This window comes from Hemitrygon akajei, chromosome 4 (assembly GCF_048418815.1).
Source record: "Hemitrygon akajei chromosome 4, sHemAka1.3, whole genome shotgun sequence".
Taxonomy (NCBI): domain Eukaryota; kingdom Metazoa; phylum Chordata; class Chondrichthyes; order Myliobatiformes; family Dasyatidae; genus Hemitrygon; species Hemitrygon akajei.
Genome location: NC_133127.1, coordinates 127,455,192 through 127,596,590, shown reverse-complemented (window position 1 = coordinate 127,596,590; position 141,399 = coordinate 127,455,192). Strand labels below are relative to the sequence as shown.

Below are 141,399 nucleotides of genomic sequence, written 5' to 3'. Positions count from 1 at the left end.
CAGCTTATTTCTAAGGTTGCCCTGGTTTTATCCTGTCAGACATTCTCTTCCTTGCACCTTTGAAATTTTAACAAAGGGTCTTCAACTGAAGTGTTAACTGTTTCTCTTCCCACAGATGTGGCTTGAAATGCTGAATATTTCCAGCATCTTCTGTATTTATTTTTATGCTATCCCCAGGCTTATAGTTAATACACAACTAAATTATAAATCAACTGTAAATACTTAAGCCAATAAAAATATATTTTTTATTCTTTTATTATAAGGAATAGTTAACAGATAACATTACAATAAAATTAATTTGAAGTGACTAGGTTAATAGTACATCTTAAAGTTTGGACATATCCTATATTTATTTGGAGTTGTCAGTTATTATACCACTACCTTAATAGACAATGATTCATTCCTACACACTTGTTCTCTGCAAAGGAAAGGGAAATTCCCATGTTATGCTTGAGTTCAGGTGCTCAAATTTAGGACATGCAAGCTCTGTTTATGAGCATGATGGAATGTTGAATGTATTAAAGATATGTTTATATTGTGTAAAGAACTGCTCTGGTGATGTTTACTTAAATCCTTTGTAGGTTTAAACAGGTAGTATCACTCCAACTCTACTACAGGGCTTCGGAGCTTGCTTCCAAATCAATTATTTTACTTCACTTTTCAGTCCATTTTTAAAGTATAGATTTAGTTTTATTCACTTTCTATTTTCTTCAACAATTCATCTTCATCTCACTCAAATTTCTTGCAGAATTCTGATCCTATTTCTTACAAAATTTTCCAAAGAATATGTCACATAAGCACAAATTCCTGTTACCTCATTATAAAGAAGTATCTATTCAATTTTTATTTGACAGTGGTGTCTTTAATATAAACCACAGATCATATCAACTTTCTGTATGGTTCTCTCCATCTATCTTATTTGCAGTTGTCTTTGGATAATATTAAGGAAGCACTTTTCATGGTTCCAACACAATGAAATATGTTTATCAATAAGTGATTTTTCACCTCACATTGATCTTTCCTGTTAAGGTCTCAAAAACTTGTTTTCATAATCCAGTTATATTAAGAATCCTAGGTTAAGCACTTTTATGGATACCATGTTAACCTTGTAAAATTGTTAATCTTTCTTCAATCGCTGTTCTATACAGACAGGCAATCTCGTATGATTTTAGAATCAATGTTTGCATTTCTTGGAATTCTATATCTTTAGCATGGACTGTTTAATCTGAAGATTGTTTCTGGAAACTTACTGAATGGTTTTGAAAATACAGTTGCTTTTATTTCTCCAGTTTTGCTTCACCTGATTAGCCAAGATCTAGTTTAAGATGTTTATTACTTTCACTATTTTCACTTCTCTTGATTTAAAAACTGCCTAATTGCCACAATCTTTATTCACATTACACCTATTAGCTTTATTATCACCCTTTCCCCCCAGATTTATAAAATGGTCCAAGTGTTTAAAATAACAAAATTGATTGTTCAGCAGGCAGTTAAAGCTTAAAGTGTTCATTTTCATGTGATGTTTAAAAAAACACATTATAATCCATCATGGCAAAGTATGTCAGTGTGTTTCTTAATATCAGATGGCTCTTGATCTTGGCATTTAGTGCAAACAAAACTTCAAATTCCAATTTAATAATTTGTAAGATGTAAAAAGAGATCATAGATCTCCCACATTATTGACCATTTCATTAACTGTATAAAAACGAACAGCAGAACTCCAAACAAATCATAGCAGCTGATTTTTCTTTTCCATCAGTCGAACAGATCCAGTGGTGGAGATTGAAAGTCATTGATCTAAAGTTACTTGATAGTTCTGGCATGTTGCACCACATCATACCCTGAATTATTCATATTTTATCACAATATTATCTGAAAGAAAGCCTATGCATTTAGAATAATGTTTCAAAATTTGTATTCTTGTGAGTTTATTCCATAGATTAACAAAACTAATTCCATGGAAGATGTTTATGTTGATTTATTGTCTTATTCTCAGGTATATTTAAATCATTTCTGATTAGAGTTATATAGTCACATAATCAAAGAAGTATGTCATTAGATGCCTCCTTAAGGAAGAGCTCGTGATTAAGTTTACAGTAGAACAAAACAAGTCTTTACTTGATAACACTTTTTGACATAAAGTAGTTGTTCTGTATGCATAAATTCTTTTGTTCAATTCCTAGCATCAGCTTTGGGTATGTAAAGTATTCCTTCTGGAAAATTTATTAATCATATAAATTAGCACACTGCTACAAATATTTGAATTTCTTTTAAAAATATTTCAAATTTGTGGTACATGTACTGGGATATTTATCTCTTAATTTTGTTCTATAGACCTAAAATATGCTACCAAAGATACTATGTTACTAAACAAAATTGTAAAACTAGTGTTTTTTAAATGGTAAGTGTATAAAGATAATTTGTCACTACCCGTTAATAATTCACATTATTTTAATAACAATAAGTTTATGACAATAAGTTTGTTGGTAGTGGCTTGCATATTGATTTTAGTACAAAATAAGCTCTGGAAAATTAGTGATTTTGTAGCAATTGCATTCTTGATCCATGTAAAAGGTTTCAAATCTACATTATTAAAAACATAAGCTGGAGCAAATGACTGAATCTTTGGAGGTATTATTTAGCATGTTCAGAAATTCAGAGGGATTTTCATAACTATCACAAACTTGTTCAGAGAAATTTTATTTTGCTTTAACTGGTAACTTAAGCAAGTAGCATCCTTTACACTATAAAGGGAAGTTGACACCTTAATTTGTATTCAACTATAAGCTAGATTGACAGTGCAGTATAGAAGTGCTGCAGTGTGTTTCTAATGTGATAGTAAATTAGTGTCTGACTGCCTGCCCAAGTGACTGCAAAACATCTCAAAGTACTAATCAAAACTATTGTATACATATTCTTCCCTCAAACAATGCCATAACAATCAAAATTGTCCTGAATATGCATTTTCTATTCAGGTGTAAAGTACTTGAGATATATCAATGATATGATACATTAAGTGTATATTTTTCCATAGTAATAATTTAAATCTTTTGTGTTTTATGTCTTTAGGTCATAACCTTTTGTATAAAAGAGACTAAATTTTGCATCAGATCCTGTTGACTTGAAATAATTTTAAGGCTATTGAAAATCAAAAGTTATGCAGATGCTGGAAATCTGAAAAAAACTGCATGGATACAGTATGACTGTTGATGTAGTACATTAGTATTTTTGTCATGTTTTGGTAGTTCGACTTTAAAAATATGAATTATGACAATTACACCATATTTACAACCATTCCAAAATTTTACGACATAGCTTTAGTACAGGCAGTATGTCCTTCACAGAGTTCAACCTTTATTGGAGAAATCAAGGGAGTCATCTGGATGTGATACCCATCTTAGGAGCAAAAGTTGCACAGGCAAAATTTGTATCTGCTAGAGTAACAAAAATGCAAAGTGATTTAATTGAACCATGTAAGAACATGTGTAATCTTCACTGGGTAGATATAGAGAGAATGTTTCCTCATATGGGAGAATCTATTATTAGTGGTCACAGTTTTCTTCAAAATCTTGAGGTCACCTATTTAAATGCGGTAGGGTAGAATGTTACTAAGGGCAGGTATGAATGTGGACTTGAGGTTGCAATCAGATCATTTGTAAACCTATTGAATAGTAGAGCAGGTTTGAGGGGCTAACCCTACTCTTGCTCAGATTATTTAAACTGATGAAACAATTATGAGAGTATGAAAACAAGTGTTGAAAGAGGCCATAATGAACAGGTATTGTTTCTTGTGATAGAGGAACAAGATACTGAATCTTTGAAGTGGTGCCAGGGATACTAAGAGAAGATGTGACCTCAGAAACTCAACCAAAACAGTGGGGTCATCGAATAAAATCTTTGAATATTACTGTAAATATTTATGCTGAAATATCTGAATGGGGCTTGACCCCTCAATGTTATAAGAAAATATCAACTGAGCCAAAGTGGAATAGAACAGTGTATTTCCAGTGATAAATTTCATGACTGAACCATTTATTTGAAATGTATGATTTAGCCATATTTTTGCATTTGAATCTTATAGCATTATCATCAATATTTATGTTTTGAAGTAGTGATTTATTTGTGTATTTTAATTTCAAGTTTTGTAGTATATTTGGAATCTAACTCATGCATACTTTATGATTAAGTATTACTACTTGACTAGGTTTTAGTAACCTATTTTTGTTGACACCTCGCCAAATATAACATTCCCTGTTTATGCAGTTCTGTTAAGTGCAACATTCTATAAATGAACCATCTCAAAATATTTTGTATTGTATCATTGAGCTTGAAAAAGATTTTAGGGGTAGAATTATATCAGAGATATTTAGCAAAACCGTCAAAAAGAAAACTGTGAATACCTTTATCCATTTTTATATATGATATTATTAAGCATTTTATAAAATTTGTTCAGAAGTGAGCTGCCTCTACTCAGGGTAATATACTTTTAGAAGACCGGAACAACTACTGAAATTTTAGATTATACTTTATTGTAGAAACACATTCAATAACATTTTTCTTGACTGCTTTCAATGATGAAAGAGGACAATGTAACAATATGCAGTAATTAAATGTCCTTTTTATGATCTATAATCAGTTGTTACTTTTTAAGTATTTTCTATTGATTAATTTGTATAATCATTTGTTACATGGCATGTTTTTCAAAAGGCCTGGTCAAATAAAATGACTTGTATCTAGGATGTGGGCTTTATGTATGTTAATAAAATATTTACACTGCTGGAACTAGAAACCTTTTTGCCAACTTACCTATGGTCATCCAACTTTGAATACTGAAGCTTGGACAACTTAGTGGAATCAAGTTTTTTTTTGTTATGGCACTATAAATGTACATTTTTAATGATACAGAAATTAATTATAGAACTTGCAAAAATGACAGGCCTGGTCAAAAAGATAGAGGAAAGCAAACTTTAGTATTTTTGAATTTTCAGAACAAATACATCTATATTTTTCACAACCTCAGGATATCATGAAGCATTTTACACCAGTTACTCTAGTTGAAAAGTATTGGAAATTTAGAAGTCAACTTTACCAAGAGCCAGCATTATGGTAATGATCAGCTTCATATGTTTTTAAAAAAACAGAACATGCCTAAAAAATTCAAATCAGATTAATTTGTTAAACAATGCTGATGTTCTACATCAGTGACTTTTCATTAAACTGGCCAGTTAGATATGAACAGATATTAAAATGCAAAGGGGAGGGAACAAGAGCCCATAAAAAACGGTAAGCTGAGGGAAAAGTGGAAGGCAGAAGACATTAAATGATGTGAAATAATAGTATATTGGAGCATAAATTTCAGATTTTGCTTACATGAAAGTAATCATCTGAAATGACTGAGGGGTGCCTGTAAATCCAAGTACCAAAATACTAATTGGATCCTGAAGACTAATGTCCCTAGTCAAAAGGTGAGGCACAGCAGCCTGGGCTTGTAGAAACTGCCAAAACTGAAGACAAATGGCCAGATTGGGTGTGACTTGGAAGTTCAGGGTCACACTTGTGGCAGAATGGAGGTGTCCACTTTGTTTCCAATTTGAGCACTGAAAACTGGAAAACACATCAAAATGGCTAATTCACATTAAATGGGTCCTTGAATGGTAAGGAAGGAGGTGAAAGAACAAAGTCAGTGGTGGGTGGTGCTGTGGAAATGCGATAAGCATTGTTTCTGGAAGAGTGAACTAGAATGCTAAAGAGGAAGAAATGATAGAAGGTAAATCATGGTTGTTTCCTCAAGTTTTTATGATTCTGAATCTCAAGGGTGCTTCCATATCCAATATACACTTCCCCAACACAGCAACATGCTGGAGACAGGTCATTGAACTGAGACGAGCTGTTTCTCTACTATTACTATCTGATCTATTTCCAGCATTAGAACAGTAGAACACAGTACTGGCTCTTTGAACCTACTCTAAATCAATCTAACCCTTCCCTCCCATATAGCCCTCTTTTTTACTTTCATTCATGTGCCTATCTAAGAGTATCTTATTGTTAAGTACTTTATTGATCCCGAGTGGGAAATGTACCTGATGAATCTGCCTCTACCACCACTATTGGCAGCACGTTCCATACATCACCACTCTTCCTGAGATCCCCTCTATACGTTTCTCACTTTACAATTATGCCCCTCGTATTAACCATTTCCACCCGGGTAAAAGTCTTCGGCTGTCCACTCTATCCATGCCTCACATCAAGTTGCCTCTCATCTTCCTTCCTTCACTCAACCTACCTTTCAAAACAAGTACTGCAATCCAGTGAGCATCCTGGTAAATTTCTACATCCTCTGTAAAGCTTCCGCATCTTTCATATACAGAGGGGACCGCAGAACTGAACACAATACTTCCAAGTGTGGTGGAATTAGTTTTATAGAGTCGCGATGTTACGTCGTGGCTCTTGAACTCAATCTTCCGACAAATGAAGGCCTGTGTACCTTACACCTTCTTAACAATCCTAAAAATCTGTGTAGCAACATTGTAATATCTAGAGACGTAGACCCTAAGATCCACTTACACTAACCCAGTAGACAATCCATCCACAACAACCTCTCTTCCTGGAATCATCTCCAGGCCATCCCCCTCTATTCCGCTTTCTGCTTGTTCTATAGCAATTCCACCCTCATTACAAAAGCACGGCTGCATATAACTCTCAGTGACATCAGAGACCAGAAGCAAAAAAAAAAGACCGAATTTTAAACTGCAAAATCTCAGTTTAAGTCAAATAGGCACAATTTTACAATGGTGAATATTTTTTTAGAATATATGGAAAGGAAGCTATTTTTTCTTTTATTTACCAAATATATTTGGCATAGTATCTTGTAATTCTACAAATTATGCTTAACCAATTTTAAATGCAGGACTGTTTTATTCCAAGCAGGTGTAGGTGTGACAATTCGGCACTCATGGTCAATTAACTGTTCTTGAAAAAAGTAACTTTCAATGTTATTTTCAAAAGGCAGTTGTGAGTCAACGACAATGTACGGATTTATAATCATAAACCTAGAAGATTTCTCTCCTTAAAGGATAATGATAAACCAGCTAAATTGTTTTTATAACAATCTAGTATTATCAAGTCAAGTCACTTTTTATTGTCATTTCGACCATAACTGCTGGTACAATGCACAGTAAAAACGAGAGAACGTTTGTCAGGGACCATGGTGCTACATGAAACAGTACAAAAACTACACTGAACTACGTAAAAACAACACATAAAAAACTACACTAGACTACAGACCTACCCAGGACTGCATAAAGTGCAAAAAACAGTGCAGGCATTATAATAAACAAGACAATAGGCACAGTAGAGGGCAGTAAATTGGTGTCAATCCAGGCTCTGGGTATTGAGTCTGATGACTTGGGGGAAGAAACTGTTACATAGTCTGGTCTTGAGAGCCCGAATGCTTCTGTGCTTTTTCCCAGATGGCAGGAGGGAGAAGAGTTTGTATGAGGGGTGCATGGGGTCCTTCATAATGCTGTTTGCTTTACGGATGCAGCATGTAGTTTAAATGTCTGTAATGGCAGGAAGAGAGACCCCGATGATCATCTCAGCTGACCTCACTATCCGCTGCAGGGTCTTAGGGTCTTGCAATCCGAGGTGGTGCTATTTCCAAACCAGGCAATGACGCAGCTGCTCAGAATACTCTCAATACAACCCCTGTAAAATGTGATGAGGATGGGGGTGGGGAGATGGGCTTTCCTCAGCCTTCATAGAAAGTAGAGACACTGCTGGGCTTTCTTTGCTATGGAGCTGGTGTTGAGGGACCAGGTGAGATTCTCCACCAGGTGAACACTAAGAAATTTGGTGCTCTTAACTATCTCTACCGAAGAGCCATCGATGTTCAGTGGAGAGTGGTCGCTCCGTGCCCTCCTGAAGTCAACAACCATCTCTTTTGTTCACATTTAGAGACAGGTTGTTGGCTCTGCACCAGTCAATTAGCTGCTGCACCTCCTCTCTGTATGCTGACTCCTCGTTCTTGCTGATGAGACCCACCACGGTCATGTCATCAGTGAACTTGATGATGTGGTTCGAGCTGTGTTTTGCAGCACAGTCATGGGCCAGCAGAGTGAACAGCAGTGGACTGAGTACACAGCCCTGGGGACCCCATGCTCAGTGTAATGGTGTTGCAGATGCTGCCTCCGATCCAGACTGACTGAGGTCTTCCAGTCAGAAAGTCTAGTATCCAGTTGCAGAGGGAGGTGTTCAGGCCCAGTAGGCTCAGCTTTCCAATCAGTTTCTGAGGGATGATTGTGTTGAATGCTGAACTGAAGTCTATGAACAGCATTCAAACGTTCTTTTTTGTCCAAATGGGTTAGGGCCAGATGGAGGGTGATGGTAATGGCGTCATCTGTTGAACTTTGGGAACGGTACACAAACTACAGGGGGTTGAGTGAGGGGGGCAGCAGGGTCTTGATATGCCTCATGACGAGCCTCTCGAAACACTTCATGATGATGGATGTGAGTGCAACGGGACGATAGTCATTGAAGCAGGACACTGAAGACTTCCGCACGGGGACGATAGTGGCGGCCTTGAAGCACGTTGGAACGATGGCGCTGCTCAGGGAAATGTTGAAGATGTCAGTAAGAACATCTGCCAGCTGGTCTGCACATCGTCTAAGCACTCTACCAGGAATATTGTCTGGTCCAGCAGCCTTCCATGGGTTGACCCTGCACAGGTTTCTTCTCACATAATTGAATAATCTAGTATTTATAATCAAAATGCACAGGTCCCAACTAGCAAGGGCACAATATTGGATCTCCTCTTAGGGAATGTGACAGGACAGGTGACAGAATTGTGTTCAAGAGGACACTTTGGATCTGGTGATCATAATTCCATTAGTTTCAAGATAATATTACCTGATGGAATATTCCCCAGGCTGCTCCACGAGGCAAGGAAAGAGATTGCTGAACCTCTGGCTAGGATCTTTATGTCCTCGTTGTCCACGGGAACGGTACCGGAGGATTGGAGGGAGGCAAATGTTGTCCCCTTGTTCAAAAAAGGTGGTAGGGATAGTCCAGGTAATTATAGACCAGTGAGCCTTACATCTGTGGTGGGAAAGCTGTTAGAAAAGATTCTTAGAGATAGGATCTATGGGCATTTAGAGAATCATGGTCTGATCAGGGACAGTCAGCATGACTTTGTGAAGGGCAGATCATGCCTAACAAGCCTGATAGAGTTCTTTGAGGAGGTGACCAGGCATAGAGATGAGGGTAGTGCAGTAGATGTGATCTACATGGATTTTAGTAAGGCATTTGACAAGGTTCCACATGGTAGGCTTATTCAGAAGGGCAGAAGGCATGGGATCCAGGGAAGTTTGGCCAGGTGGATTCAGAATTGGCTTGCCTGCAGAAGGCAGAGCATTGTGGTGGAGGGAGTACATTCAGATTGAAGGGTTGTGACTAGTGGTGTCCCACAAGGATCTGTTCTGGGACCTCTACTTTTCGTGATTTTTATTAACGACCTGGACATGGGGGTAGAAGGGTGGGTTGGCAAGTTTGCAGACGACACAAAGGTTGGTGGTGTTGTAGATAGATCAGAGGATTGTCGAAGATTGCAGAGAGACATTGATAGGATACAGAAGTGGACTGAGAAGTGGCAGATGCAATTCAACCCAGAGAAGTGTGAGGTGGTACACTTTAGAAGAACAAACTCCAAGGCAGAGTACAAAGTAAATGGCAGGATACTTGGTAGTTTGGAGGATCAGAGGGATCTGGGGGTACATGTGCACAGATCCCTGAAAGTTGCCTCACAGGTAGATAGGGTAGTTAAGAAAGCTTATGGGGTGTTAGCTTTCATAAGTCGAGGGGTAGAGTTTAAGAGACGTGATGTAATGATCCAGCTCTATAAAACACTAGTTAGGCCACACTTGGAGTACTGTGTCCAGTTCTGGTTGCCTCACTATAGGAAGGATGTGGAAGCATTGGAAAGGGTACAGAGGAGATTCACCAGGATGCTGCCTGGTTTAGAGAGTATGGATTATGATCAGAGATTAAGGGAGCTAGGGCTTTACTCTTTGGAGAGAAGGAGGATGAGAGGAGACATGATAGAGGTGTACAAGATATTAAGAGGAATAGACAGAGTGCACAGCCAGTGCCTCTTCCCCAGGGCACCATTGCTCAGTACAAGAGGACATGGCTTTAAGGTAAGGGGAGGAAAGTTCAAGGGGGATATTAGAGGAAGGTTTTTCACTCAGAGAGTGGTTGGTGGTGGAGGCAGATACACTAGTGAAGATTAAGAGACTACTAGACAGGTATATGGAGGAATTTAAGGTTATATGGGAGGCAGGGTTTGAGGGTTGGCACAACATTGTGGGCTGAAGGGCCTGTAATGTGCTGTTCTATTTTCTATAATTATGGAGGAGGATAGGAATGGTTCACGGGTTGAGATTCAAACTTACTGAAAAGCCAATGTTGATGGCATCAGAAGAGATCTTGGCAGGTGATGTTGATTGGGATTGCTTGTTTTCAGACAAAGGGTTGCTTGGTAAGTGGGAGACTTTTAGAAGTAAAAGTACAGAACTTGTTCCTGTTAGAACAGAAGGAAAAGATAACAGTTTTAAGGAACCTTGGTTTTTGAGGGATATTGAGACCCTGGTTAAGAAGGAGGTGCATATCAGGTATAGGCATTGGCATCAAATAAGGCACAAGAGGAGTGTAAGAAATGCAAGAGAACACTAAGAGCGAAATCAAGGGGTGGGGTAAAAGCAGACATGAGGTCACTCTGGTATACAAGATGAAAGACAATACCAAAGGCTTCCATGGATACAGTAAGAACAAAAGGATAGGAAAGAACAACATTGGTTCACTTGAACATCAGTGTGGTCATCTTTGCATGTTGCTGAAAGAGATGGGGGATATCCTGAATGATTTTTTTGTGCCTGTACTTACATGGGAGACAGACACAAGGAATTGAGGGAAAAGAGCAGTGAGATTATGTTCCGTATCTGGATTACAGAAGAGGAGTCACTTGCTGTTATCAGGCAAATTAGGGTAGATAAATCCCCAGGGTGTGACAAGGGGTCCCCTTGCGGGAGGCTAGCGCAGAAATTGCAGGTGCCCTGGCAGATACTGTATTTAAAACATTCTTAGCCATGGCTGAGATGCATGAGGACTCAAGGAAAGCAAATGAGGTTCTGTTATTCAAGAACAGCTCTAAGAATAAACTAGGAAATTACAGATCACTAAGTCTGACGTCAGTCGTGGGTAAATTATAGTAAGGTTTTCTAAGGGATAGGATATATAGGTATTTTGATAGAGACAGGGTCTGATTAGGGATAGTCAGCATGGTTTTGTGCATGATAGATTATGTCTAACCAATCTTCTACAATTGTTTGTGGTTGCTATGAGGAAGATTGATGAAGAAAAGGCAGTGGATGTTGTTTACACGTACTTTAGCAAGGCCTTTAACAAAGTGCCTTATGGGAGGTTGGTCCAAAAGGGTAATCACTTGGCATCATGAAATAGTAAATTGGATTCAGCATTGGCTAAGAAGACAGAGAATTGTAGTAGATAACTGTCTCTTTGACTGGAGGCCTGTGACTGGTGGTGTGTTGCAGGAATCAGTGCTGGGTCAATTGTTGTTTATCATCTATATAATGATTTAGATGATAACATAGTAAACATTTTTTAACAAACTTGTGAATGACACCTGTTACGAACCCCGTAACTGGGTCACTTACCAGCAAAGATAGAGAGGTCTGTTGAAGTCTGATGGTACTATTTTTAAAAGTTTTTATTTATAAAGGGGCACAAAAATAAGGTTAATACAAACATTCAGATAATATACGTCATCAATACTCAATCTAAAGTGCGGGTATAGTAATAATCATCAATAAGAAGTAGCTCTATCGTTTGTCTAGGGGTAATATATTGTCCTTTGGAAATATGAAAGTCACTCAGTTCCTGCAAGCTTCTGGGTTTTGGGGACCGCTGGGTTTTCACTTGTTGGAGAGAGAGAGAGATTTGTGATAAAAGAAACTTGCCCAGGTCTTTTGATGAGATCAATCCGTTGAGTCGGGGGAGTTGGTTCCCCGTTGTTAGTTCAAGAAAATCGTTTCTGCAGTACTCGCCACCGGCTCCCAGGCACGGGAACCGAACGCACGTGGCTTCCTTCAAATGGCTGCCCGCTATTACAGCCCGTCTCTACAGCCCCTCTTTTATCTGGACTCACTGGGTCTCAGATGTCAATCAGGTTGGGATGATGCAATCTCTCCCCGTCCCCCAGCCCACGTTGCCCTGAGGGCTTGCACGTAGCCCAGTCCCCAATCCACAAAGGTGTCTCCAAGAGACAATGGCCGTTATCCGTGGCTTTGTCTTGCTGAGGGGCCAGGATACATTCCAAAACCTTGAGGATTCTCTTTCATTTCCTGGGTCCAAGACCCGAATTAATAGCGATCTTGCGATTCTCAAAAAGGAGGGGGCTGCGATCATAACACACCAAGATCGGGGGGTGTGGCAGACAGCAAGGAAGGTTACCAATATTTGCAGTGTGACCTGAAACAGCTGGAAAAATGGGTTGAAAATGACTGATCAAATTAAATGAACATAGTGTAAGATAACACACTTTGGCAGGACATGCCACACACAGTGAAGGTAGGCACTGAGATGTATAGCTGCACAAAGGGATCTGGGAAAACATCTTTAATTCCTTGAAAATGGCAGCACAGGTGTATAGGGTCTTAAAATATCTGTTGTGAGTATTCTATAGATTGCCCAATAACAACACAGATACTGAGGACAAGATTGGAACACAGATTTTACAAAGGTGCAAAAAAAGTTGTTATCATGGGGTATTTCTCTATCATTGACTGACACCACCTTCGTGCAAAAAGTTTGAATAGGGTCAAATGTGTTAGGTGTATCCAGGAAGGATGCTGGAATTAATACATAGACAAACTGACCAGGTGAGGGGCCATATTGGATTTGGTGTTAGGTAATGAACCAGGTCAGATGTCAGCTCTCTCAGTGGGAGAGTACTTTAGAGACAGTGACCACAACTCCACAACAGCCTTGAAGAAGGATAGGAGCAGAAATTATGGGAAGGCATTTAATTGGGGATGGGCGAATTATTAGGCATGAGTTGGGAAGCATAAATTGGGAAGAGATATACTCAGGGAAATGAACAACAGAAATGTGGAGGTTGTTTAGGGAGAACTTGCTGGGGGTTCTGGATAGGTTTGCCCCATTGAGGCAAGGAAAGTATATGTATACTGAATAGATTAAAATGGTGCAAAAAACAGAAATAATATATAGTGTTCAAGGGTTCAATGTCCATTTAGAAATCAGATGGCAGAGGGGAAGAAGCTATTCCTGAATTGCTGAGTGTGTGCTTTCAGGCTTCTGTACCTCCTACCTGATGGTAATAGTGAGAAAAGGGCATGCCCTGGGTGCTGGAGGTTCTTAATAATGGAAGCTGCCTTTCTGAGTCAACACTCCTTGAAGATGTCCTGGGTACTTTGTAGGCTAGTACACAAGATGGAACCAACTAAATTTACAACCCTCTGCAGCTTCCTTCAGTCCTGTGCAGCAGCTCCCCCCTCCACTTCTTATACCAGACAGTGATGCAGTCTATCAGAATGCTCTCCACAGTACACCTATGGAAGTTTTTGAGTGCATTTGTTGACATACCAAATCTGTTCAAACTCTTAATGAAGTAAAGTCGCTGTCTTGCCTTCTTTATAATTGCATCGATATATTGGGACCAAGTTAGGTCCTCAAAGATTTTGACACCCAAGAACTTGCTCACTCTCTCCACTTCCGATCCCTCTATGAGGATTGGTATGTGTTCCTTTGTCTTACCCTTCCTGAAGTCTACAATCAGCTCTTTCGTCTTACTGACATTGAGTGCCAGGTTGTTCCTGCAACACCATTCCACTAATTGGCATATCTTGCTCCTGTATGTCCTCTCATCACTATAATGGATTTACTTATTTATTTATTATTATTATTTTCTTCTATAGTATGTATTGCATTGAACTGCTGCTGATAAGTTAACAAATTTCATGACCTTAATAATAAATCTGATTCTGATTCTGAAAGGATGGCCAGAATGAGGGTAAGACCAATCAGGGGTATGAGAGGAAATGTATCTGAAGTCAGAGGAGGAAGGGATGGTCCTTAATGAATATTTTGCTTCAGTATTCACTAGTGAGAGGGAACAATGATTGCGAGGACAGTGTAAAACAGGTTAATATGCTTGAACGTATCGATGTTAGGAAAGAGGATGTGCTAGAAATTTTGAAAACATCTGGATTGACAAGTCCCCTGGGACAGATGGGCTATACCCCAGCAAGCGAGGGAAAAGATTGCTGAACCATTGATGATGATCTTTGCGTCCTCACCAGCCACAGGTGTAGCCAGGTGGGAAATGTTATTCCTTTGTTCAACAAAGGGAGCAGAAGTAATGCTGGGAATTACAGATCAGTAATCTTACTTCAGAGGTGAGTAAATTATTGGAGCGGATTCTCAGAGATGGGATTTACAAGTATTTGGAGAAGTGTAGTCTGATTAGGGATAGTTGGCATGGCTTTGTGAAGAGTAAGTCCTACCTCACAAGCTTGACTGAATAATTTGAGGATGTGATAAAGTACATTGATGAAGGTGAGGTGTATATGTATCTTAGTAAGGTGCTTGATAAGGTTCCCCTTAACTGGCACATTTAGGAAGTTAGAAGACATGGGATTCAGGGAAATTTGGCTGTGTAGATACAGAACTGGCTTGCCCATAGAAGGAAGAGGCTGATAGTATTCTGCCTGGATTTGGTAACCAGCGGTGTTCCACAGGGTTCTCTTCTGCGACCCCTGCTCTTTGTGATTTTTATAAATGACTTGGATGAGGAAGTGAAGGGTGGGTTAGTAAGTTTGTAGATAACATAACAGTCGGTGGAGTTATGGATAACATGGAGGTTTCTTGTGGGTTGGCAGGATGCAGAGATGGGCTCAGAAGTGGCAGATGGAGTTCAACCCAAATAAATGTGAAATGATTCACTTTGGAAGGACGAACTTAAAGGCAGAATACAAGGTTAATGGCAGGATTTATAGCAGTGTGGAGGAACAGAAGCATCTTGGAGTCCACATCCATAGATCTCTCAAAGTTGCCGCACAAGTTATGGGGCTGTTAAGTTGTGTTGTCTTTTATTAGAAATGGCTAATACAAATGGACATAATTTTAAGGTGATTGAAGAAAAGTATGGTGGGGGGGGGGGATGTCAGAGGCAAGTTCTTTACACAGAGTGTGGTGGGTGCGTGGGATGCCCTGCCAGGGGTGGTGGTAGACACAGATCCATTAGAAGCATTTAGGAAGCTATTAAATAGGCATATGCATGATAGAAAAATGGAGTCTTATGTAAGAGGGGTTACATTGATCTTAGAGTAGGTTTAAATGTGGGCACAACATAGTAGCCAAACAGCCTGTACTGTTATGTAATGTTCTATGTTTCAAAGAGAGCTTTTGGCCTTCATAAATCAGAGCACTGATCTTAATTTTTACAAGAAGTTGGTGAGGCCAAATTTGGAGTATTTTGTGCAGCTCTGGGCACCTACCTTCAGGAAAGATATCAATAAATTTGGAAGAGTACAAAGAAATCTTTCAAGGATGTTGTCGGGTCTTGAAGACCTGAGTTACAGGCAAAGGCTGAATAGGTTAGGATTTTATTCCCTGTAAAGTAGGAGAATGAGGGGAGATCTTATAGAGGTATACAAAATTATGAGAGGAAATAGGGTAAATACATTCAGGCTTTTTCTTTTGATGTAAAATGAGACTAAAACTAGCATACATAGATTTTGGATGAATGGTGAAATATTTAAGGGTAATCTGAGGGGAAAATTCTTCATTTGGGAACTAAAATGGATGTGGAATGTGCTGCCAGTGGAAGAGGTGGATGTAAGTTTAATTGCAACGTATTAGAGAAGTTTGGATAGACACATGGATGAAAGGGGTATGGAGGTCTATGTCTGGGTGCTGGTAGATTGGACCAGTCAGAGAAATGGGTTGGCATTGTCTAGATGGGCCAATGGGCCTTTTTCTGTGCTGTGGTGCTCCTTGACTCTACGGCTCTAATTGGTTGCCTGGTATTAGAATTTTACTAAAGGGCTAGATTATAGTCCATCCAGTAGCTAGTGAGCTAGATCACATGGAAGCTGAAGGAATCTTTTCCAAAATTGTGCAAAGCCCATGGGCAACACCAGTGATCCCAGTAGCCAAGACGAATGGGTCTGTCAGGATCTGTGGTGATTTTAAAGTCACCAACAACCCAACACTGAAAGTTCACTTACTGTGGTCACCCCGTTGACATAGAATTACACAAGTGTGCTGAGAAAAGTCAAGCAGTGGTGGAGGCCCCAAGGTAGTTAGTCCTTTTAAGGATTTGTCAATTACTGCCAAACCTGACTACTGTGCTCCACCCCTTGAACTCTTTACCTCAAGAAGAAACAGCAATGGACAAAGCAGTGTGAGGTGGCTTTCCAAAAGACAAAGGAAGTGGTGATGTCAGACACTGTACTCACACATTATACAACATCCAGTGAAGCTTGCCTGTAACGCCTCATCTAATGGTATAGTGCATGTGATGGAAGTGAACGCTCCATAAACCTTCCATCACGTTCCCTTACTGTTGCAGAGAAAAAAAATACAATACTCAAGGATTGGATTCTCCCATCTACCCTTGGAAAACAACATACCTGAAAAATTTACAAAAGAGGACACGCCTCTGGATGTATTCTCCCTAATGCAAATTGAAAGTCTCCCTATTATAGCAGAGGCAAACAAAAAGGGAAACCAGAAAAGACCCATGCTTTCTCAGATCTACATGGCAAACCAAAATGACTGAAATGTGCAGCCGAGATTCTAGTTTCCACATTTTTACCGATGCCAGGATAAATTTGCCCTTGATGGGGATTGAGAGTTGTTGTACCATCCAAGCTGAGAGCCAAAGTGTTGGCTGTGGTCAAAATGAAAGCATTGGCTCCTCGCTTTGCCTGGTGGCCTGGGATAGATCAGCAGATTGACCAGTTTCCCATGCACTGTTCGGGATTCCAACATGCACAGAAGATCCCAAGAACAGCACCCCTCCAACCCTGGGATTGGCATACAGTGCCCTAGCAGTGGATTCAAGTGGATTTTGCCAGACCATTCATGGGCACAAATTTCTTGGTAGTAGTGAATGCATCTACAAAGTGGCCAGACTTGTTCCCAATAGCCTCCACTGCAGTCTTGCACACTGTTGATTTGTTGAGAAGCCTCTTCTCAACAACTGGTGTTCCAGAATACTTAGTTGTGACAGTGGACCACATTTGTTGCAGAATAGTTTCAGTCATTCCTGAAAATGAATGGAATAAGGCATATTACATCTGCACCGTATCACCCATCTGCAAATGACTTGGCGGGATGGTTCATTCAGGGTTTAAAGAATGCACTGTGAGCAGTGCAGCAGACACTGAATCAGAAGCTTGTATATCACAGTGCAGTACTCTCCAAAGCCAACAAATCACCAGTTACTGGGTTTTCCCTTGGGCTCACACTGCTCAAACCCAGTCTCAGGACTATGCAGGATGAACAGCTGAGACAAATGGAGGGCTCCTCAAACAGAGCAGATTTCCTCGTGGAGCAGTTCGATGTTTCACTCTTGGGCAAGCAGCCCTGGCGAGGGATGATCAAAAGTGGATACTTGGGGAGTCAGAACTGTCAGAATCATTTCGGGCAGTCCCAGAGTCAACTCCTACAACCACCATGGAAGAGGCTGCAACACCTGAGATTGTTTCACAGCCACTAGTCTCAACTATCAAGTAGTGTGACCACTCCACCGCGCCCCCCCCCCTCCCAACGTCAGGAAAGGTGTTATCCCGAAAGAGTAAGAAATCCTCCACAGCAATTAATCCTTGAGGCTGAATGGGACAATTTAAAATTCACTACGCTGTGGATGTCCATATAGTAGCTGTATTATGTAGTATACTGTATATCTATATATCTTGCTTGCTCATAAGGCAGATCAGATGTTCAGGTATTCCCATTTCTCAATTTCTCCATTATCCAGGGTAGGTTAGCAATTCCAGAAAGGTATTTATCTATGTTTTATTGACTACTCTGATGCCTTCGACAATGTGGACCATAAGAAACTATGGCAAATCCTTAAAGAATTTGGGATACCTGGACATCTGATCTGTCTTATTTGAAACTTGTATGAAGATCAAGAAACAACAATTAGAACTGAACACGGAACAACAAATTGGTTCAAGATTGGGAAAGGAGTACAACAAGGCTGCATACTGTCACCCTACTTATTTAATCTATAAGCTGAACACATCATGGGGAAGGCTGGTCTAGAGGACGCAAATGTTGGAATCAAAATTGCTGGACAAAATATTCAAAACCTCAGATATTCAGATGATACTACTTTCATGGCTGAAAGTGAGGAGGATCTGAGGAGGCTTCTAATCAAAGTGAAAGAAGAAAGTGCAACAGCTGGCTTGTTGCTCAATATTAAGGAAATCAAGGTTATGTCGACCAGCCCTATTAACTCCGAGGTAATAAATGAAAAAGGAATGGAAGCCGTGACAGATTTTGTCTTCCTCTGTTCAAAGATTTCTATAGATGGTAACTGCAGTCACAAAATTAAACAGCGCTTTCTTCTGGGGAGGGCAGCAATGGTAAATTTAAATAAAATACTGAAGAGCAGAGACATAATATTATCTATGAAGATCCATATGGTCATGTCTATGGTGTTTCCAGTTGTGATGTATGGCTGTGAGAGCTGGACTATTAGTAAAGCTGAATACAAAAGAATCAACGCCTTTGAACTTGGATGCTGGAGGAAAGAGTTAAGAGTTCGATGGACAGCAAGAAGATCCAAGAAGTCAATACTTGAAGAAATACAGCCAGACTGCTCACTAAGAGGCTTGATTATGAAACAAGAGCTCAAATACTTTGGCCACATCATGACAAAACAGGATTCCTTGGAGAACCAACGCTTGGGCCCACTCCAGGAGTGTATCTGGAACTCAGTCTGGTTCGGAATGCTGTTGGCTTGCTTCTATTGTTTGCATCATTCTTTTGGTTTTTTTCTCCCTCTTTCTCTGCACTAGGTTTTTTTTGATTTTTTAAGTTGAGTTGTTCAGGATTCTTGCTTTGTTGCTCCCTATTAGCAGACAAATTTCAAGGTGTATAATTTACAATTATACTTTTGTATACTCATATACTTTCTTGGATATTAAATGTGCTTTGAATCTTTGAATATATGTGTGTATGTATATATGTTGAGATGCATTATATATTGAGTTGGAGTTTATAGCTATGTGGGCGGGTGTTGATTTCATAGAAACATAGAATAGTACAGCACATTACAGGCCCTTCGGCCCACAATGTTGTGCCGGCCCTCAAACCCTGCCTCCCATATAACCCCCCCACCTTAAATTCCTCCATATACCTGTCTAGTAGTCTTTTAAACTTCACTAGTGTATCTGCCTCCACCACTGACTCAGGCAGTGCATTCCACGCACCAACCACTGAGTGAAAAACCTTCCTCTAATATCCCCCTTGAACTTCCCTCCCCTTACCTTAAAGCCATGTCCTCTTGTACTGAGCAGTGGTGCCCTGGGGAAGAGACGCTGGCTGTGCACTCCGTCTATTCCTCTTAATATCTTGTACACCTCTATCATGTCTCCTCTCATCCTCCTTCTCTCCAAAGAGTAAAGCCCTAGCTCCCTTAATCTTTGATCATAATCCATACTCTCTAAACCAAGCAGCATCCTGGTAAATCTCCTCTGTACCCTTTCCAATGCGTCCACATCCTTCCTATAGTGAGGCAACCAGAACTGGACACAGTACTCCAAGTGTGGCCTAACTAGAGTTTTATAGAGCTGCATCATTACATCGCGTCTCTTAAACTCTATCCCTCGACTTATGAAAGCTAACACCCCATAAGCTTTCCCAACTACCCTATCAACCTGTGAGGCAACTTTCAGGGATCCGTGGACATGTACCCCCAGATCCCTCTGCTCCTCCACACTACCAAGTATCCTGCCATTTACTTTGTAATCTACCTTGGAGTTTGTCCTTCTAAAGTGTACCACCTCACACTTCTCCGGGTTGAGCTCCATCTGCCACTTTTCAGCCCACTTCTGCATCCTATCAATGTTTCTCTGCAATCTTCGACAATCCTCTGCACTATCTACAACACCACCAACCTTTGTGCCATCTGCAAACTTGCCAACCCACCCTTCTACCCCACATCCAGGTCGTTAATAAAAATCACGAAAAGTAGAGGTCCCAGAACAGATCCTTGTGGGACACCACTAGTCACAACCCTCCAATCTGAATGTACTACCTCCACCACAACACTCTGCCTTCTGCAGGCAGGCCAATTCTGAATCCACCTGGCCAAACTTCCCTGGATCCCATGCCTTCTGACCTTCTGCATAAGCCTACCACGTGGAACCTTGTCAAATGCCTTACTAAAATCCATGTAGATCACATCCACTGCACTACCCTCATCTATATGACTGGTCACCTCCTCAAAGAACTCTATCAGGCTTGTTAGACATGATCTGTCCTTCACAAAGCCATGCTGACTGTCCCTGATCAGACCATGATTCTCTAAATGCCCATAGATCCTATCTCTAAGAATCTTTTCCAACAGCTTTCCCACCACAGACGTAAGGCTCACTGGTCTATAATTACCCGGACTATCCCTACTACCTTTTTTGAACAAGGGGACAACATTTGCCTCCCACCAATCCTCTGGTACCATTCCCGTGGACAACGAGAACATAAAGATCCTAGCCAGAGGCTCAGTAATCTCTTCCCTCGCCTTATGGAGCAGCCTGCGGAATATTCCGTCAGGCCCCGGGGACTTATCCGTCCTAATGTATTTTAACAACTCCAACACCTCCTCTCCCTTAACATCAACATGCTCCAGAACATCAACCTCACTCACATTGTCCTCACCGTCATCAAGTCCCCTCTCATTGGTGAATACTGTAGAGAAGTATTCATTGGGGACCTTGCTCACTTCCACAGCCTCCAGGCACATCTTCCCACTTTTATCTCTAATCAGTCCTACCTTCACTCCTGTCATCCTTTTGTTCTTCATGTAATTGAAGAATGCCTTGGGGTTTTCCTTTACCCTACTCGCTAAGGCCTTCTCATGCCCCCTTCTTGCTCTTCTTAGCCCCTTCTTAAGCTCCTTTCTTGCTACCCTATATTCCTCAATAAACCCATCTGATCCTTGCTTCCTAAACCTCATGTATGCTGCCTTCTTCCACCTGACTAGATTTTCCACCTCACTTGTCACCCATGGTTCCTTCACCCTACCCATTCTTTATCTTCCTCACCGGGACAAATTTATCCCTAACATCGTGCAAGAGATCCTTAAACATCAAGGGGATGTTTAAGATAGGTGGATAGGGGAATCAAAGGATATGGGGACAAGGCGGGAACCGGGTATTGATAGTAGATGATCAGCCATGATCTCAGAATGGCGGTGCAGGCTCGAAGGGCTGAATGGTCTACTTCTGCACCTATTGTCTATTGTGTCAACCACATGTCCATAGTACATTTCCCTGCAAAAACATCATCCCAATTCACACCCACAAGTTCTAGCCTTATAGCCTCATAATATGCCCTTACCCAATTAAAAATTTTCCTGGCCTTTCTGATTCTATCCTTTTCCATGATAATGCTAAAGGCCAGGGAGCAGTGATCACTGTCCCCCAGATGCTCACCCATTGACAGATCTGTGACCTGACCCAATTTGTTACCTAATACTAGATCTAGTATGGCATTCCCTCTAGTTGGCCTGTCAACATACTGTGACACGAATCCATCCTGGACACACTTAACAAACTCTGCCTCATCTAAACCCTTGGAACTAATCAAGTGCCAATCAATATTAGGGAAGTTAAAGTCACCCATGATAACAACCCTGTTATTTTTGCACCTTTCCAAAATCTGTTCCTCGGTATCTCTGCTGCTACCAGGGGGCCTATAGAATACCCCAGGTAGAGGAACTGCTTCCTTCCTGTTCCTGACTTCCAGCCATACTGACTCAAAAGAGGATCCTGCTACATTACCCACCCTTTCTGTAGCTGTAATAGTATCCCTGACCAGTAATGCCACCCCTCCTCCCCTTCCCCTCCCCCTAACCTTTTTAAAAGCACTGAAATCCAGGAATATTGAGAATCCATTCCTGCCCTGGTGCCAGCCAAGTCTCCGTAATGGCCACTACATCATAATTCCATGTATGTATCCAAGCTCTCAGTTCATCACCTTTGCTCCTGATGCTTCTTGCATTGAAGTACAGACACTTTAGCCCTTCTACCTTACTACCTTTACACCCTTTATTCTGCTTCTCTTTCCTCAAAGCCTCTCTATATGTTAGATCTGGCTTTACTCCATGCACTTCTTTCACTGCTCTATCGCTCCGGGTCCCATCAACCTTGCAAATTAGTTTAAACCCTCCTGAACCATGCTAACAAACCTACCAGCAAGGATATTGCTCCCCCTCGAGTTCAGGTGCAACCCATCCAATCTGTACAGGTCCCACCTTCCCCAGAAGAGATCCCAATGATCCAAAAATCTAAAACCCTGCCCCCTGCACCAACTCCTCAGCTACGCATTCAACTGCCATCTCCTCCAATTCTTACCATCACTATCACGTAGCACTGGCAGCAATCCTGAGAACGCCACCCTTGAGGTCCAGTTCTTCAGCCTAGTTCCCAAAACTCACACTTCAGGACCTTATCCCTCTTTCTGCGTATGTCGTTGGTACCAACATGTATCACGACTTCTGGTTGCTTTCCCTCTCGTACCAGGATGTCATGCACCCGGTCAGAGACACCCCAGACCCTGGCACCTAGGAGGCAACAAACCATGTGGGTGTCCTTCTCATGTCCACAAAATCTCCTGTCTGCTTCCCTGACTATTGAGTCTCCAATGATGACAGCTTTCCTCTTCTCCATCTCATCCTTCTGCACCACAGGGTCAGAATCAGTGCCAGAGGCCCTGTCACCATGGCTCACGCCTAGTCGGTCGTCCTCACCAACAGTATCCAGGACGGTAAACTTATTATTCAGGGGAATGGCTACAGGGGTGCTCTGCACTACCTGTCTACTCACCTTTGCTTTCCTCCCTCGGACTGTCACCCAACGACCTGCTTCCGGCAGCTTAGGTGTGACTACCTCCCTGTAGCTCTCATCTATGACTGCCTCATTCTCCCTTATGAGTCGAAGGTCCTCCAGTTGCTGCTCCAGATTCCTCACACGGTCTTCCAGATCGCCCAGCCGCAAGCACTTCTGGCAGATGTGACTCTGCAGGAGAGGGGAGCTCCCCCAGGACTGCCACATCTCACAGGAGAGGCATATCACCGTCTCAGGAGGCACTATAAAGACTAACTGGGAACAAATTCATCCTCCGCCTCTTCTCGTCGAAGCCTCTCGAGTCAAATCCTCAAATCTCCACTCCTTCACTGGCCCACTCACTCACTGGCCGCTTTCCACAGTAGTATTTTAGTAGTATTGTTTATGCTTGTTGATGAAGCATAAACAAGAGAAAATCTGCAGATGAAAGAAATCCAAGCAATACGCATATCCAATGCTGGAGAAACTCAGCAGGCCAGGCAGCATGTATGGAACACTGTAGTCGATGTTTCGGGCCTTTGGCAGGACTGGAGAGTTAAAAGGTGGGGGGAGGGCAGGGAGAAACACAAGACTCCAAGAGCTGAGCGCGTTGCTTGATTAAGCATTCTTGGTTGTTTACATAATTCCAGTTATGTGAAAGTTCGTGATGGGATACGTCATCGCGTCATGACGTCACACATGCGTGTCTCGTTAAAGGGAAAACGAACACTAAGCACCACTGTGTTTTTCTTTGGGTTAGTTTTGAAGTACAATGGGTTATAGGCTTGAAGTGCCAATTAGCCGACTCTTACGCCTGTTGTAAAATCAAGAAATAAATCCGATGAAAGGGTCTTCGACCTGAAACCTTAACCTTGTTTCTTTTTCCACAAATGCCGTTTTTTCTAGCATTTTCTGTTTTTTTAGCTTCTTTATAGTGTATACAGATGCAATGCAACGCCTCTTACTCATTTTCTTAGCCATTGTGCCAAATAAGTACTACTTTGCATTAGAACGCGCAAATCTTACCGGATGCCGGCCGCGCTCAGTGCGCAGACTCCCGGATGCCGGCCGCGCTCAGTGCGCAGACTCCCATACACCGACCATTTAAGTGCGCAGACTCTCCCACGTCCAGCAACGCCATAACTACGGCTGTTGCTATGGAAGCCGCGTCTCCAGTTGTTAACATGGCGAGGCCGAGGTTAGCTCGGAGAACTCTTCGAGTGCCAGTCTATTCCCCGCAGAGTTTTAGCATTGATGGCCTATGAGGAAGTGGGTTGTAAGTGCGAATTTCCGCAGCACCTTGTCCGAACTGAGCGTTGTCCAGAATGGTGTTAGTATTGCGGCGGTGTCCCGGGAACTCGCGGGTCCTTTTGGAGAGCTCTGCCCGCCGGTGACAGACTGAGGTGGAGGGAAATCTCAGACGCGGCTGTAGCCATTCTCAGGATGCAGATGCAACGAACAGCTTCTTACTCGTATCCTTTTATTATAGACCTGAACATAATTTCCCCGGGCAATTTCTTTGTGTTGCTCAGGAAATATTGATAACTCGTAACCCGAGATCATTCATTCGATCACTTCATCTACAATCAATCCATGAAATCGTTTTTAATGCATATTGTGTTTAAAAGAAAATCAACACGAAGTTGTCTCTGTGGGTATGACAGAAAATTGTGCTGTACTTTGAACCATTTTGGTCCGAGAGATATTACGGCCAGATTTACATACATAATAATTAACTCAAGTCTGAATATAAATCTAATAAATTCCGCTTTACTATTTGTTCTAACAGTGGGTTATCACACCTTTTTAATGAATAACACATATTTAACTTTCAGAGTTTGCAAATTGAAATAGAAAACAGTCCCGAAAGTTATAGTAATGAATTTTAATTGTTTGGTTGATGCTCTTTTTATATATTCTATACGTGGCCATACAGTTAGAACATAAGGCTTGAAGTTTCTTTTTTTTTTCAAACCCCAGAAGTAAACTGGACTTTCAAAGATCATTTCTAGCTCTTTTATTTCTGTCTCTTTCACCAATCAACTTCCTAGCTCTTTGCATCTTCCCCCTCCCCTCCAAGTTTCACCTATCGCCTCTCACCTCCCCCACCTTTCAAATCTACTCCTCAGCTTTTTTTCTCCAGTCCTGCGGAAGGGTTTCGGCCCAAAACGTCGATTGTACTTTTTTCCATAGATACTGCCTGGCCTGCTGAGTACCCCGGCATTGTATGTGTGTTGCTCGGGTTTCAAGCAACCGCAGATTTTTTCGTTTTTACTCTAGATAGTCCATCACTCTGAAGTATGCAGAAGGATGGGAGTGACTGTGGTTGATTAGTCTACAACTTTGAGATCTTGACCATCAAAGGATCTTTTGTTTAGGTGGCCAAGGACTTTTCTTGGTACTATGGAGATAAATTGGTTTTGATTTGGCTGAGAGGTGACACCTGATATTCCAATTTCACGTTGTGTTATGGTCCCATTTTTAGGAGTGAGTAGTGCCACGTAGTAGGGTAATTTACTGGAGGACTTTTACTTTGTAGATGTTTAGATATTTATCTCATATGTCTCAGGATGAATGAAGTGACTTGGTCCTGAGGTGACCAAGTTTCATATACATTTGAAGATTTGTTCCATTCCATTAGGAAATGTGTTGGAATTTAAGTAATATTTCAGTGGAATTGATAAGGGGTTTGAACAACAGCTCTGCATCCCAGAGAGCCACCTCTTGCAGCTATTACAGCCATTTGTCTTCTGGAAAAGCCTCTATTAGCTTTGCCAACATTATGGAGCAAGATTTGTTCATTCCTCCTTGCAAAATTGCTCAGGCTGTGCCAGGTTAGTTGGGGAGCAATGGTGGAGATCAGTTCTGAGGTCTTGCCAAAGATTTTCTATCAGATTAAAGACAGTACTTTGACTGAACCACTTAAATCAATTTTCTTAATTTGAAGCCACTCCATGGTTGCTCTGGCAGTGTGCTTTGGGTTGTTACCCTGCTGAAAGATGTACTTCCTCCCCATTTTAAGCCTTATGGTAGAGGCTAGCAGGTTTTTATCCGGAATCTCTCTGTATTTAGCAGCCTTCATCTTTCCATCAATACTGACCAGATTTCCAGACCCTGCAGCTGAAAAGCATCCCCATGGCATGAAGCTACCTCCACCATACTTTACTGTAGGGATGGTGTTACTTGGTTGATGCACAGTATTAGATTTACACCACACAAAAGGCTTCGTGTCGAGGCCAAAAAGTTCTATTTTAGTCTCGTGTGCCACTTTAAGCATGAGAGCTTCTTCTACATCTTTACAGTATCTTCTGAGTGATACTTTGCAAAGTCTTTATGGACAAGGATATGCTTCTTTTTAGCCAGTGCTTCTTCCTTGCCACTCTACCATAAATACCCTTTCTGTGCAAGGCCTCAGAGATTGTGGAGCCATGTACTGCATCTCCAGTTGCAGGCATTGACCTCTGCTGCTCACTCAGAATGACTGTTGGCATCCCAGTAGCCTCTCTTACAAGTGCCATTCTCCTCCAGCAACCAAGTTTAAAGAGGTAGCATAAACTAGGCAGTGTGGCTGTGGTTTCATATTTTTCCACTTTTTTAATGATGGTTTGCACTGAGATCCGAAGTATGTTTAGTACAGAAGAGAAGGTCTCGTAACCTTGTGTTTCTCTATTATCATTTCTTTGTCTTCATTTTGATTCACTCTGTTGAGAATCTACAAGACTGTTAGACCTTACAAAGTGTGGTGAACTACATATACCTGTCTGGACACGCCCCCCCTGCTGACTGCTCCTGTGGCTCCTCCCACTGACTGTGGCTCCTCCCACGGACCCCGGTATAAAGGCGATTGGAGACTTCGCCCTGCTCTCTGTCTCCAGGATGCAGTGTGGTGGTCAATTGCTGCTTGTTCTTTCTTCCAGCCAATAAAAGCCGATATCTCGCCTCACGTCTCAGAGAGTTATTGATGGTGCATCAATTTTATTGGCTGGAAGTTTTAAAACATGGAAAGTATTTTACATCTGGAAAAATTAGACTTGGACCCCCAAAACTCCAGAAGCAGCTCTTGCCTTTGAACTCTGGCTTGCATGCTTCCAATCATACTTGGAGGAGGTTCGTGCGACTGAGCCCACTGTTATGCACAGAATTCTCCTCTCAAGGGTCACCCCGAAAGATTACTCACTTATCAGGGACCTGCCGACCTATGAAGGGGCATGGACGCCCTCAAAAGACAGTACCTGCGGCCAGTGAACACCGTCTACGCAAGACATCACTTAGCTACATGGCGACTGCGGACCGATGAGTCGAGCGCCGTGTTTCTCCAAGCCCCCCAGACAGTCGTGCAAACTTGCGACTGCAAAGCTGTCACGGCGGAACAACATGCGGAGCTGCTAGTACGAGACGCCTTCGTTACGGGGATCAGGTCAGTGTACGTGTGCCAGCGGCTGCTTGTAAATGCCGATCTTACCTTACGCTCGGCGATCGAGATGGCTGACACGCTGGAGGCTGCTCTGCACAACGCTGACGCTGTCCAGCCACGCGATCCCTCGCCGGTCCCGTGGACACCTCAGACCCCACCACCCACGAGCGAATCGACCTCGGCCACTGCCAGTCGCGAGTCCACGAACTCCCCGAACCCGACCACAGCTGCTGCCGGACACAAGTCCGCGCAGTGTTACTTCTGCAGACTCAAGAAGCACCCCCGAAAACGCTGCCCGGCCCGAGAAGCAACCTGCTCCAGCTGCGGGAAGAAGGGACATTTCGCCAAGGTCTGTAAGTCTAAACCACGAGTGGGGTCGGGCAGCGCTGCGTGTGAGGCATGGGGGCCGCCATCTTGGTCGCCGCCATCTTGCTTGCCCGCCTCATGCGAGGCATGGGGGCCGCCATCTTGCCTGCCCGGATGGGGGCGGCCGTCTTTGTCGACGCCAACTCGCCCCGCCCCCGACCCACCGGTGCTTACAGGGCACCAAGACTGCAGTTCAACTCTGGCTTCCATAACCCTCGACCAAAGCGCCCCACACCAGCTTGCAAGGTCAATGATGAACATCCTGGTGGAGGGGCACAGGACTAGCTGCCTGTTTGACACAGGCAGCACTGAGAGTTTTATTGACCTGGACACGGTGCAACGCTGCGGACTCGTGACACGGCTGGTAAGCCAGAGAGTCACCATGGCTTCTGGGTCGCATTCCACAGACATCCGGGTGGGTTGTGTAGCGACATTGGTGGTGCAGGGCACAGTATATCGGGACTTTGCATTACTGGTCATGCCTCAACTGTGCGCACCTGTGCTATTGGGGCTGGACTTCCAGAGCCACCTCGAAAGTGTGACTATGGCATATGACAGGCCCCTCCCACCACACTGTCAGGAATCCTCAGTTTTATGGGACTTCAATATCCCGCTACTGACCACACACACACACACCCACCCACACATCCCACCCAGCACCATGCCAACAGCTGCGCTACTGACACCACTTGCAGCCTCTCCACCCTCAAGATCCCTCCCCCACCGCTGTTCGCCAACCTGACCCCCGACTGTAAACCTGTGGCAACTAAAAGCAGGAGGTACAGCGCGGGGGACAGGGCCTTCATTAAGTCGGAGGTGCAGCGGCTACTCAGGGAGGGGATCATTGAGCCAAGCACAAGTCCTTGGAGGGCCCAGATGGTCATTGTTCGGACCGAGCAGAAAAATAGGATGGTCGTGGACTATAGCCAGACCATCAATAGGTTCACGCAGCTTGACGCGTACCCCCTACCCCGCATCGCGGATATGGTCAACCAGATAGCACAGTACAAGGTATACTCGACAATAGATCTGAAATCCGCTTATCACCAGCTCCCCATCCGCCCAGAGGACCGCCCCTACACCGCCTTCGAGGCGGGCGGCAGGCTCTATCACTTCCTGCACGTCCCCTTCGGTGTCACAAATGGTGTCTCTGTCTTCCAGAGGGAAATGGACCGGATGGTGGACCAGTGCCAACTGAAGGCCACATTTCCCTATCTGGATAATATCACCATCTGTGGTCACGACTGGCCGGATCACAACGCCAACCTCCAATGATTTTTCCAAGTGGCCAAAGCCCTGAACCTTACTTATAACAGGGACAAGTGTGTGTTCGGAACCACCCGACTCGCTATCCTTGGGTATGTCGTGGAGAACGGGGTCATTGGCCCTGATCCCGACCGTATGTGCCCCCTGTTAGAACTCCCGCTTCCCATCACTCTCAAAGCCCTCAGACGGTGCCTGGGCTTCTTTTCCTATTACGCCCAATGGGTCCCCCATTACGCAGACAAGGCCCGCCCCCTGGTCAAGTCTACCACATTTCCCCTCTCAGCCGAGGCCCACGTGGCCTTCAGCCGCATTAAAGGGGACATTGCCAAAGCAACAATGCATGCGGTGGACGAGACCATTCCCTTCCAAGTAGAGAGTGACGCCTCTGATTTCGCGCTGGCTGCTACCCTCAATCAGGCAGGCAGGCCAGTAGCATTCTTTTCTCGTACGCTTCAAGGCCCTGAAATTCGGCACTCCGCGGTGGAGAAAGAAGCCCAGGCCATAGTGGAAGCTATTAGGCACTGGAGGCACTATCTCGCCGGCAAAAGGTTCACCTTGCTGACCGACCAGTGCTCTGTCGCGTTCATGTTCAGCAACCAACAGCGGGGCAAAATCAAAAATGATAACATTTTGCGGTGGAGAATAGAACTCTCCACCTACAACTATGATATCCTGTACCGGCCTGGAAGGCTCAATGAGCCCCCTGATGCCCTATCCCGGGGAGCATGTGCCAGCACACAGCTCAACCAGCTATACGCCCTCCATGCACATCCTTGCCACCCAGGGGTCACCCAATTTTCCAATTTCGTGAAAGCCTACAACCTGCCGTACTCCCTTGAGGACATCAGGACGATGACCAGGGACTGCCTAGTCTGCGCTGAGTGCAAACCGCACTTCTACCGTCCTGAAAAGGCGCAACTTATCAAGGCCACCCGTCCCTTTGAGCGACTGAGTGTTGATTTTAAGGGCCCCCTTCCCTCCACCGACTACAATGTCTACTTTCTTAACATTATCGACGAGTACTCGCGGTTCCCCTTTGCCATCCCCTGCCCCGACACCATTGCCACGTCCGTCATAAAAGCCCTGTGCCAGCTCTTCACTCTGTTCGGATATCCCTGCTATATCCACAGTGATAGAGGGTCCTCCTTTATGAGTGACGAGCTGCGCCAGTACCTGCTGGCTAGGGGCATTGCTACTAGTAGGACCACGAGCTATAATCCCCGGGGAAATGGACAGGTGGAGAGGGAGAATGCCACAGTGTGGAAGGCCACACTTTTAGCCCTTAAGTCAAAAGGGTTGCTGGTCTCTCGATGGCAGGAGGCCCTCCCCGAGGCACTCCACTCTATCCGCTCCCTGTTCTGTACATCCACCAATGCCACCCCTCACGAGCGCCTATTTTCTTTTCCCAGGAAGTCTGCCACTGGGACCACCCTACTGGCTTGGCTGACATCCCCAGGGCCAGTGCTGCTCCGGAAACATGCGCGGAGCAATAAATACTCCCCACTGGTCGAGAGGGTTCACCTTCTACATGCAAACCCCCAGTATGCCTACGTGGTCTTACCTGATGGGCGGGAGGACACGGTCTCCGTCCGCGACCTGGCGCCCGCAGGAGCAGCAGACCACTACCCCGAACACTCCACGGTAACTATGAACCCTGTACCTGAGGTGACACCGTGCACACTGAGCCCTACACAGACTCCTCACAACACTCCTATACCAGGCGCCTCGCACACGCGTGAGGGATCACTGACGCCTAGTGGGCTGACACTTCCAGTTAGGCCGGAACCAGCACAACCACCATCTCCGGTGCAATCACCATCGGCACCTGTGCTGACACCTCTGGTGCAATCACCACCGACACTGGTGCAATCACAGCCGGTGCTACGTAGATCGCAGCGACAGATTCGACCACCTGATAGACTTAACCTGTAAATATACTTGTAAGAAACTTCAGCCCATGGGGACTCTCTTTTAAAACAAAGGGGGGGTGAATGTGGTGAACTACATATACCTGTCTGGACACGCCCCCCCCCCCCCACCGCTGACTGCTCCTGTGGCTCCTCCCACTGACCGTGGCTCCTCCCACGGACCCCGGTATAAAGGCGATTGGGGACACCGCCCCGGCCTCAGTCTCCAGGTTGCAGTGTGGTGGTCAATTGCTGCTTGTTCTTTCTTCCAGCCAATAAAAGCCGATATCTCGCCTCACGTCTCAGAGAGTTATTGATGGTGCATCACAAAGAGAGGGGGATATTTATTTTTATGAATTCATTGAAAATAGGCAATCCTCCAGTTATTCTACGTCAACAAATTGGGTGAGATGGTAAGGTAATATACAACATTGCACCTGAGGAAAGTTAGCATAGTAATTACAAAAGGGATGAATACTTTTACAGCCTCACAATTTTGGTTTTTAATTTTTAGCAAATAATTGACAGATTTTGGAATTTTTCTTTTGATTTGACATGATGCACAATGTTTTGCAGATTAGCTCAAATATCCTACTTCAATATAATTTAAATTTAGAAAATGAGACAGTAAAATGCGAAAATAGTTGTGGAGGCCGAATACTCTTTCAAGGCACTGTATATAGGACCTGAGCTTTTCATTTAAATTAATTTTAAAAAACCCTACAAAGCACATGCAAGGATATATTTGGAGGAATAGAAACAACAGAAAAATAAATAGAAATTGAGGAAAATAAACAACATATTTTTCCACTTTTTCAAAGATGGGTTGCACTAAGATCTGAAGTATGTTTAGTGCAGATGAGATGGTCTCTTACCCTTCCTCAGATTTGTGCTTCTCTAAGAAAATAAAGATTTTGTTGAAAAATTAATTAACTAAGAACAGAGTTTATAAATAACAAGAAGTTGTCATTTCTGTGCAGAATAACTAATGGAATATACAGTGCATTGCAGATGAAATAAAGAAATTCATTCTCTTACCTCTGGAGTCATAAAACTAATGTAAATAAAAGGATAAACAGAATGATAGTTGCCCACAAATTTGTTTAATGAATGGCATTATTGGGTATGAGTTTGAATTAGGCGAATCTTTAAGCAAATTATTTTGCAAAAGAGCTTCTGTAGTGAAAGGTCTGCCACAAATCTTACAGAAAGCATTGCCCAGAATTGTTTTAAAATTAATTACAATGCAATTCAATGTGAATAATATAGAAAGGATTCTGTCCTCGACGAAGGCCTGAGGTATACAGCATCCACTGTAGACCTATTGTGGCAGTAGGCAAATTGCAGTGGGTCCAGATCCTTGCTTAGGCAGCAATTACTACTGGCCGTGATCAACCTCTCAAAGCATTTCATCACAGTAGATGTGAGTGCAACTGCACAATAGTTGCAAAAGCAGCTTACCCTGCTCTTCTTGGGCACCGGTGTGATTGATGCACTTTTGAAGCAGGTGAAAAACTCTGACTGCAGCAGTGAGAGATTGAAATGTCTTTGAACTATCCAGCAAGTTGGTAGGCGTATGTTTTCAATGACCTACTAAGTACACCATTGGGGCCTGATGACTTGCGAGGATTCACCCTTTTGAAAGATATTCTGACACCGGCCTCTGTGATTGACATCACATGGTTGCCTGATAGTGTAGGGATTCTATGTGAAGCATCACAGCCATTTATGATGTTAGGTCTACCTTGTTAGAAGTGATGGCCTGCAAACCCTGGCAGGGCTGATGTGCCTCTACCTTCACTTGGAATTGCTGTTTTGCTCTTAAGATAGCCTGGACACGTAGGTTGTACCTAGACTTATTGTAGAGTTCTGGATCACCAGTCTTGAACCCTACAGATCTAGCCTTAGCATACTGTGAATTTCAGTTCATCTATGGCTCCTGGTTTGGGTATGTCCGATACATTCTCATAGGCACGTACTCATCCACACAGGTCTTGATAAAGCTGGTGACAATTGTGGCATATTCATTCAGATCTGAAGGTGTCCTTGAATATTGTCCAGTCTGCAGAGATGTTTGTGCTTCCAGATTTTGGGCTTCTGAATTATTGTAGGGACCACAGGTATTTCCTCGACTTTCACAATTGCTTCCATTATTGGACTTTGTCATTCATGCTACTGCTTTATTCTGACATTCATAGGAGCTTAAGAGAGTTTATTTTGCAATCAGATAGGAATATGTTTCAACGATCCAAGATTTCATGATTTTCCCAGTACCAAGACTGCTAGTTGCTACTTGAACATTGGACACAGTTTCCAAACTTTGCTAACTTAAATTTATGATGGAGGATATCTTCCTCTGGATTAATTAAAGCTGCGGAAAGTAAAATAACTCACAATTACCCAATACATACTGTACATGATTTAAGAATTAAAGCCACATTTCAACAAAGGAAAAATTAAGGCTTGATGAAGGTTTGCACTCCAACCACCCCATCCACCCACCTTCCCCCTCACTTGGTTTCACCTATCACCCGCCAATTTGTACTCCTTCCCCTCCCCCACCTTCTTATTCTGGCTTTTCCCCCCTTCCTTTCCCGTCTTGATGAAGGGTCTTGGCCTGAAAGCGATTATTTATTCCATACCATAGATGCTGCCTGATCTTCTGAGTTCAGCATTTTGTGTGTGTTGCAATAAAGGCTTGAATGTTTATTAAAGTTTATGTTTTGCATTCATTGACTAAGAAGTGACAGCCAACAATGGACTGTTTGAATGAGGAACAGCAGTTTCCAACCAGAGAATCATTCTGAGTTTATATGCAAATTATTATCCTTCTATGTAAGGATCGATGTTCTTGATCTATGATGATTACAGTAAATTTTAAATGTTCTGCACAGGAAGGAGATCAAGAAATACTGTCGAATCATTTTGTGCAATATATGTTCCATTAGCCCCAACAAGTGTGGATGTTATAACAGTGTTGATCTGCAAGGGGAGCATGCACTAAGGCCAGACTCGAACAGTTTTTTTTTACATTATTGATAGAGCCCCTAAGGATGAAGCTTTCCTTTACTCAGACTCATGTCAATGAACATTAAGAAAGAGCATAAATATCCACAGCTCAGTCCCAGTATCTGGGAAGGCGTGATGGTGTAGTGGTTAGCACAGAGATCTGGGTTCAATTCCCACTGCTCCTTGAAGAAGTTGGTATATTCTCCCCGTGACCGCGTGGGATTCCTCTGGGTGCTCCGGTTTGCTCCCACAGTTCAACGATGTACCGGTTAGTAGGCTAATTGGTCAATGTAAGTTCTCCTGAGATTGGGCTAATGTTAAAATTGGGGGATTGCTGGGCAGTGTGGCTCGAAGTTCTGGAAGGGCCTATTCCACACTGTAACTTAATAAATAAATAAACAAATGTCTCAATTTAAATTGTGGTAAATATTCACTATATTAGTAGAAGCGTACGAATAAGAAAATTGTTCAAGACACAACAATGAACTTTTACCTCTGACACTTTAATTAAATGAACTTTAATACTAAGATGACCATGGATGTGCATTTAATTGTGCTTGCAGAGTTAAAAAAGTTTATCTATTACTTGACAACTTTTAAATAAATGAAATAAATCAACTTTTCTACGCCAATTTAAAAAAAAAACAAATTCAATCAGAAATTTGAAGAAGTCAAATCCCTAAGGGTATTTCATACAGTTAGATGAAGAAACAAAGCATTAAGAGATTTGAATGCAGTGCAAGCATATGAGATTGACTTCTGTTCATATAGATCATAAGAACCCACCCAGGCTTGTTTCAGTGTTTTAAATCTCAGATACAGTATTGATGAGGGAAATTAAATGAATGTTTTTGAAATAAATTTCAAAAAATTAATGATGAAGTAATGAGGCTTTATTTTGTTATTAAAGGGAATGTGTTAACAGCAAATTAGACAAAAGGCAGAAAATGGGCAGTAAATTAATGGCCTTTCCGGGTAGCTCATAGATAACTTGTCTATAATGTAATTTTATTGGATGTTTGACCACTAACACTCAAAGGTGTTTCAATGGGGAAAAGTTTGTATTTATCAGCATTGTGAAAGGTTAATGAGATTGTCCCAATGTAGCATTTTTTAACTCTTTAGGTGATACCCAATATGGTTTTGGGGCAAATTATAGCATTCACTTAGCACACCACAAAATGAGTCAAATCTAGTTTCTAAATTATGAAGTATCATTGTTGGAAAGGAATCAGAAGGAAAATAAAATTGGTCAGATGAAGAAAGGGGTTGGAGAAAGGCAGAATATTATTTAGATACTGTGGATGGTATGACTGTAGTCCCAAACGGGTAACTGCTGCTCACACACCAGTGCTTCTTGTGACAAGGTAATGGGAAATAGGCTCTAGGACTTTCAGTGGAAAGGTGGTTATGCCAAAAAGAAATTAAATAATTCAGATAAGGTAGAAATTGGGAAGGATTGGAGAATTTAAGATAAGAAATCTGTTTTGTAAAAGGTAGGGACAGCATTGTAGATAGTACCTAGTTTTCAATACCAGCAAAGAAGTGCTTAGGAATAGAATAGCAGGTGATTAAAAGATCCATTGGGAAATTAACGATCTTTTTTGTGTTGCTTTAGCAAGGGGAATATAAAATCGGTTTAGTAAGACAAAACTGAAAGCAAAGTTTGGAAGAGGGGAAGGCTCAAGGTTAAGAATTAACAGTGTTAAATGATAAAGAGGTGGCGTGAAAGATTAGAATCAGGCTTATTATTTTTGACTTGTACGTTGTGAATTTGTTTTGCAGAAGGACATAAATTTACTACAAGTTACAATAATAAATAGTGCAAAGAAAGAAATTATGAGATAGTGTTCATGGGTTGATTTGGGGCAGGAGTTATTGATTCAGGAAGCTATCCTTAGTAATGTTTTTTTTAAAGACCTGTTTGACTAGCAGCAATAAGAGAATAGCTCAAAGCTAGAAACTATGATTTCCAAAAAGACAAAGAATCGAAGTAAGCATACTGGTTTGGACAGAAAGGGAAAATTAATATTTTGGGATGGATTATTGTATCTCTTGTGAAATAGCCTATTTAAAGAATTTTTACATCTACACTGAAATTAAACATTGCTAGAACCAGAAAAAAAATGTAACCATGAGACAAGATTGAAAAATTGCACAAGCTGGGGATTTCTTCCTGTGGAACTGAGGATGAGATCTGACTCAAATGAGATGTATAAGATTATAATGGGATTGAACATCGTGAGCAGGCAAATCCAGTTTCTCTTAGTAAAGGGGTAAAAAAATTATACTAATAGGTAGAAGGACTGGAGAAAAGGTGAGGACAATATTTTCCCCCAAGGGTGGTAGGAATCCAGTACTCACATCTAAAAAAGTGGTGGATGCAAACACCTGTATTACTTTTAAGAAGTAATTGATTGTTTACTTGGAGCTGTGATCTGCAGCACTCCAGATCAAGTGCTGAAAGCTGAAAATTAGCTAGGAACAATTTTTAATAGCATGCTATCCTTCTGTGTTGTAATTTTTTAATGATTAGATTACTAATGTGAAAACAGTTTCTTTTTCTTCTCTACTGTAGCAGTAAAATTGCTCTCAGTCCTATTGCAAATGTTAACTAAAGATTTTTAAACAAAATCTGACAATATAGACCTAACAATTATAGTTAAGCAGTAGTAAAGCTAAATAAGTTTGAGGTTTTTTTTTGTAGCTTTTAAGTTAATATATATGATACTACAATTCTACAGTTGTTGGAATAAACTGGGGTCATTAAATATTGGGAAGATATATTGCATTTGCCATGTATGTGGGTGTCAGTGTGCACACTGATCTAGTGATAAATAGTCATGTGCACTTAAATTTTGTTTTTCTGTAATGTTGAACAATTTAGTATATGAAACAGTGTGTAATTAAGAAAATTAGAAACAAATAGGTATTTAAAGGACCTGTTTAAAACAAATTGGGTGTAAAGTTGTCCGTTTGAAAAATAGTATTCTATACCATGGGTTGAATACATTCATTAATTCAAATTGGAATACATATGTCAACATAAAAAATTATTACTTTTTTCCTATGTTTGCCATGTTGTTATTTCTACATTTATTCTTGACTCCTGCCCTTTTAGAAATATAAAAACTCACCTGGAGCCAGAGTGGAATGAAGAACAGCAAAGATTATTGGAAGTACAAAAAACAAATAGGGCTAAAGTTCGTAAATTTAGTTTGCAAACGATCCGCAGACAGAAGTAAGTACCGTACAATATGTCAGACTTGGAGTTGTGGAGTAAATGATGTTTCATACCCACGAAGTAAAGCTCGAGATTCTTTGTTTTCCAACTGACACTGGAATTTGCCTTTGTTCATTTAACAGTTTCTAATGCTGTGGCAATGAATTCTATATTCGCCACCCTCTGGCTAAAGAAATAACCCCTCATCGCCATTCTAAATAGATGTCCCTCATTCTGAGGCTGTGCCCTCTGGTCCTAGACTCTTCTATTCTAGGAAATGAGTACACGCACAGAGCCATCAAACACTCCTTATATGATAACACTTACATTCCTGGGATCATTCTCATGAACTTCCTCTAAACCCTCTCTGATGCCATGACATCTTTTCTTAGTTAACAGGCCCAAAATGACTCTCAATACTTCAAGTACAATCAATGCCTTATAAAGCCTCAGCATTATATGTTTGCTTTTGTATTTTGGTCCTCTCAAAATGAATGCTAACATTGCATTTGCCTTCCTTACCATTGCAAGTTAACCTTTAAGGAATCCTACACAAGGACTCTCAAGTCCCTCTGTATTTCCAATTTTTTAATTTTCCCGCCATTTAGAAAATAGTCCATGCCTTTATTCCTTATGCCAAAGTGCATGACCATGCATTTTCCTACATTATATTCATCTGGCACTTCTTTACCCATTCCCCCAATCTGTTTAAGTCCTTCCGCAGACACAGTGCTTCCTCAACACTACCTGGCCCTCAACTTGTCTTTGTATCATCTGCAAACTTGGCCACAAAGCTATCAATTCCTTAATCCTTATCATTGACATACAATGTGAAAAGAAGCAATCACAACACCAACACCTGCAGCACACCACCTGTCACCAGAAACCAATCAGAAAAGACTCCCTTTGTTCCCATTCATTGCCTCCTGCCAATCAGCTAATGCTCTATCCATGCTAGTATCTTTCCTGTAATACCAAGGGCTCTAAACTTCTTAAACAGTCTCATGTGTGCCACCTTGTAAAAAGCTCGATGAAAATCCAGATAAACAACACCCACTGATTCTCCTTTGTCTATCCTGTCTGTTATTTTTTCACATAATTCCAACAGATTTGTTATGCACAATTTCCATTTTAGAAAACCATGATGACTTTGGCCTATTTTATTATGTGCCTCCAAGTATTCCAAAAACCTCATCCTTAATAATAGACTCCAACTTATATCCCCCATTACTATCTCTCCAGCATTATTTTCCAGCAGTCAGATATCTACTGTCATCCTCTTTTACTCTTTATATATCTAAAAAACCTTATCGTATCCTCTTTTATATTATTGGTTAGTGTACTTTTAGATGTAATCTTTTCTCTTTTTATGGCTTTTTAGTTGCCTTCTATTGGTTTTTAAAAGCTTCCCAATCCTCTAACTTCCTACTAATTTTTGCTGTATTGTATGTCTTCTCTTTTCCTTTTATGCTGTCTTTGACTCCCCTAATATAGGAAACATCCTCTCCACATCTGCTCCTCAGTTGCCTCATCCTTCTTTTAGAATACTTCTTCATCTTTGGGATGTATCTTTCCTGTGCCTTCCAAATTTCCCCAATAAACTTCAGCCACTGGTGATCTATTGTCATCCCTGATAGTGTCCCCTTCCAATCAACTTTGGCCAGCTCCTCTCTCATGCTTCTGTAATTTCCTTTACTCCATTGTAATAATGATATATTCAATTTTACCTACTCCTTCTCAAACTGCAGGGTGAATTCTATCATATTATGATCACTGCCTCCTAAGTATTCCCTTACCTTAAGCTTCCTGATCAAATCTGGGTCATTACATAACACCCAATCCAGAATTGCCATTCCCCTTGTGGGCTCAACCACAAGCTGCTCTAAAAACCCATCATGCATGCATTCTACAAATTCCCTCTCTTGGGATCCAGTTCCACCCACATTTTCCCAATCTACCTTAATATTGAAATCCTCCATGATTATTGCAACATTGCTCCTTTTACATGCCTTTTCTATCTCCTGTTGTAATTTGTAGCTCATATCATGGCTACTCTTCAAAGGCCTGTATATGATTCTCACCAGAGTCTTTTTACCCTTGCAGTTTCTTAACCCTACCCACAAGGATTCTACATCCTCTAATTCTATGTCAGCTCCTTCTAAAGATTTTAGTTAATTTTTTACCAATAGAGCCATTGTAATGTTTTTTAACTTCAAAACATTAAATTCATTCAAGGAAAATATGGGAATCCAGGAATGCGGGTCTGGCTTTGCCTTTACTTTAAATGAGGCGCATACATATCACGTGGTAGCATGATGACATATGCAATTAATGAATTTATACATATAACCCTTAATGAATTTTTTAAACGAACAAGAATTCTTAATACAACACTTCTCCCTGCTTAGCTATAAACTTTAATTCAATAGAGAATGCATCTCAACTACATATACAGCATGCTATATAATATAACTACATCCGCAGCATAGTGAATTTTAAATTGTCCCATTCAGGCTTAGAGACTTCTTACTCTTGTGGGATAATGTCTTTCCTGACAACGGGAATCAGTCTGCTTGGCAGGTGAGACTTGTGGATGTGAAACTATCTCAGGTTCTGGGGCCTCTTCTGTGGTGACTGTAAGAGTTGATACTCAGACTGTATGAAATGGTCTGACAGCTCGAGACACCTTTCCTCTTTTCCCGCTCTGGATCTACTTTGATCCCTTTCTTTTTCTTTCTTATATTCCTCCTCTCTTTCACACCATTCTCTTTCTCATTCGCATCCTTTCTCTCCATCTCTTCACTCTTTTTTCTAATTTGTGCATTTTGATTTTGGGACGATCCATTTAGTTCACTGGAGTATTCTCTTATGAATCCTTCGATTGCTTCCCTTAGATATGATCTCCTCTTAATTACTTCATCTACAGCATCATGACAAATCCTCCGCTTTTGTATCTCCATTGACTCCTTTTTGGCCTTCTATTCACACAGCCGGGCTTTCATCTTTGCACCTACTTTTACAAGCAGCTTTTTGTCACCCACTTGAAGTTCATGTCATAACTTTAATGCACACAGAGTAGATTCTGGTTCTTCATACTCCTATAAGCTGAATGCTTGCAACTTTACTGAACCTCCTTGAATTCTCTTCCAGCTTAAAACTAACCCACATTTCACAAGTCACTGCCTGATTAACATATCAGAAGTTCTCTCAAATATGTTGCCTACAAAAATTGTAGTTGGACCACTGATTTCGTCAATTTCATGGTTCCTCTGAGCAACATGGTCCTTCCTCGTTCCAACATACTTTCCAACCAGAGACACGGAGGTTGGCACCAACACCTGTTTGTTCTCTGTTGGGCAATGGTTCATGGTGTTTGGCATGGAAACATTAGTGGCGTCATCCAGTACATTTCTTAATTTGCTTTCAGTTGGCTTCATTACAGGGAACGTGGCTTGCAAGCAGTGGATAGATCTCCAATCAAGTTGTGGTTTTCTCAGCCAATCACACCCCCACAGCGCTGGCCCTTCTGTTTTTACCACATACAAGCTCAATGTGGCTTGTTGGGTGTTGTATTTCAATCTTATAGATGTCATTCCCACAAGAGTTATCTTTTCTCCAGGATAACTTCTTAGTTGGATTTCTGAAGGCTTCAGTTTAATATCTTTGAAATGTCTCTCAAACTCATTTTGTGGAATGACTGAAAAAGCTGATCCAATGTCCAATTCTATTTTAATTAATTTGCCATTCACTTCTGCTGTGAGCCATATTGCTTGTCTAATGTTAATTTTTACATTGCTAATCCTGTGTCACTCTCATCGTTATCAGATTTTTCATCAACCATGTGCAGATTAGTGCTCTTTTTGAAACTGCAACTTGACTTTTTAGCATATTTTCTACCCTGAGAAGCCCATAGCACATTACAGCACAGAAACTGGCCTTTTGGCCCTTCTTGGCTGTGCCAAATCTTTTTTTTTGCCTAGTCCCACTGACCTGCACCCGGCCCATATCCCTCCATACACCTCTCATCCATGTACCTGTCCAAGTTTTTCTTAAATGTTAAAAGTGAGCCCGCATTTACCATTTCATCTGGCAGCTCATTCCACACTCCTAACACTCTTTGTGTGAAGAAGCCCTCCCCTCAATGTTCCCTTTAAACTTTTCTCCCTTCACCCTTAACCCATGTCCTCTGGTTTTTTTCTCCCCTAGCCTCAGTGGAAAAAGCCTGCTTGCATTCACTCTATCTATACCCATCATAATTTTATATACCTCTATCAAGTCTCCTCTCATCCTTCTACGCTCCAGGGAATAAAGTCCTAACCTATTCAACCTTTCTCTGTAACTCAGTTTCTCAAGTCCTGGCAACATCCTTGTAAACCTTCTCTGTACTCTTTCAACCTTATTAATATCCTTCCTGTAATTTGGTGACCAAAACTGCACACAATACTCCAAATTCGGTCTCACCAAAGCCTTATACAACCTTACCATAACATTCTGACTCTTATACTCAATACTTTGATTTATAAACCCTCTTTATGACCCTACCTACCTGTGACGGCACTTTTAGAGAATTTTGTATCTATATTCCCAGATCCCTCTGTTCTACTGCACTCCTCAGTGCCCTACCATTTACTTTGTATGTTCTACCTTGGTTTGTCCTTCCAAAGTGCAATACTACACACTTGTCTGTATTAACCTCCATCTGCCATTTTCAGCCCATTTTTCCAGTTGGTCCAAATCCCTCTGCAAGCTTTGAAAACCTTCCTCACTGTCCACTACACCTCCAATCTTTGTATCATAACTAAATTTGCTGATCCAATTTACCACATTATTGTCCAGATCATTGATATAGATGACAAATAACAATTGACCCAGCACCGATCCTTGTGGCACACCACTAGTTAGAGGCCTCCATTCAGAGAAGCAATCCTCCACTACCACTCTCTGGCTTCTCCCACTGACCCAATGTCTAATCCAATTTACTACCTCACCATGTACACCTAGCAACTGAATCTTCCTAACTAACCTCCCATGCGGGACCTTGTCAAAGGCCTTACTGAAGTCCATGTAGACAACATCTACTGCCTTCCCTTCATCCACTTTCCTTATAACCTCCTCGAAAAACTCTTAATAGATTTGTTAACCATGACCTACCACGCACAAAGCCATGTTGACTCTCCCTAATAAGTCCCCGTCTCTCCAAATACTTGTAGTTCCTATCTCTTAGTACTCCTTCCAATAATTTACCTACTACCGACGTCAAATTTACCAGCCTATAATTTCCCGGATTACTTTTAGAACCTTTTTTAAACAACGGAACAACATGAGCGATCCTCCAATGCTCCAGCACCTCACCCGTGGATACCAACATTTTAAATATATCTGCCAGGGCCCCTGCAATTTCAAAACTAGTCTCCTTCAAAGTTCAAGGGAATACCCTGTCAGGTCCTGGGGATTTATCTACTCTGATTTGCCTCAAGATAGCAAGCACCTCCTCCTCTTCAATCTGTATAGGTTCATTGACCTCACTACTTGTTTGCCTTATTTCCATTGACTCCATGCCAGTTTCCTTAGTAAATACAGATGCAAAAAAAACATTTAAGATCCCCCCATTTCTTTTGGTTCCATACATAGCTGTCCACTCTGATCTTCAAGAGGACCAATTTTATCCCTTACTATCCTTTTGCTCTTAATATACCTGTAGAGGCTCTTTGGATTATCCTTCATTTATTTTTGTCTGCCTGATATGCACTTTGTATGTGTCCTACTTTGTTACATTTTCTGCAAGTTTCGTACTTAAATCTGCATTTGTTTGGTGTATGTGAGCCCTTCCATAACAGTAACGCAATTTGTTTGGCCAGGCCATTTTTTGTTGAGACAATGTAATTTTGTTCACTCTCACTTTCATTCCTGACCGCAACTCAATTGCATCTGTCTGCATTTTCCATTGAAACAGTGATTTCCATTGCTTGTTTGAATGTAAGCTGTGCTTCTTGTAGGAGTAATTTTTGAATGCTTTCTTTTAAGATTCCACAAACTAAACGATCTGTCGTTGAATGTTCAGACAATTTCTTCAATTCAGTCACATACACTGAAATGGACTCCCCTTTCTTTTGATTCCACTGATGAAACTTCAAGCATTCTGCAGTCAACAATCACTTTGGTTCTAAGTTTTCTTTCATCCCTTTTAGAATAGCAGCAAAGCTCATTTCTGCAGGTTTGGAGCAGTCAAAATTCGAAGCAAACTTTATGCCTTTAAACCCCACTTAGTAAAAGTGGCACTTGGTTTTCATTGACTATTCATTTGCTTCAAAATACTGTTCCAATAGCACAGTATACCTAAGCCAATTACCCGTTGAGTTATCAAACTCATTGATCTTTCCGATGTAGCCACCATTTTTTTAATGATTATTATCACTCAGTACTCACTGTTTATAAATCCTACATTCTTCCGTTTACTGCCTTTTTTTTAAGAAAAGTTTGATCGTGTCCTCCTTTCCATAGATGGACTCTCCATATGCTGGGCTGTTTCTTTTAAATATGACTGTTCCTTGCACAGATTTTTCAGTTCAAATGTCTTGCTGCAACAGCTCAGTAGCTGTATTGGGTTGTTTTAAAAATACCTCATTGCCACTGCTATGTTTTGTAACTTCAAAACATTAAATGAATTCAAGGAAAATATGGGAGTCTGGGAATGCAGGTCTGGCTTTGCCTGTACTTTAAGCGAGGTGCGCACGTACCACATGGTAGAGTAATGACATATGCAATTAATGTATTTATACATACAACCCATAATGAATTATTAAATGAACAAGAATGCTTAATCAATCCATTTATATACAAGATTACTAAAATATTATTGAAATATTAAATACACAACACTATCCCAGGCCCTCTGCTTACCTACCTGGCCTTTTGATACAACACGTATGCTTGGATGCTAAGCTCCCAACTATGATCTTCTTAGATCATGAATAAGAGATGCCCACAATATCATATCTGCTGATCTCTAACTATGCCGCAAGTGCTTCTACCTTATGGCGTATACTCTGTGCATTCAAATATAACACTTCCAGTCCTGAATTCATCACCCTTTTTGATTTTTGGCCTCTGTTACACTTTAACTTATCCTCCTGACTGCAATTTTGCCCTTTCACCTCCCTGTCCTTCCTCATAGCATCACTACATATTGCATCTGGTTGTACATCAATTGCCCATCCTCAACCCTATCACTCCCATTCCCATCTCCCTGCCAAATTAGTTTAAAACCTTCCCAACAGCTTTAGCAAACCTGCCTGCAAGGATATTGGACCCTTTGGGTTCAGGTGTAACCCATTCATTTTTGCACAGGTCATACCTTTCCAACAAGACCCAATCTGAGACATTCCCGACCCTGGTGCCTGCGAAGCAACATACCATCCGGGTGTCTCTTTCACGTCCAAAGGTTCTGCTTTCTGCTCTAGTTATGGAATTCCCTATTGCTACTGCACCACTCTTCTCCCCACTTCCTTTCTTAACCACAGAGCCAGACTCAGTGCCAGAAAACTGGTTGCTGTGGCTTCCCCTTAGTAGGTCATTCCCTGCAACAGTATCTAAAGTGGTATACTTAGTATTGAAGGGAATGGCCACAAGGGTACTCTGCACTGACTGCCTACTCGCTTTCCCACTCCTGACAGTCACCCAGAGACTGGCCTTCTACAACCTAGGGGTATCTAGCTCCCTGTAGCTCCTGTCTATTATCTCCTCATTCTCCTGTATGAGCCCAAGGCCATCAAGCTACAGCTCCAGTTCCTATGGTCTCTAAGGAGTTGTTGCTCAATGCATTTTATGCAGATGTAGACATCAGGGAGACTAGAGATCTCCTAAATTTCCCACATCTCACACAAGGATCATACCACGATCTCCAGATTCATTTTCAGTGTACTAGCTATGTACTAAAAGAAAAAAAACTTACTAGAAACTTTTTTACTTATTTTCTTAGAACCTCTGTATGTGTTTGTCCAAGTCTGTTCTTGCCCAAGCCTGTTGAGCCAAGGCCAGACCACTCTAACACTACCTCACTCACACCATGGCTGCTCCAATAATCCCACACCTGCATTAATTCCATATTCCTTCATACCTCGCTCATTCAGTTACCTGTCCAGACAGCTCTTCAGTGTTTTTACTAGTCCTACCCTCACTACCACCTCTGCCAGCTCATTCTGAATGTGAAAAATTGGCCCATCTGCTCTTTTTTTAAACATTCCTGTCTCATCTTAAACTTATGCTCTCTAGACACCTTACCATGGGGAACAAACAATGGTTATATGCCTCTTTTAATTTGGTGTATCTCTATCATATCACCTCTCAGCCGCTTTTGCTCCAGGAAAACAAACCCAGCCTATCCAATTTCTCTTTACAATTCAAGCCCTCCAGTGCAGGCAACATTCATGTGAATCTTTTCTGTATCCTCTCTCTAATTTATTCAGATCTTTCCTGTTGTGTGGCAAGTAGATCTGTATGTAATATTCCTAGTACAGCCTAACCAAAGCCATAGAATCATAGAGATATACAGGACATAATTAGAAGCCTCTGCCCTCTGATTCTGTGCCAACCATTAAACACCCATTTGTACTACTCCCACATTAATACATATTTTTATTCTTCCCACGTTCTCAATAATTCATCCAGAATCAGAATAAAGTTCTGATGTGTTGTGTAATGTGTTGTTTTGCAGCAGCAATACATTGTAATCATAATAATAAAGCTGTAAATTACAATAAGAAATAAAGATAAAAGTCATAAAATAAATAGTGCAAAAAGGGAGGGAAAAATACTGAGGTAGTGTTCATGGATTCATTGTCTATTCAGAAATCTGATGGCAGAGGGAAAGAAGTTGTTCCTGAAATGTTGAGTGAGTGTCTTCAGGCTCCTGTACCTCCTGCTTAAGAACATAAGAACATAAACAGGAGCAGGAGTAGGCCATCTAACCCATTGAGCCTGCTCCGCCATTCAATAAGATCGTGGCTGATCTGACCATGGACTCATCTCCATCTACCTACCTTTTCCTCATAACACTTAATTCCCCTACTATCCAACCTTGTCTTAAATATGCTTACTGAGGTAGCCTCCACTGCTTCATTGGGCAGGGAATTCCACAGATCCACCAGTCTTTGGGGAAAAGCAGTTCCTCTTCATTGCTATCCTAAATTTACTCCCCTGAATCTTGAGGCTATGTCCCCTAGTTCTAGTCTCACCTACCAGTGGAAACAACTTTCCTGCCTCTATCTTGTCTATCCCCTTCATAATTTTATGTTTCTATATGATCTCCTCATACTTCTGAATTCCAGGGAGAATTGCTTCATGGTAGCACTGAGAAGATGGGTGATAGGGTCCATAATAATGGACTGTCATTTTGAGGCATTGCCTTTTGAAGGTATCCTGGATGCAGGGGAGGTTATTGAATTGATGCAGCTAGATGTGTTTACAACTTTCTGCAACTTTTTCTGACTCTGTTCAGTGGCTCCTCCATAACCAGTTAGAATGCTCTCCATAGAACATATGTAAAAAATTGCAAGGGCCTTTGGTGATATACCAATCCCCTTCAAACTCCTAATGAAATACAGCCGCCGTTGTACCTCCCTTGTAATTGCATCAATATGGTGGAGATCTCAAGAGATGTTGACATTCAGGAACTTGAAACTGTTCACCCTTTCCACTTCTGATCCCTTGATGAGGACTGGTGTGTGTTCCCTGAACTTGTCCTTCCTGAAGTCCACTATCAATCCCTGGTCTTACTGCCGTTGAGTGCAAGGTTGTTGCTGCAATACTACTCAACCAGCTGATCTATCTTACTCCGTGCGCCTCCTTGGCACCATGTGAAATTCTGCCAACAATAGTTGTGTCATCAGCAAATTTATAGATGATACTTGAGCTGTGTTAGCCACACATCATGGATGTACAAAGAGTGGAGGTGTGGGCCAAGCATGCATCCTTGAGGTGTGCCAGTGTTGATGTCAGCGAAGAGGAGATGTTATTTCCGATTCACACAGACTGTGGTTTCCTGTTGAGGAAGTCAACGATCCAGTTACAGAGCAAGTTTCAGAGGGCCATGTTTTGGAGCTTGTTGATTAGAAGTGAGGGTATGATTATGTTGAAAGCTGAGCTGTAATCAATAAAGAGCAGCCTGATGTAAGTATTAATATTACTATTATCTAGGGAATCCAAGGCCATGTGGAGAGCCAGTGAGATTTCATCCACTGTAGATCTATTATGGCGATAGTCAAATTGCAGTGGCCCACATTATTGCTTAGGCAGTAGTTGATTCTAGCCATGACCAACCTCTTAAAGCACTTCATCACAGTAGATGTGAGTCCCACTGGGCAATAGTCGTTGAGGCAGCTTGTCCTGCTTTTATTGGGCACTGATACAATTGTTGACCTTTTGAAGCAGGTGGGAACCTCTGACTGCAGCAATGAGAGATTGAAGATATCCTTGAAAACTCCTGCCAGTTGGTTTGCACAGGTGTTCAGAGTTCTACCAGGTACACCATCAAGGCCTAACACCTTGTGAGGGTTTACCCACTTGAAAGATGTTCTGACATCAGTTTCTCAAGACTGAGATCACAGCTGCAGGGATGCGCATAGATGTAGTTCTATTATCCCCTTCAAGGTGTGCATAAAGGGTGATGAGCTCATCTGGGGTGAGGCATCACAGATATTCATGATATTAGGTTTCACTTTGTAGAAAGTAATGGCCTGCAAACCCTGCCAGAGCTGATGTGCATATGAATCTGTCTCTAACCTCAATCAGAGTTATTTTCTTGCAATTAAAATAGCCTTCCAGATGTCATACTTGGACTTCTTATATAGATCTGGATCACCAGTTTTGAATACCACTGCTCCAGCCCCAAGCAGACTATGAATTTTCTGGTTCATCCATGGCTTTTGGGTTTGGTTTGTCCAGTATGTTCTCAAAGGCACACACTCATCCACACAGGCTTTGATGAAGTTAGTGACACTTGTGGTGTATTCATTCAGATCCAAAATAGAAATCCCTGAATATTGTCCCATCCACTGACTCAAGCATCCTGTAAGCACTCCTCTGCCTCCCTTGATCAAGCCTTCTTGGTCCTCATTACTAGTGCTGTGGCCTATATGCTGGGAGTAGAAGTACAGCTACTGATTGGATTTTCCAAAGTGTGGGCATGGGATGGCATAGTGAGCATTCTTGATGGAGGTATAACAGTGGTCAAATGTGTTGGTTCCTCTGGTTCCACAGGTGATATGTTGGTGATGGTTGTTCAGAGACTTCTTCAAGCTGGCCTGGTTGAAATGTCCTGCAATGATAAGGAAGACATCAGGGTGTGCAGTTTCATGCTTGATGGTTACATTTCAACTCCAATGCCTGCCTGACATTGGACTGAGGTGAATGCACATCATTCCACCAGGATAATAGTGGAAACTTCCCCAGCAGATAAAATAAGTGATATTTGACCACTATATGTTCCCGGTTGGGTGAACAGAACTGAGACAGAACCATCATGTTTGTGTACACAACAAATTAACTATAAAGCGTACTCCACCTCCTCTGCCTTTAAGAAACTGAGCTGTTCTGTCTTTGTAGATAATGGTGAAGGCATTGAGCTGCTGCACTGCTAAGTTTAAAAAAAAGTGCCCAGATTTTCCTCTCACCTACACGCAAGGGGCAACTTACATTGGCCAATTAACTACCAACCTGCATGTCATTAGGTTCTGGGAAGAAACCAGACGAAACCCCTGTGCTCAGCGGAGAATGTGCAAACTCCACACTAGTACAATCTAAAGTCAGGGTTAAGCTCAGGTTTTCTGACTGAGGTAGTGATTCTACTCATTGTGTCACTTGCACTACGTAAAAGTAGCTTACCCTTCTTGAAGCCAGTCTATGAGTTTTTAATTATTGATTTAATAGCAGTCTCCAACTAAGCCAGCATTTATTAGTTATCCCTATTTGATTGTAAAAAGCCATATTCAAGAGGCTTGAGCAGATACTAGTTGTTCTGCAACTGAGTCAGATACTGAAGAAAGAGAACATACTCTCAGTCATTTCAAAGTAAATTCATTATCAAAATACATATATAGTATGTTGCCAAATACTCCCTTGAGATTCCTTTACAGGAGAAAAACAAATACAGTAGAATACAGAAGAAAACTATACATACACCAACTAAGATTGCAAAACAATCGATTTGCAAAAGAAAACAAATTGTAAATAAAAAAATATTGAGAACTTGAGTTGTAAGGAGCCATTGAAAATGAGACAATAGGTCATTCAGAGTTATCCACCCTAGTTCATGTGCCTGGTAGCTGTAGAGTAATAACTATTCCTGAACCTGGTGGTGTGGATCCTAAAGCTTCTGAACCCCCTGTCTGATGGTAATGGCAAGAAGAGGGCATCGCCTGAATGATAGAGGTCTTTGATGATGGATGCAGTTTTCTTGTGGCAATGCTCCATGTAAATATATTCAATGGTGGGGAGGGATTTGCCTGTGATGGATCAGGCTGTATCTAATCCTTTAGATGTTGCAATGAAAATCCTGGTGGAAGACATACCTCATTGCTACAGTGGGCAAAAAGACTTTCACATTGGGAAGATCAGGAGTCAGGCTTTGAGGTCCTTGATGCAGGGTTTTAAATAATTTCATATATTGTCAGTCTTTTCATACGCAGTTTCAAGTATCGTATTCCACCACCAGACCCAATTATTGCTCAATTTGATAGGTTTTATCGTCATCACTTAATTTCTGACAGTTTTTAACCAGATGAGGTGTGATCAACACAAAAAAAATTAAAATTGAAATGACAGTGACAACTACTCCTTTGTGCTGCTAAGCTTTTGTTCAACTGTTAAGGGGAAATTGTTTGCTGACTAAATTGTTCAAAAAGTAAAATGGTCTAATTACTTTTCATGACTTAGTAAACAACAACAATATTCATGTCCCAAGTTGTCTATGAATTTGTCATGGAAACTTGTATTCATCAAGAAATAAATGAAACGTATCTATAGGCCTAGCTGAGTATGTCAGTGTACAGCAGATTCTGTGTGGCATTTGCAGGAACAGTGGTTGTCTCCATTGATGGTATTCTTGTTATGTTGGTTTTAAGTTTTGTTAAACAAATTGGTAAACTATACTTATTTGATTTTATCTTCTTTCTACAGTATTGGCCAGTTTTAAAACATTTCTCAGCAGTAAGATACTCAAAGAAATGAGTATTTTTCCACTGAAACAGTGAAGTTTGTGAAGAACTAATACAGGTTTTCAAATTCGCACAGTGTCATACAACAATGAGAACAGAAAATTGTTTCCACAGCTAGCATATTGTCCATATTGTAGGACACTGATTTTCCTATTTAATCAGCCTTACTATTTACAAATCTGTTTGAAAATTGCATCAGAGGCATTCGGGAGGACTGTATCGTAGCCAACATGTCCCATTTTAAACTACTATCCTTGAAGTATTCAGTTACAAAATATCTAATTAAACCTTGTAAACCTTCCCTACGTGTTATTTCCATTGTGTCTTGTGGTTACTCAAAACAATAATCAACAGAATTTATTTCATGATTTTACAAGTGTGGGTTGAAACAGCTGTGTTCAATGTTATTTAAAGCACGTATGTAAAATAAATTGACAAATTTAGGAGAATTTGACATCACTGTGAGTTTCACAATTATATTGTTAAAAACCTGAACTCTCTTAATTTACTCTAGAAACCTATATCATGATGTACTTGGCACATGATAGCATTAGTGTTCCAGTTAAGGGGAAAAAGAGAAGATGAAAAGCTATTTCCATTGTTGATTAAATTCCTTTTCAAGGTTAAAGCATCCAAATTAATATATTATTAAATAGTTAAGGAAATGTGTGAGGCACATCAAGGCCTTTTCTGGGAATAATTTTACATTGGATTACAGAAGAAATACAGCACAAAAGGACAATTCAGTTAGCATTTATACTTCACATGAGTCCATGCCAGCATTTATACTCCTTGCTACTGTCCTTTTTTCTCATCTTAATTTGTCATCAGAAATCTCTCTTCCCTTCCATACACTTGACTAGTTTTCCTTGAAATACATTTATACTAGTCACCAGGCCATCAGACTGATTAATTCACACTGAAACAATTGTAATTCTAAGCTATATTGACTATCCTGTTGCACATACTATTTTTTACAAATTACTATAAATTTTTACTCCATGTATGTGAAGGATGTAAGAAATAAAGTCAATTCACAACCATCATTCCATGTGATAATGGGATCCAGATTTTCATAACTGTGGGACAAGAAGATTTATCTGAATTCCTTATTAGATTTCTTTATGGTGTGTTTATATCTTTTATAGATGGATTTCAGTTATGCTCTTCCCCACAACTGAGGAAAAAAATTTCTTTATATCTACTGCAACAGATTTTTTAAAATCATTTTTGAAGACAGCTAATCGGACATTGCACTCCCAGCTTGCTGATATTATATTGAATAATACCATTTACTTTGATAATCATGACTGAAGAAATTATTTCTTAAATGATGTACATTCACTATATCAAGTAGCTGGGTGACTGAGCTTCTCAAAATTGGCTGTTAAACTTTAATCTAAGGAATCACATTAATTTTTCATGGTTCTGCCTTATGTTATCATAGTAACTTTTCATAAGTTCTCTGTAAATCATTACTACACTACCCTTGCAGAATTTTGTATTGCATATAGAGCCCTTCAGGAGAGGCACAGAGAAGATGAGGAAAAGGAACGAAGATTTAGTGAGAAGGTGCTTCAAGAACGAAAACTGAAGCAACAAGATGCAACTGAGAAATTTCAGCGAGCCCATCTGCTGTCATCACAGCGCCGGCAAAATATAACTGGTTAGAAATAAATGTATTTAATATGATTTGTTAGTTGTTGTACAGCAATAGACTCTTATTTATCCATATAATATTTTAAATTCATAAATAGTTTTAATTTACCAGCATACATTCTAACTGTTCATAAGATTACTAGTGTTTATGCAGCAGTCATGGTTTTGGGTATATAGATTCACAGACAACATGTTTACACAATTCACACTGTGGTTCCAAATGGCATTCCTTTTCAGGACCTGTTATGTCCTGAAATGATGAAGGCACACCAGACTACACAGCAGGAATCATTGTATACATTATACAACAGGTAAACTTAGTTCAACATTCAGCAACATCTCTGTGTAACAAGATGGGGATTGTATGGAAATACAATTAAGAGGAAAATGAGAAAGGCTTTCAAAACCTGCAGCAGAATCTGGACCAGATGGGAAAATGGACTGAAAAGTGGCAGATGGTATTTAATTCAGACAAGTGTGAGGTGTTGGGCTTTGGGAGGGTAGATCAGGGTAGGACTCAAACAGTGAATGGTAGGGCACTGAGGAGTGTGGTAGAACAAAGAGATTTTAAATCAATTGAAAGTGGTGTCACAAGTAGATAGGGGCATAAAGAGAGCTTTTGGCATATCGGCATTCATAAAAAGAATATTTTATTTCAGAGTATTGAGTATGAGAGTTGGGATGTTATGTTAAAGTTGTATAAGGCGTTGATGAGGCCAAATTTGGAGTATTGTGTGCAGTTGTGTTTCCTACCCACAGGAAAAATAAAATTGAAAGAATACAGCAGCAATTTACAAGGATGTTTCTGTGACCAGGGGAACTGAGTTTTAGGGAAAGGTTGAATAGGTTTGGAATTTATTTTCTGGAACATAGGAGAATGAGGAGAGACTTGCTTGACATATAAAAAATAGTGAGGGGTATAGATAGAATAAATCCAAGCAGGCATTTTCCATTGAGTTTGGTGAGACTAGAACTGGAGGTCATGGGTTAAGCATGAAAGGTAAAATATTTAAGAGGAACCTGAAGGGGAACTTCTTCACTCAGAGGGTGGTATGCAGGTAGAACAAACGGCCCGCAGAAGTGGTGGATGCAGGTTTGACTGCAACATTTAAGAGAGGTTCAGATAGGTACATGGATTGGAGGGATACGGAGGGTTATAGTTCTGGTGTGGGTCAATGGGATGAGGAAGAATAACAGTTCAGCATGGACTAGGTGGCCAAAGGGCCCATTTCTGTGCTGTAGTGTTCTAAGATGGAATGGGATGTAGGAGACTAAAGCGAGAAAGAGCCTTTGGAGAGAAGGATAAGGCTGATTCAGAGAGAGAAAGAGAGACCTAAGAATGATATTCTGGGATTAAGGAACTAAGCACTAGTTACTATTAATTAGAGTGGTTGGTAGCTTGGATGTGGATGAATAGCAGAAACTTATTGGAGAAAATGTATGTGGAAATAAGAGCATGGATTCAAATTATATTGAAAGAGAAGAAGGATTTGCTCCATTATCCATTCTTCTTCCCTATTTTCATCATCAAATTTAAGTTACTATCTCTCTGCATAGCAATGGTGGTATTGAACCTCTCTTACCATTTACACATAATCAAATGCCCTAGAATAACTTGGAATCAGCAATTATGGTTAAATTCCTCAATTTCTATTAATACTCAATACTCTTTTTATTATTTATTTAACTGCGAGATTAATTTCCTCAATGCTAGTCTTTGTCAGTCCGAGAGTGCCTATTTTAAATACCCCTTTTTTTAGCTGCCTTTCATTCAGATCAGATAAATACAAACTTAATTTATTCAGTTATTATAACCGTGACCTTTTTGTGACTTGCAACTGTTCTTTAGTATATTATTCATAATGTATTGTGCGTCCAGTGTTTGTTCCATGTCATGAAAGGCACCTTAGACAGATGATTCACAGCAGTCATTGAATATTTTGTTTATGAGCTGAGGCAGAAAAGTTCAGTATTACATGAGGCCAAGATGTGTATGTGTACCAAACAGTCCTTCCACACACTTAAGGACATATAAATTCAATTGTTTCAGCTACAGGTAGGTCCAACACCACAAGAGGGGTGATTAGGAAAGTTTAGTGCTTGGGTGATGGGAAAAAAACTTAAAATATGATGAAATAGGAAAAATGGGGTGTATATTGCATGTCACATGAATTCTTTTAGTGAGAAGCACACTAAACACATTTAGTTTAAGGGGAAGTGAATAGGAAAATAAAGCTGGTAATATGAGAGAATAAGGAAGTAGAAAGGCTGTTGGCCCCAAAAGACTTTTACCAGATAGTTCAGGGTTTTAGTGGTGGGGCCTATTTGAATCAAAGAAGTTGATTGTGGGCACAGGGGAAAAGTAGAATTTGTAATTAGCACTTGGTATATTGTTTACTCAGGAAGGCGTTGCTGAAAAATGTTGGTTGTAGCAGTTACAGTAGAGATGAAAATTGATGGGCAGAATATATTGGAAAGACTGGTTTTGCTTATAATGGTTACCTGCCTGATTGACTTGCATTCCAGTTTGCTAAGAAAAGCGGAGGTGGAGACAATACAGGACCCTCTGTGATCTTTCAATCTTCCCTAGGTACGAAGAAGATTGATGGAGGATTGTAAAGTGGCAAATGTAATGGCCTTGTGCTAGAAAGTGTAAGGACATTACTAGTTTATAAAAAGGCCAATTAACCTAGGTGGTGGGCAAGGTTTTAGAAAAAAAATAATTTTAAATGTTGAAGTTGTACCTGTCTCTACCATTTCCTCTGTCAGTTCATTCTATAGATCCACTACCCTCTGTGGAAAAATGTACATCACAATCCTCTCACCTTAAACCTACATTTTCAAGATTTAAATTTTGTACCCTATAAAAAAAGACTGTGACATTACACCTTATCTAGTCCCTTAATTATTTTAAAAACATCTATAAGGTCACTCCTTAGTTTCTTTCACTCCAGGGTAAATAGTCCCAAACAATCTAGTTTCTCCTTATAACTCAACCCCTCCAGACTCAGCAATATCCTGTGAATCTCTTCCGCACCCTCTTCAGCTTAAGCATATCCTTCCTATAGTCTGGCAGCTAGAATGTACACAGTATTCCAGATGCCATCCCACCAGTGCATGATGTTCCACTTTTATACTCAGTACCCCATCCAATGAAGGCAAGCATGTCATAAACCTCCTTCACCATTTTGTTTATCTTTGTCACCATTTTCAGGATACTATCAACATGAATCCCTGCATCATTCTGTTCTACAGCACTCCCAACAGTCCTGTCATTTTCTGCCTAAATCATCCTCTGATTTAACTTTCCAAAATACATCATGTTGAACTGGATTGAGTTAAATAATGTCTGCTATTCCTTTGCCCACTCTCCCAGTTGACTTAGACTATGTTGTATGTTAGACAAACTTCTACACTGTCCACTGTACCATCAATTTAGTGTCATCTGCAAATTTATTAACCACTGCCAGCTACATTCTCATCCAGATAGTTAATATAAATGATAAGTGCCAATTCCTGCAGCTTAGCACAGGTCACAGGCCTCCAATCCGAGAACCAACTTTCTGCTACTACCCTGTGACTCCTTCCATCAAGCCAATTTTGCATTCAATAGGCTAGCTCATCATGGATCACATGTGCTCTCACCTTCCAGACCAGTCTACATGTGAGTCATTGTCAAAAGGGTTGATAAAGTCCATTTTTGATGAAGATCCAGAGGAGGTCAATGGTAAAAATCCAGTGGATTTTGTCTACATAGATTTTAACCAAAATAAAGTTGATGAAGTACATACAAAGGCTTGAGAACAAAACTCAGGTTTATGGAAGAGTTTAGATTAAAATAATCTTAAAGACAGGAGGGGAGAAGGGATTAGACATGATTGAATGACAGAGTAGACTCAATGGGCCAAATGGCCTAATTCTGCTTCTATGTCTTATGGCCTTATGGAAACAACTTGTAATAGAAGTTATTTTCTAGACAAGCATGGTTCTAAAGAATCTACAGGAACAGACACACACCTGGAGGGGGGCGGGGATGTTTATGTGCATAGATCTCTGGTGTTGGCTGTACATTTTGAGAGAGTAAAAAGACATTTTACTGAAACTTTATGAAGTTCTGGTTAGGCCACAACTATTGCATCATTAGGAAAGGTGAGGGGGTTCAGCAGAGTTCTAGGAATGAGAGATTTTAACTTACAAGTTTCTGTTGAAAAATCTGGAATTATTCTCATTGGAGCAAAAGAAGTCGAAAAAATTGATAGCGATTTTGAAAGGGTGAACAGAGAAAATCTACCCCTAATGGTTGATGGTACAATGACGAGATGCATATTTAAGATGCAATGCAGAAGGATACAAGGAAGAGATTTGATTTCTTTCACAGAAGGTGGAATGGTCTGTAATTTGCTACTTAGTGGAAATGGAGAATAATCAAGATGTTAAAAGGCAATAGGATAATTATTTGAGGGTGATAAATTGGTAGAGTTAGGGAGATAGAGTGGGATTGACAATTGCTCTACAGAGAGTTGGTATGTATTCATGGACTTAATGGCCACTTGTGCTTTTATGACTTGCAACAATCTAGCAATGATTTTAGTCTAGTGCCCTTGCTGATGCTGTTGAATGAGCTGCAATCACATGTTGTAAACCAGATTGGAAACAATAATTACAGTCAATTTGAGACCCATCCTCCAATCTCAGCCCCTCCAATTATCAATGTGTCCAGAGTCTAAGCTTTATGCTATCTTTACGCCTTCTTAAAAGTTTCTTTCCCCAGGCAATTAATCTGATCAACCAACCCCCATCTTCTGTCTATTACCTCAGTCACTGTACTGCATTATAAACACATTAAATTATTTTTATAATGCTGTTTACATTGTAAATACAAGCTAGTATTTATTTATATTTTATTCATATCTATACTTTAACCTCGAACTTCATTTTTAAAGACTTTTTTATTCTCTATAGTTTTGGAATGTTGTTGATTTTGTCACACCAACACACAACAGCAAATTCCTAATACAGCTGACCTTGTTTGATCCTAGTACAGCAATCATTGTGGAAAAATGCCCTCTTCTGTGAACAGACTGGATTTGCATCTGTTTCTTGATATTTTGTCAATTGATTCATGGAGAGGAATAAACAGTCCTGAAAGATTGACAGTTCATTCCTCTCCATAAATGCTGCCTGACCTGCTGAGTTCCTCCAGGATTTCATATGCGTTACTTTGTTCAATTATATAATAGCTGATATGTTATTTACACTCAGTGGTCTCTTCATTAGATACACCTGTACACCTTGTTAGTGCAAATGTCTAATCGGCCAATCTCATGACAGAAGCTCAGTGCATGAAAACATGCAGAGATGGTCAACAGGTTCAATTTTTGTTCAGACCAAACATCAGAATGGGAAAGAAATGTGATCTAAGTGACTTTGCCCATGGAATGATTGATGGTGTCAGATGGGGTGGCTTGAGTATCTGAGAAACTGCTGATCTTCTAGGATTTTCATGCACAACAGTCTGCAGAGTTTACAGAGAATGATGCAAAAAACAAAAAAAAATCCTGTGGGTGGCAGTTATGCCTTGATAATGAGAAGTGTCAGAGGGGAATAGTCAGACTGCTTCAAGCTGCTAGTAACGCAAATAACCTCTCTTTACAACAGTGGTATGCAGAAGAGCATCTCTGAATGCACAACATGTAGAACTTTGATGTGGATGGGGTATAGCAGCAGAAGACCACAAACATGCACTCAGTAGCAATTTCATTAGGTACAAGAGGTACCTTATAAAGTAGCCACTGAGTGTATATCTTCATCATATACGTCAACATTTTTCCTATTGATTTCCTATTCATTAGGTAATAAGTCACTGTATAAAAACATCAACTAGAGTAGGTTAAGCTCTTCTCTATTCAGTAAAGTCATGGCTAATTCCCAATTATGGCCTCAGCAATGCTTTCTGGAGCATCCCCCAATTACCTTTATTACATTGCAATTTAAAAGTATGTTAATTCTTGCCTTGAATAAAAGATGGCTGTCATTGGGAGCTGTATGTCCAAAGATATATAGTATATCGGAAAGATGGGTTAGTAGGCAGATGGGGTGGTGTGGCTCTGTGTATAAGAAATAATATTAAATCATTAGAAAGGAATGACATGAGATTGGAAGGTGTAGAGTCTCTATGGGTTCAGTTAAGAAATGGCAAGGGTAAAAGGACCCTAATGGCAGTTGTATACAGGCCTCTAAACAGCAGCTGGGATGTGGATTACAAATTACAGCAGAAGATAGAAAAGGCGAGTCAGAAAGGCAAAGTCTTGATAAGTGGATTGTGAAAACCAGGTCAGTACTGGACCTCGAGAGAGAATTTGTAGAATGTCTAAGGGATGGCTTGCTTTTAGAACAGCTTGTTGTTGAGCCCATTAGGGGATTTGGCTCTGCTGGATTGGGAGTTGTGCATTGATCCGGAGGTGGTAAGAGGGCTTGAGGTTAAGGAACCCTTAGGGAACAGTGATCACAATACGATCGAGTTCACACTGTGTCGGTATTTCAGTGGAATAAAGGAAATTACAATGGCATAAGAGAGGAACTGGCCAAAGTTGAATGGAAAGGGACATTTGCAGGAAAGACAGCACAGCAGCAATGGCTGGAGTTTCTGGGGGAAGTACAAGACAGATATACCAAATAAGAAGGAATTTTCAAAGGGAAGAAGGACACTGCAGTGGCTGACATGTGAAGTCAGAGCCAAAGTAAAAGCAAAGGAGAGGGCATACAAGGAAGCCAGAGCTAGTGGGAAGATAGAGGATTGGAGATCTTTTAAAAACTTGCAGAAGGAAATTAAGGTCATTTGGAAGGAAAAAAATGAATTATGAGAGGAAGCTGGCGACCAATATCAAAGAAGATACTAAAAGCTTTTTTAAGTATATAAAGGGAAACTGTAGACAATAGACAATTGGTGCGGGAGTAGGCCATTCGGCCCTTCGAGCCAGCACCGCCATTCAATGCGATCATGGTTGATCATCCACAATCAGTACCCCATAACTGCCTTCTCCCCATATCCCTTGACTCCGCTATCTTTAAGAGCTCTATTTAACTCTTTCTTGAAAGCATCCAGAGAAATGGCCTCCACTGCCTTCTGAGGCAAAGCATCCATAAATCCACAACTCTATGGGTGAAAAAGTTTTTCCTCAACTCTGTTCTAAATGGCCTACCCCTTATTCTTAAACTGTGGCCTCTGGTTCTGGACTCCCCCAACATCGGGAACATGTTTCCTGCCTCTAGCGTGTCCAATCCCTTAATAATCTTATATGTTTCAATCAGATCCCCTCTCATCCTTCTAAACTCCAGTGTATACAAGCCCAGTCGCTCCAATCTTTCAACATATGACAGTTCCGCCATCCCGGGAATCAACCTCGTGAACCTACGCTGCACTCCCTCAATAGCAAGAATGTCCTTCCTCAAATTTGGAGACCAAAACTGAATGCCCTGTACAACTGCAGAAGGACCTCTTTGCTCCTATACTCAACTCCCCTTGTTATAAAGGCCAACATGCCATTAGCTTTCTTCACTGACTGCTGTACCTGCATGCTTACTTTCAGTGACTGATGAACAAGGACACCTAGATCTCATTGTATTTCCCCTTTTCCTAACTTGACACCATTCAGATAGTAATCTGCCTTCCTATTCTTGCCACCAAAGTGGATAACCTCACATTTATCCACATTAAACTGCATCTGCCATGCATCTGCCCACTCACCCAACCTGTCCAAGTCACCCTGCATTCTCCTAACATCCTCCTCATATTTCACACTGCCACCCAGCTTTGTGTCATCTGCAAATTTGCTAATGTTACTTTTAATCCCTTCATTTAAATCATTAATGTATATTGTAAATAGCTGTGGTCCCAGCACCGAGCCTTGCGATATCCCACTGCCTGACTTTCTGAAAAGGACCCGTTAATCCCTACTCTTTGTTTCTTGTCTGCCAACCAATTTTCTATCCATGTTAGTACCCTACCCCCAATACCGTGTGTTCTAATTTTGCCCACTAATCTCCTATGTGGGACCTTATCAAAGGCTTTCTGAAAATCCAGGTACACAGGATCTCCCTTGTCCATTTTCATAGTTACATCCTCAAAAAATTCCAGAGGATTAGTCAAGCATGATTTCCCCTTCGTACATCCATGCTGACTCAGACCGATCCTGTTACTGCTATCCAAATGTGCTGTTATTTCATCTTTTATAATTGACTCCAGCATCTTCCCCACCACTGATGTTAGGCTAAACACAAAGTACACTGCAGATGCTGTGGTCAAATCAACACGTACAAACGTGTTTATATTCTTGGCTAGCTTACCTTCGTACCTCATCTTTTCTCCCCATATTGCCTTTTTAGTAATCTTCTGTTGCTCTTTAAAAGTTTCCCAATCCTCTGGCTTCCTGCTCATCTTTGCTATGTTATACTTCTCTTTTATTTTTACACTGTCCTTGACTTCCCTTGTCAGCCACGGTCGCCCCCTACTCCCCTTAGAATCTTTCTTCCTCTTTGGAATGAACTGATCCTGCACCTTCTGAATTATTCCCAGAAATACATGCCATTGTTGTTCCACTGTCATCCCTGCTAAGGTATCCTTCCAGTCAACTTTGGCTAGCTCCTCCCTCATGGCTCCATAGTCCCCTTTGTTCAACTGTAATACTGACACTTCCGATTTTCCCTTCTCACTCACAAATTGTAGATTAAAACATCATATTATGGTCACTACCTCCTAATGGCTCCTTTACCTCAAGTTCCCTTATCAAATCTGGTTCATTACACAATACTAGATCCAGAATTGCCTTCTCCCTGGTAGGCTCCAGTACAAGCTTCTCAAAGAATCCATCTCGGAGGGAGTCCACAAACTCCCTTACTTGGGGTCCAGTACCAACCTGATTTTCTCAGTCTACCTGCATGTTGAAATCCTCCATTACACCCATAGCATTACCTTTGCAACATGCTAATTTTAGCTCTTGATTCAACTTGCACTCTATATCCAGGCTACTATTTGGGGGCCTGTAGATAACTCCCATTAGGGTCTTTTTGCCCTTATAATTTCTCAGTTCTGTCCATACTGACTCTACATCTCCTGTTTCTATGTCACCCCTCGCAAGGGACTGAATTTCATTCCTCACCAGCACCCCACCCCCTCTGCCCACTTGTCTGTCCTTCCGATAGGACGTATATCCTTGAATATGCATTTCCCAGTCCTAGTCCTCTTGCAGCCATGTCTCTGCTATTCCTACATCGTCATACTTGCCAATTTCTAACTGAGCCTCAAGCTCATCCACCTTATTTCTTATACTTCGTGCATTCATATATAATACTTTTAATCCATTACTCCCCTTGCTTCTCACATTGATCCCTATTGCATTTGGCCATACTCTCTGATCCCTTCCTGAGCTTTCTGCCCAGTCAATTCTGTTGTCTTTCTTAACTTTTCTTATTCTTTCTTTCCCTTTAACTCCATCCTTATATTTCCTGTTTGTCTCCTCCCCCCCACTTATTACTTTAAACACACCCGTGTAACAGTGGCAAACCTGCCTGCTAGAATGCTGGTCCCCCGCCTGTTAAGGCGCAACCCGTCCCTTTTGTACAATTCATCCCTACCCCAAAACAGATCCCAGTGGTCCAAGAATCCAAAACCCTGCTTGCCGCACCAACTCCTCAGCCACACATTGAGATCCCATATCTCCCTGTTCCTGCCCTCACCAGCACGAGGAACTGGAAGCAAACCATTGATAACCACCCTGGAGGTTCTGCTTTTCAGCCTTCTTCCAAGTTCTCTGAAGTCATGCTGCAGAATTTCTTTCCTCTTCTTCCCGACGTCATTTGTGCCAACATGCACTACCATTTCTGGCTGTTCACCTTCACCCTTGAGGATGCCCTGCAATCGGTCCGTGACATCCTGGATCCTAGCTCCAGGGAGGCAACACACCATCCTTAAATCCCACCTGTTGCCGCAGAAACCCCTTTCTGTACCTCTTACTATGGAGTCCCCTACTACCACGGCTATGCCAGTCGTCTGTCTCTTCGGCTTTGCTTCAGTGTCAATTTTTGACTTGCAGACCTGCCCACCTCTCAGACTGGCAGTGTCTTCTGTCCCGACAGCTTCCAAGAGGGTGAACCTGTTTTCAAGAGGCACATCCCCCGCAGTCTCCTGTGCTTCAACCATCCATCCCTTCCTCATCATCGCCCCTGTTCTCTCCTCCGGTATCTTCGGTGTAATGATCTCGCTATAGATCCTGTCCAGAAAACTCTCGTTTTCCCAGGTGAATCTGAGGTCATCCAGATGCCTCTCCAGTGCCCCAACCCGGTCCTTCAGGAGCTGAACCTGGACACACTTTTCACAGTTGTAGCAGCTGGAGGCACCATCAGTGTCCCTGACCTCCCACATCAGGCAAGCATCATACTGAATCAGTTTACCTTTCATCTCTTCACCACCTCTCACCCTCTCCAACTGTGGTGTAGTCTCCTCCCTCAGCCTCCTCGCCGAAGATTCTCGAGCCAAGACTCACACTTTTCTCACAAGGCACTTCCCTCGACAAGGCTGCTTCCTGAGTCAAAGCCTCAAAGCACCACTCCTTTACTAGCCGCTTTCCACTGACCTGTTATAGGCCTGTTAACCTGACATCAGTGGTTGGGAAGTTGTTGGAATTGATTGTTAGGGATAATATTACAGAGTACCTGGAGGCACATGACAAAATAGGCCAAAGCCAGCATGGTTTCCTGAAAGAAAAATCCTGCCTGACAAACCTACTGCAATTCTTTGAGGAAATTACAAGCAGGGTAGACAAAGGAGATGCAGTAGACATGGTGTACTTGGATTTTTAGAAGGCCTTAGACAAGCTGCCGCACAGGAGGCTGCTTAGCAAGATAAGAACCCATAGAATTACAGGGAAGTTACTAGTGTGAGTGGAGATTTGGCTGGTCAGCAGAAAACAGAGAGTGGGAATAAAGGGATCCTATTCTGGCTGGCTGCTGGTTACCAGTGGAGTTCCACAGGGGTTGGTGTTGAGACTGCTGCTTTTAACGATGTATATCAATGATTTGGACTACGGTATTAATGGATTTGTGGCTAAATTTGGTGATGATACAAAGGTAGGTGGAGGAGTAGGTAGTGTTGAGGAAACAGAGAGCCTGCAGAAAGACTTAGATAGTTTAGGGGAATGGGCAAAGAAGTGACAAATGAAGTGCAATGTTGGAAAGTGTATGGTCATGCACTTTGGTGGAAGAAATAAACAGGCAGACTTTTATTTAGATGGGGAGAGAATTCAAAATGCAGAAATGCAAAGAGACTTGGGAATCCTTGCACAAGATACCCGAAATGTTAACCTCTAGGTTGAGTCGGTTGTGAATAAGGCGAATGCAATGTTGGCACTCATTTCTAGAGGTATAGAATATGAGCAGGAATGTGATGTTGAGGCTCTATAAGGTCCTCGTGAGATCACATTTGGAGTATTGTGTGCAGTTTTGGGCTCCTTATTTTAGAAAGGACATACTGGCATTGGAGGGGGTTCAAAGAAGATTCACGAGAATGATTCCAGGAATGAAAGGGTTATCATATGAGGAATGTCCGGCAGCTCTTGGGTTGTATTCACTGGAGTTCAGGAGAATGAGGGGGGATCTCATAAAAACATTCCAAATGTTAAAAGGCCTGAACAGATTAGATATGGCAAAGTTATTTCTCATAGTAGGGGATTCTAGGACAAGAGGGCACGACTTCTGAATTGAAGGATGTCCTTTTAGAACTGAGATGCGGAGAAATTACTTTAGTAAGAGGGTGATAAATCTGTGGAATTTGTTCCCACGAGCAGCTGTGGAGGCCAAGTCAATGGGTGTATTTATGGCAGATTGAGATAGGTTCTTGATTAGTCAGGGCATGAAAGGGTATGGAGTGAAAGCAGGGGAGTGGGGATCACTGGAAGAATTGGATCAGCCCATGATTGAATGGTGGAGCAGACTCAATGGGCCAAATGGCCTGCTTCTGCTCCTATATCTTATGGTCTTATGGAATATATTCAATGAATATATCTCCACAATTCTTTGGGTGGAGAATTACAACAGTTAATAAGCATCTGAGAGAAGCTGTTCCTCCTCAATCCCCCTTAAATGGGTGATTGTTCTAAAGCTATTCCCCTAATTCTAGTTAGTTGCACTAGTGTATTCATAATTACAGCATCCATCCTGTCAACCTCCCTCAGAATTTTGTATGTTTCAACAAAATCACCTCATGTTCTTCTATATTCTTAAATATATTCCCGGCCTTCTGTTCTTTCTCCATACATAAACTCTTTCATCCCAGGAATTAATCTACTGTACCTTCCCAGAGCTGTCTCCAATGCAGGAACATTTTCTTTTCTCCAGTCCTGCTGAAGGGTCTCAGCCCGAAACCTCGACTGTACTCTTTTCCATAGATGCTGTCTGGCCTACTGAGTTCCTCCAGCATTTTGTGTGTGTTGCTTCCATTTTCAGCACCTGCAGATTTTCTCTTATTTTCAATGCAAGAGTATCCTTTCTTACACCAAAATTGTATGTACTTCGGTCTCACCAGCACACTTTAATGTTGCATCAAACTTTTACATTTTGTCATTGTAATGAAGGCCAGCATTCCAACAGACAACGCAATTACTTGTTCTGTTGAAGATTGTGATTTTGTGAAGATAGCAATAGCTCCATGGTTATGCAGAGAGGTAGACAAGGGACGGGGTGATTGTGTGTAGAGTTGCTAAAGGGAAGTCAATAAATTAACTTTATAGGATAGTTTCTAGCGCTGGCTTGGGCGCTACTTAGGCTACTCTCAAAAGTTAAAAACAGACATCACAAGCACTGTGAAAGCCAATTTTTGCATGAATGGTTTTTGCATGAATGACAACATGGGTCACACCAGCACCATTAAAATGACTGGTGGCATCCAAGTTGTGTTGCAGGTTATTGAAATCCATTCTGACATGATGCACCTGCAAAAAAAAAATATGAACTGCCAATTTCTTACAACTTGAATGAAGCCTTGTATTTCTATTGTGTTTATCAGTGGAATGGTTCACATGGTACACAAAGGTTTGCAATCCAATTTCAGGACTTCTTTGAAAGTGCATTGGTTTGTCATCACTGATGGCTTAGTAGGTGGAACTGCAGTGGCAGTTTTTTCACATATAAAAATGAAAATTCTGAAAAGGTAAAAATAAAACCAAACATGACAGTTCATTGACCTGAATACTAGCTCTGTCTTCCCTTAGTTGTAGCCTGACTTGCATTTATTGTTTTCATTTTGTGACAAATTTGTCTCTTAAGCTATAATGTAGAGAGTGAATGCAACAATTTGGTGCTGGCCTTCCAAAGCATCTCAGTTGATTTATGTGTGTTTATTCTATTTTGAGGCGCCTTCACTCTCTCTTGTTATAAGTGGTTTCCAGTTAATTGGGCAATCAGCTAATTTAGAACAACTCATAAAGAATAAACAACTAATTGAAGAAATAGCTTTGATTCTCTTCATTTATTGGAACACCATGCCACTTAATTGGAACAGGAAACTGTTGCCAAATTTTGCTAAAGAGTGTCAGTTACATGCATGCCATGTGGCCATTAGACACTACACTGTGCTTAGAGGGAACAGTTTCCCAGAAATGGCTAGAAGTGAAAATAAAACAATTTCACTACTTCAACAAGTTAAGGAGTACAAAGGATTTGATGGTATTGACAATCAACTTGAATGTTACAATTAAAGTGAAGATTTGGAGGATGAAAACATTGAATGCAGTGTTTGAAGGCAATCCACTATCGGTTTGGCTCTGTGTTGATTTTGTTCATTTACAATTTATCAAAAGAATATGTCATTCCTCCATTGATTACACAGTTTTATAGTACTGTAGTAGTTTTGGTAGTATTCTAATTTATTCTGTATTTTATTTAAATATGTAATTTGTTATTCAGTTAAATGGTAGTTTGTCTTTTTTATACCTTTTTAACTATTTCAATGAAACTTTGGCTAATTGGAGCAGTTGCTTAATTGGGCCAAAATGTACTGGTCCAGATGCGTCCCAATTAACCGGAATCTACTATATTGAAGAAGAAGAAAGTCCTTAACTCCAAGTGGAGTCATCGGGACACTGTCACGACGGCGTTTTTTTTTATCAGGCTTTCTTATTTTTGCAAGGCTGAGTTGCTAGCTCGAAGCTCAACCCAGCAAGGACGGAAAGCGTGCAAGGGAGCCGGCTGGATTTGAACTCTGAAGCCTTCACTCTGAAGTCTGGCGCTGATGCCGCTACGCCACCAGCCGGCTAATCTACTATATTAATACACAATAAATACTCATCTTAATTTCAGTCATTGGTTTAAACACACAAGCCTAATTTTAAAATCATACAAAATGATCTGAATAATCACCTGCCTTTTAACTTAAATAAAATATAAATATTCTAATTAATAAATCCTAAGAAAAACAAATACGATCATGCACAAATGCTATCAAATTTAATTTAATCAAATATTTCTTCTATTATCTGGCTCATTATATTGTTGGCCTCAATACCACATTTAAACCAAAACAATCTTACACTTACTGCTAATAGGTAACATGATTGCATCTCCTCATTTGGATGAATCCTCAGATTCATCTTCTACAATGATGCTGGATCCCAGGGCTTCTTGTATGTGCTGCCAAACTTCAGAATTTCTCTCCAGTTTCTCCAAAGCCCAGTAAGAACCCTGATACTGTGAAACTTCATGACCTTTCATCTATGTTTAAGACTACCTCACACAAAGAAATAAAGCCTTCTTTTGTACTATCAAATTTCAGTACAGGTCAGAATGTTAGCAAATCACAACCTCTAATAAAATCTGATCACTAAACAAATGATCATTCAAGAATATTAAAGTTCAAAGTAATTTTTATTATCAAAGTACATAACTGTCACCACATACAACCCTGAGATTCATTTGCCTGTGGGCATACTCAGTAAATCTATAGAATAGTAACTATAACAGGATCAATGAAAGATGAACTAAAGTTCAGAAGTCAACAAACTGTGAGAATGCAAATATAAATAAATAGTAATAAATAACAAGAACATGAGATAAAGAGTCCTTAAAATGAGATTATTGGTTGCAGGAACATTTCAGTGATGGGGCAAGTGAGTGCACAGTAGTTATCCCCTTCTATTCAAGAGCCTGATGGTTGAGGGGTAGTAACTGTTCTTGAACCTAACATTTTATATAATTCTATATGTTAAAACAAAACTTGAGTTATTTGTTGTTTTCTGACATAAAACCAAAATTTCCTTCCAATTTACCATGAGCAGTTCTGAAATCTATCTCAAACTTCTAATGTTGCATTTCTTTCTGTTTCTTTTTGAGGCCATAAAAAACAGACTACTCAATTAACTGAAGCTCTTCAACAGATTCACAGTTCATTTTATATGTCAATTTTGCCGTTGTCTGCTGTTGCAAAGCCCACAGTCAGCAAAGGGTACGAACATTCACTTTATCAATTAGAATATACCGTCCAGGATTTTAGAATACTCTAAGGCATAAGTTATACAAATGTAAGCAAATAGTTTAAACTTTTATGCTAGAGAGCTATTTTAAAATTGAGCAGCTTTAAAGATTAAAGATGTATTTGTTACTTTTTCCTCTATTGACTTGTATGTATGTTATAAAGTAGCAGAAAAAGCAATTAATAGCATAAATATTGACACCTTTTACATGTTGCTGAGTGCATATCTTGTTAGGAATGGAATGAAAGTTTATTAAGGATTATAATAGATGTTTAGAATATGGTATTTTGTGGAGCTTAAAGGTTTCTGGTCAGCTTTTCATTTTTCAAATAGGCTTATGCCTATGAAGTAATTGTCAATTAAATTTTCATATGTTCATTTAATAATATGAATGGAATCATAAATACATCACAGAATTTGGGGAATTTGGTCTAAACGTGTATACTGGTGTTTTTTTCTCTTTAAGACTCCTTGAATAATATCTGTTTTTTCTATGTACCCCAATGCCTTCAATTTTTATCCTTTACCAAAACTCTTTGAGAAAAAAGATTGATTCAATAATAGTGTTTAGCAAAGCATTTCTTATTCTAGTGAGGCTCCTGACAGAGACAGAGAAGAGCATATTCATTAGTTCAGTAGGGTAGGAGAGAAAGAATGCCCATGAAAAGATAAAGAAAAAAATTACTATCCTGTTCCCAGACCTGGCCTAGCCAATGCCAAATTCAATATATCTACTGCTGAACATATAGACTATGTGCCCAGTTCAGTCAATGGAACCCTTTTCAGATTGAGGTCCAATGCTATTGAACATAGTTTACTGTTTAACACTGTTATGGATGAAGCATTCACATAGTTTCAAATGGCTCAAAGAGTAATAGAAACAATATGAGTCATTGCAATATCAGCTTTCCACCTCCTCTTTCTCCCAACCCATTTTTTCTGTCACATCTGCTCATGAAGTACAGTTTTCAAAGTATACTGAGCTTCCAATTGTAGTTCACCACTACTCACTAGCAGTTCTGTTTATCATCCAGTCTGAGAATAGTAAGTCAGAATCTATCCTAATTGTCCCTTTTATGCCTTAAATGATCATATATATTTGAGAATATATTTGTTGTATTTATTATTTAAGTGTTCAGTTTCTTCTCAACATTTTTTTTCAAAAGTCACTTCAATGAGCAATTGCCTTATGCCTTCTGCGTGTCTCTGCTCAACTACACGTTATAAGTTTCCAGCCTTGCAGTGAGATAGCACACTTGAACTCTTTTACACAGACAGAGAACAGGTACATATGAGAAGCAAATAGGCAAGCAATGAAAGGGAGCCTGGATGGGTCATTGCAGTTGGAACATAATTATCAAAAGTACCATTCAAACAATTTAAACAGATCTAGTGCTTTCCCAGTGTATATGATGAATAAAACCCATATGGAAGCTCAAGTCACAGCTTAAGCGGGTCAAAGATGACCTGGAACGTAGGTTGGCTGGCGCTTACAGGATTCCCTGTGAACGTGGAACAACACGGTGGAAACCTGCATCAAAGAGCACAGGAAGTCTATACAGTTGGGTTACCCACAGAAATTGGCAGTAGCAGGACACTGCATTCAAAATGGCCATAGGATTGACACAAAGCCACTGCATTGTACCAAAGGCTTTTGGGACCACCCGGTGAAGGAATCCATTGAAATAAAACTGGATGAAAAGAATTTTAACAAAGACAAAGATCTTGCTCTAAGAAAGAACTGGAATTTGATCGTAAACAAGGTGGGAGAGCAGAAACCTGATAGGATGAGGACTAACCAATCAGGAGGGATGGACTGCAGGGGTATAAATACCACTGGACTAGACTTACCCAGGCATTATCCCTGAAGAAGATGGCAGAGTTTAGCATTGAAACAGGTTATATTTGATATCTGTACCCGCTTTGAAGCCCGAGAAGAGTTTATTCAGATTCATACCATTTATGAGAGCAGATCCAGGTTTTCTTAAAGTCTGGACCAATTATAGTAGATGCAGGTATTCTGGAAAAATATAAGGATTACAGTTAGAACAAAAGAAAAGAAACAAATACTGTAAAATGCATAACAAAAGCAGAAAATGCTAGACACACAGCAGGTCAAGCAACATTGGTGTAGAAAGAAATAGAATTGGATTTAATGCCAAGGATTCTCCTTGAGAACCAAAAAAGTAAAAATAATTGAGGTTGCAGAGAGGGAGAAAGCAGAGGGAACAGATGAAATTTCTGTAATAGTTACAGCTCCAGGTTCTAACAAAAGGTCACAGACCCTAAACATCGGCTGTTTGTCTTTCCGCTGATGCTACCAGACTTGCTCAGCTTTTCCAGCATTTTTTATTCTTATTTTAGATTCCAGGAGCTGAAGTTTTTTATTGACTTTTACCGATCAAAGTTGTCAGGGTAACAATTACATTCAAACATAGTGTCCGACAGGACCTCATGGTTAATGAGGAAGTTGGACACAGATTGGGATGAACTGGTGATGTATGTGTGGATTCACAACACCTGGTTTCAGAAGTCTTTTTTGGGCATGAATATAGGTATAGTGCAAATGTCCATGCTATCCAGCGATTATAGCCTGGTACTGCTAATCTTATTCACTAGGGTGATGACAGAGCTACTGATGCCTGCCTTTTGGTCCTTAGAAGAGTGGTTGATAGTTGGTTTGGGTGGAAGCTGGGTAAGGATGATACCGTTGCAGGCTCGCCTGAGGTAGGCACATCACACACAGACTTCAGGAGGCGTTTGATAAAGGTAGAGCTTTGTGCATACGTATGGGGTTGGGGGTAGATGGAGAGAGGTGTTTTACATGAAAGTAAGTTGCAGAGTGTTAATTTGGTGTGAGTTTATGAGCAGTATTCATACTATAAATATGTATACAATGTGGAGTTTTCAACTATTGATTTTAGCATCAAATTAACTTTCAAAACCATTCAAATTAAGTCTTGTTATCTTTACATAAATGCTTGACTTTGTATGATTAGAAGGAAGTGTCCATCATGTGATCCTACTCAGTGTATGTGTGGTTCCCTATACCAGGCATATTAACTAGATTCTATAGTACTGCCACATTGGCATGCATTATATTTGTTCACATTTTCAATTATCTATTTTCAAGACCAATATTTGCTTTATGTGCCATACCTAAATGCTGAGCTTGCTTTAAATAAGTTAATTTATATCATTAATTTAGAACTCCTAAATGTTATGCTTTTGACTGGAACTAAAATTCTGATTATAGTGCAAAAAGAACAATTTTGCAAAATCTTTCTTTGACATTGCATTTCTAGGACCACTGATTTATCTCCAACTCCAACAACTCATGGGGAGACAAGAAAGGTTTGCCACAATAAGAGCCAACTTTCAGCTACTACAGCTTATGCCAAGCTTATGCAAGAGAAAAGTGGGGTAAATTTGAAAAACAGCCGGTTATGCTTTCAGCAGGAGCTAGAGGAGACACAACGTCTCCTGGGAGAGCAACAGCTGAATAGCTTACAGGTAAGTTAGGACAACCTTAATATTGTTTGTTGATGTGGATGTTTTAAAATAATCATTTTAATATGCACAAAGAATTAGGAAAGACCTAATTACATGCAGCTACATTTGATAGTCCCTCTAGAAGTATTTGGATTGCATTGCACAATGGATCCCTGTTTGTTTAGTACAATGAAGTAGCATGCCAATCTTATATTGCTTGCCACTGGCTGCACAATTCAACAGAGGATCTTTACCTACAATTAAACCTAGCCTGCAGTACATGAACAACCTGTACCTCTTAAAGGAGAGATGCATTATGACTAGAGCAGATGCTGGTAGATATGCTGTTAGAAATCTAAGAGTAGCTCATGCAAGAGAGCAATTTCAAAATATCTAGACACAGCTCTGGACTCTTGGAGAATTATATGTAAAGGAGACTTTACATAATATTAAAAAAGTAGAAAATTTATAATACAAGAGCCTATTTGGTCCGCAATGAATGCATGAGTCAAAATGCTACTCAGCCGAATCCCACCTTCCAGTATTTTAAATGAAGCTGCAGATCACTGACTTTCCCATATATTTCCAAGTATCATTAAATCTGACATGAGTCTCTGTCTCACCTGCTCTTTCAGGTAGTGAATTCCAGAACCATACCAACCTCTGGGTGTAAATTTTTCTCATCTCCTGTTAGTCATTTAACCAATTACTTTAAAACTTTGCCCCCACCCCCTTATTTGATCCCTCAGCCCTGGCAAAATACCCAGATTTTCCCTGCACTCCTCCAATGCAATCACATTTTCCATGTAATATAGTAATGAAAACTATATTGGAACTCGAGCTATGGTTTAACAAATTTTGTATATGATCCTAGCATAACCTCTCCTTTCTTTTAAATGCCATGGCTAGTAAATGGAAGCATTCAGTATGCATTTTTGAACTCCTTAACAAACTTCCCAGCTATCTTTCAGGGCCCATGACTATATACTCCCTCTGTGCCTTCCATTTATTCTGTATTTCATTACCTTGTTTAATTTTCCCAAAAGCATGATCTCACATTTTTCCAGTTGAAGCTGTTGTGCAGTCACAGATGCTGCTATAATAATCTGACAGCGTACACATTGACATGCCACCTTAAGTATTTAGCAGTGCTTGTCATAATTAATGTTGGTCTGATATGTGCGGCACAACCTTGTCACCATAATGCATAATTCTTGCACCAGTTCCATGGGGAGGAGCTGACATGAAAGAAAGAAACAACTGGACCACCGTACCAGGGATGTTTGATGGATCCTTTTCTTAGAGCACTTGTATTGATATAGCTGTAGCTGCTGTGCTTCTCAACAATGGTGAGCTTCCAGATGTTGGGATAGTAAATTTAACAATGATATTAAAATCTGGGATTTTTCTTAGTGATGTTCATTGCCCAGTATTGTATAAAAATATTATTGTTATCCATTTCCTGCTGTTTCCTGCAAGTTGAATTATGAATAGAGTATAATGCAATGTAGTGTTATCAGTGTTAAGAGTTTTTTTTAAAACAGAGAGAGTGTCACACCTCACTATCAGGTGTGCATAAACGTGCCCAATGAGGGTCACCAGTTGGAAAAAACATGGATGGTGCGCTGCAACAGCACGTTAGTGCAAGGGGTTTTATTTAGCACCAGGTGGAAAAGATGCAAAAGTTGCCCAAAAGTTGTGTAGAAAAAATACTACAAGTAGACAAATGGGGAAAAAAACATGTATATAAAAAAATTTACAATTGTACAGAGGCTTTCTCCATGTCACACTTTGTCTTTAACCTTTCAATATAAATCAACCACTATTCACCAAATGTCAACTCCAACCTCACACCTCTCTAGCAAAGCCAGACTGAGGGTTTAAATCCACCTCTGCCTGACCTAGAGGGACCAGAAAATTCTACTGTGTGTGAACTACTTGGGAAACTAGACAAGGGACAGAACGAGGAGGAGTGACTAACCGGACAAAAGGGCAAGGTTAGTGGGAGAATTAGCAGTGCCAACCTGTTCTGTAACAGAGAGGCAGGTTCCTGGAAAATGCTGGAAGAAGTAGCAGAAACAGTTTTGTTAGGAACATTTAAGGGGTGTTTACATAGGTACATAAGCAGGCAGGGAATGAATGGATATAGATCACAATCAGGCAGATCAAATTAGCTTAACTTGGCATCATGGTCAGCACAAACATCATGATCCAAACGACCTACTCCTGTGCTGCACTGTTCACCTCAGCAACCATACCAACATGACCTGTACAGTCAAGTGGTTCTGACAGGATATAAACTGAAAGGTTCGTCATCAGGTTATTGGTGAATTAGTACTATTTGATGGAACTACTAAAAGATCTGGGCTGATGATTAAGGACAATAATTTGTTGGATTAGACTGATTCTATTTTGAAAGTATTTTTCTACATTGTTGCCTCTTTCAAAGTTTCTTGGGCAACTGACCTGGCTAGGATGCTAGCTTATTCTGGTCATAGAATTGTGCCACATAGAAATCAGCGCTTTGGCCCACCATGTCCACGGCAACCTTTTTTCCCATCTACACACAACCTATTTGCCCATCTAGATCAGTATCCTGATAAATTCTGTCCTTTTCAAGAGCCCATCTAAATAACTCTTAAGCATAACAATTGCATCTGACTCCACCATTTCCTTTTTCTGCAAGACTCAGATATCAGCCACTCTCTGTGTGTAAAAAAAGTCCTTCTAATTCCCATTAAAACTCCTGTATACATAGAAACATAGAAAATAGGTGCAGGAGTAGGCCATTCGGCCATTCAAGCCTGCACCACCATTCAGTATGATCATGGCTGATCATCCAACTCAGAAACCTGTATCTGCTTTCTCTCCATACCCCCTGATCCCTTTAGCCACAAGGGCCATATCTAACTTCCTCTTAAATATAGCCAATGAACCGGCCTCAACTGTTTCCTGTGGCAGAGAATTCCACAGATTCACCACTCTCTGTGTGAAGAAGTTTTTCCTCATCTTGGTCCTAAAAGGCTTCCCCTTTATCCTTAAACTGTGACCCCTCGTTCTGGACTTCCCCAACATCGGAAACAATCTTCCTGCATCTAGCCTGTCCAATCCCTTTAGAATTTTATACATTTCAATATGATCCCCCCTCAATCTTCTAAATTCCAGTGAGTATAAGCCTAGTCGATCCAGTCTTTCTTCATATGAAAGTTCTGCCATCCCAGGAATCAATCTGGTGAACCTTCTCTGTACTCCCTCTATGGCAAGAATGTCTTTCCTCAGATTAGGGGACCAAAACTGCACACAATATTCTAGGTGCGGTCTCACCAAGGCCTTGTACAACTGCAGTAGAACCTCCCTGCTCCTGTACTCAAATCCTTTTGCTATGAATGGCAACATACCATTTGCCTTTTTCACCGCCTGCTGCACCTGCATACCCACCTTCAATGACTGGTGTACAGTGACACCCAGGTCTCGTTGCATCTCCCCTTTTCCTAATCGGCCACCGTTCAGATAATAATCTGTTTTCCTGTTCTTGCAACCAAAGTGGATAACCTCACATTTATCCACATTAAATTGCATCTGCCATGAATTTGCCCACTCACCTAACCTATCCAAGTCACCCTGCATCCTCTTAGCATCTTCCTCACAGCTAACACCGCTGCCCAGCTTCGTGTCATCCGCAAACTTGGAGATGCTGCATTTAATTCCCTCGTCTAAATCATTAATATATATTGTAAACAACTGGGGTCCCAGCACTGAGCCTTGCGGTACCCCACTAGTCACTGCCTGCCATTCTGAAAAGGTCCCGTTTACTCCCACTCTTTGCTTCCTGTCTGCCAACCAATTCTCTATCCACATCAATACCATACCTCCAATACCGTGTGCTTTAAGTTTGCACACTAATATCCTGTGTGGGACCTTGTCAAAAGCCTTTTGAAAATCTAAATATACCACATCCACTGGCTCTCCCCTATCCACTCTACTAGTTACATCTTCAAAAAATTCTATAAGATTCGTCAGACATGATTTTCCTTTCACAAATCCGTGCTGACTTTGTCCGATGATTTCACCTCTTTCCAAATGTTCTGTTATCACATCTTTGATAACCGACTCTAGCATTTTCCCCACCACCGATGTCAGACTCACCGGTCTATTATTCCCCGGTTTCTCTCTCCCTCCTTTTTTAAAAAGTGGGGTTACATTAGCCACCCTCCAATCCTCAGGAACTAATCCAGAATCGAAGGAGTTTTGAAAAATTATCACTAATGCATCCACTATTTCTTGGGCTACTTCCTTAAGCACTCTGGGATGCAGACCATCTGGCCCTGGGGATTTATCTGCCTTTAATCCCTTCAATTTACCTAACACCACTTCCCTACTAACATGTATTTCCCTCAGTTTCTCCATCTCACTAGACCCTCGGTCCCTTACTATTTCCGGAAGATTATTTATGTCCTCCTTAGTGAAGACAGAACCAAAGTAGTTATTCAATTGGTCTGCCATGTCTTTGTTCCCTATGATCAATTCACCTGTTTCTGACTGTAAGGGACCTACATTTGTCTTGACCAATCTTTTTCTTTTCACATATCTATAAAAGCTTTTACAGTCAGTTTTTATGTTCCCTGCCAACTTTCTCTCATAATCTTTTCCCCTTTCCTAATTAAGCCCTTTGTCCTCCTCTGTTGGTCTCTGAATTTCTCCCAGTCCTCAGGTGTGTCGCTTTTTTTTGCTAATTTATATGTTTCTTCTTTGGACTTGATACTATCCCTAATTTCCCTTGTCTGCCACAGGTGCACTACCTTCCCTGGTTTATTCTTTTGCCAAACTGGGATGAACAATTGTTGTAGTTCATCCATGCGATCTTTAAAATCTTGCCATTGCATATACACCATCAACCCTTTAAGTATCATTTGCCAGTCTATCTTAGCTAATTCACGTCTCATACCTTCAAAGTTACCTTTCTTTAAGTTCAGAACCTTTGTTTCTGAATTAACTATGTCACGCTCCATCTTAATGAAGAATTCCACCATATTATGGTCACTCTTACATTTACTGTATCTACCCCTTGAAATTTAATGCATCCCTCAGCTTTCTTCACTCCTGGCAAAACAAGCTCAGGTTATCTAATCTTTCCCCATGACCAGAGTCCTCTATTCTGGGAAACAGGCTAATCCCTGTAAACTTCCTCTGAACTCTCTCTGGTGCAACCATATCCTTCCTATGGCGCGGCAGCCAAAACTGCATAGTATGCTCCAAGTGAGATCTAACCAGTGTTTTATAAACTTGCTGTGTAATATCCCAAATTCTATATTCCTTGCCCCATAAGCCTTTAGGGCTACGAGTCAGAATTCTGTCTGTGCCCTAAGCTTTCACTATTCCCAAAAGCAAAACTACTGTGGACAACAGAAATCTGTAATGAAATCAGCAGTTGATGGAATACTCACAAGACTAGACAATATTTGTAGAGACAGAAAAGTACAGTTAATATTTCAGGTCAATGATCTTTTACCACCTAACCTAAACAACCTGTTTCTTTGTTTCTCTAATCAGTTTCTGTCAGATTTGCTGAGTACTTCCAGTAACTTCCTTTACTTCAGGACTTTCAGTCATTTCCCATTGTCAAAATAAACTGAAGCAAATTGGCTGAATATCAGCATTTTATCAATGGAAATTTTAAGAAATTGTTGATTATGATCAATTTTTATCAGCCTTGAATGAAAATATTAATATATTCCAATAGTTTTCTTGCCTGCGCTTTATGATTTTCACCACATGGTGGAACTTTAACTATCTTCCAGAATGTTAAGACCTTGGCCTCAATACCTCCTTGTCCAATTGGATCCTTGATTTCCTCACTTGCAGACCCAGTCAGAACGGAATGGCAACAATATGTCTTCCACAATCTCCATCAGCACAGATGCAGCACAAGGCTGTGGTGATTAGCTCCTGCTCTGCAAACTTTATAGCTATGGCTGTGAGGCTAAGTAGAGGTTCAATGTCATATTTGCTGACGACACCACTGTGTTGACTGAACCAAAGATAGTGACGAATTGGAATATAGGAGGGAGATTGAAAACCTGGTCAAATGGTGCCACAACAACAACCTCTCACCAATGCCCAACAATGGAGAATACTAAAAAAAGTAGTGGATACAGCCCAGTATATCACAAGAAAAGCCTTCCCCAACATTGAGCACATAAAAAGGAACAATGTCACAAGAAAGTAGCATCTATCATCAAGGACCCTCACTATCAAGGCTATGTTCTCTTTTCACTGTTGCCATTGGGAAGGAAGTACAGCAGCAGTAGATCCCACACCACCAGGTTCAGACATATCTGAGCACAAGCATGTACTTTAAAGATACAGATGCGCTCCAACTCCAACTCATATACACAGGACTCATTCATATTTATATGGACATAGATTCTAAGCAAATCCAGATGCAAACTGATGTCACTCCCCCTCAACACATTCATAATGTTGCCTATAGCCTATATATTGGTATTCCCACCTTACACCTTCCTGCAGTTCTGATCCTCTTCCTTGTTGTCTGTCTTCCCTTTCTTCCTCTCACCCCTTAAATATTCCTCAGTCTCCATTCCTCTGAGTTCTCCCCTTGCCTCACCAAGTTCTCTCTCCTTTTCCATAAGACCATAAGTTATAGGAGCAGAATTAGGCCATTCAGCCTATCAAGTCTGCTCCACCATTCCATCATGGCTGATCCCGGATCCTACTCAACACCATAACCTGCCTTCTCGCCATATCCTTTGAAGCCCTGAACAATTAGGACATCATGGTTCCTTAGCTCTTCATCTGCTTGTTTTCTCCAAGACAATCTCACAATCTAGTGTCACTCACACTCTTGAGGGCTGGTCATCATTTACTGATTGCCCAATGTCAGCAAAGCGCAGTCTGTGCCGGTGGGTTCTAGCATACAATTTCCTGACTGGTGGAGGTAGATTCATCCTATGGGAGCCAGAGCATCACATTGATGTGCCAGCATCACTTTGCACATCCAATAACCCTACACTTATAGGGCCACTCTCTCCCATATTCCCCTTAAACTCAGGGAATCTGTGGAGTATGGAGTGCTTCAATCCACCATGCCACCCTCAAATTTGTAACTTTAACCATTGATTGTCAGGGTGAACTTAGAAAGTATGCCTGTCAATTTTCCTGGTACCTTTTAAACTTTCCTCATTGATTCTAGCTTAGTTTTCCAGCAATTTATTGAGAAAGAAATATGAAATACCATGAAGTTCAGATTCAGATTCAGTTTATTGTCATTTAAAAACCTCAAATGCAATGCAGTTAAAAAATGAGACAACGTTCCTCCAGAATGATATCACAAAAACACATGACAAAACAGACTACACCAGAAAATTCACATAACGTTTGGCAATCCCCAATCCAGAGTCTGGAGAGGCTGCTGGGTATTAATATCACGCTACCATCTTAGCGCGTTCCCCGGAAAGGAGCTCCAATACCGCCAGACAAACAAGACTAAAAACTAAAGCTACAAGGCCTGCACAAAACCACATATTTACAACATATAGTTACAACAGTGCAAACAATAGCATAATTGATAAAAAACAGACCACGGGCACAGTAAAAATAGACCAAAGATGTTAAAAGACTATAAATTCGAAATAAACCACCACACAGTTTCCACAAGTCCTCAGGATCCCCGATTGACTCGTCATCTCACGCCGGCGACAGAAGAGAATACCCCCGCTATGGACTTCCATGGCATCGCCCGACTCAGCCACGCAGACGCAGCACACACTGAAAGCGCTCCGACCGCAGTGGACTCTGAGTCCGTCGAACCTCCGAGCCTCCAACCATCCCCTCTGGCACAGCTTCTCCGAGCACCATCCTCTGCCGAGCGTATTAAGATGGCCCCGCCAACGGCCATCGGCAACGCGACCCCAAGGACTGGGGGCCTGTTCATCCCAGCAGAGACCCGGACCTCACAGCAGCAGCAGCAACGAAGAAGGTCTTCCTGGAGATTTTCAGATGTTCCTCCGTGCTCCCACGTCCGTTTTTCATCCGATTATGATTGCGCACGGCACCCCGTTTCACAAATAACAGATAATTAGCTCTGGAGTGGCTGCTGCAAGCTGCGTCGCACCACCATCTTGGATTGGATGTTACAAGTTGGATTGAAGTTACAAGTTGTGTAGATAATTTTCTCCAGCTACAAGGTCGGTTATACCACTTGGGAGCCCAGGTGTGATCTGCTTACATGCTTTCCATGTTGGTGAATGCCATATTTAAAGACATAATGTTAAATCTCACAAAAGCTATATGGTGGTCATCTCTATCAATATTATCAATGTTTCCTACTAGGAATATAGAAGGAAACCAGAGCATCAGGAGGAAACCCACGTACTTAGAGGGGGAACATACAAACTTCTTACAGGCAGTGGTGGGAATTGAACCCTGATTGGTGAAACCTGGCACTGTAAAATGATATTCTAACCACTGTGTTACTGTGCCACCTTTGGACTGTGGGAACAAAACAGAGCAACTAGGGAAATCCCAAATGGTCAGAAGGGGAACATGCAAAATCCACACAAACTATACCAAATGTCAAGATAGATCCTTGGTCCCTGGAGATGTGAGACAATGGGGATAACTGCTATAGAACTACTGCCCTTTTCTGTAATTGACTCCAGTATTTTCTCTGTTTTCACTGTCCCTCCTTTTTTAAACAATGCTTATCCTCTGTAAAACCAATTCATAATTAATAAACTTTGGAAAATGTCAACCAATACATTCACTATTTCCATGGCTACCTCTCTTAATCATCCGGAATACAGATTATTATTAGTCCATGAGGATTTATCAGATTTAATTTCACATTTTTGCCTACACTATTTTACTTCATTAATAGCTATTTCCTTTAATTCTTCCTTTTCATTAGATTTTCTGCAGTTATTTGTTTTCTCTTTCATTAAGACAGACCCAAAGTATTTATTTAGTTTATTTGTAATTTACATTAAGTTTCTCCATAAGACACAGGAGCAGAATTAGGCCATTTGGCCCATTGAGTCTGCTCCACCATTCCATCATGGCTGATTTATTATCACTCTCAACCCCATTTTCTTCCCTTTTCCTTGTAACCTTTGGCACCCTGACTAATCAAGAAGCTATCAACCTCCTCTTTAAATATACTCAATGACTTGGCCTCCATAGCCATCCCTGGCAATGAATTCCACTAAAAAAAAATCCTCATCTCTGTTCTAAGTGGACATTCCTCTGTCCTGAGGCTGTGCCCTCTGGTCCTACACTCCCCCACTATAGGACACATCCTCTCCATATCCATAGCTAAACACTTGACAAATAAAGCTAATCTTTAATGATAATCAGCGTAACTATCCTTAAAGATCCTTAAAATCCTTCCTTACTAATTTGATTGTATTTCAGAGGAGGTAACAAAGTAAGAAGAATAGTAGATGAAGGCAGAATAGTAGATCTTGTCCATATGAACTTTCCGAAGCCATCTGATAAGGCCCTACATGGTATGTTAGTCCAGAAGATTAGGGCACATCAAATCCAAAGTGAACTGGCTAATTAGATCCAAAATGGGCTGGACTTGGAGATAGAAGTCAAAGGGTAGTGATGGTAGGATTTTTTTTTATTGCGAGTATGTGATGTGTTGTACTCCAGTGATCGATTGCATGTATTTTCCTATTTACATATAACAGGTTTCCTGGTTTCTGACTATAAGGCACCTACATTTGCCTTCAATAAATCTTTACATATTTTGAGGGTTTTATTTACACTGATGCAGATTTACTCTCGTGGTATTCTTTCTTGATCAATATTCTGTATTATTATAGTAAAACATCCTTGCTCCTGCTCTCAAAAACTCAGAAATGAAAAATTAAAGGAGATCTCATGAACATATTTGTAAGGTATTAACAGGGCTTGACAGTGTAAAGTTTCCCATAGCTAGAGGGTCTAGAACTTGAAGTCACGGTATCAGAATAGGGAGAAGACACTTTAGACAGAGGTGTATAGAGATTCTCCTCAAGGGGTGGTGAAATTTATTTTTATTGCATTCTAAACTGCTCCCATTCCTTGGGCTTAATACTTTTTCTGGAAATTTTATATGACTTCACTTTGGATCAAATACTCTACTTAAATTCTTTTATTAGTCATGGCTGGGGCAAGGCACAGGATATGTTATGATCTTATTGAATATCAGTAGAGATTCAAATGACCTCATGGCCTGCTGTTCCTTGTTTTCATATTCTGGCATTTTCTGCAATGATTCAGAGAGAGAACCAGTCATTATCTAAATTGTGGTCTGAGAGTGAATTGTCATCATGACAACCCCATTCTCCATTTTGCAAGTAATTGCACTAACTATCAACAAAAATTGTCTTCAACACAGAATAGATGGAGGGTTATTGAATCGTTGATGTCTCTATCACTGACGTGTAAAGAACTAATGCCTTACCTGCCCTGCACATACATGACTGACTTCCAGTCTGAACCAAATCTCTTTGAGAAAGCTTAACAAAACCAGTTACTTAGTCAACATGTCAAAATGCTTTATCAATCTGCTCTAGGTCTGCAAAAGACAGTATACAATTCACTAGCAGCAGCAAGTCTTAAGAGACAGTTATTTTCCCTTATTTAGATAGCTACTTCAGCTACCTCTTCCATGCTACATGAATAAACTCAATACAGGATCCAAACTGTTAATGCCACTTTCAGAAAATTGCAATCAACAGCATAGTACCAAGATTTAGGCATACACTTACTTATTATCCTTTCTCTTAGTGAATGTGGAACTTGAGCAACTTACTAACAACATCTAAAGTGCTGGGGAAACATGACCAGTGCTTCCAAAGGATCCTCCACATAAGTGGGAAGTTCACTGCACAGATGTTCTCACCAAAGCCAATGATTCTCAAGAATCATTTGCAGATCTGGACATTATACATCGATACCTATTTATTAATTTACAAACCTACCTACAGGAAAGATGTCAATAAGATTGAAATAGAGATGTGAAAATTTACAAGGATGTTGTCAAGACTTGAGGACTTGAGTAATAGGAGAAGGTTGAATAGATTAGAACTTTATTCCCTAGAGCATAAGAGAATGAAGGGAGGTTTGATAGAGCTCATATTTTAAGAATGAAAGATGAAATATTTAAGAGGAACTTGAGGGGGAACTTCTTCATTAAGAGGGTGGTGGGAGTGTGGATCAAGTTGCCAGCAAAGTGGTGGATACAGGTTTGATGCAATATTGAAGACAACAGTTCATGTTCCAAGCTTTCCCCGATAATGCTACCCAACTCTTCCTCTGCTACACTGACGACTGCACTGGTGCTGCTTCATGCACGCATGCTGGATTTGTCAATTTCATCAACTTTACCTCTAACTTTGCCCTGCCCTTAAATTCACTTGGTTCATTTCTGACACTACCCGCCCCTTTCTCAATCTCTCTTTCTCCATCTCTAGAGACAACTGTCAACCGACATCTTTTATAATCCTATTGATTCCCATAGTTATCTTGACTATACCTGTCATCTGCAAAAATACTATTCCTTTTTCTCAATTCCTTCGTCTCCTTCGCATCTGTTCCCAAGATGTGGCTTTCCTTTTCTAGGATATCAGAGACGTACTCCTTCTTTAAAGAACAGGGTTTCTCCTCCTCCAACGTTATTTCTGCACTCCCCTGCATCTCCTCCATTTCTGGAACATCTGCATACACCCCATTTTCCTGTCGCCTTAATGGTGATAGAGTTCTGCTTGTTTTTACCTACTACCCATGAGCCTCTGCATTCAACACATCATTCTCCATAACTTCTGCCATCTTCAAAGGGAACCTATCACCAAACATATTTTACCTCCTATCCTTCTCTGCTTTCTGTGGGGATCACTCCCTCTGTGACTCCCTTGTCTATTTGTCCCTCCCCTCTAATCTCCCTCCCAGCACTTATTTCTGCAAGCAGCCAATGTGCTACAGCTGCCTATTCACCTCCTCCCTTAGCTCCATTCAGGGCTGTCACTTCACCTGTGAATCTGCTGGGTGCTCCCAATGTGGCCTCTACCCATCGCAAATTGGGGGACCACTTCATCGATCACCTCCAGTTCATCCACTGGAAGCCGATTCCAGGAGGCCAAACATTTTAATTTAGATTCCTCTTCCTGTTCTGACATGTCGGTCCATGACCTCCTTTTGTGCCACAATGAGGCTACCCTCAGGGTAGAGGAGCAACACTTTACATTCTATCTGGGTAGCCTTCAACCTGAGACCTAAATATCAATTTCTTCTTCCGGTAGAAAAAATTTCCCTCCCTCTCCCCTCTTCTTCTATTCCTCACTCTGGCTTCTTACCTCTCTCACCTGCCTATCACCTCCCCCTGGGTCTCCTCCTCCTTCCCTTTCTCCTGTGGTCCTCTCTCCTCTCCTATTAGATTCCTTCCTCTCCAGCCCCCCCATCTGGCTTCACCTATCACCTTCTAGCTATCCTTCTTCCCCTCCCACCACTTTTTTTATTCTGACATCTTCCCCTTTCCTTTCCAGTCTTGGCCCAAAATGTCGACAGTTTATTTATTTCCATAGATACTGCCTGACCTCCTGAGTTTCTCCAGCATTTTGTGTGTGTTACTTCGGTTTTGCAGTATCTGCAGAATTTCTCATGTTTTATATTTAAGAGAAGTTTGGATAAATACATGGATGGGAGGGGTATAGAGGGCTATATTCCAGATACAAGTTGATAGGACTAGGTAGAATGGACAGATGGGCTGAAGGATCTGTTTTGTGCTGTAGCACTCTATTGCTCTGACTCCAAGTTCACAAATGATACTGCTGTAGTGGGCCATATCACAAATGATGAGTTGGAAGAGCTCAGTAACAGGGTGTCATAACAACAACCTTTCTCTGAATGTAAACAAAAGAGCTGGAAGGAGGTTGGTACTCATGCTCTATATCAATGGTGCTGAGGCGGAGAGGGTTGAGATCTTTACATTCCCAGGAGTGAACATCATCAGTAGCCTGTCCTGGTCTACACAAGAAAGCTCACTAATGCCTTTACTTTCTCAGGAGGCTAAAGAAATTTGCCATGTCCCTGTTGAGTCTTATTTTTATTGATGCATCATAGAAAGCATCCTATCTGGATATAATATTTTGGAATGGCAACAATTCTGCCCATGACTGATAGAAATAGCAGAGAGTTGTGGACAAAGTTCAGTACATCATGGAAACCAGGCTCTCCTCCATGGTCTCAGTCTATACTTCTTGCTGCCTCAGTAAAGCAGGCGGTATAATCAAAGACCCCACTCACCCCAGATATTGTCTCTTTTTTCTTCTCTTGTCAGGCAGAAGGTACAAAAGCCAGAAAGCATGTACCACTAGGTTCAAGGATAGCTTCTACGTGCTGTTTTAAGACTATTGAATGGTTATCTCGAACAATAAGATGGACTCTTGACCTCACAATCTCCCTCATTATGATCTTGTATCTTATTGTCTATTTGCACTGCACTTTCTATGTAGCTCTCACATTTTATTCTGCATTCTGTTATTGTTTTACATTGTGCCGTGTGTAATGAATTGATCTTTCTAAAAAGTATGCAAGACAAGGTACTTTTCACTATACATATTGGTACATATGACAATAATAAACCAATTCTACTTCCAAAGTACTATTGCTGTATGTGGGTGAGTTCTAATGTCAATAATGTCAATTTCAATTGATCCAAAGCCATGAGATTGATTATGATCTTGAAACTGTGTTTAAACCCACCCCTGACTTGGGCAATATGTCTCCCCTGTGGTGGGTATGCTTTGTAGATAGGACAGGACACAATAGAGATGATAATGAAGATTAGAATATAAGCTGATGCATGTATAAATTGAATTTACCTCTTTTTGATGAACGTGACAAATGGAAATTGTACCCTTTGCATGTGACCCCTATCTGATTTTCAGAGTTATGATTAAGGATAGGACTGTTAAGGTCAAGTGATTGGGTATATTTAAAGTGGAGGCTGAGAGGTTCTTGATTAGAAAGGGCATCATCCCTTTCTCGATTAGAAAGGGAGAAGGCAAGAGAATGGGGTTTAGAAGAGTAATAAATCAGCCAAGTTGGAATGGTAGAGCAGACTCAATGGGCCAGTTGACCTAATTCTGCTCTTATGTCTTATGATATGTTCAGAATCTAATCTGAACCAGCTTCTTGACGCTGCATAAAAGACATCAAATACATTTCAGCACTTGAATACAACTGTAAATGTTAGTTAAAGGGATCATATTTTTTCAACTGGAGATTATTATAGGGATTCATTTACAGGACAAGAGATGGCCATCACTTCATCTTGAGGTTAAGGACCATAACTCCTGATCTCATGTTGCCTATAGTACTTTATTCAAAGGATTCTGGGTGTCAAGAGAAGCAGTTAGGAGAACTTGCAGTTGGTAAAGGAGATTACAGGTCAGAAACTCCTGATTGGGGTTGGATAAATGCACTCATGGGCTCATATTCCAGCAATAGCCTTGACTAGCTTGACCTGGCACATTGAATTCAGTTTTCCTTCTTGATAATCTATCAGACATCAAAAAACAATACATTTTATTTCTCACTAAAATCAATGTATATGGATGATCCCATATGCAGGAATACTTTATATTTCAAAAAGAACTACTGAATATAGTAATGTATATTGTACATTCATAATACATGAGCACATTGTTGAAAAATGCACTGGTATATTTGAAAAACATTAATAGTCAATGATCTGACTTTTTGTTCCTTATATATAAAATAATGTCATAATATAGCTCCATGTATTTTTGTTTGAGTTTAAAACATAAATGAAAGTTTTTTTCCCCATTATGTAACTACCTGTACAAACTTGTCAAAATGTCAGCAGTTTTATTGTAAACCTCTTTGACAGGAGCAGATAGATGTTATAAGATTTTGATAAGTATCTGTTTCCTGAAGTTGATCCAAATCTAGCATATAGTAGTGTCAGCTTGGTTTTCTTGAATAACATACTGTATTTAAAATATATTTGAAGACAATTATCTACTGTCTGATTCAGATCTCATGGCTGGCCAGTTATACTTTCTTTTTGGCACCATTAGAAAATGACATTTGCAATATTAATGTTTTCTTCACACTACCTCAAAATAGTGGTAAGTTCAAATTATATTAAAAGAAGCAATGCTTTAAATACTTAATGTATGATGTGATTGATGTTTACCTTCATTTTAAGAAAGTTTAGATTGTTGTATAGGCTGTGGCCAATGTAATGAGATCCCAAGAATGTAATTCACAGGTAGAAAAATAAATTGGCCTGCATACCCAAAAATGCACAAAGAGTGCTGCATTTTTGTTCGGCACTTTGGGCAGCAAAGTACCTCCAGTTTTCAGAGCTAATTAAAAAAGCAAGTTTTAAGCATTATTCATACTTCTTAGTAATTTGGATAGTACAACAGCAAAAGCTTTATGCAAACAAATGATGAATGTAGATTAGTCATTAGATGACACAGATCCTTCTGTGACACTGTTGATGCTTGCCTTGCCAAGATCAATGCTAATAAACCTAAGGCAACGATACACGTTTGGAATCTAAGATTTAGCAACAGGAAGCTCACCCCACCTGGGCGGTTTAGAATGATCATCAATTATCTACAACTATTTTTTTTTTGGAGATTCAGTTACAGTTGCACATAATAAAATTTGAAAAACTTCAAGAATAGAAATCATAATATCTGGAGATTTCAGATACAGGTAGCAGATATAAGGTTTGGTGAATGTGCCAGTTACTGTGGATTATATCACAGAAGGCAGAAGGCCCAATGTGGAGGAGAACCTTGTGCGAGGCAACTGTAAACTCTTAAGCACAAAAATATTCTGATGGCAATTTTCATTCTTGCACATGACTGAAGACTTGTACCTCAGGATATTACCTTTATTTTCACAAGGTGGTCAGGTTTATCTGCTACAGGGGCACAGATACAGCTCCAGAGAAATGTTAAAGATGTCCTGTCAGTTGAACTAAAGACCACGATGGCTTAAATTCTTTTAAGATGACATCTTTCCTGTCCAAAGATTGTGGAATGTGTAAAACCTTACAATTTACAGCTCACTGATCCAGTAGAGAAGTCAAAGGAAGTACAGTTGCTCGGACAACTGAGTTCACCTCCTTGCTGGTATTTGGTATAAGATGTTTTGAGGATTGTGTGCTTCCCTGCATTCAAAGAATGGGAGATTACACCCATATTGCCATAAATGTGCATTTGTCCCTGATAAGATTTGCCTGCCTTTGCAGACCCATGTAACACAGGCCCCCTTACAACAGCTGAAGTTAAGTCCTGAATGTATAAATTAGTCTCCTCCACCCTCAAACCTTTTTCATTTTCTAGGCTCACAGCTTCAACATCCTGTTGAAGAGACACAAGAGGCCTACATGATCATTCTGACACTGATTGTAAAGCTTTCTGCCATTTGCATCCACATGATTAGTGCTTCTCCCCTGGTGGTGCTGCTTTTCACGTCATCTAAACTAAGGAAGAAGCTGCCATTATCACATCTGTCAAATGCACATTACTTACACTTTGGCATGTGCATTGACCAAGTTCCCTTATATATTTTTTTCAACATCACTTTTATCTTGATACATACTATGCTTTCTCAATGTTGTGCTCTAATATGTTGTGCTGTAATGCTCAAATATGTTGGCAGTGCTGTAAACAAATTGATCTCGTACCACTTAGCCTATGAATGTGAGGGAATGAAAAATTCTCAACTTCAGCAATGAAAAAACTACTGTGTTGAGCTTTTGGATGTGGTTTCCAAATTTATAACTTTCAAAGATTTCTGGCTTAACATGGTTCTGTAATAGCTCAACAACTTGCCCATCATTCTCACTGTAAGATGCCAAATGATTAATGACTTCAATGTAAATCTCTGCTCCTGAATCGCTTCATTGTCATTACCATTTCTTCCTCTTACTTCTATAATGTTAAGTGCACAGAACAATGCCATGTATTCCAAACAGGTGCCAAAGGCTTCATACCTTATTAGAATCTTCTTGGTTTCCAACAGATGTAGGTTATGGTTAACCTGTTAATATTATATGCTCCTCATTGCAGGTGTTGATGCTGTTTCTCATCATTCTGCCATGATCCATGCTCTGGATTAGCTGTACTCTATGCCCTAGGCTCATATGTAGCAGATCTCACTCTCCATAATCTTGACTTCTGAAGTCTTAAATCCTCATCACTAGAGTATTGTTCAGTGGAGTTCCACAAAACTGTAGTGAATGCTGTTGCATCAATTCATCACATAATCTCAAGAGTTCCAGCAGAATCCATTTCGACAGTGTTCACAATCAACTACAGATCATGTGACAGTACTCTGACACGTTAACTGTACTAGCATGCATCACACCTTCAGATATCTGAATGTTAATGATTCTGAAATAAAATTTGGACAATATCATCTGCGCTCACATAATATCTTAAGACAATTAAGATCTTCTGCATACAGCTACAATGCAGATAATGGCAGGACATGATCAAGGAATGTTGTGGGGGAGGTGAGATGGCTGGTAATGCCTAGAGGGAAAGAGCCTAATACCTTGGTTTTGATGAATACAGAGCAGAATCATGGCCTATTTTTTAAAAAACCACAGAAACTATGAATATTCACTGTCTTAAATGCCAAAGTCATGGAGTTAAAAGATAAAGGGATATGAAAAGTAAGGGAGAAAGAATAAGAAACATACTGACACTGATATAAAACTTTAGCCTCAACTTTGCAAGTATTGACCCATCTATGGAGGGAAATAAAAACCCAATGAAGTGTCACAGTAAGAAGCGTCAACTGTTTATTCCCCTCCGTAGATGCTGCCTGACCTCCTGGATTCCTCCTGCATTTTGTGCATGTTGCTCAAGATTTCCAGCATCTGCAGTGTTACTTGTGTCTAATTAATGAACTATGTTACCTTTGAAAATACAGCTAAAATGGAAACAGGAGTAAATGCAAATTGAATAAGAAAATTACCAATACCATTGGCTTCTTACATTACTGACTATATGAATTGCTTTGATAGAGCTCAAACTTGATACTTTTTAATCTATTTGCTCAATAGGTAGAGTTTGTGGAAGAAATAGCAGACATGACAATAGTTTTGTTTTAATGCAGGGTATTGCCATTGGTATTAGGTGTTGGTTTATTATTGCGACATGTACTGTGACACTGTGAAAAGCTTGTCTTGCATACTGTTTGTACAGATGAAACCATTACACAGTGTATTGTGCTAGAATAAGGTAAAACAATAATGATACAGGACAATGTGTAAAAGCTACCAACAGAGTGCAGAACAAGTAAACAGTGAACTGCAAGATCATAATGAGGTAGATTCTGAGGCCAGAAGTCCATCTTTTCATACAAGACTCTGATAACAGTGTGATAGAAGCTGTCCTTGAGTGTGGTCTCATGTACTTTCAGGCTTTTGTATCTTTTGCCCGATGGGAGATGGGAGAAGAGAGAATGTCTGGAGTGGGTGGGGTCATTGATTATGCTGGCTGCTTTACTGAGGCAGTGAGAAGTACAGACAAAGTCCATAGAAGGGAGGCTGTTTCCTGTGATGTGCAGAACTGTGTTCACAACTCTCTGCTGGTTCTTGTAGTTATGGGCAGAACAGTTACCATACCAAACTATTATGTATCCAGACAGAGTGCTTTCTATGGTTTATTGATTAAAAATTGGTTAAGAGTTGACGGGGACGTACAATATTTCTTTAACCTCCTAAGCAAGTAGAGTCGGTGGTGAGCTTTCTTGGCTATGACATCAATGTGGTTAGAGCAGAACAGGCTATTAGTGATGTTCAAGGAACTTGAAGCTCTCAACCCTTTCAACCTTAACACCACTGATGTAGATGGTGTTAATGACTAGTGTCAATGACTAGTTCTTCTGTTTTGTTGACATTGTGGGAAAGATTATCGTCATAACACCATGTCACTAAGCTCTCTATCTCCTACCTGTGCTCCAACTCATCGTCATCTGACATGCAGCACACTATAATGGTATCATCTGCAATTCTGTAGGTGGAGTTAGAACAGAATCTGGCCACACAGTCATGTACAGGGAGAATAGTAGGGGGCTGAGGAAGCAAACTAGTGGGGCACCAGTGTTTAGAGTAATCGAGGAGGAGTTGTTGCTGCCTATCCTTTCTGATTGAAGTCTGTTGATCAGAAAGCCAAAGATCCAGTTGCAGAGGTAGGTATTAACTCCCAGGATTCAGTTTTTGTTAAGTTTGCTTGGAATAACAGTATTGAAGGCATAAATGTAGTCAATAAACAATTGACAGGGAATAGCGGGATATGAAAATATTTCCTAATGACTAGAATTGTGTTCAGCAGAAAATAAACAGAATGAAAGTAGTAACATTTTTTGAATAATACATAATTGTTTTATGAGGTTAATTATCATTGGGGCATTTTGAAGATTCTAAAATATTGATCAGAAGAGCCCAACAGTGGGAATCCAAATACATCACAGAAGTTGACTATGCCATTTAGTAGCTATTCCAAACTCTATACAACATTTGAATTGCTGAAGGACAATATTAGAAAGCCAATTTGCATTGATCAGTTCAAGCACAGCAAATGTCAGTAATCATCAGTTTTCTGTGCTGTATATTGTTGACTAAGCCACTGGATGCTTTCACATTCCTTTTAAATAGTTCATTGGATTTGGTCTGATCGTTCGGCTGAGCACAAGGATCCTCATGTTAAAACTAGCTAACAGAGCAGCTTACCCTGAAATGTAGCACTTCCTCAACATTGCACTGAAGGAAGAGCCCTCTCTGTTGATCAGCTGTTCAGAGGTTAAAGGAAATTAATTATTTTAAGTAAATTCAGTGAAATTAGATGATTTTCTTTTTAAGATAAACCTTTTGGTATTTTTATTTTGTTAAATGAATAAACTGCATGCTTGAATTTCTCAGGAATTCCAAAAAGAAATCAATCAACTTAATCAAACTCAAAGCTTATCAAGTCTTGACAGCCTGGAAATAGAGGGACAAAATGTTGTACACACATCTTTAAACGATTCTTTTGGCTCTGGTACAAGAGAGGCTTTGCCTCTAAAAACAGGACACATAAGTGCCTGGATCAATAACTTAAATCATTGCAGGACTCCAATTTCTTCTTCTGGGAATACAATAACAAATGGAACTGAAGCTTCAACTGCAGAGGAACATTTGAGTGACAAGCTGCATACATTTGCTTCCACAAGTACAGAATCCAAACATCTTGACTCAAGTTCTGCTTCATGTACTGAAATACATCAAAACACACATTTAACCAAATGTTTTAATAGCAATCAATATAAAGTGGCAGATAGTCATTTCCACTCAGTACTAAAGTATCCAACATCCACAGAGTCCTCTGAAAGTTTGAAAGGTCAATCTGCTTATTCTGCAACAATTCCTTGCAATGCTTGGTCTACACCAGATCCAAATGCTAGAGAAATAACACCATGCTCAGAAGTGAATGGCAGAGTAGAAAATGAGCTCCAAAGAAAAGCTGCATCATTTCATCCTTTGAAACTGCCTTTTGCAACACCAATCTTTTTACATCCAGAATCACAAATGGCAAGTGACAGAGCAAAAACGGAGAGTGTGAATGACAGTCAAAAGATCCATCAAGCACATCAACAGATGTGTGTTGGTGCAACTATTAGATCAATTCATTCTCCTTTCATGTCGAACAAAAATATGGACATTTCCAGTGACACTGAAGACAAGCAAGCTTCACTCAACAAATTTAACTTTAATGTCAAAATGAGACAAAATTCTGCAGCAGCCAGTCAGAAATTTATTTGTTCCCAAGTACCATTTAATACATCTGAACCTGATTCTGTAACCAATATGACAGAAGGAAAAGAAAATGAACCAGTGAATACCAGCAGGTTAAAAGCCAACAAGAATTCTATCCCAGAGAAAAAAGTCAAAATTTTGAAGGGGATACTTAAGAAAGTATCAAAGTATGGAAATAGTAAAACCAAATCTCCATTGTCTGCCTGTAACGTGCTTGGTATTCGCATAGCATCCTCTATTAGAGATAGCTTGGAGCTTAAAAAAATGAAAGATGTAGAAACTGATAAAAAACCAACAAAGAAAAAGCTGAGGTGGCTGGATGAGATTGACCAATCCAACCAAATTAAGAATGAGAAAGATGAAGCTACTGGAGAAGAACTAGGAAGTACAACAGACATTAAAAGTTCAGGATTAACAAGCCAGAATCAGTTACAGACAATTGATTTTCAAAATAATGATCATGATGCTAATGTTAATTCAAATGTAAACAGTAACAAGGAATCAAAATGGAACACATTAAATACTAATCAAAAGGTTGCTGTAAATTATGATCTATCTGGCCATCAGCTAAATGAAACCTGGGGAAACATCACAATGGCAGTGCCTGCAATTTCAGAAACTGTTTCTGCATCCAATGGATTAATTTCAGCTGTGCCATCTGATTACCATTTTGCAAAACGATCCTGGACAGCAACAGGAACTCGAAGCTTAGATCAGAAAATGAATGAAAAAAGCAATATTGCTGAACCTGAAAAATCCTTGAGAGGAAAAAGGCATGCCAAAATGGTTAGAAGAGCCCATTCAGCTAAAGTTTGTTCTGGCAGGAGAGGTACCATAATCAGACCATTGTCTGCTAGTGAATTAATAAATTCTCGGGGTAAAGTCATGGTACCCCATCCACCACCCAAACCAGCCACTAATAGCAGGCAGTCTCAAAGGACAGCTGTCAGTTATAACAGTAGTTGTCAATCACAGGTGCATTCAGCTCATGTTATTGACACATGTTCGGATACATCGGTGAAAGTCACGCCATTAGATAAAGACACCAATGAGAATTCAATAATCTCAGACCTTCAGCCTCAATTATATTCATTAAGCAATAAATCTGACAATACTATAACATTCCCATCTTCCTATTTGGTCGGCTCATATGAAACTATTAGTAAAGAAACCTGTTCAGTAAATGCTACACAAGAACATGTAAGCAATGGCATGAAACAAGACCCTTTCAATGGAGAGAACACCATGCATTTGGATTCCACACCAACTTATGAACAAATTGCACTGCTGTGGCATAGAGTACGTGATGCCTTGGCAAAAAAAGATACAGCAACTGGTAAGAAATTAATAATATACAAGTTCTTTGAGAAAAAATTTTAATAAACCCCTGTTAAAGTTGTATACCATTTTATTTCCAAAAATCAATTTTATCTTAAGAAGGGGTGGAAGGTAAGCATGACCTATATAAAAGGAAAGAAAAGCACTAGCACTTTAATTATTAATCATGCTTATTGATGGTCAAAGAATCAAACTTTATTTTTAAAATAAATTATAAATTTCAAACTTGTCCATCTTCCATCTTGCTCCCAATGTGGCTTCCTCTACATTGGATGATTAGGAACACATCAGAAGGCTTCCTCAGGGTCCCAAACTCCGCAATTAAAGAATCCTTTTAAGTCCGTGTAGTCATTTTAACCAAGACTTCCCTGACTCATACTAGACACTCTCCTCCTTTTTCTTTTTCCATTTCCATTACAATTTCACTCTCTCTCTCTCCCTCCCTCCCTTTAAGTATTAAGGAATTTTTAAAAAAAAATTAAACAGTTAATTAGGAACCGTTAGAATCACTTTAAACTGTTAAAACATTTGACATTTAGCCAGATGTCATGGTACACATCGGTACCAATGATGTAGGAAGAAAGAGTGAGGAGGTTCTGAAGAGTGAGTATAGAGAGCTTGGTAGGAAGTTAAAAAGCAGGACCTTGAGGGTGGTAATCTCAGGATTGCTACCTGTGCCACTTGCCAGTGAGGGTAAGAATAGGATGCTCTGGAGGATGAACACGTGGCTGAGGAACTGGTGTACGGGGCAGGGTTTCAGATTTCAGGATCATTGGGACCTCTTCTGGGGCAGGTAGGATCTGTACAAGAGAGACAGGTTACACCTGAACTACAGGGGGACCAATATCCTTTCAAGGAGGTTTGTTAGTGCTATTGGGGGGGGGGGGTTTAAACTAGGTTTGCAATGGGATGGGAACCATAGTGCCAGAGTAGATAGTGGAGCAGGGGTGAAAATAAATGATGTTAAAGTTTCATGCGAAGTCACAAATAGAAGGGTTGTGTGTGGTGGTAATAATCTTCTGAGGTGTGCTTATTTCGATGCGAGGAGTATTGTGGGGAAGGCTGATGAGCTGAGGGCGTGGATTGACATATGGAATTATGACATTGTAGCCATTAGTGAAATTTGGCTACAGGAGGGGCAGGACTGGCAGCTTAATGTTCCGGGATTCCGAAGTTTCAGACGGGATAGAGGCAGAGGGATGAAGAGTGGTGGGGTGGGGTGATGGTGGCATTGCTAGTCAGGGAAAATGTTACAGCACTGCTCAGGCAGGACAGATTAGAGGGCTTGTCTACCAAGGGCATATGGGTGGAGCTGAGAAACAGGAAAGGTATGACCACATTAATAGGGTTGTATTATAGACCACCCAATAGTCAGCAAGAATTGGAGGAGCAAATCTGCAGAGAGATAGCAGACAACTGCAGGAAACATAAAGTTATGATAGTAGGGGATTTTAATTTTCCACGTATTGATTGGGACTCCCATACTGTTAAACGTCTAGATGGGTTAGAGTTTGTAAAATGTGTTCAGGAAAGTTTTCTAAATCAATATATAGAAGTACCGACTAGAGAGGATGCAATATTAGATCTCCTATTAGGAAACGAGTTAGGGCAGGTGATGGAAATGTATGCAGGGGAACACTTTGGTTCTAGTGATCATAACACCATTAGTTTCAATTTGATCATGGATAAAGATAGATCTGGTCCTCAGGTTGAGGTTCTAAACTGAAAAAAGGCCAATTTTGAAGAAATGAGGAAGCATCTAAAAAGCGTGGATTGGGACAGGTTGTTCTCTGGCAAGAATGTCATTGGTAAGTGGGAGGCTTTCAAAGGAGAAATTTTGAGAGTGTAGAGTTTGTATGTTCCTGTCAGGATTAAAGGCAAAGTGAATAAGGATAAGGAACCTTGGATCTTTAGGGATATTGGAACTCTGATAAAGAAGGATATGTGACATGTATAGGAAACAGGGAGCAAATAAGGTACTTGAGGAGTATAAAGAGTGCAAAAAAATACTTAAGAAAGAAATCAGGAGGGCTAAAGGAAGACATTAGGTAGCTTTGGCAGTCAAGGTGAAGGATAATCCAAAGAGCTTCTACAGGTATATTAAGAGCAAAAGGATAGTAAGGGATAAAATTGGTCCTCTTGAAGATCAGAGTGGTCGGCTATGTATGGAACCAAAAGAAATGGGGGAGATCTTAAATGGATTTTTTGCGTCTGTATTTACTAAGGAAACTGGCATGGAGTCAATGGAAATAAGGCAAACAAGTAGTGAGGTCATGGAACCTATACAGATTGAAGAAGAGGAGGTGCTTGCTATCTTGAGCTAAATCAGAGTAGATAAATCCCCAGGACCTGACAGGGTATTCCCTCGGACCTTGAAGAGGACTAGTGTTGAAATTGCAGGCCTTGGCAGATATATTTAAAATGTTGGTATCTACGGGTGAGGTGCCGGAGAATTGGAGGTTAGCTCATGTTGTTCCATTGTTTAAAAAAGGCTCTAAAAGTAATCTGGGAAATTATAGGCTGGTAAGTTTGATGTCGGTAGTAGGTAAATTATTGGAAGGAGTACTAAGAGATAGGATCTACAAGTATTTAGATAGACAGGGACTTATTAGGGAGAGTCAACACAGCTTTGTGTGTGGTAGGTCATGTTTAACAAATCTATTAGAGTTTTTCAAGGAGGTTACAAGGAAAGTGAATGAAGGGAAGGCAGTGGATGTTGTCTACCTGGACTTCAGTAAGGCCTTTGACAAGGTCCCGTATGGGAGGTTAGCTAGGAAGATTCAGTCGCTATTAAACATTGGCTCAATGGGAGAAGTCAGAGAGTGGTAGTGGAGGATTGCTTCTCTGAGTGGAGGCCTGTGACTAGTGGTGTGCCACGGGGATCTGTGCTGGGTCCATTGTTATTTGTCATCTGTATCAATGATCTGGATGATAATGTGGTAAATTGGATCAGCAAATTTTCTGATGATACAAAGATTGGAGGTGTAGTGGACAGTGAAGGAAGTTTTCAAAGCTTGCAGAGGGATCTGGACCAGCTGGAAAAATGGGCTGAAAATGGCAGCTGGAGTTTAATATAGACAAGTGTGAGGTATTGCACTTTGGAAGGAAAAACCAAAGTAGAACATACAAGGTAAATGATAGGGCACTGAGGAGTGCAGTAGAACAGAGGGATCTGGGAATATAGATACAAAATTCTCTAAAAGTGGCGTCACAGGTAGGTAGGGTCATAAAGAGAGCTTTTGGTACATTGGCCTTTATAAATCCAAGTATTGAGTACAAGAGTTGGAATGTTATGGTGAGGTTGTATAAGGCATTGGTGAGGCCGAATTTGGAGTATTGTGTGCAGTTTTGGTCACCAAATTACAAGAAGGATATTAATAAGGTTGAAAGAGTGCAGAGAAGGTTTACAAGGATGTTGCCAGGACTTGAGAAACTGAGTTGAAGAGAAAGGTTGAATAGGTTATGACTTTATTCCCTGGAGCGTAGAAGAATGAGAGGAGAATTGATAGAGGTATATAAAATTATGATGGGTGAAGATAGAATGAATGCAAGCAGGCTTTTTCCACTGAGGCTAGGGGAGAGAAAAAACCAGAGGACATGGGTTAAAGGTGAAGGGGGGAAAGTTTAAAGGGAACATTAGGGGGGGCTTCTTCACGCAGAGGGTGGTGAGAGTGTGGAATGAGCTGCCAGATGAAGTGGTAAATGCAGGCTCACTTTTAACATTTAAGAAAAACTTGGACAGGTACATGGATGAGAGGTGTACGGAGGGATATGGGCCTTGTGCAGGTCAGTGGGACCAGGCAGAAAAATGGTTCGGCACAGCCAAGAAGGGTCAAAAGGCCTGTTTCTGTGTTGTAATGTTCTATGGTTCTAATTATCAGCATCTGTATCAGGTAATATTATAGCAGATGTATCTCCCCACCACCTTAACAGTGATAGAATTCCTCTTGTCCTTACCTACCACCCCATGAGCCTCCACATCCAACATATCATTCTCAGCAACTTCCGCCATCTCCAAAGGGATCCTACCACTAAACATATCTTTACCTCCCCTGCATACCCCACATTCCACAGGCATCATTCCCTCCATGACTCCCTTGTCCATTCATCCTTCCCAACTAATCGCCCTCCCGGCAGTTATCCCTGCAAGCAGCCTAAGTGCTACACCTGCCCATTCACCTCCTCCCTCATCTCCACTCAGGGCCCCAAATAACATTTCACCTATGAATCTGTTGGATTTGTCTGTTGTGTTCTATGCTCCCAATGTGGCTTCCTCTACGTTTGTGAAACCTGTTGGGAATTGGGGGACTGCTTTGTTGAACACTTCTGCTCCATCTGCCAAAAGTGGAACTTTCCAGTGGCCAAACATTCCCATTCTGACATGTCGGTCCACAGTCTCCTCTTGTGCCAAGATGAGGCCAGTCTCAGAGTGGAGGAACAACACCTTATATTCCAGGTAGCCTCCAACCTGATGACATGAATATCGATTTCTCCTTCTGGACAAAAAAAATCCTCCCCCTCCCCTCTTCCTCTATTCCTCTTTCTGGCCTTTTTACCTCTTCTCACCTGTCTATTACTTCCCCTTGGGTCCTCTCCTCCTTCCCTTTCTCCTACAGTTTACTCACTTCTCCTCTCTGATTCCTTCTTCTCCAGCCTTGACCTTTCCTACCCACCTGGCTTCACTTATCACCTTCCAGCTATCCTCCTCCCCTCCCCCACCTTTTTATTCTTGTGTCTTTCCCCTTTCCAGTCATCAAGAAGGGTCTTAGCCCGAAACACCAACTGTTTATTACTTTCCGTAGATGCTATCTGACCTGCTGAGTTTCTCAGCATTTTGTGTGTGTTGATTCATCCAATATCATTGAACACTGATTTAACTGGTCATTTGCTTCATAACTGTGCAATTTTGCTATGTATAAATGATGAAAATAATGTTTATTTACAAAACACCAATTATAAAGCGACAAAAGGAATTATCCATAAGTATTTCAGAAAGTTTGAACCAATAAATAAGGGAAATCAGAGGAACAGTGATTAATTGGAATTCAATTTGATTTAACCTTTCAAGGTTCCAAAGTAAGAAATATGAAAAAATGATTATTGCTGACCAGCTCCCTTAGATGAATGTAGTATTGGATGTGGCCCACATTTTGGGTACTTGTGTGTCCTACTGCCTGTCAGGAAATTGGTTTTCTCATTTTTCATTGGGATCTTTGTTTTTCCTACTACTTTTTATGTGGTATAACTTCTCCAAATGACATCAGCATTAGTGGAATAAAAAAATGTTTGCAGTGAGATTTTTATTTATGTGCATCATATATAAAATGGCTTGAATCAAACTTGCAAACATGTACTACAATACACATAGGGTACTTGATCAAGAATCATAGAAGTTAGCATGAATGGAGCAACATACATATTCATGATTATTATTTGAATTTTGGATAAATTTCACTTACATACCATACAAAAGAATATTAAGTCTTGTATATATCTACTGAGAGATACTATAATTTTATAATATACTAAGCCTTAGGAAAAGATCTGCAATGAAAATATAGTTATTTCTCTATTTTAAAATATGATTGCAAATGTTACAAAGTTTCATATGCAATCTAAAAGTGTGTAAGTGTGTTGTTCCTCTCCGCGCCTTATGGCGCATCGGGTGGCAACCTTGCTGTTTCTTTAGAGTTTGTTTGTTTTTTACGAGGCCGAGTTTCTAGCTCGACACTCAACCCAGTATGGATGGAAAGCGTGCAAGGAGCCGGCTGGATTCGAACTCTGAACATTCACTTCAAAGTCCGGTGCTGATGCCACTACACCACCGGCTGGCTTTATGTAAATATGAAGGAACATAAAACTGAATTTTAATTTTCTAGTTAATTCTCAGAACAACTTATCTTCGAATAAAGGGCATACAACAAATCTACAACCTCATCGAACTAGTATCTCCCATTTGACTATTGATGGAGGCAGCTTGTTGAATGGCACACAATCGGTTTCCAGAGTAGGACAATTATTTTCTGCTCCTTCTGGTGGTAAGAAAATTTTAGTATAATATGCTTATAAATTGTGTAAATTTCTTCTTAACATAAATACTTGGTTCATTTCATTTGCAGTAAGGGGTCTATGCAGACAAACAAAGCAATTCTAACAAAATATGTTTTATCTTATACTGTGGATATTTTAAATTAAAGAAACAGAACCTTCTTCCAAGAAATATGGAATTCCTTCATAAATTATAGTGGGTGGATGATATAAATTATCTGTCTAATGTTTCCAAAAGCCGCTTGATCATCAAGTGTATTTGATACTATCCAACCATTTCTACTGTGGTTAGCTCTAATTTTGTCATTATGTGCAGCTGTTTACATGTGAATATTTGAGTAATTTCATTGGAAACTAAAGCTTACCTGTGGTATAGCAGAATGCTTTTGCATGGATATTTTCCCTGTGAATCCAAACATGATGAGTAACAACATCACAAGTTGCCGGGCAAAGACTATGTAATGAATATTGGCATAACACCTACCTATTTATAAATGTACAGAGAATAAGTACTTCCAAGACATTTTAGTAACTGTACAAGATTAGCATTGGTAGAGACCATTAACAAGTTTCAGTGAAGCCCAGGAAAAATCAAAATGAAAAATACTGTAAAATATTAATCTTTGAATAGATCATTCATTGCAACCATAAAGAAAAGAGTATATTATGCTTTCATGGATTTTGTGGATGGATGCTTTAAAATACATAAATGTAAACCTTCTGAGAAGGTAACTAAGAAAAATAATGTAAGAGTATAGATGTAAATACTGCAAAAGAGTCACAAATGTCAACTATGATCCAGGGTTCTATTAAATATTTCTATTATACACTGTTGGCCAATGGTAGGTTGCATATAAACACTAGTTATGTACCTGTGTTTCTCTAATCTGTTTGCTTTCTTGGACACTATAAGAACAATATTGATTGGCATCTCCCTAGAGCGAGGGGTTTAGATGGGGTGAAGTTTGTTAGGTGTGTTCAGGAAGGTTTCCTGACACAATATGTAGATAAGCCTACAAGAGGAGAGGCTGTACTTGATCTAGTATTGGGAAATGAACCTGGTCAGGTGTCAGTTCTCTCAGTGGGAGAGCATTTTGGAGATAGTGATCACAATTCTATTTCCTTTACCATAGCATCGGAGAGTTAGGAAAATGTTTAATTGGAGTAAGGGGAAATATGAAGCTATCAGGAAGGAATTTGTAAGTATAAATTGGGAGCAGATGTTCTCAGGGAAATGTACGGCAGAAATGTGGCAAATGTTCAGGGGATATTTGCATGGCATTCAGCATAGGTATGTTCCAATGAGACAGGGAAAAGATGGTAGGGTACAGGAACCATGGTGTATAAAGGTTGTTGAAAATCTAGTCAAGAAGAAAAGAAAAGCTTACAAAAGGTTCAAAAAGCTAGGTAATGATAGAGATCTAGAAAATTATATGACTAGCAAGAAGGAGCTTAAGAATGAAATTAGGAAAGCCAGAAGGGGCCATAAGAAGGCCTTGATGAGCAGGATTAAGGATTACCCCAAGGTATTCAACAAATATGTGAAGAGCACGAGGATAAATTGTGAAAGAATAAGACCAATCAAGTGTGATGGTGGAAAAGTCTGTATGGAACCGGAAGAGATGGCAGAGGTACTTAATGAATACTTTGCTTCAGTATTCACTACAGAAAAGGATCTTGGCAATTGTAGAGATGATCTACAGTGCACTGAAAAGCTTGAGCATATAGACATCAAGAAAGAGGATATGCAGGAGCTTTTGGAAAGCATCAAGTTGGATAAGTCACTGGGACCGGATGAGATATACCCCAGGGTACTGTGGTAGATGTGAGAGGAGATTGCTGAGCTTCTGGCAATGATCTTTGCATCATCAATGGGGATGGGAGAGGTTCCAGAGGATTGGAGGGTTGCAAACGTTGTTCCCTTATTCAGGAAAGGGAGTAGAGATGGCCCTGGAAATTATAGACCAGTGAGTCTTACTTCAGTGGTTGGTACGTTGATGGAGGAGATCCTGAGAGTCAGGATTTATGAACATTTGGAGAGGCATAATATGATTAGGAAAGCATGGCTTTGTCAAAGGTAGGTTGTGCCTTACAAGCTTGATTGAATTTTTTCAGGATGTGACTAAACACATTGATGAAAGTAGAGCAGTAGATGTAGTGTATATGGATTTCAGCAAGGCATTTGATAAGGTACTCCATGCAAGGCTTATTGAGAAAGTACAGAGGAATGGATCCAAGGGGATCCAGAAATGGCTTGCCCACAGAAGGCAAAGAGTGGTTGTAGATGGGTCATATTCTTCATGGAGGTCAGTGAGCTTTGGTGTACCTCAGGGATCTGTTTTGGAACCCCTACTCTTCATGATTTTTATAAATGACCTGGATGAGGAAGTGGAAGGATGGGTTAGTAAATTTGCTGATGATACAAAGGTTGGGGCTGTTGTGATATTGTTTACAAAGCATTGTTCATTTTTCAGTACAGTTCTATACTCTAAACTTTCACTCAACAATTTGCTTCTAGAATTAAGATGTTTAAAAAGAGATGAGATATGGCATTATTTTCCACAACCACCATGTAGTGCAGGCAGATAGAATGGAATCTATTATACATTACATATCAGCAACCATTAATTATTGCATTTGTTATTGCAGATAGAAGAAAGCACCCCATGGATACATACAGTAATGCTACAAAATATAAGGCTCCTCTTGAGCAGAGAAGAATGATTAGTAGTTCTTCTGCAAGTAAATCTGATCAAATAAGACAGGTAACTGAAATATAATGTTGTACAAATCATTTTAAATTCTTTATTAATTTCTTTGGGATATGGGCATCACTGTCAAGATCTGCATTTATTGTTCATCTAAAATGACTCCTCATAAGACAGTGGAAAGCCACCTTCTTGATTCATTGCTGTGTTCCTATTAAGGCATTTTCAGCGCTGTTGGATACAGGATTTGGACTAAAGCAGAGTAGGAAAGGTGGCACACCAATATATTTCCAAACTAATTTAATATGTTGTAATAGAAAGAAATCTGTAGGCAGTGGTGAGCCTATGTGGCAGCTTTCCTTGTTTCCTGATAGTAGAGGTCACAGGGTTTATAAACTGTTATTGGAGTAGCTTGGGAAAGTAACTGAATTTTGTAGCTGATACACATTGCAGTCAGGGTGCAAACATGATGGAACAAGTTAATGTTTAATGTGGTGAACTGAGTGCCAATCAGATGTGTTGCTTTGTTCTGGTATCAAGCTTATTTGGCATTTTTGGAGCAATATCTAGATAAGTGAAGAGTATTCCATCATTCTGATTTCCACCTTATTTTTGGTGGAAAGAGTTTGTAGAGTTAGCAATAGATAAACCCACTGCTGAAATATACCCAATGTCTCAGCAGGTAGCTCATATACATTGAAATGACTTGGACAGCCTATCAGAAATACTGTGTATCACCTCTCCACCCGAACCACCCCCCACCCCCCCCACACATACACCCCCCAATAGATCCTCCACCCCCAATCTCTCTGCAATTTAAAACTAACTTTTTTTCTCACTCTTCAGGTCTTCAACCTTGTTTTGTTGCTGCTGTCTAGCCTGATGAGTGTTCCCAACAGTTTCTGTGTTAATGTCAGATTTCCAGCATGTGAAAAATCAAGAATCTTCATTTACATTCAAAATATTCAAAACTCTGATTCTACTAACCCTTGACGGAGAGTTCCAAAGGCTCATGACCCTCTCAGAGAAAAATATTACCTCATCTCTACTTTAAATATGCAACCCCTTACTTTTCAGCATTGACCTATCGTTCTGCTCTCTCCCTAATGAAGAAGTATCTTCTTCAAATCCACCCCATCAAGATTCCTCAGGATGACTGAAAATCATCTCGTCAACCTCACTGTAACATCTCATATGTTTCCATCAAGTCATGTCTTATTCTTCTAAACTCTTGCAGATATAAGATTAACGTCTGTTCTTTCCTCAATAAGATATCTATTCATTCTAAACATTAGTCTAATTAACTTGCTCTGAACTGGTTCCAACACATTTACATCCTTAAATAAGCAGACCAATACTGGACAAAGCACTCCAGATGTACACTCTCCAGTGCCCTACAGAAAAGGCAAAATTGAGTTTATTGTTATGTGTGCAAGTTCATATATGCACAGATGAAATGACAGATATACATGCAGCAACATCACAGGCACAGAAGCAGTATTCACAAGAAAACATAAATGATACACAATATTTACAAGAAAGGACACCAGTAGAACAAAAATATAAACAAAATGTTTTTGAGCAAAGTGATCATATAGTGCTGCTAATCTTCATTGATTATTGTTTGATGGTTGGTTCAAGAACCAAATCACTGGAAATGACTGTTCTTGAACCTGGCTCTGTGGAACTTCAGGCTTAAAGCATAACTCTCGACTTACAGTAACTGATGATCTTTCAGCTTTCCTATTTACGTGTTGTATCCTTTTGCAAATCATACAATGGAGCATCCAGGTTTGCTCCTCAGAGCTCTCACCATTATGATCTTTTTTAAAATCTTTCCTGCCAAAGTGGACAATTTTGCATTTTCCCACATTACACACCATTTGCCAAATTGTTGCTATCTACATTCTGTGCGATTTCCTTCTGTACTATTCATAACTTACAGTCCAATTCATCTGTGTGTTATCATCCATGTCATCAATTTTAACAACCACACCTTCATCCAAGTCACCAATATATTGTCAGAAGTAGAGACACCAGCACATATCTCTGTGAGATATCACATATTATTTCTTGCCAAGGTCATAGTAAATTTATTATCAATTTATGAATGTGTCACCATATACTACCTTGAGATTTGCTTTCTTGCAGACATTCACAGTAAAACAAAGGAATACAACAGGAACAATTAAAAACTACACACAAAGATTGACAGACAGCTAATGCACAAAATAAGATAAATACTAAAAATAAATGAATAAATGATACTGAGAACATGAGTTGTTGAGTCCTTGAAACCAAGTCTGTATTTCATGGTATCAATTTATCGTTGTGGTGAGCAAAGTTAACCATTCTACTTCAGAAGCCCGAAGGTTGTATGGCAATAATTGTTCCTGAACTTTGTGGTGTGGAACTTAATGTTTCTGTACCTCCTGCCTGATCACAGTAACGAGAAGAGAGTATGGAATGGATAGTGGTCTTCCTTGATGATTGATGTTGCTTTCTTTGGCAGTGTTCCTTATAATAGTGCTCAATGTGGAAAGGGCTTTGCTTGTAAAGAACTGGGCAGTAACCATGACTTTCTGTAGACTTTTACATTCCTGGGCATTGGAGTTTCCATATCAGCCATGATGCAATCAGTCAGTATACTCATCTATAGAAGTTTGTCAAAGTTTCAGATGACATGTTGAATCTATGCAAGCTTCTAAGAATGTAGAGGTGTTGTTGTCCCTTACTTGTGATGGCACTTATGTGCTGGTCCCAGGACAGATCCTCTGAAATTATAACACCAAGGAGTTTAAAGCTATTGATCCTCTCCACCTCTAGTCACCTAATGAGCACCTAATGAGATCCCCTAAATGGATCTCCAGCTTCTTCCTCCTGTAGTTGATAATAAGCTCTTTAGTTAATAAAGAAGTTGTTTTTGCGGCACCAATCAACCTGATTTTCAATCTCCCTCCTATATGCTGATTTGTCACTACCTTTGATTCAGACAACAACAGTGGTATCATCAACAAATTTAAATATGGCATTGGAGTTGTATTTGACCACATACTCAAGGTATAAAATGAGAAGATCAGACAGGTGCAGCCTTGTGGTGCACCTGTGCCAATGGTGATTGTGAAGGAGTATTGTAGGCAATCCATAATGACTAGGGTCTGCAAGTGAGAAAATTGAGGATCCAGTTGTACAGAGAGGTATTGAGGCCTAGGTCTTGGAGCTTAGTGATTAGATGTAAACAATATCACCTAAATGTTCCTATTTCTATTGAGTTTGGTGAGAAAGGAATCACATTCACCATTTTCAAATCTAAAGGAACTTTTCCGGAATCAACGCAAATTAAAAACATTCAACCATCTAAGGCACCTCCCCTTACTTACCCCTGAACCAGGACCTTACTGAGAAGCATCAGGCTACTGCACCATCACTGACCTCATCACCTCCAGAGATCTCTCCTCTACCACCTCCAATCTGAGTGTTCCTCAATACCCGTTTTTACCTCCTACCCAGGATTCATAAACCTAACTATGTTGGTAGGCCCATTGTTTCTGCCCCATTGAACTCGTATCCTCATATTTCATCTCCATCTTTTCCTTCCTGGTTCAGTCCCTTATCACTTGCCATAACATGTGTGCTCTCTACCACTTCAACAACATTCAGTTCCCTGGCCCCAACCACATCATTTTCAACATGGACATCCAGTCCCTGTACACTTCTGTTGCTCATCAGGAAGGCCTTAGTGCTCTCCGTTTCTCTCTGGATAACACACCCAAACAGTTTCCATCCTCCATCTGATAGAACTGATGCTCACCCTCAACAATTTCTCTTCCTGCTACTTCCAATTTCTCCATGCCAAAGGTGCAACCATGGGCACTTGTGTGGACCTCAGTTATGCTTGTCTTTTCATTCGTATGTGGAACAATCCATATTCCAAACTCTTGATAGCACCACTTCTCAACTTTTTCTTCACTACATTAATGACTACATTAGTGCCCCTTCACCCACTCTCTCTTCCCGCCCATGTCTCCCACCTTCCCCACTACCTCTTCCCTCTCCACTCTCCCCTCCCTCCTAACACTCCCAGTACTTTGATAATAAATTTACTTTGAACTTGCTTCACCAATGCAGAGCTCATCTATTTCATCAATTTCCACCCTGCCCTCAAATTCATTTGGTCCATCTGTAACATTTTTCTCCTTTTTCTTGATCTTTCTGTCTCCAGCTTGGGAGACAGAGCATCCACCAACACCTTCTACAAACCAACTTGACTACACCTCATCATCCCACTCTTTCCACTAGTAAGAATACTATTCCCTTTTCTTAGCTTCTCCATTCTACTGCATTTGTTCCCATGATGAGGCTTTCCACTTCAAGACATCTGTGATGCCCTTTTTCAGAAAATAATGTTTCCCCAACCCCCCTATCCCACCCACCACTGCTAACAATGCAGCATTCACCCACATTGCTTCTATTTCTTATATGTCTGCCCTGACTCCTTTCCTCATTCAGATATAACAGGGATAGAACTCCCTTTGACCTCACTGCCACCCCACAAACCTACACATCCAAAATACCTTTCTCCACAACTTATACCATCTTCAATGCATCACACAACTAGATGCATCGTCCCTTACCCATTCTGCTTTTTGCAAGGATTGCTCCCTCATCCTCCCCACCAATCCTCCTCCAGGCACTTACCCAAGTGTTAGATCTGACCCTACACCTCTCCCTCACCACTAATCAGAGCCCTAAATAGTCCTTTTAGGTGAGACAGCCCTGAACATATGAATCCATTGGCATCATTTATTACATACACTGCTCCTGGTGCAGTCTCTTCTACATTGGTCAGTGTGAATTTTCAGACTGGGGAAATTGCTTCATCAAACACCTTCATTCCATCTGCCCTAACTGCCAGAATCTCCTGGTGGCTAGCCATTTTAATTCCACTTTCCATTCTCACATTGACATGTCTGTCCACAGCCTCCTCTACTGCCAGGTTGAGGCTATGTGTATATTAGAAGAGTAGCACCTCATTTTCTGCCTTCATATCCTCCTATCTAATGGCATGAACCTTGATCGATCTCTCTAATTTCCAGTAAGCCTTTGGTCCCCACTTTGTTTTTCCTTATCCTACCAGCCCCATTATTCCTTCTTTTCCCCCTACCCCATTCTCTTGATTATCTCATTGTACACATTCCTGCCTCAGGTTCCCCTCCCACTTATTTCCTGTTATACTATGAAACACTGTACTCTTCTATCTGATTCCATCTTCTTTGACCCTTTGTCACTCCCAACTATCACCTCCTACATTACTACATTATTCCCATTCTCCACCTCCCACAAATATCGGTCATTGCCTCTTCATCTGTATTCACGTATCACCTACCAGCTCTTGCTCCCTTAGGTTTATACTGGCTTTCTTTCCAGTCTTGATGCAGGGTCTGAACCCTAAGTGTGAATTGGTCATTTTCCTCCACAAATGCTACCTGACCCACTGGACTTTTCCAGTGTTTCATGTGTTGCTCCAGATAGCCAACACTTGCAGTCTTTCTTCTACCTTCATCTTGTCATACCTTTTTGAGACCATAAGGAGAGGTCATTTAGAACCCACGTGCAGCTCCAGTAGTGTGCTCAGTACCACTTCACAGGTGTAGTATTTTTTGTGAGTCACCTTCCATTTGCTGAATTGTAGTTATATCAGTGATGTTCCTAAGTCCTCTACGGTGAGACACTTCAAGATCCCTGTATATTTGCCAGTGATTAATTGCCATTAGTAACCTACATTCACTTTCTTATGACTTGCATTCATTGTTTAATTCTTTTCTTTTTCATATATCTGTATAAACTCTTACTGTTTTAAATTACTAGCTAATTTTGTCGCATACTCCATTGTTTTCTTCATTAGTAATTTAGCTGTCCTTTTTTGCTATTGTTTATATTCAGTCCTTTGTTTTGGTGTCATTGCTTTTATACAATTATATGCTTTTCCTTTAAATTTTTAGACTATCTTTATCTTGTGTTGACAACCACACATGGCAGGTCCTCCCAACTGTGTTTTCAGCATACATTGAGATGTATCTAATCAGTTTACTCCTGTTAAATTCCAATGAAATGTACGCACTTACACTTATATTTCAATTGACCAAATCCTTAAATTAATTTGCCTGTTCTTCTTAGACTTCTGTTTTCAGACCCTTTTAGTTGCACTCATTTAAGTGTAGATACTAAGATGTGACAGCGAAGTATGCTCCTCAGAGCCACAACCACATCCATGGATGTAGTTTCAAGTAGTTGAAACTATTTGTTAGATTATAGCTTGACTGCTGTGAAACTCTGCATTGGTAACTACAACCATGATGATAGTAACCTGAGCTTTCAATGCAGCAGCTTCATTTTGTACTGCATTGGAAGCTGAGATAGCAGCCATTGTTGCTACATGAACTTTGGTCCTCACCTGCAAATAAAGTTACCATCCATTATAAATAAGAAAGAATGGACTCCAAGTTCTGTACTAAGTCCAGTGAAGTTGTTTACTGGAAGTCTTGATAGTGAATCAAATGGTTTACTATATGCACTAATCATGCTTTTTCTGCTCACTCCTTTCAAAGCCCTTATCTAACTCCTTTGCAGCAAAGTTACGATCTGGTGCCCTTTTCCTCCTGTGTACTTCCATTTCTAAGGTAAATAACACAGAGTAACAATATTTGACAAATTATTGAGTGATGGTGTATTTTCATCTTCTATTACTTCTCATTCTTCTACCACAACTAAACGAGGATACATTTCTGGCCTGTTTATGAAAGGACCAAGGCATAGAAGTAGCATTTTGTGAAAAAGAGATTGAAGTACTATTGGAAGGTGCAGTGAGAGATGTTAAGAGCAAATTAGGAACTGATTTTTCATGAACTTGCAACTTGTAAATCAGAAGTGATTAGAAATGAAGGGAAATAAAAGGAAAGGAGTTATCAGCCAAAATTGCCTGTATGGGGATGGAAAGTATCCTCTCTTCAATGTTTTTCCATTGAGCGTAATATGAGTGTCATACACCAGCATATCACAGCTCTCAACTGTGCTGCAAAATAATAATCTCTAAGAGAAGGTAGGACTCTTAAAATATGGAAAACTATTATAAAAGAATATAAAATAGATATGTTGTAAAAAAAATCACTCCCTACTTTGTACATAGTTTTCTTATTTTGATTGTTCTTTCTCTCCTCTCCTTTCTGTAAGTGTATACCTCAGATAATTATTATGTGGAGATTTGTGACAAATATGATTAAATGATATATATGTAGTGTCTGAAATACATCTTATGGAAATGTTTGTTTGATGATAAACTGCAATAAAAAATAAATTACTAAAAAAAGGAAAGAAGGAGGATTAAAATAAGGATGCTATTATTTTATGTCATATAACACCCTTTGCAAGCCATCAACGAGGCAGCAGCATCAATTTAGGTATTGGATTCAAACTCTGCAGAGACATAACTAGATTAGCTAATCTTGAAAGTTGTCTCGTGAGTATCTGGATCATGTTGGAAGAGCTTGGTTAGATTGGTCAGGATGCATGATAAGATATCTGTACTAACTGAAACATATCTTTCAGCAAGTATCAATATTCCGAGATATTTCCATCAATAGGTCTGACCAACTCAAGATAGTTGAAACAAAACTATGTAGTCAGAAAGGAGTGGCCCAAGGAGCTTACAAAATAGACTTTGTAATCCTAGGGTCCTAATCAAAAAAAGAAAGGAAACTTTCATGTATTGCCCTCAGCTAAAAAATCAATATTCTTTCACATTGAATAAATCTTGGAAGAAGCATCAAGAAAGAACACTGAATGGTCTCTGATAGTTGGACATGGCTTCGTAGCCTGACTGCTGACTGAGTTGGCCAAGTTCTTAAGGACAGAATTCACGGATTTTGTGCCGAGCTGGTAGTGAAAAAACTAACACAAGACCTATGCATGCACTGCTACTCAACTCCAAAGCTAACAGAAAATAAATTGGGTGTGATTGTTCATGCTTTTCCAAATTAATATTAGTTCACAAGTTGTGGTTTAAATGATCTAAGAAAGACAATTTATGCACCATAAGCTTATAATATTTTAATGAAGTGACTTCTTTTTTGTTGCTATCATAATTTATATATGTAAATTAATTTTTGAGTTTTAATTATTTTTCAGAACATTCAGATACAGCCATTTCGAAGTGTCTTTAATCCTGTTCAAGCAGTAAGTGCTGTTCAAAACACCAAAGAAGGTACTAGTTAAACTTTCCGAAATCTCAAGCTGTTACCCTATCAAGTATCAACTGCTTTGTACAATTGCATTTCTTCACGGGTACCACACATGCTCTGAATGTATATGAGAACAGACATACCTATTTACAATAAAAAGAGACTGCTACTATCTGGACAATGGATATTATTAGATCAGTTTTATTTACTGGTTTTATTTTGCAGGAAGGAACTAATAATGCCTGTTGGTATCCAAACAATAAAGCCAGAATACTAACTTTCTTTGCTAATTCAATGCAATATTGCTTTAATTCCTTTATTAAAGCTCCATCTTTAGCTTTTTTGTGCCTATTTTTGGTTACTTCCTTGTTACATCTTTGATTTGGGATGGATGGCTTATGCCTCATTATTGATTTTTTTTCAGTAAATTATTGACACAGTAATTTAGCTCACAAGACCATAAGATATAGGAGCAGAAGTAGGCCATTGGGCCCATTGAGTCTGCTCCGCCATTCAATGATGGACTGATCCAATTCTTCCAGTCATCCCAACTCCCCTGTCTTCTCCCCATAACCTTTGATGCCCTGGCTAATCAAGAAACTATCTATCTCTGCCTTAAATGCAACCAATAACTTGGCCTCCACAGCCACTCATGGCAACAAATTCCACAAATTTACCACCCTCTGACTAAAGTAATTTATCTGCATCTCTGTTCTGAATGGACGTCCTTCAATCCTGAAGTCGTGCCCTCTTGTCCTAGACTCCCCGACCATGGGAAATAACTTTGCCATATCTAATCTGTTCAGGCCTTTTAACATTCATAGAAACATAGAAACATGGAAAATAGGTGCAGGAGTAGGCCATTCTGCCCTTTGAGCCTGCACCGCCATTCAGTATGATCATGGCTGATCATCCAACTCAGAACCCTGTACCTGCTTTCTCTCCATACCCCCTGATCCCTTTAGCCACAAGGGCCATATCTAACTTCCTCTTAAATACAGCCAATGAACCGACCTCAACTGTTTCCTGTGGCAGAGAGTTCCACAGATTCACCACTCTCTGTGTGAAGAAGTTTTTCCTCATCTCGGTCCTAAAAGGCTTCCCCTTTATCCTTAAACTGTGACCCCTCATTCTGGACTTACCCAACATTGGAAACAATCTTCCTGCATCTAGCCTGTCCAATCCCTTTAGAATTTTATATGTTTCAATAAGATCCCCCCTCAATCTTCTAAATTCCAGTGAGTATAAGCCTAGTCGATCCAGTCTTTCTTCATATGAAAGTCCTGCCATCCCAGGAATCAATCTGGTGAACCTTCTCTGTACTCCCTCTATGGCAAGAATGTCTTTCCTCAGATTAGGGGACCAAAACTGCACACAATACTCTAGGTGCGGTCTCACCAAGGCCTTGTACAACTGCAGTAGAACCTCCCTGCTCCTGTACTCAAATCCTTTTGCTATGAATGCCAACATACCATTTGCCTTTTTCACCGCCTGCTGTACCTACATGCCCACCTTCAATGACAGGTGTACAATGACACCCAGGTCTCATTGCACCTCCCCTTTTCCTAATCGGCCACCATTCGGATAATAATCTGTTTTCCTGTTCTTGCAACCAAAGTGGATAACTTCACATTTATCCACATTAAATTGCATCTGCCATGAATTTGCCCACTCACCTAACCTATCCAAGTCACCCTGCATCCTCTTAGCATCTTCCTCACAGCTAGCCCAGCTTCGTGTCATCCGCAAACTTGGAGATGCTGCATTTAATTCCCTCGTCTAAATCATTAATATATATTGTAAACAACTGGGGTCCCAGCACTGAGCCTTGCGGTACCTGCCATTCTGAAAAGGTCCCATTTACTCCCACTCTTTGCTTCCTGTCTGCCAACCAATTCTCTATCCACATCAATACCATACCCCCAATACCGTGTGCTTTAAGTTTGCACACTAATCTCCTGTGTGGGACCTTGTCAAAAGCCTTTTGAAAATCTAAATATACCACATCCACTGGCTCTCCCCTATCCACTCTACTAGTTACATCTTCAAAAAATTCTATAAGATTCGTCAGACATGATTTTCCTTTCACAAATCCATGCTGACTTTGTCCGATGATTTCACCTCTTTCCAAATGTGCTGTTATCACATCTTTGATAACCGACTCTAGCATTTTCCCCACCACCGATGTCAGACTAACCGGTCTATAATTCCCCGGTTTCTCTCTCCCTCCTTTTTTAAAATGTGGGGTTACATTAGCCACCCTCCAATTCTCAGGAACTAATCTAGAATCTAAGGAGTTTTGAAAAATTATCACTAATGCATCCACTATTTCTTGGGCTACTTCCTTAAGCACTCTGGGATGCAGACCATCTGGCCCTGGGGATTTATCTGCCTTTAATCCCTTCAATTTACCTAACACCACTTCCCTACTAACATGTATTTCCCTCAGTTCCTCCATCTCACTAGACCCTCGGTCCCTTACTATTTCCGGAAGATTATTTATGTCCTCCTTAGTGAAGACAGAACCAAAGTAGTTATTCAATTGGTCTGCCGTGTCTTTGTTCCCTATGATCAATTCACCTTTTTCTGACTGTAAAGATTTGTCTTGACCAATCTTTATCTTTTCACGTATCTATAAAAGCTTTTACAGTCAGTTTTTATGTTCCCTGCCAGCTTTCTCTCATAATCTTTTTCCCTTTCCTAATTAAGCCCTTTGTCCTCCTCTGCTGGTCTCTGAATTTCTCCCAGTCCTTAGGTGTGCCGCTTTTGTTTGCTAATTTATATGTTTCTTCTTTGGACTCGATACTATCCCTAATTTCCCTTGTCAGCCACGGGTGCAGTACCTTCCCTGGTTTATTCTTTTGCCAAACTGGGATGAATAATTGTTGTAGTTCATCCATGTGATCTTTAAATGCTTGCCATTGCATATCCACCGTCAACCCTTTAAGTATCATTTGCCAGTCTATCTTAGCTAATTCACGTCTCATACCTTCAAAGTTACCCTTCTTTAAGTTCAGAACTTAAAGTTCAGGATTATTACCTCCTCCCATAGATGCTGTCTGGCCTGCTGAGTTCTGCCAGCATTTTGTGTTTTTTATTTATTTCCAGCATCTGCAGATTCACTCATGTTGCCTTTAAGTTCAGAACCTTTGTTTCTGAATTAACTATGTCACTCTCCATCTTGATGAAGAATTCCACCATATTATGGTCACTCTTACCCAAGGGGCCTTGCACGACAAGATTGCTAACTAACCCTTCCTCATTACTCAATACCCAATCTAGAATGGCCTGCTCTCTAGTTGGTTCCTCGACATGTTGGTTCAGAAAACCATCCCGCATACATTCCAAGAAATCCTCTTCCTCAGCACCCTTACCAATTTGGTTCACCAAATCTATATGTAGATTGAAGTCATCCATTATAACTACTATTCCTTTATTGCACGCTTTTCTAATTTCCTGTTTAATGCCATCCCCAACCTCACTACTACTGTTAGGTGGCCTGTACACAACTCCCACCAGCGTTTTCTGCCCCTTAGTATTATGTAGCTCTACCCATATCGATTCCACATCCTCCAGGCTAATGTCCTTCCTTTCTATTGCGTTAATCTCCTCTCTAACCAGCAATGCTACCCCACCTCCTTTTCTTTCCTGTCTATCCCTCCTGAATATTGAATATCCCTGGATGTTGAGCTCCCATCCTTGGTCACCCTGGAGCCATGTCTCTGTGATCCCAACTATATCATATTCATTAATAACTATCTGCACATTCAATTCATCCATCTTGTTACGAATGCTCCTCGCATTGACACACAAAGCCTTCAGGCTTGTTTTTACAACACTCTTAGCCCTTATACAATTATGTTGAAAAGTGGCTCTTTTTGCTTTTTGCCCTGGATTTGCCTTCCTGCCACTTTTACTTTTCACCTTACTACTTTTTGCTTCTACCCTCATTTTACACCCCTCTGTCTCTCTGCACTTGTTCCCATCCCCCTGCCACATTAGTTTAAAACCTCCTGAACAGCAGTAGCAAACGCTCCCCCTAGGACATTGGTTCCAGTCCAGCCCAGGTGCAGACCGTCCTGTTTATACCGGTCCCACCTCCCCCAGAACTAGTTCCAATGTCCCAGAAATTTGAATCCCTCCCCCTTGCACCATTTTTCAAGCCACGTATTCATCTGAAATATCCTCCTATTTCTACTCTGACTAGCACGTGGCACTGGTAGTAATCCAGAGATTATTACCTTTGTGGTCCTACTTTTTAGTTTATCTCCTAACTCCCTAAATTCACCTTGTAGGACCTCATCCCGTTTTTTACCTATATCGTTGGTACCTATGTGCACCACGACCACTGGCTGTTCACCCTCCCATTCCAGAATGTCCTGCAGCCGCTCAGAGACATCCTTGACCCTTGCACCAGGGAGGCAACATACCATCCTGGAGTCTCGTTTGCAGCCGCAGAAACGCCTATCTATTCCCCTTACAATCGAATCCCCTATCACTATAGCTCTCCTACTCCTTTTCCTTCCCTCCTGTGCCGCAGAGCCACCTATGGTACAATGAACTCGGCTGCTGCTGCCTTCCCCTGATGAGACATCTCCCCCAGCAGTATCCAAAACAGTATATCTGTTTAGGAGGGAGATGACCTCAGGGGACTCCTGCACTACCTGCCTACTGCTATGCTGTCTAGTGGCCACCCCTTCCCTTTCTGCCTGTGTAGCCTTTACCTGCGGTGTGGCCAACTCACTGAACATGCTATTCATGACTTTCTCAGCATCGCGGATGCTCCAGTATGAATCCAATCGCAGCTCCAGACGCTCAATGCAGTCTGCCAGAAGCTGCAGTTGGACACACTTCCTGCACACATAGTCGTCAGGGACACTGGAAGTATCCCTGATTTCCCACATGCTGCAGGATGAACAAACCATGGGGCCGATCTCAGCTTGCCTCAACTTTTGAAACTTTCTCCTTTGAAAGGAACTTACCCGGCCTTACCTCACTTGGCGTGAAGCTCGTCCTCAGCCTCTTCTCGTCGAAGCCTCTCGAGTCAAAGCCTCAAATCTCCACTCCTTCACTGGCCCACTCACTCACTGGCCACTTTCCATTTGGAATGTTTCTATAAGATCCCCTTCTCATTCTCCTATACTCCAGGGAATACAGCCCAAGGGCTTCCAGACATTCCTCATACAGTAACCCTTTCATTTCTGGAATCTTCTCTGAACACTCTCCAATGTCTGTATATCCTTTCTAAAATAAGGAGCACAAAACTGCACACAATACTCCAAGTGTGGTCTCATCAGTGCCTTATAGAGCCTCAACATCACACCCCTGCTCTTATATTCTATACCTCTAGAAATGAATGCCAACATTGCATTTGCCTTCTTCACCACCCACTCAATCTGGAGGTTATCCTTTAGTGTATCCTACACAAGGACTCCCAAGTCCCTTTGCATCTCTGCGTTCTGAATTCTCTCCCCATCTAAATAATAGTCTGCCCATTTATTTCTTCCACCAAAGTGCATGACCATATACTTTCCAACATTGTATTTCATCTGCCACTTCTTTGCCCATTCCCCTAAACTCTCTAAGTCTCTCTAAAGGCTCTCTGTTTCCTCAACACTAGATGCTCCTCCACCTATCTATGTATCATTGGCAAATTTAGCCACAAGTCCACTAGTACCATTGTCCAAATCATTGACATACATCGTAAAAAGCAGCGGTCCCAATATCAACCCCTGTGGAACTCCACTAGTACCAGCGGCCAGCCAGAATAGGATCCCTTTATTCCCACTCTCTGTTTTCTGCCAATCAGCCAATGCTCCACCCATGCTAGTAACTTCCCTGTAATTCCATGGACTCTTACCTTGCTAAGCAGCCTCATGTGTGGCACTTTATCAAAGGCCTTCTGAAAATCCAAGTACACCACATCTACTACATCTCCTTGTAATTTCCTCAAAATATTTCAGTAGATTTAGATTAGATTAGACTATGAGGACACTCAGTCCTCGTGTACTGTCATTTAGTAATGCATGCATTAAGACATGATACAATGTTCCTACAGTATGATATCACAGAAACACAAGACAGACCAAGACTAACTGACAAAAACCACATAATTATAACATATAGTTACAACAGTGCAAAGCAATACCATAATTTGATAAGAGCAGACCACGGGCACGGTAAAAAAAAGTCTCAAAGTCCCCAACAGCCCATCATCTCGCGCAGATGGTAGAAGGAAGAAAAACTCTTCCTGCCATGCACCTCCAGCGCCGCAAAACTTCCCGATGCAGCCTCTGGAAGCACCCGACCACAGCCAACTCTGTCTGTACGAAAACTTCGAGCCTCCGACCAGTCCTCCGACACTGAGCACCATCTCTGCCGAAGGCTTCGACCCCGGCCCCGGCCGCCAAGCAACAGGCAAAGCCGAGGATTCGGGGCCTTCCTCTTCCAAGATTTTTTGATTACACAGTAGCAGCGGCAGCGAAACAGGCATGTCAGAAGTTTCACCAGATGTCCCTCCGTGCTTCTCACGTCTGTCCCCATTAAATCAGGATTGTGCACGACATCCTACTTAACAGATGACAGATATTCATCCTGGAGTGGCCGCACGCGCGACTGTCGCACCGCCATCTTCTCACCACAAGTAGGTTAGTCAGGCAGGATTTTCCTTTCAGGAAACCATGCTAGCTTTGGCTTATCTTGTCATGTGCCTCCAGGTTCTCCAAAATCTCATCTCTAACAATTGATCCCAACAACATTCCAACCACTGATGTCAGGCTAACAGGTCTATAGTTTCCTTTCTGCTGCCTCCTACCCTTCTTAAATAGCGGGGTAACATTTGCAATTTTCCAGTTATCCGGTACAGTGCCAGAATCTATTAATTCTTGAAAGACCATTGTTAATGCCTCTGTAATCTCTCCAGCTACTTCCTTCAGAACCCAAGGCTGCATTCCATCAGGTCAAGGTGATTTATCTACCCTCAGATCATTAAGCTTCCTAAGCACCTTCTCAGTCATAATTTTTACTGCACATACTTAACTTCCCTGACACTCTTGCATGTCCAGTATAATGCAAATGTCTTCCACTGTGAAGACTGACGCAAAATACGCATTCAGTTCCTCTGCCATCTCTGCGACTCTCATTACAATATCTCCAGTGTCATTTTCTATTGGTCCTATGTCTACCCTCAACTCTCTTTTATCCTTTATATACTTAAAAAAGCTTTTAGTATCTTCCTTGATATTAGTTGCTAGCTTTCTTTCATCATCCATCTTCTCCTTCTTAATGACCTTCTTAGTTTCCTTCTGCAAGTTTTTAAAGGTTTCCCGATCCTCTATCTTCCCAACTAGCTTTGATTTCCTTGTATGCCCTCTCTTTTACTTTTACTTTGGCTCTGACTTCACTTGTCAGCCATGGTAGTGTCCTACTTCCATTCGAAAATTTCGTATTTGAAATATATCTGACTTGCACTTCCCTCATTTTTCACTGAAACTCCAGCCATTTCTGCTCTGCTGTCCTTCTTGCTAGAGTCCCTTTCCAGTCAACCTTGGCCAGTTCCGTTCTTATGCCATTGTAATTTCCTTTATTCCACTGAAATACCAACACATTGGAATTTAGTTTCTCCTTTTCAAATTTCAAAGTGAACTCGATCATATTGTTCCCCAAGGGTTCCTTTAACCTTAAACTCTCTTATCACCTCTGGATCATTGTACAATACACAATCCAGCATAGCCAATCCCCTAGTGGGCTCAACAACAAGCTATTCTGAAAAGCCATCCCTTAGACATACTACAAATTCTCTCTCTTGAGGTCCAGTACTGGCCTGGTTTTCCCAATCCACTTTCATGTTAAAATCCCCAACGATTATCATGACATTGCCCTTCTGACACGCCTTTTCTATCTCCTGCTGTAATTTGTAATCCACGTCCTGGCTGCTGTTTGGAGGCCTGTATACAACAGCTGTAAGGGTCCTTTTACCCTTGTCATTTCTTAACTCAACCCTTTCTAATGATATAATATTATTTCTTATACACAAGGCCACACCATCTCTTCTGCCTATTAATCTACCTTTCTGATACACCATATATCCTTGTACATTCAGCTCCCAATGGCAGCCATCCTTTAGCCAAGTCTCAGAGATGGCCACAACATCATACTTGCCAATCTATAGCTGAATATCAAGATCGTCCTTTTTATTTCTTATGCTGCGTGCATTCAAATATAACACTCTCAGTCCAGTATTTGTTGCTTTCTGTTTTAACTGCACCACTTCTCTGTTGCACACTATCTTTGATTTAATTCTGTTTTCTGCTTCCTCAGCCCTATCACTCCGGTTCGCATTTGTGGAGATAACATACTGTTTACATCTATGAACGTCAGAGGATATTAGATGAGGATTTGCTCAAAAGAATATTCGTAAAAAATGAAAGAGCCCAGAAATAAGTAAGATCATGATAAATAATTGGAGTGGAGTACAAGATAAAGTATAGAAATAAAAAAAAAATCTCTGATTTGCAGACTTTGATATTTGCATTCCACTGATATCTGTACTAAGGCAATGAGTGGGAATAAAAGGATCCTTATCTGGTTGGCTGCCAGTGACTAGTGGTGTCCGCAGGGATCAGTGTTGGGACCGCTTCTTTTAATGCTGTTTGTGAATGATTTAGATGATGGAGTAGATGGCTTTGTTGCCAAGTTTGCAGATGATACAAAGATCGGTGGAGTGGCAAGTAGCGTTGAGGATACAGGTAGGCTGCAGAAGGATTTAGATAGTTTAGGGGAATGGGCAAGAAAGTGGCAGAATGAAATACAATGTTGGAAAATGCATGGTCATGCACTTTGGTAGTAGAAATAAATGTGCAGACTATTCCCTAAATGGAGAAAATCCAAAAATCTGAGAAACAATGAGAGTTGGGAGTCCTTCTGCAGAATACCCTGCAGGGTAGCTTGCAGGTAGAGTCAGTGGTGAGGAAGGTAAGTGCAATGTTAGCATTCATTTCAAGAAGTCTAGAATACAAGAGCAGGGATTTGATGCTGAGGCTTTATAAGGCACCGGTGAAGCATCACCTTAACTATTGTGAAAAGTTTTGGGCTTCTCATCTAAGAAAAGACTTGCCGGCATTGGAGAGAGTTCAGGGATTCACAAGGATGATTTCGGGAATGAAAGGGTTATCATATGAGGAATGTTTGATAGCTCTGGGTCTGTACTCACTGGAATTTAGAAGGATAAGGGGGGGATCTCATTGAAACCTTTTGAATATTGAAAAGCCTAGACAGAGTAGATGTGAAAAGGATGTTTCCCATGGTGGGGGAGTCTAGACAAGAGGGCACAGCCTCAGGATAGAGGGGTGTCCATTTAAAACAGATGCAGAGAAATTTCTTTAGGCAGAGGGTGGTGAATTTGTGGAGATTTGTTGTTGGGTGTATTTAAGACAGAGCTAGATAGGTTCTTATTGGACATGGCATCAAAGGTTTATGAGGAGTTTATGGGGAAGGCCGGGGAGTGGGGCTGAAGAGGGAAAAAGAAGGATCAGTCATGTTTGAATGGTGGAGCAGACTCGATAGGCCAAATGACCTAATTCTGTTCCGATGTCTTATGGTCTTAAAGCACTGCTTTGCAGAGAAATACACCAATTTTGTATTAAGGCTTTCCATCACCTAGGAGGCCCAAGGCATCATGCACAACATATTAGTACTTACAAAAGAAAATATGCATTAAGACTTTTTCCCTGCAGTCTCCCATCATTCTGGACAATATATATTGCAGATGAAGCCTGTTGGGCAGCAGGTTGTGGGTAGTGAGGCAAGACAATTTTAAGTGGAACTGTGGAAGAGACGCTGTAGGAATGCCTTAAGTTAGAATGAAAAGGAAAGCTAACTGCAGAAATTAGCATTGGGTGTTTGAGAAAGGGGAGAATCATTAACAAAGAAAAGTTAAAGAAGCATTCCACTTGGATAAAGGTAGACACTGCTAATACACCAGCAGCAGCCCAGCAGGGTAAAGCCATTTACCCAAGGCTGAAGTAGGCCTCAGCTTTTACGCTAAGACCTGTTTCAGTGTCAGGGATAGAGAGATTCGATGGAGAAGATACAGAGAACTCGTTTCCTCTGTTGGAAGAGGCCAAAGCAATGGAGAAGTGATGGCATTATGAATGAGGAAACTCATCTGAGCCTCATGAAATGACTGCTGCTCCATGAAGGCAATGTTTCAACAAATCTAGGAATGTATTTATAAACGCCTGTAAAGATTAGCAGATGCTCTGGCACCTTAACTGCACCAGTCAAATTTTGTTGCTGAACTTCTGATAGCAGATGTCTTGAGTTTTCACTACAACATTTAAACACTGACTTCTGTTGTGCTACGCGATGGTTAGCCTCTGCATGCATAGAAATTGAGATAATCCATGCTGGAAGGAATGGGTTAAGGCTCCAGGTATAAGTTTAAAGATTTACACCCCTCCTACTATCATCCTTGACGTTTTATATGTTTCTAGCAGAACTACCAATGAACAGCTATTTACATAAATGTGCATTCATCCTTTGCATGTAGATTGCTCATCAAACTAATCTTCTGAGCTAACTAGAATGGAACAGGTGTGCAGCCTAACAATTCAGACTAGATTCAGACTACATTTTCCCTCTACCTGGATTACAAGCCACATACTTGGTGAGAAAGCATATGCAGAGTAGACCTCTACATCACCCTCTACAAGATGTGAAATCCAGTGTCTAAGCTGGTTGATTGCAAATGTTAGTTCTGGTCACCTCATTATAGGAAGGATGTGGAAGCTATGGAGAGGGTGCACAGGAGATTTACCAGGATGTTGCCTGGATTGGAGAACAAGTCATATGAAGCAAGGTTAGCAGAGCTGGGACTTTTCTCTTTGGAGCGTAGAAGAATGAGAGGGGACTTGATAAAGGTCTAAAAGATTATGAGAGGCATAGATAGGGTGGATAGTCAGTACCTGTTTCCCAGGGCACAATAGCAAACACCAGAGGGCATATGTACAAAATTAAGGGAGGGAAATTTAGGGGAGACATCAGGGATAAGTTTTTTACACAGAGGGTTGTGAGTGCCTGGAATGACTTGCCAGGGATGGTGGTGGAGGCTAAAACATTAGGGGTATTTAAGAGCCTCTTGGACAAGCACATGGATGAAAGAAAAATGGAGGGTTATGGGGTAGTGTGGGTTTAGTACATTTTTTAGGGATTATATGGGTCAGCACAACATGGAGGGCTGAAGGGCCTGTACTGTGCTGTAGTGTTCTATGGTTCTATAGACAGAATGACAACATGTTTTCTTGTTGCTCAACAGCAGTTCCTTAGCCAGGCAAGATTTTTTGGGTATCCAAAAGAAAAAAATAGTTTAAAGGTATAATTGAGAATTAGTCAAATGACCATGCTTGCACTCTACGCAGCTTGTAAGTCAAAGTGGGTTATATAAAGGATAAATGACAGAGAATACACAAGAAAATAAAATATAGTATTTATCTATTTAACTTAGCTTAGTAGTACTATTTGAATAAAACATTAAAAAAAGAAAGCTGTCATTGCTTAAAACTAAAACTAGGAATCTAAATGATATTATCAAGAGAGTTAACACTTTAAAATTCTTTTCTTTCTGTCTTTTTTGATCAAAATATGTTATTACATTTTACACCAATATATCTTCTTTCTTCCCATTTCTGTAGCTGGGCTTTAAATGTCACTTTATATGATATTATAAATAGAAGTGGAATTGGAAAATCTAGTAAATTGAACTGAAGTTGCAAGACGTCCTTATTGATGGGATCAGCAATGGAAAGCTGAGCGTTCAAGTTCCTGGGTGTCAATATCTTTGAAGACCTGTCCTGGGCCCAACATACTGATGCAATTGCAAAGAAGGCATGCTAGCAGCTGTATTTCATGAAGAATTTAACAAAATTTGGTATGGCACCAAAGACTCTAGAAAATTTCTGCAGATGTTCCATTGAGAGCATTCTAACTGGTTGCATCACTGTCTGATATGCAGGGGCCACTACACAGGATCAGAAGAAGCTGAAGAAGTTTGCAAGCTCAGCCTACTCCATCCTAGGTACTGGCCTTCCTAGCATTGAGCCCATCTTCAAAAAGATGCCATCCATCATTACGGATCCCCATCATCCGCTCTCTTCTCATTGTAGAGGAAGTACAATGTGCCTGAAGACACACACTCAACATTTGAGGAACAACTTCTTCAACTTTGCCATCAGATTTTTGAATGGATTATTAACTAACCCATGAATACTACCTCACTACTTTTGCTCTTTCTTTGTACTACTTATTTCATTATTTTTTAAATACAGCAGATTCTGGTTAATTGGAACATTGGAAATCGGGCGGCCACTTAATTGGGACAGAGAACAAAACTTAATTGAGAACATAGCCTGGATTCCTTTCACTGCTGAGCAACAACTGGAGTGTGTAGTAGTTCAGGGTTGAAACATTCCATGAAGGTTGGGCACCACCTGACACCTTCTGCTTCTGGCCAAAGGCTATGGTTACCTCATCAGATAACTGAGGAGAGCATCCCTGTGTATGATGCAAGGACACTATGCCACTTAACTGAGACAGGACACTTGCTGAAATTTCTAACTAGCATCAGTAGCATATGCTTATGTGGCCATTTAACACTACACCATGCTTAGAGTGAAGAGTTTTTAAATTGCGTCAGTTGTGCGTGTTTGTGTTCTGAAATCAGTGAGTTTGTCATTGATAGTTGGTGAGAAGTAAGCAGTAAGGCAATTTAGAACTGTTTCGCTCACTGAATTAAGCATTTTGACTTAGAGATGCCAGAAACAGCCGGGAGTGAAAATGAAATGACTTCACTACTTCAACAAGTTAGAAACTACAAAGAATTTGAAGTACTGACAATCATCTTGGAATTTGCAATGAAAATGAAGATTTGGAGGATACAATCATCAAAAGCATTATATGAAGGCAGTCCATTATCTGCACTAGGTGTCTGTGCTGATTTTATTCTTTTACAGTTAATCAAAAAGTCACAGCAGCATACACGGGAAGAATTCCTTTGTCAATAACAATTAGGAATTAATACACAGTTTTATATTGTTAGTGTTATAGTGTAATTTGTTCCATTTTTCATTCAAATACATAATTTGTTACTCAGTTAAACTGAAGTTTGTCTTTTTTTGCACATTTTAACTACTTCCATGCTGTGGTAAAACAACAAATCTCATGACATCTTTCAGTGATAATATACCCAATTCTGAGTCTCATTCTGAATGTTTCTCTTCTCAGCAGTTTCAGAAAGCACCAAACAGTTTATGTTAGCAGAAAATCTCGTAGAAACATCTGCTGTGGATACTGACATCCTGGCTGCTATGGACTCATTAAAAACACAGCAACATGCCTTCCTTGAAAACAAAGTACAGCAATCAGGCCTCAGTGCACTGTCCTTTGAAGAAAAGAAACTTCTTCAGTCATTAGATCGCCTCAACCAAAGACTGAAGTGTAAGTGAGCAAACGCAAGAGTTTCTGGCCTCGGTGGAAAATGGAGTGCTATCTTTGAGTTAAAATTCTTTTGAGTGTTTGTACTTTGTTTGCATGTTTTGTTTTAGAGATTGCAGTTTCATATTTTAATTTTATCATTAAAATTCCAAGATGTTCGTTTGCAACTGAAAAAAATTGAATTTTGTCCCAGTACATTCTGTCTTTAGAAGTCAAGCCATAATAGTTCCAGTTAGTTGTTATCTCCTTACTCTTTTCTCATTCATCAGGAAAATAACAACATTGTTGATGATAGCTAATTGTTTATTATTTACACTTACCAACAATAAATCAAAAACAGAAATGCAGAAGATATTCAGCAAGACTGGCAGCACTGATAGAGAGAAAAACAGAATCACCATTCTATCATTAGCCGATTTCTCATTCCACAAGTGCTGTCTCATCTGGTGAACATTTCCAAGAGTTCAATTTTAAAAATATGTAGTTTTATTGCATTTGTGACATTAATCCATAAGTATTTCACTGCTGCTCAGTTTGAGTTCCAGCCAGATCATTTGGGATTTAGATCTCACCCCAAGCTTAAACCAGATATGGACAATAAAACCAAAAAACAAACATAAATATAGAGGGGCTGCCAATGGTGTTAAGGAAGCATTTGTCTGAGTGTAGCAATGAAGAGTAGCAGTAGAAATTGAAATCAATTCAGAACAAAATAAAATGTCAAATTGAGTCACATTCAGCATAAAATAAATTCACATTGAAAACCAGTCATCGTATCCCTACTACATTATTACAGAAGTTACTCAGGCTACTGTTTTTGGCCTAACAGCTGTTTCATCAAAAATATTCTTTCTACCATAGTTTTCACAAAGGAGATGCAGTAATTATGCAGTTTTCAGTTCCATGACAAATTCCTTAATTAATTAAGATCTTCTTACCCATATGTGAATAGATCTGGACAACATTAAATCTTTTTTGATTAAAACTAAGTAAAACTATCATAAGTAAAGTGCCAAGCGATGATCATTTCCAACTGACTGTCAAGGATCCTATTCAATGCATTCAAAATAATTACTATCGCGAAATTCCCATCATCAACATCCTGCTGAACCACCATTGACTGGAAACTTAACCTGACCAGGTACAGACTTAGTATACTGTTATATTTGTTCTTTAACAAACACAAACTTTGTGTGAGTTTCCAAACGCTAGAACATATCTTATATACAGATTCACAGAATGACTTCAGCTCGATCACATTTTACTCCACACACTCCAGTCCACGAAGAGCATATGTGTGTGTGTGTGTGTGTGTGTGTGTGTGTCTGTGTTGTTCACCAACATCATTTCCAGTTCTGGATGAACCACCCGCAATGCACACTGGGAAATGAAGTTCTTTATTATGTACAGACATAATAACACATCTTCCCCCCTTTAACGAAAACAAACACAATAGTATGCTCTCATAAACCTGTGAGACATGTTAACTTCAATTGTAATAAGCAAATACAGTCCCTTTATTCATTCAACCACTCTTGATTCATCTCTGTGATGGCTTAATGATCCCTTTTGGACTGCTATTTGTTTCCACAGATGTCTTGATTTTCTTTGCTGCATTAACGTCCATGTCCTTTTGTGAACTCTGATCTATGTGATAATTTATTTCACGTGTTGACTTATCTTCTGCTAAGATCCTATCTGTTCGGCTCTGTTCTTGTTCTTGCTGTATGACCATAATTTGCTCCCTATGCCTCATAATGGAGCCCTCGACTATATCCATGTTTTCAGTGAGTTTTTGCACTAATTCTAATTGAGACTGTCTCAATTCACTGAGCTCCTCCTTTTGGCTGCGTATCATAGATAGCAACTCCTCATGTTGGTTTGTGTTCCACTGAGTCTGTTATTCTGAGCTTCGGGTCTGTGTGGTCTCCAATCTTCCTTTTTATTTTTCCTCTTCAACTTCTGAGAGAATTATGGAGATATTTTTGATTTCTTATCTTCAACTGGAAGCTGATGAGAGACAGATTTTGAACCACAGCTGCTTGATGTGCAAACAAGACTAGCAACTTCTTCATCCCAATCACTCTGTTCAGCACTGGCATGCTGACTGTCATTTTGATGTAGCTGATATGGATGTCTATGGAAGGTGGAGTTCTTGTGCTTCTCTTGCATAACCTCTCTGGAGCTCTAATGGATGCTGTTATGAGTTTCTTGAGTTACATCAGGAAAGCATCCCAGTCCCTCAAAGACATCTGTAATTTATTGAGTGTTGCCTGGCTACCTTTGGTCTGCTAAGCCACTATGAAAACTCTTTTCAACAAGTTGTCCTTTTTACATGCACTCAGACCTAATATTGGCTGTACTCTCTTTTCTACAATCAGTAGCAGTGTCTTTAGGTGTTGTCCCTTGTGCTTGAAGGTCACTATACAGCCCCTTTTACAGGAACATTCTCTCCAGTGTAGCCTGTCACTTTTAATGTCACTGGTACATCTTGCTCTTTACTTTGAGAGTCTTGTAACGATCCACAAACCACAGATTCACCTGGGCTCAAGTATCAGTGATAGAATTACTGTCTCATCACAGTCACTGGATCAATCCATTCTGTCATATATGGTACCTGTAATAGCATGACAGAGGCTGAATAAACTATGGTGAGTCACTCACCTCCCAACGCCCTAAAGTCCTCTACATACAAGGCACAGGTTACAGGTGTGATTAAGTCCATATGGCTAGATAAGTGGAGCACCAGATATAATCAATTTGTCACCATTCTGAGAAAGGAGAGAAAGGATTCCATCAACCATTCTAAATACTATTGGCTTCACTATTAGTGTAGCCTAATTTCACTGTGAACTACATACAGAAATGCTGGAGGAACTCAGCAAGTCAGGCAGCATCTTTGGAGGGGAATGAACAGTCACATTGCGGATCAAGGTCCTTCATCAGATCCTGATGAAGAGTTCTGCTGAAGGGCCTTGCCCCAACTGTTTATTCCCCTCCATAGATTCTGCTTGATTTGCTGAGTTCCTCAGCATTGTGTGTGTGCTGCTTAAGATTTTCAGCATTGGCAGAATCTCTTACGCCCGCTGTGAACTATATCCCATTATTTTCAATCCAGTATATCACCAAGGATTCTGTAATTGCTCCTCACAAGCCTTCCACCTAGAATGACTAGGGCAAATAGGTACATTGAAACACTGCTACCTGAAAAATTATACATTCTTGTTCCTCATCATCTCTAGGTCAAAATCCCCTGGAACCAAGTATTCTCACAAGAAGAATTTCAGCTATTCATAAAGACCTCTACTTTCTGAAAGGCAGTTCAGGACGGGCATTTGATGCTGGCTTTACCAGCAGCATCTAGGTATAAACCCTGCCTTTGACTGACATTCAATAAACTACTTATCCCTATTGTCCAAAGTCTCTTAATTATTTGGAAGCAAAAGCCAATGATGTTTAGAATCCCTTAATAGTAAGTGCAACTTTAATTAGTAAACACGTAAAAAAATAGACTTATGTAAATTTCATGTATAGTAGTGTAAATTCTACAGATCAAGAAACTATACAGAGGATTCCAGTTAATTAGGACTAGTACATTTTGGCCCAATTATGTGGCTGCCAAAATTAGCCAAAGATTCATGGAAGTAGTTAAAAAGGTATAAAAAGAACAAACTGAGTAACAAATTATGTATTTAACTGAAATACAGAAAAATTAGAACACTACTAATATTACTACAGTACTATAAAAATGTGTATTAATTCCTAATATTTACCAAAGGAAGAAATCATCTATGTTGTGTTCTTTAAACTGTAAGTGAACAAACTCAATGCAGAAATGGGCTGCCTCCAAACAATGTTGTTGATGCTTACATCCTCCAAATCTTCATTTTCTCATTGTAATGTTCAAGATGATTGTTGGTACCTTCAAATTCTTCACAGTTTCTAACTTATTGAAATAGTGAAATAGTTTCATTTGCACTTCTGGTCATTATTAGCATCTCTAAACCTGAAAGCTTGAAACTGCAAAGAGCAAAACCGTTCTGAATTGTCTTACTGCTTATTTCTCACCAACCATCAGTGATAAAAATCACTGCTTTTTGAACACCAATGTATGCAAATGGCACCATTTAAAAATTGTTTGAAGCAGTGTTGTGTCTAACAGCCACACGAGTGCACGTGACTGACACTAGTTAGAAACAGTTTGGCAACTGTCTCCTGCCCCAATTAAGTGGCATGGTGTCCAAAATAACTGAAGAGAATCTCAGTTATTTTCTCGATTAGTTTTTGTTTTTATAAGAGTTGTCCCAAATAAGTGACTGCCCCGACTAATCGATGGCCCAATTAACTGGAATCCACTATATTTGCTTTTCATCAATATCTTTTAATGTTGCAGTGCACACTGGAAGAAAATGTTTTTAAAGGACATCAAGAATTGAATAATGTGCCACAATGAAAGCTTATGATAAACTTCACTAACTAATCGTATGTTGAGTTTTGGAAGGATTAATGAAGCCAGAATAAAATGGAGAAGCAAATAATTATGGACAGGAAATGGAGTTGGGGTAATTTGAGAGAACATAGCCATTAGTGAGGAACAATGGATAAGTAGACCAGAATAAGCGGACAAGGAGTGTTGAAGAGGATAGCAGACCAGAAGAACTTACAAATCTAGTAAAGCAAGGTGGAGGTAAGATTCTAAAGATGAAGGTGTTAACATCAACAGACTGGGAGAAACTACATTTTCACTAATTTTAGGTGCAGTGTTTAAAAAAGTAGTAAATTACTGTGACTTTAATAAGATTACAGTATTTAATTCCTTGTTAAAAATCCTGAGCTTAAATTTCAATGTTGGTTGGAATTTTCTCCAAATGGGGAAAGAGGCAGTTTCCTAGTTTGTGAATTTGTTGGATCATCTATAAGGAGTGAGTTGCGTCAATTGCAATGTGGTTGGAGAAAAGCATGTTAACCTCTATAACAGTCCCCTTAAGGGCATTTGTAGACACTGAAATTACCAACCTTACACATATACATCAGTGCTTACACCACACACACACTGCTAAAATGGTACAATTTATGATACTTTTGAGGGGACAAATGAACATAGAGGCCTGACTGTTGTGGTTATCTCATAAAGCAAAGTGATCTTTGAGGAGAGACCAAAGCTGTGGATCCTGAGTCCTTGCACCCAAACTGTCTTGATGGCCTGTCAGATACTGTCAAAGGTCTCAGAACTTTTAAATATCTCTGAGTTAAAATTAATATATGTAATTAAAACAGGAAAATTATTTAGAAATAATAGAGCAATACTGTAATTAATTTACTTCAATTACCTTAAGTTTACAAAAATTAATTAAAATTGTAGAGATAAAGAAAAATAAACGAATCACTTGCCTGCATTTGTCTTTTTGATCAGCCAAATGACTCTATTTAAATGAGTAGGATCACCACACGTGCTAGCCACGACTGCTTTAAAGCTTAGCATATTTGTGCATCACCCTGATCCAAACATTTTTTTTATTATCTGACATAATTTAGGTATCCAGGAAACTGTTGAAGCAAGTCCATGTAATGGTCTTCTTCAGATTCCATCTCCTTTTGTAAGTATGTTCACTGATGTTATTTCCTTTGCTAATTGTTTGTGCTAGTGCTGTGAAGTCTTGATCTAGCTGCAAACCTACAGTATGTCTGCACCATTTTAGTTGTACCTGTAGTTTTCTTTGAATGCTTCCTGCATATTTATCCAAAAAACAGGGTTGGATCTGTTTTACCTAGTGCTTATGGTGGGAAAAGAAAGCAGTAGTTAAGAAGAGAGAATACAGGTAGAGAATTAATTTTTGGCTTCCAATAGCTATGCTTATGCAACTTTTTTAATTACCATGCTAACAATGCAGTGTTATAATAGTCTATATAATGAACCATATAAAACCTGGTACTGAGTTACCTGATTTATAGCAATAATGATATCATCATTTTTGTTTTTCGAACAAACCAAAAGCCATTTTTGACAGATGGTCCTTATTATTTTCTCTTCTTTCCAATTTTTCCTACACTCATACAACACTATGAATTATTTTTTGTTTTAATGATTGGTAATGTTTCTTTGCTGATACTGTCATTCATTGTCTTTATGTGTGTGAATGCTCAAGAGTGATATTGTTAATTATGCAACATTCCTGGCAACATTTTTCTTTTAGATCACGCCATATGGTATTTCTAGCTCTGGGTGGAGACCAGTAAAAGCCATTTGTGGACCAGAAAATCATCACAATGTTACCGCTGATAATTATGCACAGATTCAGATGAAATACTCAAGAAACAAGACAAAATGATCATTCTAAATAGCTACACAAATTAATACACAGTGCTGTATCAACTTTATTCTGCAAAGAAAACTTTTAAATTGATACAAAGTTATTTTGTGTTTTATACAAAATGAAAGCTTCTATTAGTTGTTTAAAATTTGGTGACATTTAAAGTCATAAATATTATTAAGATTGGTTATCATATTTAATTCTAACCTTGTGGAAAAATAATAAAATTTGCCAGAGTAAGTGAACTGATTAAATCACAGTAAAATATTTTTCCTCCTTGCTGGTATCATTGTCATGGGATGATCAAATTGAATCTAGATTGTCAAACAGTAGGTGATAATGATGAATGAAACACTCGTAAATGTTAGGTAATAGGAAGTCACTGGTTAGTCTGTTTGCTTTAAGAGATAGTTATCTGGTGAGGGATGGGAAATGGGATTTGACTCCCGACATTCATTTTTTCTTTGGCCTCCTCCTCCTCATCATGGCTTCCTGTCCCAGTGTGTAGAATATGTGTATTCTGCTCTCCATCTCATCATTCATTCTTCATGTGGGAGAACCATCTCTTTCTACATACTGTAGCTGTTTGGAACTATGAAATTACTTTCTACCCCACCTCCTGCCATAATGTATCTCCCCTTTAAGAGATGTTGGACGAGGTTCAATGATCACTGTCTAGCTCCAAATGATGTTAACCATGTTCAAATTTTAAAACAGATGTATGTATAAACACTATAACCAGTAATGGGTGTTCTAGTGCTGTTTAGTCATTTCATTCTTTGGGCTTTTAAAGTGAGGTAATTTGCAAGATTATATTGTTGCTCTGCTGGAAAACAGGCATTTGGCCCAAAGTGAATGTGGCCAGTAAATATAAAAAGCAATGAGAATAAATATCTGTGGAATTAAAAGTTAAAGGACCGAGTAGTAATAGATTACAATGGGTGAATCCAAAGTCGTAGTGATTATACAAGAAAAGAGAAAGACTGAGAGAGCAAAAAGAAAGAGGGAAAAGAATAAGATGAATTAAAACAAGTTAAATTTATCAGTCTAGAAATTCATTCTGCTTAAAACTTTCTTTTCTGGTGCAAATGCAATTCTATAAATGACTCTTGAGAATGAAAGCCAGCTGAAGTTCTAAACATTAGCTGAAATGAGAGTAATGATTTCAGCTTCAAATTTGTACAATGCATAAAATGATATAAATCATTATTTCTCTCATCAGTTATTGTCTCTTGTCTCTCCCTTGTGGTGGTGCAGTGTTTGTGTCTCTCTGTCCTCTATTTTTGTTTTGCTTAGTTGATATACTCTATGGCAAAGCTGAGATGGAGACATATATCTACAAAGTTTGTAGTTTTTCCCTATGACATAGGTTTTCTAAGTCCTTGCAGCTTGAGCCGTAATTAAATAATTTTGGCTCAATGGCAAATTATTCAACAGTTTTCAGCTAATGGGATGGGACAAAGAATTTGAATTTTTTTTAACACTCTTTGAAATACTTCTTGAGCATGTGTATCTATGTGAATATGTGAATTTTGTTCCATTTCATTATGACATACAGTAAATATTCATGAACAAGGATGTTTTATATTTTATTAATTATGTGAACATTTTAATGACAATATTGTAATGCTGTATATTTGAATTGGCTTTATTACTTACATCCTTCACATACATGAGAAGTAAAGATCTTTCCATCTCCATCTAAATGTGCATTGTGTAATTTATAGTCATTTGTAATAAATAGTAAGTATAGCATTGAAATACAATTGTATCAGTGTGAATTAATCAGTCTGATGGCCTGGTGGAAGAAGCTGTCCCAGAGCCTATTGGTCCTGGCTTTAATGCTGCCGTACCATTTCCCAGATGGTAGTAGCTGGAACAATTTGTGGTTGGGGTGACTCGGGTCCCCAGTGATCCTTTGGGCCCTTTTTACACACCTGTCTCTGTAAATTTTTGAAATCACTAAAATGTACAGTGGAGTAGCTATAAAATCAAATGTAAGTGTATGCATTTTACAATACATAAGCTTGGATTTCTTTCAACATTACATTTTAGTCCTTTGCCACAGCACTTTATATTGATCCTGACTACAAACTTTGATTAAATGTTGTGACTGTGCCTTTGTACATTGTCTTCAATATGAAACTTGTAATATTTATTCAGTAATTACTCAATTACATAGACCTGCCTGAAGGCAGTTTTATTTTTTTTAATCACTAATTTTTATTGCAACACCAGCAAATTACATTCAATGCAACTGGTTGCCGATTACATTTTAACTGTTTAACCAAGCCACCACCCAACCCTCATCCCCATCCCCCTTTCCACCCCTCTCTCTCCCCTCCCACCCCTCTCCCCTCCACCAACCAACTGAATAGTAGTGCATACACAGATAGAGCATTCCTATTTTAACAGAAGATCTTTTAAGCTAGATATCAAATTTGTCCACATTAAGATAGTGTTTGGTCACGCATCATTTACTCTTGCTGATGATAATTCCAGGTAAGAAATGTCCAAAAATCTCTGAAGCTAGTGAGTACTTGAAATATCATGGGGAGGTTTCCAACGCTGGACTACAATCTTCTTAGCTGCAGTCAAGCCTGCCAGCCAGATTTTGCGTGTTTTTTCAGTAAAGGAAAGGTGGGAGTCATCATTTAGAAGATGTACAGTGGGGTCCATTGGTAATTGTACCCCCATTAGTTCTGTAAGAGTACTGATAACCTTCCCCCACAAACCAAAAACCCCTGGACATTCCCATACAACATGTATAAAAGAGCCAATGGTGCCGTGGGGGCAAAATGAGCAACATAGGTCAGGAACCAGTCCCATTTGATGTCTAATTCTCAGTGTTAGATATGCTCTATGACAAAATTTCAAGTGTATATACCGATGATTTGGGTTTTTAGAAGCACCGGCAACATTATCCCAAATCGCATCCCAGTCTAAGTCTTGTCCCAATTCAGATATGTCCCTATCCCAACCTTTCATTCCTGTTGTGGTCAAGGCAGTTTTACTTTTGACAATTTTTATCATTCTCTGAAATGCAGTTTTCTTACTTATGTTATTTTTAATTAAACTGTACAATTACTTTCTGAAGCTGCATTGACAACATCCACGTAACTGTCGTGTCTCCCTTGTAAAAGATAAAATAAGTTCTGAACAGGAAATTGGATCCTAAAGATACTTAGAGTTACTTTGACAGCATAATTACCTGGTGCTTATTCAAATTTTATCATATATGCACATACATTTAGACAAACACATTATAAACTAGATTTGTAATCTGGCAAAAGTAAGTTATGATAGAATTCATAACTAATTTCCATAAAAGCAGCAGTTATATTCTTACTTTATATATACCTGGCTTGACATAATAGATCCATTTGTGAACAATGCTATATTTTTCATAAGCTAAAGAACAAAGACAACACAAGCATTTCCTCTGGCAGACCTACTCCTTTCACTAAACGGAATCAACCTGTTGACTTTTTTCCCATTTACATTGAAAACATTGCTGACAGCTTTTAAAGAAATGATTTTATTTTATTTTTAGGTGCACTGTCAAAATTTGCTTTGTTTGCCATTCTGTTGGATCAAGTCAAATCACTGGAATTATCCCATTTACAAACCGATAACTGCAGGACAATGCCTAATAATAATAAATGTATATTGTAGTAATAATAAATACACTGTTTCAGATACCTTTGAGGGGTTGACCTATGGGGGTTGGAGCTGCAGAGACCGGGTCTCTAGCACTGAGTATGGTGCTGTGGCTCAGAAGGGAAGGGAGGAGTAAAGGAATATAGCAGTACTGATAGGGGATTCCATAGTTAGAGGAGTAGACATGAAATTCTGTGGATGCAGTAGAGACACCCGAATGCTATGTTGCCTCCCAGGTGTCAGAGTCAGGGTAGTCTCGGATTGGGTTCACAATATTCTAAAAGCTAAAGGTGGAGGGTGAGCAGCCAGAAGACTTAGAGGTCTTGAAGAGAGAATCAGGGGAGCTAGATAGCTGAAATGCAGGACCTCCAGGGTAGTAATCTCTGGATTGTTACCTGTGCCACAGGCCAGTGAGGGTAAGAATAGGATGATTTGGCAGATGAATGCATGACTGAGAAACTGGAGCAAGGGGCAGAGATTCAGATTTCCAGATCATTGGGATCTCTTCTGGGGAAATTATGACCTGCACAAAAAGGGACGGGTTACAGGGGACCAATGTCCTTGCAGGCAGGTTTGCTATGCTGTTGAGGAGGGTTTAAACAAATTTGGCAGAGGGATGGGAACTGGAGTGATATGGCTGAGTTTATAAACAGAGGCAGTGCATAGTGAGGCTGCCAGTAAGGACAGGTGGAAGATAGAGCAAAATTACAGTCAGTGGGACGATTTGCAGTGTAAAAGGGGGACAAAATCAAAAAGGACGATGGATACAGGATTGAAGGTGTTATATTTGAATCCCTATATGGAATAAGGTAAGTGATCTTGTAGCGCAGTTAGAAATTGGCAGGAATGATGTTGTGGCCATCACTGAGTTGGTGGCTGAAAGGAGATCATAGTTGGGAGTTTAGCATCCAAGGATTGTATGTATCAGAAGGACAAGCAGGTTGGCAGAGGGTTTGGGGTGGCTCTGTTGGTAAAAAGTGATATCAAATCCTTAAAGAGAGGTGACATAGGATCGTAAAATGTAGGGTCCTTGATAGCAGAGTTATGAAACTGCAAGGGTAAAAAGACCCTGATGGGAATTATATATAGGCCTCCAAACAGTAGTCAGGATTTGGGTTACCAATTACAATGGGAGATAGAAAAGGCATGTCAAAAGGGCAATGTTATGATAGTCATGGGGTATTTCAATATGCAGGTTAGATTGGAAAAATCAGGTTAATGCTGGATCCCGAGAAAGAGAATTTGTAGAATGCCTACATGATGGCTTTATAGAACAGCTTGTGGTTGAACCCATGAGAGTATCAGCTATTCTGAATTGGGTGTTGTATAATGAATTGATTTGATTAGGGAGCTCAAGGTGAATGAACCCTTAGGGGGCAGTGATCATAATATGAAAGAATTCATCCTGTCAATTGAGAGGCAGAAGCTAAAGTATGTATTACAGTGGAGTAAAGGGAATTACAGAGGCATGAGAGCGGAGCTCATTGGAGTTAATCGGAAGGGGATGCTGGCAGGGAGGATGGTAGAATGGCAATGGCTGGAGTTTATGGGAGCAACTTAGAAGGCACAGGTTAAGTACATCCCAAAGAAGAGATTCTAAAGGCAGGATGATGTAACAAGGGAGCTCAAAGCCAACATAAAAGCAAATGAGAGGGAAGTTAGAGGATTGGGAAACATTTAAAAACAAAACAAAGCAATTAAATAGTCACATGGGGAGAAAAGATGGAATATGAAGGTAAGCTAGCCAACAATATCAAAAAGGATTCCCAACAACTTTGCAAATATATAAAGAGTAAAAGAGAGGCAGGAGTAGATATTAGATTGCTGGAAAAGGATGCAGGAGAGATAGTGATGGGGTACAAGTAAATGGCAGACAAACTGAATAAGTACTTTGCATCAATCTTCACTGTGTAAGACACCAGCTGTATGCTAGAAGTTCGAGAATGTCAGGGGCCAGAAGTGAGTGCAGTTGCTATTAGGGAGAAGGTGTTTGGGGAAACTGAAAGGTCAGAAGTTAGATAAGTCACCAGGACCAGATGGACTGCACCCCAGGTTCTGAAAGACGTAGCTGAAGAGTTGTAAAGGCATTAGTAATGATCTTTAAAGAATCACTAGATCCTGGATTGGTTCCAGAGGACTGGAAAATTTAAAATGTCACCTATAAATGAAATTATAGATCATTTACCCTGATCTCAATGATGGGGAAGATGTTGGAGTCAATTGTTAAGGATGTGGTTTCAGGATATTTGGAGACACATGATAAAATAGGCCAAAGTCAGCATGTTTCCCTGAAGGCTAAATCTTGCCTGCCAAATCTGTGGGAAATCTTTGAGGAAATAACAAGCGGGATAGACAAAGGAGAATTGATGGATGTTGTGTACTTGGATTTTCAGAACGCTCTTGACAAGGCGCTGCACGTGAGGCTGCTTAACAAGTTAAGAGCCCATGGCATTACAGGAAAGAAGCTAGAAAAGACAGAACATTGGCTGATTGGCAGGAGCAAAGGCTGGGGATAAAATGAGCCTTTTCTGATTGGCTGCCGGGGTCTAATGGAGCTCCACAGTGGTTGGTGTTGGGACAGTGTTTTTTTCCATTATATGTCAGTGATTTGATTGATAGAATCGATGGCTTTGTGGCCAAGTCTGAGGACTATACAAAGATAGGTGGAGGCCAGGTAGTGCTGAGGAAGGAGGGAGGCAGCAGAAGGACTTGGTACAGATTAGGAAAATGGGCAAAGCTGTAGTAACTGGAATACATTGTCAGAAAGTGTATGTTCATGCACTCTGATAGAAGGAATAAAAGAATAGACTATTTTCTAAATGGGGAGGAAATAGAAAAATCCAAGGTGCAAAGGGATTTGGAAGTCCTTGTGCACGATTCCTTAAAAGTTAACTTGTAGATTGAGTCAGTGGTGATGAAGGAAAATGCACTGTTAGCATTCATTTCAAGAGGACAAGAATATAACAGCAAGGAAGTAATGCTTAGGCTCTATAAAGTGTTGGTGAGGCTGCACTTGGAGTGTTGTGAGCAGTTTTGGGCCCCTTATTTAAGAAAGGATGTGCTATCATTGGAGTGATTTAGAGGAGGTTCACAAGCAAGATTCCAGGAATGAAAGGGTTATTGTAACTATGAGAAATGATTGATGGCTCTGGGCCTTTACTTGCTCTTTTTCCAGACTCTTTTCCCTAGGTGTTACCTTTCCTCTTTTTTGACTTCATGGAGTGTCAGGAAAACACAGTAGGTGTGCACACAGGTATTCAGTTGTGAAAGTCCACCTACTTGTAGAGACAATAAAGGTACTTGTCAGTAAATACAGAGCCTCTCTGTCTTGAGTGCCTCCGTTGGTCAGAATTGACCATGGATAATGCATCCTAGCTATCTAGATATGCAAGCCTGGGCAATACAATATGGAGAGCAAGCTGTTGCCCATGTAGCCAGCTCCACCTCTCCTTACATCTGATGAACCCAAAGGAATGGCAGAAGCCAATACAGTTTGGTACCAGCAGTGTCACAGGAATTGCTAGTCAGCATTGAACTCAATGTAGGACTGCCTTAAGGAATCCAGCTCCAGACTTTTCCTTTGGGGTTTATTCCTGAAGCCTTCCTCATGAGTGGGTATAGCCGCAAGGCAACAGCTTTGAGATCAGAGTTTTCCTTCTCCTAGATGAGCTGCCCACCATGGCTGACAAGCCCCATCTGCCCCAAGCAACTGGTTTTAAGGTGCCAGTAACCTGCCTTTGCTCCTTATCCTCTCAGTAGAAATGGTTCCACTGGGCTTAATAACTAAGCCACACATGAAGGCCAGGGCTTGGTTGTCAGAGTCTATTTGAGGCACACGCCATTGTGAACATTTAATAGGTAGTGGGAGCTTGTCCTCATTACCACCCTTGGCTATAACAACCTTAAGGAACCACTCTGTGATTCCGTGTCTATCTGATCATTATTACTTATTATACTTATACTAATTATACATTATTACTAATCATTGTACCGTACTATAATCACCCTATCAATGAACAACCAAAAAAGAATAACCATCACTATCCAAATTAACTGAGGCATTTCCCAGAGTGACTCTTTAAGCCTACTATGGTTTGGTCTAGCTTTAAACTCTCTCTCATGTACTGATTTTGATGAAAATAGGGTATCAAATCAGAGAAAACCAAACAAACTATACTTTGACACACCTTCTATACATGAATGGTTTGAAATTATACCCCCCTTCATCAGTAAAGCAAAACTTATTAATTCAAATAATAGAACTATTTTCTAACATGAACTTTGGACTAGATAGGGGCATAACATTAAATATAAAGCAAGGAGCAATTGAGCTAGTAGAATAGAATATAAAACAAATTATAGTGCAATAAAGGGAAAACTTCCGACAGAATTTGCTTCAAGGCACAAGAAAATCTGCCAAACAGAGCTCAATAGTAAAAATATAACAAAGGCAATAAACGCTTTCACTATAACCACCTTAACATATTCTTTTGGCATAATATCTTTGCCCAAAACCAAAATGGAAAATTTACAGAGAAAAATAAGAACTGAAATCACAAATTTTAGAAAACACCTCCCACTGCTGCAATTTGCCTATCACCATAACAGATCTACAGCAGATATATAATCTTACTGGCTCTCCACTTGGCCTTGGATCACCTGGACAATAGCGGTGGAGAGGGTCAGCAACTTTAAATTCCTTGGTGCTATTATTTCATAAGACCTGTTCTGGGTCCAGCAAGTAAGTGCCATTACAAAGAAAGCATGGCAATGAATCTATTTAGAAGTTTGTGAAGATTTGGTATATCATGTAAAACATCAGGTTGTTTTTATTGACTACAGCTCAAAGTTCAACACCATCACACCCTCAGTTCTAATCAACAAGCTCGAAAACCTGGGCCTCTGTACCTCCTTCCGTAACTGGATCTTTGACTTCCTAACCGGAAGACCACAGTCTGTGAGGATCAGAAATAACACCTCCTCTCACTGACAATCAACACTGATGCACTTCGAGGATGTCTGCTTAGCCCAGTGTACCACACCCAAAAATATGTGGCTAGGCAGAGTTCAAACAGCATCTCTAAAGTTGCCGTAGACACTACTGTTGTTGGCAGAATTACAGATGGTGATGAAGAAGCATACGGAGTGAAATAGAACATTTAGCTGAGTGGTGTTGCAGCAACAACCTTACACACAATGTCAAGGAATCATTTGTGGACTTCAGGAAGGGGAAAGTCAAGGGAACACACACCAGTCCTCATCAAGAGAACTTAAGTGGAAAGGGTGGGCAGTTTCAAGTTCCTGAGTGTCAGCATCTCTAAATCAGCCATGATCGAATGGCGGAATAGTCTCAAGTGGGCCAAATGGCTTAATTCTGCTCAAGCGCCTTATGGAATTGTATTTTACTTGGTCACCAGACCTGAATGCCACTGATTTACCCTTCAGCAGATTGTGGATCTCTTGGTTCATCCATAGTTTCTGGTTGGGGAACACTCTGAGTGATTTTGTGGGATGACTCTCATCTACGACAACTGTGGCATATTCGTTCAGATCCTCTGATGAATCCTTGAATAAGGCCCAGTCTACCAGTTTGAAGCAATCGCATAACCACCTCTTTGTTACCCTTATCTCTTCAGCCTCTGCCTGTGGTATGTAGAAGGACAGTCAGATGGTCAGAAATAAGGTCTAGGGATGGTATGGTAGGCATTCCTGATTATACTACAACAGTAATAGAGGATGTTGGGACCCCTTGTGCTGCAGGTGACATGCTGATGACAATTGGGCAGAGATCTCTTCAAACAAGTCCGAGTGAAGTCCAACAATGATTTGAAAGATGTTTCTTCTTTGATTACTATAATATGTAAAATTATTATAAATTTCAAAAATAAATAAATAGTGCAAAAGACAAATAACAGGGTGGCATTCATGGATCATTCAGAAATGTGATGGTGGAGAAGAAGAATCTCTTCCTAAAATGTTGAGTGTGGTTTACTAGTCCTCTGTACCTCCTTCCTAATGGTAGCAATGTGAAGATGGTAAATCCCAGCTGATGAGGGTCTTTACTGATGGTTGCCGCCTCCTAGAGGGACTGCTTCTTGAAGGTGTCCTCAGTGACGGTGGGATTTGTGCTCATGATCAAACTGGCTGAGTCTACTAGCCTCTGATCCTGTCTCCATACTAGGCAGTGATGCAACCAGTCAGAATGCTCTCAATGATACATCAGTAGAAACCGACAAGAGTCTTTGGTGACATACCAAATCTCCTGGAAGTCCAAATGAGGTAGAGCCACTGGTGTTCCTTCTTCCTGATCACATCAATAAGATGTTGATGCCCAGGAACTTGAAGCTGCTCAGCCTTTCCAATGCTGACCCCTCAATAAGGTCTGGTATATGTTCTCCTGACTTCCCCTTCCTGAAGTCCACAAACAATTCCTTGGTCTTGCTGATATCGTTACCCTGATATTGATATTGCTGATGTTGTTGTTCCGATACCACTTAACGAACTGACCTATCACATTCTCGTACACCTCCTTATCAAACAGCACGGAGGAAAATAAAAGTTGCCCATAGCTGCAATCAAGCGATTTCTAATGGAATCAAAAGCAGCAATGAGCCATAATCTTACTTTCCTGTGATTGTATTAGCAAATCGTGATATTTTATGATGTAGAGATACAAGTCATTAGTAACTTCACCAATAATAGTTATGAATCAAAAGGAAGGAAATGATTCCTCCATAGATAGTTTTTGCCCAAACCTCCAATACTCGTTATACTATTAGACCTATAGCTACCATTTTTGTTACATATGTTTCAACCTTCATCATTTCAAGTTTATTTTGGTGTTTAGCACAGATTTAAACTTTTGCACTTCAGTCTTTGCTGAGGCACCCACAGCAAAGTATTAAACCACAACTTTCTGAATCAGTCACAAAAGCACAACCAACTGATCTGAGATCCTATGTAAGCAAGGATAGCAGGATATTTTGTTTTCATATTATCATCTTGCCTTTATCCTATTATTGCCCAATAAAATCTGTAACTTCCTTTGTGTACATTTCAAAAAGTAATACATGATGTCCTGCCCGTGGAAAATCAAATGCTATTTTAAATTTGTTTTTGGCAAGTGATTTTCTGAGCTGAAAAATAAATATCAATTTGCCACATATTTTCATTCCCTTTTTATTAACCAGATACAAAAACAGTCTTGTATATTCATTTTTATTTAAAGTTGTACAGCAATCTTTTCCAACTATCTAAAGTTAATGGAATAAAAGTGAACAGTACATTAACTATGTAATGTGTACCGATCTCCACACTTCTACAACATGCTGTATCTGGAAACAACTTATTAAAAATATTTATAGACACCTTTCCAGCAATAAACTTTAATTGTAGTTGATTTATTAACAGTGATGCATTTAAGATCTAAAATGTTTTTGATCTACACTGAATCACATCCCAATGGAGCATCTTCAATGTCTTATCTTCATCTGGAAATCTGAGGGGCTAAGTCAGCTTTATCAGGATAATGGGAGCC

General features: G+C 40.2%; 1 protein-coding gene across 5 annotated transcripts; it reads left to right on the top strand.

The window, feature by feature from the left end:
- Positions 1–24,353: 24,353 nt before the first annotated feature.
- cep126 (centrosomal protein 126) lies at positions 24,354–131,902 on the top strand. 5 transcript variants are annotated; one of them, XM_073043250.1, is made up of 12 exons: positions 24,354–24,625; positions 37,237–37,356; positions 52,064–52,215; positions 67,587–67,698; positions 71,032–71,239; positions 91,200–93,408; positions 99,323–99,448; positions 102,108–102,223; positions 110,351–110,426; positions 123,682–123,894; positions 129,427–129,488; positions 130,086–131,902. In XM_073043250.1, exons 1-12 carry the CDS (start codon positions 24,597–24,599, stop codon positions 130,218–130,220), a joined length of 3,558 nt encoding a protein of 1,185 aa, XP_072899351.1. In that variant the 5' UTR covers positions 24,354–24,596; the 3' UTR covers positions 130,221–131,902. The 5 variants fall into 5 exon arrangements, with proteins under 5 accessions (XP_072899351.1, XP_072899350.1, XP_072899349.1 ...); XM_073043249.1 differs by having other exon boundaries at positions 99,290–99,448; positions 123,685–123,894; XM_073043248.1 differs by having other exon boundaries at positions 99,290–99,448.
- Positions 131,903–141,399: the final 9,497 nt, after the last annotated feature.

Excerpts from the sequence above, each read along its gene's own strand:
- cep126 (XM_073043248.1), top strand. The coding sequence starts at position 24,597 with ATGCAGATGCAACGAACAGCTTCTTACTC. Across the intron at positions 99,449-102,107 it reads ATTTTCTGCTCCTTCTGGTG|ATAGAAGAAAGCACCCCATG; the intron begins GTAAGAAAATTT and ends TTGTTATTGCAG. Across the intron at positions 129,489-130,085 it reads TTCAGATTCCATCTCCTTTT|ATCACGCCATATGGTATTTC; the intron begins GTAAGTATGTTC and ends TTTTTCTTTTAG.